The sequence below is a fragment of the Taudactylus pleione genome, unplaced genomic scaffold, assembly GCF_031769625.1.
Source record: "Taudactylus pleione unplaced genomic scaffold, aTauple2 ptg001297l, whole genome shotgun sequence".
Lineage (NCBI taxonomy): Eukaryota > Metazoa > Chordata > Amphibia > Anura > Myobatrachidae > Taudactylus > Taudactylus pleione.
The window spans coordinates 800,563-928,054 of NW_028285697.1; the positions used below are offsets into that span (position 1 = coordinate 800,563).

General features: G+C 48.0%; 3 protein-coding genes across 4 annotated transcripts; all 3 read right to left on the reverse strand.

Moving 5' to 3' along the window:
• Nucleotides 1-8,882: 8,882 nt before the first annotated feature.
• LOC148443341 (uncharacterized) lies at nucleotides 8,883-20,918 on the reverse strand. Of its 2 annotated transcripts, none has more exons than XM_088462954.1 (4): nucleotides 20,843-20,918; nucleotides 18,866-18,992; nucleotides 18,648-18,713; nucleotides 8,883-16,933 (listed from the first exon to the last, which is right to left on the reverse strand). In XM_088462954.1, the coding sequence occupies exons 1-4, from the start codon at nucleotides 20,849-20,851 to the stop codon at nucleotides 14,040-14,042; spliced, it is 3,096 nt and encodes a 1,031-aa protein (XP_088319080.1). In that variant the 5' UTR covers nucleotides 20,852-20,918; the 3' UTR covers nucleotides 8,883-14,039. The 2 variants fall into 2 exon arrangements, with proteins under 2 accessions (XP_088319080.1, XP_088319079.1); XM_088462953.1 differs by having other exon boundaries at nucleotides 8,883-16,936.
• A 42,641-nt stretch (nucleotides 20,919-63,559) lies between these two features.
• Nucleotides 63,560-78,149, reverse strand: CDK5 (cyclin dependent kinase 5). The gene is made up of 12 exons (XM_088462952.1): nucleotides 78,038-78,149; nucleotides 76,465-76,553; nucleotides 74,686-74,753; nucleotides 73,590-73,650; nucleotides 73,245-73,301; nucleotides 72,363-72,458; nucleotides 69,992-70,066; nucleotides 69,816-69,912; nucleotides 69,555-69,624; nucleotides 69,396-69,456; nucleotides 68,497-68,577; nucleotides 63,560-64,225 (listed from the first exon to the last, which is right to left on the reverse strand). The coding sequence occupies exons 1-12, from the start codon at nucleotides 78,072-78,074 to the stop codon at nucleotides 64,139-64,141; spliced, it is 879 nt and encodes a 292-aa protein (XP_088319078.1). The 5' UTR covers nucleotides 78,075-78,149; the 3' UTR covers nucleotides 63,560-64,138.
• Nucleotides 78,150-83,020: 4,871 nt separating this feature from the next.
• LOC148443343 (mitochondrial potassium channel ATP-binding subunit-like) lies at nucleotides 83,021-120,619 on the reverse strand (the record flags this gene model as incomplete). The annotated part of the gene is made up of 15 exons (XM_088462962.1): nucleotides 83,021-84,609; nucleotides 85,861-86,111; nucleotides 86,699-86,846; nucleotides 98,532-98,665; nucleotides 99,100-99,194; nucleotides 104,830-104,960; nucleotides 105,149-105,182; nucleotides 105,257-105,362; nucleotides 106,909-107,006; nucleotides 107,483-107,568; nucleotides 107,652-107,813; nucleotides 110,100-110,205; nucleotides 110,907-111,001; nucleotides 111,730-111,885; nucleotides 120,313-120,619. Coding segments are annotated over 15 exons (1,990 nt in total), but the record flags the coding sequence as incomplete, so codon positions are not given.
• Between the last annotated feature and the right edge of the window lie 6,873 nt (nucleotides 120,620-127,492).

The following is a 127,492-nucleotide window of genomic DNA, read 5'->3' on the forward strand; positions in this document are numbered from 1 at the left end:
CATCGTATGATGGAGCATAGGGATTTCCTCCTGAGCCCAGGTAGCTTTAGGAACTGGTTCAGGGAATTGAGACAGAGAACAGGCCAAAGAGGACCATTCAGCCACCGCACCAGAAAGAAAACAGAACAACCAGTCCCTCACTGAGATAGTGGGGATGGCCCAATTAGCTCCGCTTACCGCAACAACTGCATAGCTTTCTGGATCTGTAAGGCCCTTGTAAAGAGGGCGTACCCTCCTACCCACGTAGCCGCGGCAACTTGACACTAATACCGGGCGAACTGAGAAAATCGGTATCTCCCAGTTGTAGGCCTGTCCCGTCAGACTGAAGAGATATCCGTAGGTTCAGAAGCAGGATCGGCTGGCAGTCCAGGCCTGCTCGGTACTGGATATGTCGGCCCTTGTAGATGCCGACAGTCTACGAAGAAACAGACCTTTAGGCTGACCGAGAGGACAAAAAAGACTTAACAGACTTAGTCTGAGGCCTTGTAGTGTGCATAGCTGAAAGCGGTAAACTTGTCGTTAGTAATACTGCCAATGTTACTACAATCTTGTCAAGGTCAGGACCAAACAATATCAACCCTAAAGATGGTATCTGCACCTCTGCATTCTCAGAGCGCAGCCATAGGGTATTACGGAGGATACAGTCGCAGCCGGAACTCTGAAAGTTAGGAGACTGGTATCCAATATAGGCATGTCCACCTATGACAACTGCATATATTACATGAGCGACCAAATACATTTGAACCCCCGACGTGTTGGAGGGGAAAAAACGTTACAAATGCATCAACCCAATATGCAATAGTATTAACCAACCATGCTATAGCCATGGTAGGATGGGTAACAACTCCCGAAAGCAAGTATACTGATTTCAGGCAGAGTTACCACCTACGGATCCGAAGAATCCGACCACGCAGGAATGGGAGGCGTAGTAACGTCTGTAATCAGACGAGTAACACGCCCATCCCCCCCAGGAGGGGCTCGTGATGCCCTCAGGGAATTTGGGACAGGAGGCCAAACACTGTTGTAACACCTCCTATCTGGCAACAGCCAGAGTCCCGCTATGCGATCCACCCGCTAGTCAGCAACAGGTAACCCGAAGGCACGCAATACTGAGGGTGTATGATACAGGTGCAGGTCAACATTCACTCTAACCAGAATGGACCTGCTACCAGCCCTAAAGCAGGGATAATAATACCTGAAATAGGCTTCCCCCCGTGTAAGAGGGAAAGAGCCCCGAACAGTACCCAGTTCACGGCAGAGCCAACTGGGAAGTAACCACAGGGCGTCAACCACGCCAATTAGCGTTTCGTAGAAAACGACATCCACCCAGGGTGGCTGTTGTGGTAATCCCTGCAAGGGGAATGACAGACTATTGTGGCACCAGGGGGAATTCATATACTGCAAAAAACCCCTGCAGGGAGCGGTAGTCTGTGTCACAGGGGAAGAGTGCAAGAAGCTGCGAGATACCCTGAGATGAAAAGGGCAGTATGGTGAAGTAACCCCAAGTGAGGTACAACAATGGGGCCCGCCCGGCGATCCGCAATTGAGAGGATCCCGAGAAAACAAACCGCCCAAGGGGGTCGTGAAAGAGGCCGGCACCAGATGACGCCACATACAGAACCCTTTATGAGTCAAATCCTCCGCACTAACACCTGCAGCACATGACTTGCAGGATAGTAAAAATGGGTGCAGTATAACGCTCTATCTCCTGGTCAGACATATCTGACCCATCTTGGCGGAAATATTAAGCAGCACTATACTGGTCCTGACTGATGCCAAAAATAGCTGCAGGGACCCATTTTCAGCGTATGCAACACACAGTTCCATCTAAAATATGGCAACGTGCAGCACGCAACAGTATGTGACAAACCATACAAATATTAACAAGTATATAAATGTGAGGTCTCAGAACCACCCTAAGTACAGCTGTATTAGGGCAGATAAAGAAAAGGGATAGATATACACTGACAGGTGAGAGAATAAAGTACAGTCAGCACTAGCATAAGTCACATACAATGCAGATATATACATATATACATAAACATGTCATATAATATACTGCACTATTACACTGCATTCAACTGCCCAGATTCAGTGTCTGGGAAGGCTACAGCGCTGTGTACACTGACCTGATGGTGATGTACGCAGGGGGACTGGACTCACTGCCATCCTGAGAGATTTCTGCTGCACCACAGAGATAAAATGGCCGCTGGAGACCTCAGAGGAAGCGTGGCCCGCGGAGGAAGCAGCTCAGCGACGCCAGACAATGGATACTGAAAGGCGCGCTGAGCTGAGGGGAGGAGCCGCTGTAACAGGGAAGGCTGCCTCCCCTGGCCGGCTATTAACCCCCGGGACGCCGGCTCCCTGCACCGATCGTTAAGTCCCTGGTGGTCTAGTGGACACACGGGGTATGGGGGGCCCGCCGCCACTGCCGGCGCCTCCGGTCTGTCCCCTGAGACCGGAGGCACAGGACTGCATTTGAAATGCGCGGATCACCGCAAGCGGTGATCCGCGACCTTACCTGCTCCCCGTGGATCCGGCAGCAGTCCTGGGCGCCCGCAGAGTCCGGCTAGTACAGACTCTGGGGTCCCGCTGAGATCCCCAGATCTGTACTGGCGTCTCAGCGCCAGCGGGGTGACGGAGCGGCAGCTTAGACGTCCTATGGACAGTCCGACGCTGCCGCTCTGAAGAGTCCAAAGTCCATGAAAAAACTTTGTCCCTAAAAAAATAAAATAAGCTTAGGGGCTGCTAATCAGCTCCCCCTGCGCTAACGGTGACCCGACTCCGGCCGGGCACCAACTTAAACTGAGGTGCCTCTGGCTTGGGGGTGGGGTTATAGGGAGAGTGGACCCAGTGCATCCTGGGAGCTAAAAGCTTTAACTGCGTGGTGCCCGGATTTGGTTCCCAACCTATACCCCAAGGTCAACCCTGTGGACCCCCTATGGACCCTGAAGTAGAAACAACGTATATCTATAAAACGAGACGTACAGCCATATCCTAAATAGGGAGAAAATCCGGGGGAAGTGCCAGTGGTACCAGCAGCTGTGTAATCATTCTACCCAGACCATGGCATCAGTGGATTATTGGCTGAGGTAGAGTAAAAGTCACACTGAGTTTGAACCTTATTTTCATTAGCTTCAAGGTGCGGTATGACATCCGAACGCCAATGGTGAGCTAATAGTTTTATGGCCCATCACATACCTATCCACTGAGGCTTCACCACCACAATAAATCTGAAATAATGCTACTAGGGGGTCGGGAGATAGAGAGATCCCTGTCGCCTTGGAAATTAACCCAAAAACCTGGTGCCACAAAGGACGGATCTTTGGACATGTCCAAAAAACATGAATCAGGTCCCCAAACAGTCCACAATTTCACCAACATTGACTGGAGACAGTGGGACATATTTTATGTACCCTAACAGGGGTCAAATACAAGCGATGGATACATTTGGACATCATTTCAGTACGGGAGATGCATTTGGAGAATGCAGAATATAGAGTTCCACTTCTCCTCTCTAAAAGATCTAGACAAATCCATTTCCCATTTCGAAAGGGACAAAATAGTACCAGATTCAGAGGGTCTCCTCAACAAGCTATACCACCAAGTAATACTCTTCTTGGCTCCAGTTAAAGTTTCCCAATATATATTTCGGAACAACAGTCAATGTTTGTGGACCCAAAGGCAGATTCTGTAGCCAGGGACGTATTTGTAGATACTTCTAATAATCCCTCGGGGAAACGGAAAACCTTTCCTGGATATGGGGAAATGACGGTAGTTCCCCATTGGGCATAATATCACCCAATGACTGTGCAACTAAAGACGACCAAGTTGAAATCCATAAGTCAGGAATCAGAGCTGCGATGGCTTCTAGGGTGAGGAACCTGGTCCAACCAGGTAATCGCCTGACGCGACGCAGTCACAGGGCCGATACAGCCATAGATGGGGAGGGTATCTGAGACCCACAGGACTGCGGTAGCCATAATATATCTGCAAACCACGTTTTACAACCTATAATAAAAGTCCCTTCCCAGTTACAATATAGAGAATTTTTAAAATTTATTTAGACCCAAAACATTTGCTGGCGTTAGGATCCTTATTGCTTAGTATGGAGGCCAATCCCGGGATCCAGGGTGTAAAACACCTGGCTTTGAACCCGGAATTGGTGCCTCTAAAGCTGGGATTTTCGGAATTAGTCTGCGCACACTCTTCAGCCCGGGCGCAGCACTGAGATCTAGTTCCATCAGCTAAGATGCTTCCCCCGGCCCACCTACGTCTTGGGAGTCACGATGCCCCTTATACACCTGCACGGACCCGCTCTGGAGGAGTCTGCTGTGTGCGGCCGGAGGCTAATTAGCGGCCTGGCTTACTACTCCCTGGTCCCGGACACCTGAGCGGCGGACCAGAGCCAGTGCGGCCTTATAGGCGGGAGGACAGCATACACACTGTCTGTCATTGTCACTCCAAGGCTTAGTACATAGACATCTAACTCAGAACATTCTGGATTGGTCAGATCTAGTCACGTTTACTCACAGCAGCGTTCCAATGATTATATATGCGCCATTCTAGCCATAACGCTTACATTAGAGAATACTGAATTGAGGTTTAATACAGCAGATCCTGGATAGAGACGTTGGGGTAAATTTACTAAGATGGGAGTTCTATTAAGAAGTGATGTTGCCCATAGCAACCAGATTCTACTTCTCATTTATCTAGCACCTTCTAGGAGATAATACCTGGAATCTGATTGGTTGCTATGGGCAACACCACTTCTTAATAGAACTCCCATCTTAGTAAATTCACCCCGTTCACTCATTACCTGTCTGTTCATTAAGCACAATCTATGGATTCTCCGTCCATATTACAGCAATCATGTCACATAGTAAATTCAGCAGCACACACCCGCTCTCATTAGGATATCTTTCTAATTTAACATTCAGTCCGGTCCTAATAGTATATCAACAATCCCCAGTGTTCTCCCCAGGCTGTTTTTTGCGGGGGGCACCACCGGCACTTTGGGAGCCTGCAAGTGGGGACAGTGGGCCTCATTCAAAATCGGTCGTAGGATGCAAGCGGTCATTCTGAAACAGGGCGGCCGCTTGCATCCTGAACAGCCGCCTCCATGTCGGTCGTTAGGCTGTGGGTTAACACCCACAGCTCTAACGACCGCTAAGGGTGATGGTCGCGATGGTCAAGACCATCGGGGCTTACGATGAGACCCTAAGGTTGGGTCTCGTCAACCTTAAGCCCCAGGGAGCTCCCTGCTCTGTTTGAGCAGGAAGCTCCCCACTGACATCACTGATAATGTCAGTGGGGCCGCCTCCAAACGGCAAACGTTCCGACAGGAACGCCTCCGTTTGGCCGGGCACACCCCCGGCCCGCCCAGCAAACGGAGCGAGCTGTCACTCAACATCGACAGCTCGCCCAGTCTGCTATGAGACCCCTAACGACGGATCACCCGTCGTTAGCCGGGTCTCGCGCATGCGCACTGGAGAAACATCGACCCGGTTGCGAGCTCGTAGAGCTAACGACCGGGTCTGAATAAGCTCCAGTATCTGGGAGCTGTATAACAAGGACCAGATCCTACAGACTTTGCAGCTTTTTCATAATCAGACGACTGAGCCTCTAATAAGGAGGAGAATTAATATATAAAATGTTATTTCAAATGATTATAATGTCAGGGTTTAAAACATTTTATTATTGCGAAGGCCCCGACCCGGCTGCTACTTCTTGATGCCACCCGGCTGGAAACATTTTCTGGGGAGAACACTGAATCCATGCACGCGCCGCGCCATTCCCTGCTTTTTAGGTTGATCTGCTCCAAGTGATCCGTTTGTCCCTTTTTTTTTTTTTTGGAGCTTTAAACAAAATTGACCTGAATCTGCCAACAACACCGTGTGGTCACCGCGATCCCCGCGATCCCGTCACCTGCTTTCACAAATAAGAGGCAGAAAATTGCTGAAATACACATTTTATTGTCACCGTATACAGCAAGTATTCCCAATAACATGTACAGAGATCCCCCCATGGGGCCGCTCCTGTCAGGGCAGGTTTATTGTAGCATGCAGGGAACGCTGATCAATACTGACAAGCAGAGGGGGACGACGACGGCGGCTGCGTCCAGGTATAATGACTCCGCCCTCTCTGCGCCACCCGTCCCACTGAGACACATGTGTCATCTAATAGAGGCAGCTTTATAGAGGAACAACCAAACTCCACGCGTTTGTGTGTAAACAGCGGTTGCGGAACACAGGATCGGAGAAATGCGCAGACATCCGGTAAGTCATAGAAACATAACTTGTGCGTTTTATCTCGTCACACTCCGGTAATATTTGCAGAAAGATATTCCGTTAACCAATGTATCAATATCACATCAATGTACTGCACAGCGCTATGTGGCGCCATCCGTGTCCCAGGCTCTGCAGGCAGACGTCCGTGTGACACGGCTATTCATACGCCATGATTGTATGTACTTCTGACAATTACAGCCATGTTACATTATTGTCCGATATAAAGCACCACGTGGTCCCGTACAGACTATGTCCTATGATAATGAGACCAGGGGGCGTGAGCTTGCGTTAGTTAATTAGCATGTGCAGCTGGGAAACACATTATACAATTATCTCCAAACACTGCAGCCAAAAGCATTCACCCCTCCACCAAGAGGCTGAGCAATGCAGGTGATCATCATACCATCATCAAGTTTGTAATGTAAATCATTATTATATAACCAGTAACCAGAGTCCGTTCATCCAGCGTTCCATCCAACGCGATCTGCCCCCCCCCAGCTACAGGAAGTGCTGTCCTATGGGAGACCTCCCTCTCTGATACACGGGGTGATAGTTGTACTGAGAGTATGCAAACAGACCTCCAAACATGGCATGGAGATGATCAATGGAACAGAACATGGTCACCGTTACTTGTGACTACAGTCATTGCGTGTATATAATTGCCATTTCATCCCTTTAATACGGAACACAGGAATTACACAGACTTCTGTGGCTGGCTGACCTCAAGTCCCCATTTCACCTGGTTTTAATCAGCCACTTAACCTTTGTAATTCACGTGTCTCGAATTAAAGCAATGATATGGCAAATTTTATATATATATATATATATATATATATATATATATATACACACATACACATATATACATATACACACACACACACACAGTGAGGTGCATAAATATTGGGACATTGACAGAATTTTCATATTTTGGCCTCTATTCACCACCACAATGGCTTTGAAATGAAACAAACAAGATGTGATTTATATAACTGCAGACTTTCAGATTTCATTTGAGGGTAATTACATCCAAATCATGTGAACGGTGTAGGAATTACAACGGTTTCTATATGTGCCTCCCACTTTTTAAGGGGCCAAAAGTAATGGGACTATCAACTCAGAAGCTATTTCATGGACAGGTGTGAGCTATTCCCTCGTTATTTCATTATCAATTAAGCAGGTAAAAGGTCTGGAGTTGATTCTAGGTGTGACATTTGCATTTGGAATCAGTTGCTATCAACTCTCAATATGAGATCCAAAGAGCTGTCACTATCAGTGAAGCAAGCCATCATTAGGCTGAAAAATCAATATAAACCCATCAGAGAGATAGCAAAAACATTAGGTGTGGCCAAATCAACTGTTTGGAACATTCTTAAAAAGAAAGAACGCACCGGAGAGCTCAGCAACACCAAAAGACCCGGAAGACCACGGAAAACAACTGTGGTGGATGACAAAAGAATTATTTCCCTGGTGAAGAAAAACCCCTTCATGACAGTTGGCCAAATCAAGAACACTCTCCAGGAGGTAGGTGTACATGTGCCAAAGTCAACAATCAAGAGAAGACTTCACAAGAGTGAATATAGAGGGTTCACCACAAGATGCAAACCATTGGTGGGCCACAAAAACAGGAAGACCAGATTAGAGTTTGCCAAACAACATCTAAAAAAGCCATTACAGTTCTGGAACAACATCCTATGGACAGATGAGACAAAGATCAACTTTTACCAGAGTGATGGGAAGAGAAGGAAAGGAAAGGAACTGCTCATGATCCAAAACATACCACCTCATCAGTGAAGCATGGTGGTGGTAGTGTCATGGCGTGGGCATGTATGGCTGCCAATGGAACTGGTTCCCTTGTATTTATTGATGATGTGACTGCTGCCAAAAGCAGCAGAATGAATTCTGAAGTGTTTCGGGCAATATTATATGCTCATATTCAGTCAAATGCTTCAGAACTCATTGGACGGCGCTTCACAGTACAGATGGACAATGACCCGACGCATACTGCAAAAGCAACCAAAGAGTTTTTTAAGGCTAAAAAGTGGAATGTTATGCAATGGCCAAGTCAATCCCCTGACCTGAATCCGATTGAGCATGCATTTCACTTGATGAAGACAAAACTGAAGGGAAAATGCCCCAAGAACAAGCAGGAACTGAAGACATTTGCAGTAGAGGCCTGGCAGAGCATCACCAGGGATGAAACCCAGCGTCTGCTGATGTCTATGCGTTCCAGACTTCAGGCTGTAATTGCCTGCAAAGGATTTGCAACAAAGTATTAAACAGTGAAAGTTAGATTTAGGATTGTTTAGTTTGTCCCATTACTTTTGGCCCCTTAAAAAGTGGGAGGCACATATAGAAACCGTTGTAATTCCTACACCGTTCACCTGATTTGGATGTAATTACCCTCAAATTAAATCTGAAAGTCTGCAGGTAAAGCACATCTTGTTTGTTTCATTTCAAAGCCATTGTGGTGGTGAATAGAGGCCAAAATATGAAAATTCTGTCAATGTCCCAATATTTATGGACCTGACTGTGTATGTGTGTGTATATATATATATATATATATATATATATATATATATATATACACACACACACACACACACAATTATAAACACAAAAGAAAACACTAGAATTCCTGCGCAAAATGTAAATGGTCCAGCAATATCAAGTATAATCCGCCAGTATTGCCGCTCCCCCTATATATCCCCTCACCCAAGGGCAAAATTTATTAGAACAAATAATAGGGTGCTCACCTACACCATGGCTGAAGTAACGTTGCAGATGAAACGCTTTTGGGTGGAGCTTACGTGCGTGATGAGGTCATTCTAACCAGGTAAGCCTGCGGACGCTGCCCGGTATCTGGGGACTGGTCTGAATGATTAGTAACCTTTTTATAAACGTAAGGTTACGCATGCTTGTATTGTCATACCAGCCTCTCATGTTTTTACGTATTTTATCTACTCTTTGATAAAGTAAAAGACTTTTTAAACGTACTTCACAATTTGTGCGCACCGTTGTTCTATATACATATATACACAATGTTTTCATTGCGAACCAGTCAGCTCTAAAAAGTTAATCTTCACAGTCAGAATTATTTGTCAGACGACCTTTTTGTTTTCTTTTTTAAAATAAATAAAATAAATGAAAGTAAAACATGCTGCTTGCATAATTATACAACCCCTGTGCTAAATACAGATGGCAGAAACTGCCCTAACAATTAGCCGGGACCTGTGGATCATTACAATAGGTCAGTTGTTACACATAGAAGAGAACATTAGTGACGCTGGAGGAAAGATGCGACGAGACCAAACCGCGATCTATAGGAAATCACAATGCGTCCTAGACATTCACTAGACAGAAAAAGGCTGCAAAATAATATTAGGTGCTGGGACATCCTAGTGAGCACTGCTGGGGGAATTGGGAGGTAATGAAAGTAGCATCGTATCCCCCAGGCCAAGGGTGGCAATAACTGGCCCTCCAGCCTGTGAGACTACACATCCCAGCATGCCCTGTCACAGTTGTGCTATAAGGGCATGCTATAACTGTGGCAGGTAGTTCAGCAGCACCCCTGTCCCAGGCTCTGCCCAGACATGGCCGTCCTTTATAACCCAGGGTCAGGGCAAGGAGACTTATGAGGGAGCCACAGAGAGGAAAAGGTTTTGTGGTCACACGTGACAATCATTGGGGCAGATGTATGATGCTCTGGAAAGTGATAAAATACAGAGTGATAAATGACCAACCACTCAGATCCTAACTGTCATGTTACAGGCTGTTTGAAAAATGACAGGAGCTGATTAGTTGGTCGTTTATCGCTCTGTACTTTATCACTTCCCAGAGCCTCATACTTCTGCCCCAATAACTGAGCTTTTCTTGGTCCCATTTCAAACATAACACAACCCATTCTTCAGCCAAGACCATCCCACTGGTGGAGTATGGGGGTGTCGTCATGGTGTGGGGGGGTGCTTTTCCTCAGCCAAGACCATCCCAATGGTGGAGTATGGGGGTGTTGTCATGTGTGGGGGAGGCTTTTCCTCAGCCAAGACCATCCCAATGGTGGAGTATGGGGGTGTCGTCATGGTGTGGGGGAGGCTTTTCCTCAGCCAAGACCATCCCAATGGTGGAGTATGGGGGTGTCGTCATGGTGTGGGGGAGGCTTTTCCTCAGCCAAGACCATCCCAATGGTGGAGTATGGGGGTGTAGTCATGGTGTGGGGGAGGCTTTTCCTCAGCCAAGACCATCCCAATGGTGGAGTATGGGGGTGTGGTCATGGTGTGGGGGGGTGCTTTTCCTCAGCCAAGACCATCCCAATGGTGGAGTATGGGGGTGTAGTCATGTGTGGGGGAGGATTTTCCTCAGCCAAGACCATCCCAATGGTGGAGTATGGGGGTGTCGTCATGGTGTGGGGGAGGCTTTTCCTCAGCCAAGACCATCCCAATGGTGGAGTATGGGGGTGTAGTCATGGTGTGGGGGAGGCTTTTCCTCAGCCAAGACCATCCCAATGGTGGAGTATGGGGGTGTGGTAATGGTGTGGGGGGGTGCTTTTCCTCAGCCAAGACCATCCCAATGGTGGAGTATGGGGGTGTAGTCATGTGTGGGGGAGGATTTTCCTCAGCCAAGACCATCCCAATGGTGGAGTATGGGGGTGTCGTCATGGTGTGAGGGGTGCTTTTCCTCAGCCAAGACCATCCCAATGGTGGAGTATGGGGGTGTAGTCATGTGTGGGGGAGGATTTTCCTCAGCCAAGACCATCCCAATGGTGGAGTATGGGGGTGTCGTCATGGTGTGGGGGGGTTTTTCCTCAGCCAAGACCATCCCAATGGTGGAGTATGGGGGTGTAGTCATGTGTGGGGGAGGTTTTTCCTCAGCCAAGACCATCCCAATGGTGGAGTATGGGGGTGTAGTCATGTGTGGGGGAGGCTTTTCCTCAGCCAAGACCATCCCAATGGTGGAGTATGGGGGTGTCATCATTGTGTAGGGAGGCTTTTCCTCAGCCAAGACCATCCCAATGGTGGAGTATGGGGGTGTCGTCATGGTGTGGGGGGTGCTTTTCCTCAGCCAAGACCATCCCAATGGTGGAGTATGGGGGTGTGGTCATGGTGTGGGGGGGTGCTTTTCCTCAGCCAAGACCATCCCACTGGTGGAGTATGGGGGTGTCGTCATGGTGTGGGGGAGGTTTTTCCTCAGCCAAGACCATCCCAATGGTGGAGTATGGGGGTGTCGTCATGGTGTGGGGGGGCTTTTCCTCAGCCAAGACCATCCCAATGGTGGAGTATGGGGGTGTCGTCATGGTGTGGGGGGGCTTTTCCTCAGCGGGGACTGGGCATCTTGTTAGAAAGGAGGGACAGAAGAATGATGCAAAATACAGGGAAGACAACCGGCGTCCGTCTGCTGGAAACCTATGGCTTGGGGGGGGAAAGCTCATCTCTCAGCAGGACAATGATCCCAAGCACAAGGCCACAGCAACACTGGGGTGTATGTACAACAAAGAGGGGAGTCTACAACGGCCCCTAGCACTATATGAGAATTACCATCCACAACTAACCTGAGCAACCTGCGAGGAAGACTGAGCACAGATCACTCCCAGAGAGACACTGACCCCTACACACAGCTGTTACTGCAAAGTACTAGTTTGCAGGGCCTGAATACTTATGCAAGCAGCGGGTTTCATTGTTTTTCTAAATGCAGACAAATAACGAATTAGGAGTTTAAAAATTCACTTTTATCATTTAACTGGCAATTTTTTTTTTCAAAAAATCGCTTCAGAAATGTTATTTTTGTTTAACGATTGAATTGGGTGAAGAACTTAACCAACACAATTTTATAAAAAATAATTCTATATATGTATTTTTTTTAAACACAAAACATCATTGACTTTTATTGTATTGGTTATTGATATATCGGACCATCGATGTCCGGAACACCACGACCATCGCGAGTATTATTTCCCCAGCCGCCGCTCCTGTGAGCAGCCACCATGTATACACTGCGAGGCTGAGGGGTGGTTGATTTACATTTCCCCGACAACTGCTCCTCTGGGGGTCCTGCTGGGATAACCGATCGGCTACACGGCAGACCCTGGGGGAGGGTGCAGGGATGCTGAGGGGTCGGGAGGTCCCTCTGCTATTGGCGACTGCGGGAAGATTACTTTCTGACTGGTTGCATCGTATGTGACTGTGTGGGCGCTATTCAATTGTTGCTGTCTTTCGCGCTGATCGTGCCCATAGTGGTCGGGTTTAGCCACGTAAAATGGCTACCCCCCACCAAAGTGTTGGGGCGCGATCGCGAAAAGTGCTGTTTGGGCGCCCAAACAGGTCACTTTTGGGCCATTTCAGTTTGCACCCCCCCTGGCGCTGCGAGCTGAAATGGTGCGCAGGCAGTTGATCGCACCCGACAGGAGCAACAATTTAATAGCTCCTGTCGGGCACGTAAAGGGGCGAAACAATTGAATACCGCCAAGTTAACGCGCTGCCTGGCGTGGTGGCAACGATGCTACCATGCCAGGCACGTGGCCAAGATCCTGCTGGTTCACAATAAAAACACTGCCTGGTACAACCTGTATACGGGTCATTTGTAATACAGACAAATATATATATATTCACACATACAATGCGCCCAATGTATCTGTGCTGTGCCCTCAGCAGGTGACGTGGACGTTACACACACTGGTACATGTGTATTATAGAGCTGGGACTGGAGGACGGAGCAACAAAGTGAAAGAGACTATGGCGGTGGCGCAGGAAACTCCAACGTATGGAAATGTTTACGTATGTGAATAAGTGAGTGAGCTATAATCTCCACGCCTGACAATTATTCAGCTCCTAGTACAGAGGAGCAGCCGCACAGATATCAGATATATAGGGGGGAGATGCAGCAAGGCAAAGAGTGAAGACGTAACCCATAGCAACCAACCATCGTCTGGCCGTTATTTTATATCATGTACGTGATAAATGCTCGCTGAGGTCTGCAGTCAGACAGCCGCAATGATTTATAGAGTCACAATGCCAACAATACAAATCTTAGCGTTAATGTTGACAATAGGTGTCGACATAATGTACCTGCCGACGTTATGGATTCGGGATTACGAGCGTCAACAAGTCATACTGAACCCTGGCCAGCAGCTGACTGGTTGCTATGGGCAACTTCTCCGCTCTTCAGAAGCTTTGATCCATCTCCCCACATAGCCATAGAAAAGGGGTCCTGGGTCAATGAGCACTTTGTGTGGATACCAGGGGAGGGGGACGCAGTTGGGAATAGGAGGATTTCGCAGCCTGGAAACATTTAAGTACTTAACATTTTGAGAAAGTTTACAGTGCCCAGATAATACACTGAGGGCAGAAAGAATCCTCACCCTAAGAAAGGTGGGCAAGGCGGAGGGGCACCTTATATTGCAGTATGTATAATACATGCCCAACATGGGGCAATCATTTATTCCTATAAACTTCTAGAAAATCAGCCACAAATTTCTTCCATCCACAATTATCATATATTTCCTTATATCGTTTCTCAGCAAGATGGTTCTATAATCGTCACAGGATGACAATTCAAGAAAAGCAGTAAACTGGCCCAACCAGCGCAGGGCTTGGGAGAAAGGTCAGAGGTGCAAGCTGACCCCGGTGACCACCCTAAGGTGTAACATCCTATGATAACTCTGACGGAGTAGAGTGAAGATCTTGCCACATCCCCGTACCCAAAATATTAGACGGCTCCCTAAATTCCCACGATGCCTCAGATACGTGAAATAGTCTCCTACTCATCTCGTTTGTGAATGAGTTCGTGTTTCCTCAGCTTCGGGCGATCAATAAATCGTTTTGCGCACTTCGTGCACCCAAAGGGTCTATCCCCTGTATGTATCTTCTCGTGTCTCTTCACGTGTGACTGCTGAGTGAACTTCTTCCCACAGAACGAGCATGAGAATGGTTTCTCCCCTGTGTGGATTCTCTGGTGGTGCCGGAAGGTGGAGCGGTCACTGAAGCTCTTCCCGCACTCTTTGCACTCAAATGGCCGCTCTTCCGTGTGCGTCCTCAGGTGCACCATGAAGGCCGAATTCTGACAAAAGCACTTGCCACACTCCTGGCAGCTGTAGGGTTTCTCTTTAGTGTGCAATCTCATGTGCACTTTCAGGTATCCACCATCCCGAAATGTTTTCCCGCATACCTTACAGGAGTGGGGGCGTTCTCCGGTGTGGATCATGCGGTGCTGCAGGAGTGTGAAGTGCCGAGTGAAGATCTTGCCACACTCTTTGCACGTGAATGGCTCCATTCCAGCTAAAGGCCTCTTGCGCTTCTTCAGAACGCAATTGGCGTTGCTACCTCCACTGTCATCACCAGGGTTGTCTTGGTTGGGCGTCACGTGCAAATTCAGTCTTTTGCCGCATTTGGGGCAAAGCTTGACCTTTCTCTTTGGTTTTTGGGGAGTTGGTGACTCTTCTTTACGTCTGGAGCGCTTCGTTTTATGTGCAGGGGGCGATGTTTTAGGCGACTCCTCATTGTCAACATTGGACGCTCGCATTTTAGCAGTTGAGAAGGACCTGTTCTTAATGGGCTTATTCTGTTGAACACTGGTCAGTGGGTGTTTGTTCTGCAGAGTGTGAAAATGCTTTCCACAGTTAGTGCACACCTCACGCGTTTTACTTACATCGGGCTCATCAGTCTCTGTCTTGTGGTCCTGATCATCGGCAGACATACATATGCCCGTTTTTTTATGCTTTATACCGCCACTGCTTCTTTGTGAATCCAAGCCAGGCGTAGGTTTTCGCTCTTGCACAGAGTCCGCCCTTCTCTCTATAGTGTTCTCAACCAATTCTGCCAATTTCTTTTCTGCAGCTATATTAAGACCTGGACTTGAGTTGTTATTGGCGAACGTGTTCTTCGTAGAGGTTCCATTTTCATCCTTAAGCTTGTGATGGATTTTAGGATCCTCTGGAGAACCATGTTTACATTTAGTACATAATATGGATTTCTGCCTAGTATTGGTGCTTTTATCTTTGACTTGCACGCAATTATTGGTGGAGTTTCCGGACTTTGTTGTAATTCCTTCATTCTTCTCTTTGTCTACGTTAAGGTTATGATCAGCTGTGGAGCTGCTGGCTGTTTTTTCTGTAGAAGGTGAAAAGTTTGGTTTCTTCCTATTGGGAGTCGCTGGCAGCACCATTTTACCAGATGTGGCACCATTTGCGAGAGAGCGAGTTGGTGTGCTAATCACCGCGGCCGAGCCAGACACGGCTCTAGCATTGGCCCTCTGGTGCCAGCCACATTTTCTACACATATGCGGAAGAGATTTTTCTATGTTCTTTTTCTGAGAGTCACTGAGCTTCACCCTCTGACTGACTTTGCCACAGTTAGCACAAGCGTAAGATTTAACTAACGCCTGTTCACTTGGAGCCGTATTTGGCTGCGGCATGTTGGAGGCCGTGTTCATCTTGTTTTCTGCTTCACCGATAACATCTAGTCGCTGCTTTTGTTTATGATTTATATTAACTGTTGTCTTTATGTCTTTCATGTCCGCATCATCAGACGGATGTGTCTGCTTACTGGTCCCCTTAGACGGAGTGTCTGCGGTTCTCCTGATAATCACCCCGCATGGGGAGTCGTCAGTGCTCTCCTCTAGTTTGGTCATATTTTTGGAGCTCAACTTTGCTCTTTTCTCTTCCTGGCGTCCCAGACTACGGTTCTGTGGTGTGGAAATTATTTTTCCTGCTCGCTGCACATCCTGTGAAGTCCTGGAATTCTCAATCTGCGTTGTTCCACTATCTTTATCTACTGTTCCAATGCCACGTTTTAATGTCTTGGGTTCTGTCATCTCCCTCTTTTTCTTGGTTGGTTCACTTAAATTACTAGAATAACTTCTGTTCCGTAGCTTAACTCGCTCCTCAATCCCCACAGCAGGACTTTCATCAGAACGTGGCTCGATCCAAAACATAGTAACTACCTCACTAAACTTCACACGCCTATCTTCCACCTGATGCGATTCCTTCTTCGCAATTACAGAGCTCGTTCCCTTCTTTGCATGTACAAAGCTTTGGGTTCTCTGCCTGCTGGGGCTCTTGTTCCGTTGAATGGAACCATGGACTTCCTTCAGATCTGGGGTCACGTTCTCTGACAAAGGACCATTGTTCGTGGTGGTGACAGCAGTTCTTGTAGGTCCATCAAGCTGCTCATCGCCTTTACCGCTCCAGCCCGTCTTGTGTTTGCCGAAAAGCTGCGCGGCATTAGACGATATCGTTACTTTTTCAGCTTCTCGTTTGCGCAGTCTACCTTCCAGTGACGCTTTTGTTGTCTTGCAACTGCCTGCAACAGCCATCCTTTTATCTGGTATGCCCAAAATAGAGTTCCCATGATCACTTTCATTATCTACATTCGCTGTATGTTTACTTCGATCAATGGGATCTGCCACATGCAAGTCATCGTTGTGACCAGTGCAGGAATCAGGGTGACCCCCCCTTGGAGATGTTCTGTATTTGCCATCTGCAGTGTTCCTGTTCTCCCTGCGTTTCTTTGCTTTTTTCTCTTTCTTTACCCATCTGACTGGGTTCACTCGGGGATATCGCCACTGTCTCTTCACCTGTGGCCCAGATTCACCGCAGCATCTTTCCCGGAGCGAAGTGCTCTCAGACCCCAACAATTTCTTGTATTGCCAGGAACCTTCTGGGTAAGAAACAAGAGAAGTGTCAACACTAAAACTCCCGACTTTAAAAAACAAGCACGTATGTGCATCTTGTGTCCACACTAAGAGGCCCTGATCATGTATGTGCATCTTGTGTACATGCTAAGAGGCCCTGATTACGTATGTGCATCTTGTGTCCACACTAAGAGGCCCTGATCACGTATGTGAATCTTGTGTCCACACTAAGAGGCCCTGATCACATATGTGCTTCTTGTGTACATACTAAGAGGCCCAGATCACATATGTGCTTCTTCTTTACATGCTGAGAGGCCCAGATCACATATGTGCATCTTGTGATCAGGGCCTCTTAGTGTGGACACAAGATGCACACATGTGATCAGGGCCTCTTAGTGTGGACACGTGTGCTTCTTGTGTACATGCTAAGAGGCCCTGATCACATATGTGCTTCTTGTTTACATGCAAAGAGGCCCTGATCATGTATGTGCATCTTGTGTCCACGCTAAGAGGTCCTGATCACGTATGTGCATCTTGTGTACATGCTAAGAGGCCCTGATCACATATGTGCATCTTGTGTACATGCTAAGAGGCCCTGATCACATATGTGCATCTTCTGTACATGCTAAGAGGCCCTGATCACATATGTGCTTCTTGTTTACATGCAAAGAGGCCCTGATCATGTATGTGCATCTTGTGTCCACGCTAAGAGGCCCTGATCACGTATGTGCATCTTGTGTACATGCTAAGAGGCCCTGATCACATATGTGCATCTTGTGTACATGCTAAGAGGCCCTGATCACATATGTGCATTTTGTGTACACACTAAGAAAACCCAGATCACATATGTGCATCTTGTGTACATGCAAAGAAGCCCTGATTACGTATGTGCATCTTGTGTACATGCTAAGAGGCCCTGATCATGTATGTGCATCTTGTGTCCACGCTAAGCGGCCCTGATCACATATGTGCTTCTTGTGTACATGCTAAGAGGCCCAGATCACATATGTGCTTCTTGTATACATGCTGAGAGGCCCTGATCACATATGTGCATCTTGTGTCCACACTAAGAGGCCCTGATCACATATGTGCTTCTTGTGTACATGCTAAGAGGCCCAGATCACATATGTGCTTCTTGTTTACATGCTAAGAGGCCCTGATCATGTATGTGCATCTTGTGTCCACGCTAAGAGGCCCTGATCACGTATGTGCATCTTGTGTACATGCTAAGAGGCCCTGATCACATATGTGCAACTTGTGTACATGCTAAGAGGCCCTGATCACATATGTGCATCTTGTGTACATGCTAAGAGGCCCTGATCACATATGTGCATCTTGTGTCCACACAAAGAGGCCCTGATCACGTATGTGCATCTTGTGTCCACATTAAGAGGCCCTGATCACGTATGTGCATCTTGTGTCCACGCTAAGAGGCCCTAATCACGTATGTGCTTCTTGTGTACATGCTAAGAGGCCCAGATCACATGTGCTTCTTGTTTACATGCTAAGAGACCCTGATCATGTATGTGCATCTTGTGTACATGCTACGAAGCCCTGATCATGCTGAAAGAGCCAAGTGTCGCAAACTTGGGGAGTTTAAATATTAACATATTGCTGAGATAATGATCCAAAGTCTCCTGTCGTAAGTCAATTTTTAGTTGATATTACCAGTCCTGTACCCCCAAAATACGTGAACACACCCAATGTGATCATTTAGAGACAATATCGCTCTCTCACCTTGGGTGCTGCTATTGACATATGGCTCACATCCTAATTCTATGTTCGATATGATGTCCGGACGGTCTGTGGGAAAATAAATAGGAAACCAGTTATCTCTGTCTCAGACTCCGATCTCACTCTACATAGAGGGTTGCCCCACTTAGCCCAGCAATATATAACGTAACAGTAATAATACGTTATATGCCTCGTGGCCATCCCAGGCGGGAGACACTCACTGAGAGAGAGGATCATCTGGTAATTATCGTTCATCACGTCTTTGTACAAAGTCTTCTGCTCATCATTTAAACTCTTCCATTCCCCCTTGGTGAAGTAGATGGCGATGTCCTCAAACGTCACCAGAGCCTGAAAGAGAGAGACAGAGAGTCAGCAGGGAGAGAGAAGGGGCCAGTCCTAAGACCATGATCATGCGAGTCCTCCTCCATCCACCCTCACATGCATACCGGCCCCTCCTCCATCCACCCTCACATGCATACCGGCCCCTCCTCCACCCACCCTCACATGCATACCGGCCCCTCCTCCACCCACCCTCACATGCATACCGGCCCCTCCTCCACCCACCCTCACATGCATACCGGCCCCTCCTCCACCCACCCTCACATGCATACCGGCCCCTCCTCCATCCACCCTCACATGCATACCGGCCCCTCCTCCACCCACCCTCACATGCATACCGGCCCCTCCTCCACCCACCCTCACATGCATACCGGCCCCTCCTCCACCCACCCTCACATGCATACCGGCCCCTCCTCCACCCACCCTCACATGCATACCGGCCCCTCCTCCACCCACCCTCACATGCATATCGGACCCTCCTCCACCCACCCTCACATGCATACCGGCCCCTCCTCCACCCACCCTCACATGCATACCGGCCCCTCCTCCACCCACCCTCACATGCATACCGGCCCCTCCTCCACCCACCCTCACATGAATACCGGCCCCTCCTCCACCCACCCTCACATGCATACCGGCCCCTCCTCCACCCACCCTCACATGCATACCGGCCCCTCCTCCACCCACCCTCACATGCATGCCGGCCCCTCCTCCACCCACCCTCACATGCATACCGGCCCCTCCTCCACCCTCACATGCATACCGGCCCCTCCTCCACCCACCCTCACATGCATGCCGGCCCCTCCTCCACCCACCCTCACATGCATACCGGCCCCTCCTCCACCCACCCTCACATGCATACCGGCCCCTCCTCCACCCTCACATGCATGCCGGCCCCTCCTCCACCCACCCTCACATGAATACCGGCCCCTCCTCCACCCTCACATGCATACCGGCCCCTCCTCCACCCTCACATGCATGCCGGCCCCTCCTCCACCCACCCTCACATGCATACCGGCCCCTCCTCCACCCACCCTCACATGCATATCGGACCCTCCTCCACCCACCCTCACATGCATACCGGCCCCTCCTCCACCCACCCTCACATGCATACCGGCCCCTCCTCCACCCACCCTCACATGCATACCGGCCCCTCCTCCACCCACCCTCACATGCATACCGGCCCCTCCTCCACCCACCCTCACATGCATACCTGCCCCTCCTCCACCCACCCTCACATGCATACCGGCCCCTCCTCCACCCACCCTCACATGCATGCAGGACCCTCCTCCACCCACCCTCACATGCATACCGGCCCCTCCTCCACCCACCCTCACATGCATGCCGGCCCCTCCTCCACCCACCCTCACATGAATACCGGCCCCTCCTCCACCCACCCTCACATGCATACCGGCCCCTCCTCCACCCACCCTCACATGCATACCGGCCCCTCCTCCACCCACCCTCACATGCATGCCGGCCCCTCCTCCACCCACCCTAACATGCATGCCGGCCCCTCCTCCACCCACCCTCACATGCATGCCGGCCCCTCCTCCACCCACCCTCACATGCATACCGGCCCCTCCTCCACCCACCCTCACATGCATGCCGGCCCCTCCTCCACCCACCCTCACATGCATGCCGGCCCCTCCTCCACCCACCCTCACATGCATGCAGGCCCCTCCTCCACCCACCCTCACATGCATACCGGCCCCTCCTCCACCCACCCTCACATGCATACCGGCCCCTCCTCCACCCTCACATGCATGCCGGCCCCTCCTCCACCCTCACATGCATGCCGGCCCCTCCTCCACCCACCCTCACATGTAAGCTCCGTGGTCCAGGCCGCCCGCACTCACCTGATCCATGTCGTTGCCGCCGCCCGCTCTGTCTTCCTACTGTTACTGCACACAAACCGGAAGTGCAACGCGAGGCATGATGGGAGTTTGCATGAGGCTAATTGCGGCGGGTTATAGAACTACATCTCCCGGCATGCCCCGCGATGGATGACGTCACCGTGAGGCCAGCACAAAGCAGGCACGGGGTACAAATACTGAAGGGGATCTATCTACCGCTCCTGGGAACAGTGTATGTATCTCCCTCTACCACTGTGATTGATAGATTGTCAGCTCCTGGGAACAGTGTATGTATCTCCCTCTACCACTGTGATTGATAGATTGTCAGCTCCTGGGAACAGTGTATGTATCTCCCTCTACCACTGTGATTGATAGATTGTCAGCTCCTGGGAACAGTGTATGTATCTCCCTCTACCACTGTGATTGATAGATTGTCAGCTCCTGGGAACAGTGTATGTATCTCCCTCTACCACTGTGATTGATAGATTGTCAGCTCCTGGGAACAGTGTATGTATCTCCCTCTACCACTGTGATTGATAGATTGTCAGCTCCTGGGAACAGTGTATGTATCTCCCTCTACCACTGTGATTGATAGATTGTCAGCTCCTGGGAACAGTGTATGTATCTCCCTCTACCACTGTGATTGATAGATTGTCAGCTCCTGGGAACAGTGTATGTATCTCCCTCTACCACTGTGATTGATAGATTGTCAGCTCCTGGGAACAGTGTATGTATCTCCCTATACCACTGTGATAGAGTGTCAGCTCCTGGGAACAGTGTATGTATCTCCCTATACCACTGTGATTGATAGATTGTCAGCTCCTGGGAACAGTGTATGTATCTCCCTATACCACTGCGATAGAGTGTCAGCTCCTGGGAACAGTGTATGTATCTCCCTATACCACTGCGATAGAGTGTCAGCTCCTGGGAACAGTGTATGTATCTCCCTATACCACTGCGATAGAGTGTCAGCACCTGGGAACAGTGTATGTATCTCCCTATACCACTGCGATAGAGTGTCAGCTCCTGGGAACTGTGTATGTATCTCCCTATACCACTGCGATAGAGTGTCAGCTCCTGGGAACAGTGTATGTATCTCCCTATACCACTGCGATAGAGTGTCAGCTCCTGGGAACAGTGTATGTATCTCCCTATACCACTGCGATAGAGTGTCAGCTCCTGGGAACAGTCTATGAATCTCCCTATACCACTGTGATAGAGTGTCAGCTCCTGGGAACTGTGTATGTATCTCCCTATACCACTGCGATAGAGTGTCAGCTCCTGGGAACAGTGTATGTATCTCCCTATACCACTGCGATAGAGTGTCAGCTCCTGGGAACAGTGTATGTATCTCCCTATACCACTGCGATAGAGTGTCAGTTCCTGGGAACAGTGTATGTATCTCCCTATACCACTGTGATAGAGTGTCAGTTCCTGGGAACAGTGTATGTATCTCCCTATACCACTGTGATAGAGTGTCAGCTCCTGGGAACAGTGTATGTATCTCCCTATACCACTGTGATAGAGTGTCAGTTCCTGGGAACTGTGTATGTATCTCCCTATACCACGGCGATAGAGTGTCAGCTCCTGGGAACAGTGTATGTATCTCCCTATACCACGGCGATAGAGTGTCAGTTCCTGGGAACTGTGTATGTATCTCCCTATACCACTGCGATAGAGTGTCAGCTCCTGGGAACAGTGTATGTATCTCCCTATACCACTGTGATTGATAGATTGTCAGCTCCTGGGAACAGTGTATGTATCTCCCTATACCACTGCGATAGAGTGTCAGCTCCTGGGAACAGTGTATGTATCTCCCTATACCACTGCGATAGAGTGTCAGCTCCTGGGAACAGTCTATGAATCTCCCTATACCACTGTGATAGAGTGTCAGCTCCTGGGAACTGTGTATGTATCTCCCTATACCACTGCGATAGAGTGTCAGCTCCTGGGAACAGTGTATGTATCTCCCTATACCACTGTGATTGATAGATTGTCAGCTCCTGGGAACAGTGTATGTATCTCCCTATACCACTGCGATAGAGTGTCAGCTCCTGGGAACAGTGTATGTATCTCCCTATACCACTGCGATAGAGTGTCAGCTCCTGGGAACAGTCTATGAATCTCCCTATACCACTGTGATAGAGTGTCAGCTCCTGGGAACTGTGTATGTATCTCCCTATACCACTGTGATAGAGTGTCAGTGTCAGCTGATGTGACCCAGTATCGTTACCAGTTTTATATATATAGCGCACACATAGTCTGTAGCGTTTTACAGGGAGAATATTTGGCCGCACACATCAGTCCCTGCCCCAGTGCAGCTTATACTCTGTTCCCTGTCACATGTACACATACTAAGGTTATTATCGGAAGCCACCCAGGTGTGTGACTCCAACTGTAATAACTGTCACTGCACTGACATGTCTCCTCCCAGGTGTGTGACTCCAACTGTAATAACTGTCACTACACGGACATGGCTCCTCCCAGGTGTGTGAGTCCAACTCTAATAACTCTCTCTGCACGGACATGGCTCCTCCCAGGTGTGTGACTCCAACTGTAATAACTGTCACTGCACTGACATGGCTCCTCCCAGGTGTGTAACTCCAACTCTAATAACTGTCACTACACTGACATGGCTCCTCCCAGGTGTGTGAGTCCAACTCTAATAACTCTCTCTGCACGGACATGGCTCCTCCCAGGTGTGTGACTCCAACTGTAATAACTGTCACTACACGGACATGGCTCCTCCCAGGTGTGTGAGTCCAACTCTAATAACTCTCTCTGCACGGACATGGCTCCTCCCAGGTGTGTGACTCCAACTGTAATAACTGTCACTACACGGACATGGCTCCTCCCAGGTGTGTGACTCCAACTCTAATAACTCTCTCTGCACGGACATGGCTCCTCCCAGGTGTGTAACTCCAACTCTAATAACTCTCTCTGCACGGACATGGCTCCTCCCAGGTGTGTGACTCCAACTCTAATAACTCTCTCTGCACGGACATGGCTCCTCCCGTGTGTGACTCCAACTGTAATAACTGTCACTGCACTGACATGGCTCCTCCCAGGTGTGTAAATCCAACTCTAATTACTCTCTCTGCACGGACATGGCTCCTCCCAGGTGTGTGACTCCAACTGTAATAACTGTCACTACACGGACATGGCTCCTCCCAGGTGTGTAACTCCAACTCTAATAACTCTCTCTGCACGGACATGGCTCCTCCCAGGTGTGTGACTCCAACTGTAATAACTGTTACTGCACTGACATGGCTTCTCCCAGGTGTGACTCCAATTGTAATAACAAACACTGCACGGACATGGCTCCTCCCAGGTGTGTGACTCCAATTGTAACAACTGTCATTGCACGGACATGGCTCCTCCCAGGTGTGTGACTCCAATTGTTATAACTGTCACTGCACTAAAATGGTTCCTCCCAGGTGTGTGACACCAACTGTAAATAATAAACACTGCACTGACATTGCTCCTCCCAGGTGTGTAACTCCAACTGTAATAACTGTCACTGAACGGACATTGCTCCTCCCAGGTGTGTGACTCCCAACTGCACAGACATGGCTTCTTACCGGTGTAGGACTCCAACAGTAAAAACAGTCACTGCATGGACATGGCTCCTCCCAGATGTCTAACACCAACTGTTATAACAGGCACTACACTGACATGGCTCCACCCAGGTGTGTGACTCCAATTGTAATAACAGTCACTGCACTGACATGGCTCCACCCAGCTGTGTGAATTGAATTGTAATAACAGTCACTGCACTGACATGGCTCCACCCAGGTGTGTGACTCCAATTGTAATAACAGTCACTACATGGACATAGCTCCTCCGAGGTGTGTGACACCAACTGTAAATAACTCACTGCACTGACATGTCTCCTCCCACGTGTGACACCAACTATAATAACAGGCACTACACTGACATGGCTCCTCCCAGGTGTGTGACTCCAACTGTAATAACAATCACTGAACAGACATGGCTCCGCCCAGTATTGTGACTCCAGCTTTCTTCACAATCTGCACTGTCATGGCTCCTCCCAGGTGTGTGACTTTAACTGTAAAACCATCAATGCACGGACATGGCTCCTCCCAGGCGTCTGATCCCAACTGTAATAACAATCACTGTACCGACATGGCTCCGACCAGGTATGTGACACCAACTATAATAAAAGGCACTACACTGACATTGCTCCTCCCAGGTGTTTGACTCCAACTGTAAAAACATCACTGTACGGACATTGCTACTCCCAGGTGTGTGACTACAACTGTAATAAATGTCACTAAACGACATGGCTCCACCCAGGTGTGTGACTCCAATTATAATACAAGTCACTGCACTGACATAGCTCCACCCAGATGTGTGACTCCAATTGTAATAACAGTCACTACATGGACATGGCTCCTCGCAGGTGTGAATCCAACTGTAATAACAATCACTGCACTGTCATGGCTCCTCCCAGGCGTCTGATCCCTACTGTAATAACAGTCACTGTACCGACATGGCTCCTCCCTGGTGTGTGACTCCAACTGTAATAACATCACTGCACTGACATGGCTCCTCCCAGGTTTATGTCTACAGCTTTATTATCAATCACTGTACTGACATGGCTCATCCCAGGTGTGTGACTCCAACTGTAATAACAGTCACTGCAGTCACATGGCTCATCCCAGGTGTGTGACTCCAACTGTAATAACAGTCACTGCAGTCACATGGCTCCGCCCAGGTGTGTGACTCCAACTGTAATAACAGTCACTGCACTGACATAGCTCCTCCCAGGTGTGTGACTCCAACTGTAATAACAATCAATGAACTGACATGGCTCCTCCCAGGTGTGTGACTCCAACTGTAATAACAATCGCTGAACTGAGATGGCTCCTCCCAAGTGTGTGACCTCAACTATATTAACTATCACTGTACTGACATGGCTCCTCCCAAGTGTGTGACCTCAACTATATTAACTATCACTGCACTGACATGGCTCCTCCCAGGTGTGTGACTCCAACTGTAACTGTCATTGCACGGACATGGCTCCTCCCATATGTGTGAGTCCAACTGTACATAATAATCACTGCACTGACATGGCTCTTCCCAGGTGTGTGACTCCAACTGTAATAACAATTGCTGAACTGAGATGGCTCCTCCCAGGTGTGTGACTCCAACTGTAATAACAGTCACTACATGGACATGGCTCCACCCAGGTGTGTGACACCAACTGTAATAACAGTCACTGCACAGACATGGCTCCTCCCAGGTGTGTGACATCAACTGTAATAACAATTGCTGAACTGAGATGGCTCCTCCCAGGTGTGTGACTCCAACTGTAATAACAATCGCTGAACTGAGATGGCTCCTCCCAAGTGTGTGACCTCAACTATATTAACTATCACTGTACTGACATGGCTCCTCCCAAGTGTGTGACCTCAACTATATTAACTATCACTGCACTGACATGGCTCCTCCCAGGTGTGTGACTCCAACTGTAACTGTCATTGCACGGACATGGCTCCTCCCATATGTGTGAGTCCAACTGTACATAATAATCACTGCACTGACATGGCTCTTCCCAGGTGTGTGACTCCAACTGTAATAACAATTGCTGAACTGAGATGGCTCCTCCCAGGTGTGTGACTCCAACTGTAATAACAGTCACTACATGGACATGGCTCCACCCAGGTGTGTGACACCAACTGTAATAACAGTCACTGCACAGACATGGCTCCTCCCAGGTGTGTGACATCAACTGTAATAACAATTGCTGAACTGAGATGGCTCCTCCCAGGTGTGTGACTCCAACTGTAATAACAATCGCTGAACTGAGATGGCTCCTCCCAGGTGTGTGACACCAACTGTAATAACAGTCACTACATGGACATGGCTCCACCCAGGTGTGTGACACGAACTGTAATAACAGTCACTGCACAGACATGGCTCCTCCCAGGTGTGTGACACCAACTGTAATAACAGTCACTGCACAGACATGGCTCCTCCCAGGTGTGTGACACCAACTGTAACAACTGTCATTGCACGGACATGGCTCCTCCCAGGTGTGTCTCCAACTGTAATAACTGTCACTGCATGAACATGGCTCCTCATAGGTGTGTGACACCAACTAACAAAATGCACTGTAATGAAATGGCTCCTCCTAGTTGTGTAACTCCAACTGTAATAAATGTCTCTGTACGGACTTGGCTCCTCCCAGGTGTGTGAAACCAATTAATAAAATGCACTGTAATGAAATGGTTCCTCCTAGTTGTCTGACACAAACTGTAATAACAAACACTGCACAGACATGGCTCCTCCCTAAATGTGTGACACCAATTGTAAAAACTGTCTCTATACTGACATAGCTCCTCCCAGGTGTGTGGCACCAACTGTAATAACAGTCACTTCACTGACATGTATCCGCCCAGGTGTATGACTCCAACTGTAATAATTGTCTTTGCACGGACATGGCTCCTCCCAAGTGTGTGACTCCAACTGTAACAGCTGTCATTGCACGGACATGGCTCCTCCCAGGTGTGTGACACCAACTGTACGGACATGGCTCCTTACCGGTGTATGACATCAACAGTAAAAACAGTCACTGCATGGACATGGCTCCTCCCAGATGTCTAACACCAACTGTTATAACAGTCACTGCATGGACATGGCTCCTCCCAGATGTCTAACACCAACTGTTATAACAGTCACTGCACTGACATAGCTCCACCCAGGTGTGTGACTCCAATTGTAATAACAGTCACTACATGGACATGGCTCCTCCCACTTGTGTGACACCAACTTTAAATAACTCACTGCACTGACATGGCTCCTCCCAGGTGTGTGACTCGAACTGTAATAACAATCGCTGAACTGAGATGGCTCCTCCCAGGTGTGTGACCTCAACTGTATTAACTATCACTGCACTGACATGGCTCCTCCCAGGTGTGTGAGTCCAACTGTAATAACTGTCACTGAACGGACATTGCTCCTCCCAGGTGTGTGACTCCCAACTGCACAGACATGGCTTCTTACCGGTGTAGGACTCCAACAGTAAAAACAGTCACTGCATGGACATGGCTCCTCCCAGATGTCTAACACCAACTGTTATAACAGGCACTACACTGACATGGCTCCACCCAGGTGTGTGACTCCAATTGTAATAACAGTCACTGCACTGACATGGCTCCACCCAGCTGTGTGAATTGAATTGTAATAACAGTCACTGCACTGACATGGCTCCACCCAGGTGTGTGACTCCAATTGTAATAACAGTCACTACATGGACATAGCTCCTCCGAGGTGTGTGACACCAACTGTAAATAACTCACTGCACTGACATGTCTCCTCCCACGTGTGACACCAACTATAATAACAGGCACTACACTGACATGGCTCCTCCCAGGTGTGTGACTCCAACTGTAATAACAATCACTGAACAGACATGGCTCCGCCCAGTATTGTGACTCCAGCTTTCTTCACAATCTGCACTGTCATGGCTCCTCCCAGGTGTGTGACTTTAACTGTAAAACCATCAATGCACGGACATGGCTCCTCCCAGGCGTCTGATCCCAACTGTAATAACAATCACTGTACCGACATGGCTCCGACCAGGTATGTGACACCAACTATAATAAAAGGCACTACACTGACATTGCTCCTCCCAGGTGTTTGACTCCAACTGTAATAACAATCACTGAACAGACATGGCTCCGCCCAGTATTGTGACTCCAGCTTTCTTCACAATCTGCACTGTCATGGCTCCTCCCAGGTGTGTGACTCCAATTGTAATAACAGTCACTACATGGACATGGCTCCTCCCACTTGTGTGACACCAACTTTAAATAACTCACTGCACTGACATGGCTCCTCCCAGGTGTGTGACTCGAACTGTAATAACAATCGCTGAACTGAGATGGCTCCTCCCAGGTGTGTGACCTCAACTGTATTAACTATCACTGCACTGACATGGCTCCTCCCAGATGTGTGAGTCCAACTGTAAATAACTGTCACTACACTAAAATGGCTCCTCCCAAGTGTGTGACTCCAACTGTAATAACAGTCACTGCATGGACATGGCCCCTCCCAGGTGTGTGACACCAACTGTAAATAATAATCACTGCACTGACATGGTTCCTCCCAGGTGTGTGGATCCAAATGTAATAACTGTCACTGCACGAACATTGCTCCTCCCAGGTGTGTGACTCCCAACTGCACGGACATGGCTCCTTACCGGTGTATGACATCAACAGTAAAAACAGTCACTGCATGGACATGGCTCCTCCCAGATGTCTAACACCAACTGTTATAACAGTCACTGCATGGACATGGCTCCTCCCAGATGTCTAACACCAACTGTTATAACAGTCACTGCACTGACATGGCTCCACCCAGGTGTGTGACTCCAATTGTAATAACAATCACTTGAAAAAAACGGATAATTGGCGAAGATAGAATCTGTTTGCAATTGGAATCTGCGCAATGCTGTCTTGTAAAGGGCCAAGACTCCATCTTAGAAATAAAATCTCACAGCACTATTTTGTAAACAAAAGGTACATAGTCGGCCTTCCTCAAACACAGACAGACTAAACAGGGAGGCTCCGACAGCATAGCAGGAAGCCTCCTTCCTGTATGAGAATTACATTCACTGTATAAACACATTTTGCAGTTTAAGAACATCAGAAAAATACATGTGTGCTTGTGTGTGTGTATATGTGTGTGTATATATATATATGTGTGTGTACATGTGGCCCATCATGCGTGGACTTTATAATATCACACAGACTTATATTTGAAAAGTAGCAAAATTCCCTGCAACTCATACACACAATGTTAAACAGAATACAGTCAGTTTTTTAGTGATCCTTCCCAAAATCATACTGGCATGGCCACACACACACATAGATGCCCTTCCAGCTTAGTGCTGCTCGCTGAGTGCCCCACCGACCCTCAGACGCACAACGCAATTCAGTGGTGTTTTCCCCGCATACATACATTTAAAAGCAATGGTCCCGTAACGCAAAAAGGATAATTAAGAAATGAATGTTTTCTGTAACTATGGCTTAGTAAATGACAATTGAACTGTGTGTGGAACCGTACTGATCGACTCTGTTTCCACAGCATTCCGGTGACATCAATATGAAGATCAGAACATGCGGCTATGAAATATGAATGTTAGAGAGAATATCTATTTGAAATGTTGTTTTCCATAGCAGCTTAGATTTGCATGTTGGGGGATACAAAAGGAGGTTGGAGACCTTTTGTATCCATTTGGAATTGTCCAATAAATGCCCTGTAACAGATTTCTCCAAAGGACTGGTTATTCCACACTAATCAATAGAGCTAGCTAGCTGAGAGTAGAATCTAATTAACAGTAGTCTCAGTTAACCCAAAAGGATACTCCCTTTCTGATGACCTCACAGGTAAAAGGGGGCGGGAACATAGCATGCACATCCTGAGAAAACACAGTTTAGCAGAGACACTTGCAGATTTTAGAAGGAAGAGAGAGGTACACTCCCTGACCAGACAACGGAAGAATGGGTCTCAGTTCCTCTGGGTTATTATAGCTGAGTATAAAATGTGCAATATTTAGCCTATTTGGGTGTCTGTAGCTATGTTTGGTGTTAATCTGTTATTAGCTTAGCATGGTGTGTGGTTTGTAGTTTTCTAAGGATAATCATGGGTCTGTGTTGGCATGCAGTGGATGATGTGTTGTCTGGTCTGTGCTTTTCATCTGCACTGTAGGGTACAGTGGTCTGTTGTCAGCATGCAGGAAAGGGATTGATTGTGGAGTTGTCGTGATATTTGTGGATGATTAATGCTGGTTGATTGAGACCCTCTGGTGTGTTCTGTGTTAGGGCCTTGCCATGTGTTCTGTGTTGCAGCCTTGCCATGTGTTCTGTGTTGGGGCCTTGCCATGTGTTCTGTGTTGGGGCCTTGCCATGTGTTCTGTGTTGGGGCCTTGCCATGTGTTCTGTGTTGGGGCCTTGCCATGTGCTTGAACAGTATCTCTGCTTGGGAGAGATGGGCTTGGTGTGTGTTGTATACTCATGAATGTGATCATAGGGTGGTGTCAGTGTTGTATCGTGGAGGTTGAATTGATGGCAGCTTTGAATGGTCGTGGGTGGTTGCCGTGTGGTGTTGTGTGAGTCAGATGGGTATGTTGTCTGCGGTTTGTTGGAGATGGCTTGCCTCCATGTGGGGTGAACAAGGGAAATTGTGATTCTGCCCAGTTGTGGTGTTGTGTGGGTCAGATAGGTATATTGTCTTTGTTGTGGTTGTGGTCATTGATGGATGATTTGCGGAGTTGCAGCTTGGTGCAGGATGGAGTTTGCCTAGGGATCATGAGGCTTGCAAACAAAGGAAAAACATGTGCTTTGGCCCTTCCCCCTCCCCACGGTCTACTGACTACTGGATGAGGTCTGTAGTAGGATGGTATTGTTGTATATTGGAATCAGCTTGTGTGGTACATGTTGGAATATTAAATGGTGCAGTGTTTGCCTGATGTGTTGGCATATGATATCCAGCGTGCATATTTAATTAACTATGGCATTATGGGAGATTTCAATGAGGTAGCTTCATAATGGAGTTTGTTTGTAGACCATGCGGTTTGAACAATAGGGCAGGAAGCATTCCCAACCCCCCCTCACACACAAACAAACACACACACACACCATCACCAGCCATCTTGAACATGTGCTCCCAGCAGACGTTGATATCTCTCTCATTGTATTTTGATGTGTCTCTTTCTCTCTCTCTCTGTCTCTCTGTCTCATATTGCTCACTGTATTTTGATCTTTAATAACCGTTTCATGTATTTTAACTGTACCTTATGACCTAATGTTTGTACAATTTATTTTGCGCTCATTATTAGATCATAGCGTTGTAACATCTGTACTTTTACCTGAATAATAATCTTTAGCGCTTCGGACCGCTATTCAACTGTCTCAGTATTCCATTAATGGTATAATCAAAATAGCGACATCTTGTGGTTTTAGAAGGTACAGGCAGGTTTTGTCTTAGAGGTTCTAGGCAGGTGAATCTAAGAGGTTTATAGGCAGGAATGTATTAAAAAGGTTTATTTACGAATTTAACACACTGTACCGACATGGCTCCTCCCAGGTGAGTGACTCCCAACTGCACGGACATGTCTCCTTACTGGTGTAGGACTCCAACAGTAAAAACAGTCACTGCATGGACATGGCTCTTCCTAGATGTGTAACACCAACTATTATAACAGTCACTGCACTGACATAGCTCCACCCTGGTGTGTGACTCCAATTGTAATAACAGTCACTTCATGGACATGGCTCCTCCCAGGCGTTTGATCCCAACTTTAATAACAATCAATGCACTGACATGGCTCCTCCCAGGTGTGTAACTCTATATGTTCCCATTATCCCTGAAATGACACGGTACTACCAGGTGTGTAACTCTGTATGTTCCCACAATCCCTGCATTGACATTGTTACTACCAGGTGTGTAACACTATATATTCCCATAATCCCTGCAATGAAACGGTTACTACCAGGTGAGTAACTCTATATATTCCCATAATCCCTGAAATGACACGGTTACTACCAGGCGTGTAACTCTATATGTTCCCATGATTCCTGCAATGACACTGTTCATTCCAGGTGTTTAACTCTATATGTTCCCATTATCCCTGCAATGACACGGTTACTACCAGGTGTGTAACTCTATATGTTTCCATAATCACTGCAATTACATGGTTCCTTCCAGGTGTGTAACTCTATATGTTCCCATAATCCCTGCAATGACACTGTTCCTTCCAGGTGTGTAACTCTATATGTTCCCATAATCCCTGCAATGACACAGTTACTACCAGGTGTGTAACTCTATATATTTCCATAATGCCTGCAATGACACGGTTCCTTCCAGATGTGTAACTCTATATGTTCCCATAATCCCTGCAATGACACGGTTCCTTCCAGGTGTGTAACTCTACAGTATATGTTCCCATAATCCCTGCAATGACACTGTTCCTTCCAGGTGTGTAACTCTATATGTTCCCATAATCCCTGCAATGACACAGTTACTACCAGGTGTGTAACTCTATATATTCCCATAATCCCTGAAATGACACGGTTACTACCAGGTGTGTAACTCTATATGTTCCCATAATCCCTGCAATGACACAGTTACTACCAGGTGTGTAACTCTATATATTTCCATAATGCCTGCAATGACACGGTTCCTACCAGGTGTGTAACTCTATATGTTCCCATAATCCCTGCAATGACATGGTTCCTTCCAGGTGTGTAACTCTACAGTATATGTTCCCATAATCCATGCAATGACACGGTTCCTACCAGGTGTGTAACTCTATATGTTCCCATAATCCCTGCAATGACACAGTTACTACCAGGTGTGTAACTCTATATATTTCCATAATGCCTGCAATGACACGGTTCCTACCAGGTGTGTAACTCTATATGTTCCCATGATCCCTGCAATGACACGGTTACTACCAGGTGTGTAACTCTGTATGTTCCCATAATCCCTGCAATGACACGGTTACTACCATGTGTATAAATCTATATGTTCCCATAATCCATGCAATGACACGGTTACTACCAGGTGTGTAACTCTACAGTATATGTTCCCATAATCCATGCAATGACACGGTTCCTACCAGGTGTGTAACTCTGTATGTTCCCATAATCCCTGCAATGACACGGTTACTACCATGTGTATAAATCTATATGTTCCCATAATCCCTGCAATAACATTGTTACTACCAGGTGTGTAACTCTATATGTTCCCATAATCCCTGCAATGACACGGTTGCATCCATGTGTATAAATCTATATATTCCCATAATCCCTGAAATTACACGGTTACTACCAGGTGTGTAACTATTTGTTCCTATAATCCCTGCAATGACACGGTTCCTTCCAGGTGTGTAACTATATGCTCCCATAATCCCTGCAATGACATGGTTCCTACCAGGTGTGTAACTCTATATGTTCCCATAATCCCTGCAATGACACGGTTCCTTCCAGGTGTGTAAATCTATATGTTCCCATAATCCCTGCAATCACTGTTCCTTCCCGGTGTATAACTCTATATGTTCCTATAATCCCTGCATTGACATGTATCCTACCAGGTGTGTAACTCTATATGTTCCCATAATCCCTGCTATGACACAGATACTACCAGGTGTGTAACTCTGTATGTTCCCACAATCCCTGCATTGACATTGTTACTACCAGGTGTGTAACACTATATATTCCCATAATCCCTGCAATGAAACGGTTACTACCAGGTGAGTAACTCTATATATTCCCATAATCCCTGAAATGACACGGTTACTACCAGGTGTGTAACTCTATATGTTCCCATAATCCCTGCAATTACACGGTTACTACCAGGCGTGTAACTCTATATGTTCCCATGATTCCTGCAATGACACTGTTCATTCCAGGTGTTTAACTCTATATGTTCCCATTATCCCTGCAATGACACGGTTACTACCAGGTGTGTAACTCTATATGTTCCCATAATCCCTGCAATGACACAGTTACTACCAGGTGTGTAACTCTATATATTTCCATAATGCCTGCAATGACACGGTTCCTACCAGGTGTGTAACTCTATATGTTCCCATAATCCCTGCAATGACACGGTTCCTTCCAGATGTGTAACTCTATATGTTCCCATAATCCCTGCAATGACACGGTTCCTTCCAGGTGTGTAAGTCTGTTTGCTCCCATAATCCCTGCAATGACATGGTTCCTTCCAGGTGTGTAACTCTATATGTTCCCATAATCCCTGCAATGACACTGTTCCTACCAGGTGTGTAACTCTATATGTTCCCATGATTCCTGCAATGACATGGTTCCTTCCAGGTGTGTAACTCTATATGTTCCCATAATCCCTGCAATGCCACGGTTCCATCCAGGTGTATAACTCTATTTGTTCCCATAATCCCTGCAATGACACGGTTACTACCAGATGTGTAACTCTATATGTTCCCATAATCCCTGCAATGACACGGTTACTACCAGGTGTGTAATTCTATATGTTCCCATAATCCCTGCAATGACACAGTTACTACCATGTGTATAAATCTATATGTTCCCATAATCCCTGCAATGACACGGTTACTACCAGGTGTGTAACTCTATATGTTCCCATAACCCCTGCAATTACACAGTTACTACCATGTGTATAACTCTATATGTTCCCATAATCCCTGAAATGACACGGTTAATACCAGGTGTGTAACTATATGTTCCTATAATCCCTGCAATGACACGGTTCCTTCCAGGTGTGTAACTCTATATGTTCCCATAATCCCTGAAATGACACGGTTACTACCAGGTGTATAAATCTATATGTTCCCATAATCCCTGCCATGACACGGTTACTACCAGGTGTGTAACTCTATATATTCCCATAATCCCTGAAATGACACGGTTAATACCAGGTGTGTAACTATATGTTCCTATAATCCCTGCAATGACACGGTTCCTTCCAGGTGTGTAACTCTATATATTCCCATAATCCCTGAAATGACACGGTTAATACCAGGTGTGTAACTATATATTCCCATAATCCCTGAAATGACACGGTTAATACCAGGTGTGTAACTATATGTTCCCATAATCCTTGCAATGACACGGTTACTACCAGGTGTGTAACTATATGTTCCTATAATCCCTGCTATGACACAGAAACTACCAGGTGTGTAACTCTATATGTTCCAATAATCCCTGCAATGACACGGTTCCTTCCAGGTGTGTAACTCAATATGTTCCCATAATCCCTGCAATGACTCGGTTACTACCAGGTGTGTAACTCTATATGTTCCCATAATCCCTGTAATGACACGGTTACTACCAGGTGTGTAACTCTATATGTTCCCATAATCCCTGTAATGACACGGTTACTACCAGGTGTGTTACTCTGTATGTTCCCACAATCCCTGCAATGACATTGTTACTACCAGGTGTGTAACTCTATATATTCCCATAATCCCTGCAATGAAACGGTTACTACCAGGTGTGTAACTCTATATGTTCCGATGATTCCTGCAATGACACGGTTCCTTCCAGGTGTGTAACTCTATATGTTCCCATTATCCCTGCAATGACACGGTTCCTACCTGGTGTGTAACTCTATATGTTCCCATAATCCCTGCAATGACACAGTTTCTACCAGGTGTGTAACTCTATATATTCCCATAATGCCTGCAATGACACGGTTCCTACCTGGTGTGTAACTCTATATGTTCCCATAATCCCTGCAATGACACAGTTTCTACCAGGTGTGTAACTCTATATATTCCCATAATGCCTGCAATGACACGGTTCCTACCTGGTGTGTAACTCTATATGTTCCCATAATCCCTGCAATGAAATGGTTCCTTCCAGGTGTGTAAATCTGTATGCTCCCATAATCCCTGCAATGACATGGCTACTACCAGGTGTGTAACTCTACAGTATATGTTCCCATAATCCCTGCAATGACACGGTTCCTTCCAGGTGTGTAACTCTATATGTTCCCATACACCATGAAATGACATGGTTACTACCAGGTGTGTAAATCTGTATGTTCCCATAATCCCTGCAATGACACGGTTACTACCAGATGTGTAACTCTATAGGTTCCCATAATCCCTGCAATGACACGGTTACTACCATGTGTATAAATCTATATGTTCCCATAATCCCTGCAATGACTTGGTTACTACCAGGTGTGTAACTCTATATATTCCCATAATCCCTGAAATGACACGGTTAATACCAGGTGTGTAACTATATGTTCCCATAATCCCTGCAATGACACGGTTACTACCAGGTGTGTAACTCTATATATTCCCATAATCCCTGAAATGACACGGTTAATACCAGGTGTGTAACTATATGTTCCTATAATCCCTGCAATGACACGGTTCCTTCCAGGTGTGTAACTCTATATATTCCCATAATCCCTGCAATGACATAGTTCATACCAGGTGTGTAACTCTATATGTTCCCATAATCCCTGCAATGACACTGTTACTACCAGGTGTGTAACTCTGTATGTTCCCATAATCCCTGCAATGGCACGGTTACTACCAGGTGTGTAACTATATGTTCCTATAATCCCTGCAATGACACGGTTCCTTCCAGGTGTGTAATTCTGTATGCTCCCATAATCCCTGCAATGACATGGTTCCTTCCAGGTGTGTAACTCTATATGTTCCCATAATCCCTGCAAGGCCATGGTTCCTTCCAGGTGTGTAACTCTATATGTTCCCATAATCCCTGCAATGACATGGTTCCTTCCAGGTATGTAAATCTGTATGCTCCCTTAATCCCTGCAATGACATGGCTACTACCAGGTGTGTAACTCTATATATTCACATAATCCCTGCAATGACACGGTTACTACCAGGTGTGTAACTCTATATGTTCACATAATCCCTGCAATGACACGGTTACTACCAGGTGTGTAACTATATATTCCTATAATCCCTGCAATGACACGGTTCCTTCCAGGTGTGTAACTCTATATATTCCCATAATCCCTGCAATGACATAGTTCCTACCAGGTGTGTAACTCTATATGTTCCCATAATCCCTGCAATGACACGGTTACTACCAGGTGTGTAACTATATGTTCCTATAATACCTGCAATTACACGGTTCCTTCCAGGTGTGTAAGTCTGTATGCTCCCATAATCCCTGCAATGACATGGTTACTACCAGGTGTGTAACTCTATATGTTCCCATAATCCCTGCAAGGCCATGGTTCCTTCCAGGTGTGTAACTCTATATGTTCCCATAATCCCTGCAATGACATGGTTCCTTCCAGATGTGTAACTCTATATGTTCACATAATCCCTGCAGTGACATGGTTCCTTCCAGGTGTGTAACTCTATATGTTCCCATAATCCCTGCAATGACATGGTTCCTTCCAGGTGTGTAACTCTATATGTTCACATAATCCCTGCAATGACATGGTTCCTTCCAGGTGTGTAAATCTGTATGCTCCCAATATCCCTCCAATGACATGGCTACTACCATGTGTATAAATCTATATGTTCCCATAATCCCTGCAATGACACGGTTCCTACCAGGTGTGTAACTCTACAGTATATGTTCCCATAATCTATGCAATGACACGGTTCCTTCCAGGTGTGTAACTCTATATGTTCCCATAATCCCTGCAATGACACGGTTACTACCAGGTGTGTAACTCTATATGTTCCCATAATCCCTGCAATGACACGGTTACTACCATGTATATAAATCTATATGTTCCCATAATACCTGCAATGACACGGTTCCTACCAGGTGTGTAACTCTATATATTCCCATAATCCCTGAAATGACACGGTTAATACCAGGTGTGTAACTATATGTTCCTATAATCCCTGCAATGACACGGTTCCTTCCAGGTGTGTAACTCTCTATGTTGCCATAATCCTTGCAATGACACGGTTACTACCAGGTGTGTAACTATATGTTCCTATAATCCCTGCAATGACACGGTTCCTTCCAGGTGTGAAACTCTATATGTTCCCATAATTCCTGCAATGACACGGTTACTACCATGTGTATAAATCTATATGTTCCCATAATCCCTGCAATGACACGGTTACTACCCGGTGTGTAACTCTGTATGTTCCCATAATCCCTGCAATGACACGGTTACTACCAGGTGTGCAACTATATGTTCCTATAATCCCTGCAATGACACTGTTCCTTCCAGGTGTGTAACTCTATATGTTCCCATAATCCTTGCAATTACATGGTTACTACCAGGTGTGTAACTATATGTTCCTATAATCCCTGCAATGACACGGTTACTACCAGGTGTGCAACTATATGTTCCTATAATCCCTGCAATGGCACGGTTCCTTCCAGGTGTGTAACTCTATATGTTCCCATAATCCCTGCAATGAAACGGTTACTACCATGTGTATAAATCTATATTTTCCCATAATCCCTGCAATGACACGGTTACTACCAGGTGTGTAACCCTATATGTTCCTATAATCCCTGCAATGACATTGTTACTACCAGGTGTGTAACTATATGTTCCTATAATCCCTACAATGACACAGTTACTACCAGGTGTGTTACTCTATATGTTCACATAATCCCTGCAATGAAACGGTTACTACCAGTTGTATTAATCTATATGTTCCCATAATCCCTGCAATGGCATAGTTCCTTCCAGGTGTGTAACTCTATATGTTCCCATAATCCCTGCAATGACACTGTTCCTTCCAGGTGTGTAATTCTATATGTTCCCATAATCCCTGCAATGACACGGTTACTACCAGGTATGTAACTCAATATGTTCCCATAAGCCCTGCAATTACATTGTTACTACCAGGTATGTGACTCTATATGTTCCCATAATCCCTGCAATGACACGGTTACTGCCATGTGTATAAATCTATATGTTCCCATAATCCCTGCAATGAAACGGTTCCTACCAGGTGTGTAACTCTATATGTTCACATAATCCCTGCAATGACACTGTTCCTTCCAGGTGTGTAACTCTATATGTTCACATAATCCCTGCAATGACACGGTTTCTACCAGGTGTGTAACTCTATATGTTCCTATAATCCCTGCAATGATATGGTTCCTTCCAGGTGTGTAAATCTGTATGCTCCCAATATCCCTGCAATGACACGGTTACTACCAGGTGTGTAACTCTACAGTATATGTTCCCATAATCCATGCAATGACACGGTTCCTACCAGGTGTGTAACTCTATATGTTCCCATGATTCCTGCAAAGACATGGTTCCTTCCAGGTGTGTAACTCTATATGTTCCCATACTCCCTGAAATGACATGGTTCCTTCCAGGTGTGTAAATCTGTATGCTCCCATAATCCCTGAAATGACATGGCTACTACCAGGTGTGTAACTCTATATGTTCCCTTAATCCCTGCAATGCCACGGTTCCTTCCAGGTGTATAACTCTATTTGTTCCCATAATCCCTGCAATGACACGGTTACTGCCAGATGTGTAACTCTATATGTTCCCATAATCCCTGCAATGACACGGTTACTACCATGTGTATAAATCTATATGTTCCCATAATCCCTGCAATGACACGGTTCCTACCAGGTGTGTAACTCTATATATTCCCATAATCCCTAAAATGACACGGTTAATACCAGGTGTGTAACTATATGTTCCTATAATCCCTGCAATGACACGGTTCCTTCCAGGTGTGTAACTCTCTATGTTCCCATAATCCTTGCAATGACACGGTTACTACCAGGTGTGTAACTATATGTTCCTATAATCCCTGCAATGACACGGTTCCTTCCAGGTGTGTAACTCTATATATTCCCATAATCCCTGCAATGACATAGTTCCTACCAGGTGTGTAACTCTATATGTTCCCATAATCCCTGCAATGACACGGTTACTACCATGTGTATAAATCTATATGTTCCCATAATCCCTGCAATGACACGGTTACTACCAGGTGTGTAACTCTATATGTTCCCATAATCCCTGCAAGGCCATGGTACCTTCCAGGTGTGTAACTCTATATGTTCACATAATCCCTGCAATGACACGGTTTCTACCAGGTGTGTAACTCTATATGTTCCCATAATCCCTGCAATGACACGGTTCCTACCAGGTGTGTAACTCTATATGTTCCCATGATTCCTGCAATGACACGGTTCCTTCCAGGTGTGTAACTCTATATGTTCCTATAATCCCTGCAATGACACGGTTACTACCAGATGTGTAACTCTATATGTTCCCATAATCCCTGCAATGACACGGTTACTACCAGGTGTGTAACTCTATCTGTTCCCATAATCCCTGCAATGACACGGTTACTACCATGTGTATAAATCTATATGTTCCCATAATCCCTGCAATGACACGGTTCCTACCAGGTGTGTAACTCTATATATTCCCATAATCCCTAAAATGACACGGTTAATACCAGGTGTGTAACTATATGTTCCTATAATCCCTGCAATGACACGGTTACTACCAGGTGTGTAACTCTATCTGTTCCCATAATCCCTGCAATGACACGGTTACTACCATGTGTATAAATCTAGATGTTCCCATAATCCCTGCAATGACACGGTTCCTACCAGGTGTGTAACTCTATATATTCCCATAATCCCTAAAATGACACGGTTAATACCAGGTGTGTAACTATATATGTTCCCATAATCCCTGCAATGACACGGTTACTATCAGGTGTGTAACTCTATCTGTTCCCATAATCCCTGCAATGACACGGTTCCTACCAGGTGTGTAACTCTATATATACCCATAATCCCTGAAATGACACGGTTACTACCAGGTGTGTAACTATATGTTCCTATAATCCCTGCAATGACACGGTTCCTTCCAGGTGTGTAACTCTATATATTCCCATAATCCCTGCAATGGCACGGTTACTACCATGTGTATAAATCTATATGTTCCCATAATCCCTGCAATGACACGGTTACTACCAGGTGTGTAACTATATGTTCCTATAATCCCTGAAATGACACGGTTACTACCATGTGTATAAATCAATATTTTCCCATAATCCCTGCAATGACACGGTTCCTTCCAGGTGTGAAACCCTATATGTTCCTATAATCCCTGCAATGACATTGTTACTACCAGGTGTGTAACTCTATATATTCCCATAATCCCTGAAATGACATGTTACTACCAGGTGTGTAACTATATGTTCCTATAATCCCTACAATGACACGGTTCCTTCCAGGTGTGTAACTCTATATATTCCCACAATCCCTGCAATGACACAGTTACTACCAGGTGTGTTACTCTATATGTCCCCTTAATCCCTGCAATGAATCGGTTCCTTCCAGGTGTGTAACTCTATATGTTCCCATAATCCCTGCAATGACACTGTTCCTTCCAGGTGTGTAATTCTATATGTTCCCATAATCCCTGCAATGACACGGTTACTACCAGGTGTGTAACTCTGTATGTTCCCATAATCCCTGCAATGACATTGTTACAACCAGGTGTGTAACTCTATATATTCCCATAATCTCTGCAATGACACGGTTACTACCAGGTGTGTAACTATATGTTCCTATAATCCCTGCAATGACATTGTTACTACCAGGTGTGTAACTATATGTTCCTATAATCCCTGCAATGACATGGTTCCTTCCAGGTGTGTAACTCTATATATTCCCATAATCCCTGCAATGACATTGTTACTACCAGGTTTGTAACTCTATATATTCCCATAATCCCTGCAATGACACGGTTACTACCAGGTGTGTAACTCTATATGTTCCCATAATCCCTGCAATGACACGGTTACTACCAGGTGTGTAACTCTATATGTTCCCATAATCCCTGCAATTACACGGTTACTACCATGTGTTTAAATCTATATGTTCCCATAATCCCTGCAATGACACGGTTACTACCAGGTGTGTAACTCTGTATGTTCCCATAATCCCTGCAATGACATTGTTACAACCAGGTGTGTAACTCTATATATTCCCATAATCTCTGCAATGACACGGTTACTACCAGGTGTGTAACTATATGTTCCTATAATCCCTGCAATGACATTGTTACTACCAGGTGTGTAACTATATGTTCCTATAATCCCTGCAATGACATGGTTCCTTCCAGGTGTGTAACTCTATATATTCCCATAATCCCTGCAATGACATTGTTACTACCAGGTTTGTAACTCTATATATTCCCATAATCCCTGCAATGACACGGTTACTACCAGGTGTGTAACTCTATATGTTCCCATAATCCCTGCAATGACACGGTTACTACCAGGTGTGTAACTCTATATGTTCCCATAATCCCTGCAATTACACGGTTACTACCATGTGTTTAAATCTATATGTTCCCATAATCCCTGCAAAGACATGGTTACTACCATGTGTATAAATCTATATGTTCCCATAATCCCTGCAATGACACTGTTCCTTCCAGGTGTGTAACTCTATATGTTCACATAATCCCTGCAAAGACACGGTTCCTTCCAGGTGTGTGACTCTATATATTCCCATAATCCCTGCAATGACACAGTTACTACAATGTATATAAATCTATATGTTACCATAATCCCTGCAATGACACTGTTCCTTCCAGGTGTGTAACTCTATATGTTCACATAATCCCTGCAATGACACGGTTCCTTCCAGGTGTGTAACTCTATATATTCCCACAATCCCTGCAATGACACAGTTACTACCAGGTGTGTTACTCTATATGTCCCCTTAATCCCTGCAATGAAACGGTTCCTTCCAGGTGTGTAACTCTATATGTTCCCATAATCCCTGCAATGACACTGTTCCTTCCAGGTGTGTAATTCTATATGTTCCCATAATCCCTGCAATGACACGGTTACTACCAGGTGTGTAACTCTATATGTTTCTATAATCCCTGCAATGACATTGTTACTACCAGGTGTGTAACTATATGTTCCTATAATCCCTGCAATGACATGGTTCCTTCCAGGTGTGTAACTCTATATATTCCCATAATCCCTGCAATGACATTGTTACTACCAGGTTTGTAACTCTATATATTCCCATAATCCCTGCAATGACACGGTTACTACCAGGTGTGTAACTCTATATGTTCCCATAATCCCTGCAATGACACGGTTACTACCAGGTGTGTAACTCTATATGTTCCCATAATCCCTGCAATTACACGGTTACTACCATGTGTTTAAATCTATATGTTCCCATAATCCCTGCAATGGCACAGTTTCTACCAGGTGTGTAACTCTATATGTTCCCATAATCCCTGCAATGACACGGTTACTACCAGGTGTCTAACTCTATATATTCCCATAATCCCTGCAATGACACAGTTACTACAATGTATATAAATCTATATGTTACCATAATCCCTGCAATGGCACGGTTCCTTCCAGGTGTGTAACTCTATATGTTCCCATAATCCCTGCAATGAAACGGTTACTACCATGTGTATAAATCTATATTTTCCCATAATCCCTGCAATGACACGGTTACTACCAGGTGTGTAACCCTATATGTTCCTATAATCCCTGCAATGACATTGTTACTACCAGGTGTGTAACTCTATATATTCCCATAATCCCTGAAATGACATTGTTACTACCAGGTGTGTTACTCTATATGTTCCCATAATCCCTGCAATGAAACGGTTACTACCAGTTGTATTAATCTATATGTTCCCATAATCCCTGCAATGGCATGGTTCCTTCCAGGTGTGTAACTCTATATGTTCCCATAATCCCTGCAATGACACTGTTCCTTCCAGGTGTGTAATTCTATATGTTCCCATAATCCCTGCAATGACACGGTTACTACCAGGTATGTAACTCAATATGTTCCCATAAGCCCTGCAATTACATTGTTACTACCAGGTATGTGACTCTATATGTTCCCATAATCCCTGCAATGACACGGTTACTGCCAGGTGTGTAACTCTATATGTTCACATAATCCCTGCAATGAAACGGTTCCTACCAGGTGTGTAACTCTATATGTTCACATAATCCCTGCAATGACACTGTTCCTTCCAGGTGTGTAACTCTATATGTTCACATAATCCCTGCAATGACACGGTTTCTACCAGGTGTGTAACTCTATATGTTCCTATAATCCCTGCAATGATATGGTTCCTTCCAGGTGTGTAAATCTGTATGCTCCCAATATCCCTGCAATGACACGGTTACTACCAGGTGTGTAACTCTACAGTATATGTTCCCATAATCCATGCAATGACACGGTTCCTACCAGGTGTGTAACTCTATATGTTCCCATGATTCCTGCAAAGACATGGTTCCTTCCAGGTGTGTAACTCTATATGTTCCCATACTCCCTGAAATGACATGGTTCCTTCCAGGTGTGTAAATCTGTATGCTCCCATAATCCCTGAAATGACATGGCTACTACCAGGTGTGTAACTCTATATGTTCCCTTAATCCCTGCAATGCCACGGTTCCTTCCAGGTGTATAACTCTATTTGTTCCCATAATCCCTGCAATGACACGGTTACTGCCAGATGTGTAACTCTATATGTTCCCATAATCCCTGCAATGACACGGTTACTACCATGTGTATAAATCTATATGTTCCCATAATCCCTGCAATGACACGGTTCCTACCAGGTGTGTAACTCTATATATTCCCATAATCCCTAAAATGACACGGTTAATACCAGGTGTGTAACTATATGTTCCTATAATCCCTGCAATGACACGGTTCCTTCCAGGTGTGTAACTCTCTATGTTCCCATAATCCTTGCAATGACACGGTTACTACCAGGTGTGTAACTATATGTTCCTATAATCCCTGCAATGACACGGTTCCTTCCAGGTGTGTAACTCTATATATTCCCATAATCCCTGCAATGACATAGTTCCTACCAGGTGTGTAACTCTATATGTTCCCATAATCCCTGCAATGACACGGTTACTACCATGTGTATAAATCTATATGTTCCCATAATCCCTGCAAAGACACGGTTACTACCAGGTGTGTAACTCTATATGTTCACATAATCCCTGCAGTGACACTGTTCCTTCCAGGTGTGTAACTCTATATGTTCCCATACTCCCTGAAATGACATGGTTCCTTCCAGGTGTGTAAATCTGTATGCTCCCATAATCCCTGAAATGACATGGCTACTACCAGGTGTGTAACTCTATATGTTCTCTTAATCCCTGCAATGCCACGGTTCCTTCCAGGTGTATAACTCTATTTGTTCCCATAATCCCTGCAATGACACGGTTACTACCATGTGTATAAATCTATATGTTCCCATAATCCCTGCAATGACACGGTTCCTACCAGGTGTGTAACTCTATATATACCCATAATCCCTGAAATGACACGGTTACTACCAGGTGTGTAACTATATGTTCCTATAATCCCTGCAATGACACGGTTCCTTCCAGGTGTGTAACTCTATATATTCCCATAATCCCTGCAATGGCACGGTTACTACCAGGTGTGTAACTCTGTATGTTCCCATAATCCCTGCAATGACACGGTTACTACCAGGTGTGTAACTCTGTATGTTCCCATAATCCCTGCAATGACACGGTTACTACCAGGTGTGTAACTATATGTTCCTATAATCCCTGCAATGACCCGGTTACTACCAGATGTGTAACTATATGTTCCTATAATCCCTGCAATGACACGGTTACTACCAGGTGTGTAACTATATGTTCCTATAATCCCTGCAATGACACGGTTACTACCATGTGTATAAATCAATATTTTCCCATAATCCCTGCAATGACACGGTTCCTACCAGGTGTGTAACTCTATATGTTCCCATGATTCCTGCAATGACACGGTTCCTTCCAGGTTTGTAACCCTATATGTTCCTATAATCCCTGCAATGACATTGTTACTACCAGGTGTGTAACTCTATATATTCCCATAATCCCTGAAATGACATGTTACTACCAGGTGTGTAACTATATGTTCCTATAATCCCTACAATGACACGGTTCCTTCCAGGTGTGTAACTCTATATATTCCCACAATCCCTGCAATGACACAGTTACTACCAGGTGTGTTACTCTATATGTTCCCATAATCCCTGCAATGAAACGGTTCCTTCCAGGTGTGTAACTCTATATGTTCCCATAATCCCTGCAATGACACTGTTCCTTCCAGGTGTGTAACTCTATATGTTCCCATAATCCCTGCAATGACACTGTTCCTTCCAGGTGTGTAACTCTATATATTCCCATAATCTCTGCAATGACACGGTTACTACCAGGTGTGTAACTCTATATGTTTCTATAATCCCTGCAATGAGACGGTTCCTTCCAGGTGTGTAACTCTATATATTCCCATAATCCCTGCAATGACATTGTTACTACCAGGTTTGTAACTCTATATATTCCCATAATCCCTGCAATGACACGGTTACTACCATGTGTTTAAATCTATATATTCCCATAATCCCTGCAATGACACAGTTACTACAATGTATATAAATCTATATGTTACCATAATCCCTGCAATGACACGGTTCCTTCCAGTGGTGTAACTCTATATTTTCCCATAATCCCTGCAATGACACAGTTACTACCAGGTGGGTAACTCTATATGTTCCCATAATCCCTGCAATGACAGGGTTACTACCATGTGTATAAATCTATATGTTCCCATAATCCCTGCAATGACACGGTTACTACAATGTATATAAATCTATATGTTTCCCATAATCCCTGCAATGACATGGTTCCTACCAGGTATGTAACTCTATATATTCCCATAATCCCTGCAATGACACGGTTACTACCATGTGTATAAATCTATATGTTTCCATAATCCCTGCAATGACACGGTTCCTTTCAGGTGTGTAACTCTATATATTCCCATAATCCCTGCAATGGCACGGTTACTACCATGTGTATAAATCTATATGTTTCCATAATCCCTGCAATGACACGGTTCCTTCCAGGTTTGTAATTCTATATGTTCCCATAATCCCTGCAATGACATTGTTACTACCAGGTGTGTAACTCTATATGTTCCCATAATCCATGCAATGACATTGTTACTACCAGGTGTGTAACTCTATATGTTCCCATAATCCCTGAAATGACACGGTTACTACCAGGTGTGTAACTATATGTTCCTATAATCCCTGCAATGACACGGTTCCTTCCAGGTGTGTAATTCTATATGTTCGCATAATCCCTGCAATGACACGGTTACTACCATGTGTATAAATCTATATGTTCCCATAAACCCTGCAATGACACGGTTACTACCAGGTGTGTAACTATATGTTCCTATAATCCCTGCAATGACACGGTTACTACCAGGCGTGTAACTCTATATGTTCCCATAATCCCTGCAATGACACGGTTCCTTCCAGGCGTGTAACTCTATATGTTCCCATAATCCCTGCAATGACACGGTTCCTTCCAGGCATGTAACTCTATATGTTCCCATAATCCCTGCAATGACACGGTTCCTTCCAGGCATGTAACTCTATATGTTCCCATAATCCCTGCAATGACACGGTTACTACCAGGTGTGTAACTATATGTTCCTATAATCCCTGCAATGACACGGTTACTACCAGGCGTGTAACTCTATATGTTCCCATAATCCCTGCAATGACACGGTTCCTTCCAGGCGTGTAACTCTATATGTTCCCATAATCCCTGCAATGACACGGTTCCTTCCAGGCATGTAACTCTATATGTTCCCATAATCCCTGCAATGTGATGGACATACACAGATTTGAAAGGCTCTATTTTCGGACACTCACTGGCGCCTGATTGGATTATACCTTGGTTTTGTTTTGTTGTATTTGTGAACATTCGGGTTTCCTTGTGGATTACCATAGCGAGCTAGTGGGCAGTAGGGCCTTGGCAGTGTACATTGTTTCTCAGTTATGTCCTATGTATGCTGTGTTTGGATATGATTGTGTCAGATCCCACAGACACCTTCCACCACTACAACTACAACACGCCAGTAGGGCATGCCATGAATACGTGGGCACTATATCAGACCTTATCACCGTAGCATTGGGCCATACCATCCTGATCTCATCGAGGTCTCCTTTTGTGGCACAATCTAATCTATAGCTTCCTTCCTCCCCGTACCATTGCCCCAAGAGGATCACTGTCCCATCTGCAACTACACATTTTTTAGCTGACCTCTCTCCCCCCTCCTGCCATCTGATCCTGGAGTGACAGCTGCCCAGTGACTGAGGGAAAGCCCCCTACCCCTGACACCACCTGCAATTAACAATACAAATCCTTAAATCATGATCTGATAGAACCAGAACAACTTTGAAGGCTAATAGTGTTACCAGTAACTATTCACATACTGAGGACGTCTAAGAACTAGTTGGAGAAAAGTGTCACCTTTGTGTCACTCTAATATTTATTCACAACCTGTCAGACTAAATGTCCCTCCCTATCTGTACATTGATCCCTATTGCCCAGAGTTTGTATTAAAAGCAGCCATGTTCCGTGCTGTAGGTGTGGGGTCACTTCTCCATGGCAGGGAAGAGGTGCCCGCCCCGGCTCCAGAACACTACAATAATATGAATACTACACTATGTAGACAAAAGTGATTGGACACCAACAGCAAATAGATCAATGAGATTATTATTGATTATATAGTAGTTTGTAGGTCACCACGTGCGGTGATTACTGCAGACACCGTTCTTGGTAAACTGGCCACAAGTTCCCGGATAACAGCCGGCGCTGTGTTCTGCCATTCAGTGACCAACTGTGACACTGAGAACGGGGCGAGTCGTTCTAGAGCGCACCCGTCGCTCCTATTTGTCCCAGAGGTTCTCAGTGGGGATAAGATCTGGACTCTGAGCTGCCCAGTCCATCCGGGTTACTGAATTCTCTGTATACCAGTCCAGCGTCGCCCTGAAAACATGACAGGTGGGATTGTCGGCCTGATAAATACATTTGTTGTTTATGTAGAACTACAAGTGCAAGGCCTCCCTACCAAGTACTCCTGTCTAAACCACCGGCTATTTGGAACTGGAGTGCAGCGGTATACTATTCACTAGCGCGGGGTTGTCCAATCACTTGTCTACATAGTGTAGGTGGTATATTTACTAAAGTGCAGGTTTACATAAGTGGTGGTGTTGCCCATAGCAACCAGATTCTAGCTATTATCTTCTAGAAGATGCTAGATAAATGATAAGTAGAATCTGAGTGGTTGCTATGGGCAACATCTCCGCTTCTGTAAACCCACACTTTAGTAAATATACCCCTAGAAGTCACCATAGATACAGATAAGAGCAAAGTAACCAACTTAGGGCCGTATTCATTTGGGTGCGAACTTTTCGCGCATAGCTGCGCTTTGCGGTATTCAATGCCGGAGTGTTCACATTTGCGAAAACTCCATAGACAGACACTGGCAAAAAGTTTTCACCATCTCAGAGGCAGGTGATAAAATGCGCAAAATGTCTATTTTTGGCTAAAAATTTGGGGACGGGGCCTGATTCACTACGGAACGCAATTCTGCTTATACGCAAACATCGCAGTTTAAATGTTTGCATTCACATTGCAAATGCAGCCAGACATAAGGACGCCCGCTTCCTCACATCCGTATACTAGGGCAACATAGCGAAGCCATCGGTAACATGGATTACCATCGGACCCATACGCACACTTACACAGGCTCTGACCTTACTCAGAAATTGCTACCAGCCACGCACGCTATCGGCGCTATGGCTGCTTATGGCCGCGCACGCTATCGGCGCTATGGCTGCTTATGGCCGCGCACGCTATCGGCGCTATGGCTGCTTATGGCCGCGCACGCTATCGGCGCTATGGCTGCTTATGGCCGCGCACGCTATCGGCGCTATGGCTGCTTATGGCCGCGCACGCTATCAGCGCTATGGCTGCTTATGGCCGCGCACGCTATCAGCGCTATGGCAGTTTATGGACGCGCACGCTATCAGTGAGAGGCCCTACCAGAGAGAGGCCCGTCCCATCAGGCTGAAGGCTTATCCTCTGGCTTGGAAGCAGGGCGTCTAGTGCTCCAGGCCTGCTTCTTTGGTTTAGGGGCACCCTTGGTTGACAACTGCCTCGGGAAGGACTGACCCTTGGACTTACCCTGAGTACGAAAGGCTGAGGTCCTAGCCTTTGAAGGTGCAGCTGCTGATGGCAGAAACGCTGACTTAGAGTTTTCCAAGGTATCAACAATTTTGTCCAGGTCAGGACCGAACAAAAATTCCCCATTAAAGGGTAAGGCTTCCAGGCCCTTCTTGGAATCCGCATCCGCCCTCCAAGAACGAAGCCACAAAGACCGGCGAGCAGAGACTGCTGCCGCCGAAACTCTGGAAGTCAGAAGACTGGCATCCAAAGACGCTTCTCCAATATAGGAAGCGGCAATCCCTCATCTGTTCCACCAAAGCTCTCTGAACCTCCGGAGCATCCTCAGGAAAAGTATCTTCCAGTACATTGGCCCAGCTATCGATGGCTTTAGCCACCCAAGAGATGGCCATGGACGGATGGGCCACCACCCCTGAGAAGAATAAATGGATTTTAAACAAGTCTCCACTTTCCTGTCTGGGATCCTTTAGGGATGAAATGGAAGGCAAAGGCAAGGTAGCGCTCTTGATTAAGCGAGTAACATGAGAATCTACCAAGGCGGAGTTTCCCACTTTTTGCAATGACTTGCAGGAAACGGACAACTAGATGCTAAACATTTCTGCGGCTCGAACCTCTTACTAGGCGACTGCCAGGCCTCCGCCATATTATCAGTCAGCTGGTCAGCGAGAGGAAAAACAGCCGAAGTCACCCTTGCCTGCTTAAAATTTGGATTAGACTTAGGGGCCAGTGCGTCATCCTCTATATCAAGAATGGACCACACCGCCCACACCAATGCCGGCACATTAATGGAAGATTTTGTCTCCACTTCTCGGGCAGGGGAATCCGAGTCAGAGTCCTCAGGCAATTCCCCTCATCCGAGGACGCATCGGAGTCTGACAGCTGCGCAGACTGGGATGACATAACAGGGCGTTTAGACGCCTTCTGAGGCTTGTCACTCCCTAGCATAGATTGAAAGGATGAAGCTGAGGCCGCCAAACTCTGGACTGAACTGGAGAACACATCCACCTATGGTGGTTGACCCGCCTGCGGGAGACCCTGGAAGGGAATGACGGACTGCTGCGTCACCGGAGGAGACTGAATATACATAGGGAACCCCGTATATGGATTAACAGTCTGAGGCCCAGGGGGAGACTGCAATAAATGCGGTATACCCGGGGAATGGCTGTTTGGGGTAACCCCCTATGGGGGAGAGCAGTCGGGACCGCCAGACGGTCCGCGATGGCAGCACCTGAGAAAACACTGCCCAAGGAGGATCCTGTCCCGATGTTGGGGGGTTAGAGGGACCAGGTAACTGACGGCACCTCACACACAACCCATCCTGTGATAAATCCGCCATATTCACCCCTGCAGCGCAGCGCCTGCAGGAGAGCAGAGTGGGAGCCACGGAGCGCTCAACTTCCTCATCACACATGATAAAATATATATTGCAACACAACAGTGTATACTCTTGGCGCACCCACAAGCTTGCAGCACACAAGCCCACAAATATGGCACAGTGTAGCACACAACTGTATGTGACCAACCTCACAAATACACAAATTTATATGTGAGGTCCAAGAAAAGCCCTTCCCCCACACACCTGTCAGGGCCGTAGGAGACGGAAAGGGATAGGTATAGACTGACAGTAACGAGAAATAAAGCACAGTCAGCACTAGTAATAGTCACATACCATGCAGAGAGTTATACTCACTGCACCTTATCACTACAATCACCCTGCCCAGAGTCAGTGCCTGGGAGGGCTATAGTGCTGTGTACACTGTCCTTTAGCAGGGGAGAGGTACACAGGGGGACTGGTCCGCACGCTGCCTGCGAGATCTGCGCTGCCGCTGGATACCTCAGAGGAGTGGCCGCAGGAGGAAGCAGCTCAGCGTCGCCAGACCTAAGCGGAAAGGCGCGCTGAGCTGAGGAGAGGAGCTGCTAAACAGGGAAGGCTGCCTACCCTGGCTAGCAATTAACCCCAGGGATGCTGGCTCCCGCTGCCGCATAACACCCTGGTGGTCTAGTGGTCCTGCGGGGTATGCCTCTGGAGAGGGGGAGCCCGCCGCCACTGCTAGCGCCTCCAGTCTGTTCCCAGAGACAGGAGGCATGCGACTGCATAGACACCTTATCCCCGGCGCTCCGGCAGCAGTCGTGGGAGAGCCCAGAGCCCGGCTAGTACAGACTCTGGGGTCCCGCCGCGATCCCCAGATCTGTACTGGCGTCACGGCGCCAGCGGGGTGTAGGAGTGGCAGCTTGGACGTCCAATGGACAGTCTGATGCTGCCACTCTGAAGAGTCAATAAAAAAAGTCTAAAAAGCTTAGGGGCTGTTAAGCAGCCCCCCTGTGCTATGGTGACCTGACTCCAGCCGGGCACCAACTAAAACTGAGGTGCTAGTGGCTCGGGGGCGGGGTATAGAGGAGGATGGACCCAGTGCATCCTGGGAGCAGCAAAAGCTTTAACTGCGTAGTGCCCGTGGATCCAGATCCAGCTATACCCCAAGGTCAACCCTGTGGACCCCCTATGGACCCTGAAGTAGTAAACTCCTTTTCTTCGAGGTCCAATGTGTCCTTGGGGATATTATGGTTGGAAAGATCCAGGCACCAAACAGTTCAAACTTCAGCTCCCAGGATAACGAGGATGCCTCCTGAAAGGGAGGGCATACCCCAGAGAGACCACTTCTCGGGCCCAGGCATCTGTTGTTGTTTGACACCAATAATCCACAAACTGAAGAAGTCGGCCTCCCACCCTAGAATCCCCCAGGAGCCAGCCCGCCCCATCAGGCCCAAGGGTTTGTCGTCCGATTTAGAAGCAGGACGTCTTGCCGGACCAGACCTCTTAGTTTGTCGCTTGAGAAAACTAGGTCGGCTTAGAGGAAGACTGTTGCCTTGCTCATCCCTGAGGAGGGAAGGACCGAAAAGAAACCTGTCTAGACTTTATAGTCACCGTAGATGGCAGACCTGCTGAGTTTGAAGCCGCCAGAGTAGCTATAATTTTATCCAACTCTGCTCCAAAAAGTACTTTTCCATAGAAAGGTAAGACTTCTAGCGCTCTCTTTGATCCTGTATCGTCCTCCAGGATCTTAACCAAAGGACCCTGCGTGCCACCATCGAAGCTGCTGATGCTTTAGAAGCTAAAATTCCAGCAACTACAGCAGCTCCTCCCAGATAGGAACCCGCTTCCCGTATGTGGGAGATCTATATCGTCTGTTCTCTGGTAGCATCTGGTAGAGTCTTCCAACGCCCCATCCATTCTTCATCAGCTTTGGCTACCCAGGCTCCAGATGATGAAAATATTGCCTTATTATTATTATCCTATATTTATATGGCGCCACAAAGGTTCCGCAGCGCCTTACACAGTACATAAATGAGCACACAAGAAAAAACAAGAGATATGGTAAGAACTTACCTTTGTTATCTCTGTTTCTGCGAAGTCCATAGGGTCCACAGGGTTGACCTTGGGGTTATAGCTGGAACAGGATCCATGGGCACCACACAGTTAAGCTTTTAGCTCCCAGGATGCACTTGGGTCCTCCTCTATACCCCGCCCCGGAGCCACAGGCACCTCAGTTGGTAAGCAGCCTAGGCCGGAGGAGAATATGGAACAGAGAGAAGGAAGACTGGAACACACAAGAAACCATACTCACAGCAATAGGAGACGGAAAACCGGTGACCAGCCACACAGCCCATTTGAAGCCAGGTGCGTCAGGGCGGGCGCCCTGTGGACCCTATGGACTTCGTAGAAACAGAGATAACAAAGGTAAGTTCTTATCATATCTCTTGTTTTCTACTTCAGGGTCCATAGGGGGTCCACAGGGTTGACCTTGGGGATGTCCCAAAGCAGTTCAACTAAGGGCGGGGACGCTCCTGTGCTGAAAGGAGCACCCGGCGCCCAAAGGAAGCATCCTGAGAGGCGAAGGTGTCAAACGCATAGAACCTCAAAAACGTTTGAATAGAAGACTAAGTGGCTGCCTTACACAGCTGAACAGCAGAAGCGCCACGTCTAGCAGCCCAAGAGGGACCCACAGAACGAGTGGAATGAGCCTTAACAGAGGCTGGCACAGGTAAACCCTCTTGTGCATAAGCCTCACAAATAACGGAACGAAGCCAACGGGCTAACGTTTGTTTGTTGGCAGGCCAACCCCTCTTGTGAAAACCAAAGAGGATAAACAAGGAATCAGACTTCCTAACCGAAGCCGTCCGGTCTACATAAATTCTAAGCGCCCGGACCACATCTAAGGAAGTCTCACCAGCTGAAAGATCAGGGGACTGAAAAGCTGGCACAACAAGTTCCTGATTAATGTGGAACTTCGAGACCACTTTGGGCAAAAACTCAGGACGAGTGCGGAGCACCGCTCTGTCCTGGTGAAAAATCAGGAAAGGAGGGCGACAGGAAAGTGCCCCCAATTCAGACACCCTCCTGGCCGAAGCAATTGCCAGGAGAAAAACCGTCTTAAATGTCAGCCACTTGAGCTCCACCGCCTCAAGAGGCTCAAACGGAGGACCCTGCAGGACCCGTAGCACCACCGCCAAGTCCCAAGGAGCCACAGGAGGCACAAAGGGAGGCTGGATCCTGAGAACACCCTGGAAAAAGGTGTGAACGTCTGGTAGTATTGCAATCCGCCGTTGAAACCACACGGACAAGGCGGACACATGAATCTTCAGAGATGCAAGGCGTAAGCCGAGATCCAATCCTGACTGAAGAAATTCCAAGATCCTAGAAACTCGGAACACCTGAGGATCATAATGTCTGGACTCACACCACTGAAAGTAAGTGTGTCACACTCTGTGATAAATCCGTGCTGAAGCAGGCTTGCGTGCCCTGAGCATGGTACCAATAACCGAACTGGAGAAGCCCCGAGACCTCAAGACGGCTGTCTCAAGAGCCACGCCGTCAAAGACAGCCGACCCAGATCCGGGTAAAGGCAGGGCCCCTGAGACAACAGGTCCCGACGCTGAGGAAGAAGGTACGGAGCGTCGATGGAGAGGCTCCTGAGATCGGAGTACCAAGGACGTCTGGGCCACGCCGGAGCTACCAGCACGAGCATGCCGCCGTCCTGCTTGAATTTCCGCAGAACCCGAGGAAGCAGGGATAGCGGAGGAAACAGATACACCAGGTGAAACGTCCATTTCACCGACAGCGCGTCCACCAGACTTGCGCCTGCGTCTCTTGTCCTTGACCCGTAAACGGGCAACTTGTGATTGTGACGGGAGGCCATCAAGTCCAGCTCCGGCAGTCCCCACCTGTCCACGAGTAGCTGAAACACCTCTGGGTGAAGCGACCATTCCCCGGGATGCACGTCGTGACGGCTGAGGAAGTCCGCCTCCCAATTGAGGACTCCGGGGATGAAGACTGCCGAGATCGCCGGAATGTGACCCTCCGCCCAAGTCAGGATACGACACACCTCCGACATCGCTGCCTGACTGCGAGTTCCGCCTTGGTGGTTGATATACGCCACCGTGGTGGCGTTGTCGGACTGCACCTGTACCGCCCTTCCGTGAAGAGCGGGGCCGGACGACTGCAGGGCCCTGTATACTGCCCGCAGTTCCAGGATGTTGATGGGGAGAAGTGCTTCTTCCGCTGACCAATGACCCTGAAGCGACAAAGAGCCGGTCACTGCCCCCCAACCCCGGAGACTGGCATCCGTCATGAGCAGGACCCAGTCCGGGATCCAAAATGGGCGCCCCTCGACCAGATGAGCTGTCTGAAGCCACCAAGCTAAAGATTGCCGAACGTCCGGAGACAACACCAGCACCTGAGAGCGAATCCGGTGAGGTAACCCGTTCCATTCTGATAGAATCAGCCCCTGCAGGGGCCGGGAATGGAACTGGGCAAATTCCACCATGTCGAATGTCGACACCATGGACCCCAGAACTCTCATAGCCGAATGGACCGACAGGCGGCAACGGCTCAGGCAACTGCGTATCCGCAGCTGTAGGGAGGCGACCTTCTCCGGAGTCAGGAAGATCCTTTGCTGACGCGAATCCAGCAGGGCTCCCAAATGAACCATCCGCTGTGATGGAATCAGGGAGGACTTTTTCCAATTTATCAACCACCCGTGTGCTTGCAGGCAAGCGATCGTCAGGTGGAGATGTTGAAGCAGTACCTCCGGGGAGCTCGCCAGCAACAGGAGGTCGTCCAGATACGGCAGCAGCCGTACATTCTGGTTCCGAAGATGTGCGGCCATGACCGCCATAATCTTCGTGAACACCCTCGGTGCCGTGGAGAGACCAAAGGGTAGCGCCCGGAACGGATAGTGGTGTTGAAGGATAGCGAACCTCAGATACCGCTGGTGTGAAGATGCTATCGGAACATGGAGGTAGGCGTCCTGGATGTCCAGGGACACCATGTAATCCCCCGGTTCCATCGCCAGAATGATGGAACGTAACGTTTCCATCCTGAACTTGGGAACTCTGAGGAATTTGTTCAGAGACTTCAAGTTGAGGATAGGGCAATGAGAACCATTGGGTTTCTGCACCAGAAACAGAGACGAATAATACCCCGTCCCTCGTTGTGATAGAGGAACGGGAACAATGACCCCTGCTTTCAGCAAGGACTCTATAGCCTCCTGAACCTGTAACGCCTTGGCCTTGTCCTGAGAAGGACTTGTGCAGAAAAACTGGTGGGGTGGTCTGTGCCGAAAAGACAGGGCGTACCCCTGGGAGACCACTTCTCGAACCCAGGCATCCGTGGGTTCGAGAAGTGGTCTCCCACTTCCTATTCCTTCCTATTGGCACTGGGCAAATAGAAGAAGTCGGCCTCCCACTCTGAGGTCCCCCAGAGGGAGGCCCGTCCCATCAGGCCGCAGGTTTATCTTCCTGCTTGGAAGAAGGGCACCGAGCACTCCAGGATTGCTTCTTGGGTTTAGAGGCAGTCTTACTCGCAGACTGTCTCGGGAAGGACTGACCTTTCGCCTTACCCTGAACCCGAAAGGAACGAAAAGCCGAACTCCGAACCTTAGCAGGCAGTGCTGCCGAAGGGAGGAAGGCCGACTTGGATTTAGCCAGGGTGTCCACTATTTTGTCCAAGTCCGGACCAAATAGTAATTCCCCATTGAAAGGTAAGGCCTCCAGACCCTTCTTTGAATCAGAGTCCGCTCTCCAGGACCGCAACCACAAGGATCGGCGGCCAGACACCGCTGCAGCCGATACCCGCGAGGTCAGCAGACTAGCATCTAAAGAAGCTTCACCAATGTAAGAAGCAGCGTCCCTCATTTGTCCCAACAACGCCCGCTGGACATCCGGAGCGTCGTCCGGGAAGGTATCTTCCAATGCATTGGCCCACCCCTCAATGGCCTTGGCCACCCAGGAGATGGCCATGGACGGTCGGGCCACCGCCCCGGAGAGGGAGTAAATAGACTTTAAGCAAGTCTCAACTTTCCTGTCCGTGGGATCCTTCAGCGAGGATATCGACGGTAATGGTAAGGTGGCGCCCCGAGTTAAACGGGTGACATGGGAATCCACCGCCGGTGGAGTTTCCCATTTTTTACAATGTGCCTCAGGGAAGGGGTAATTAGAAGCCAACCGCTTCTGAGGAAGGAATCTCTTACTGGGCGCCTGCCAAGCTACCGCCATATGATCCGTCAACTGATCCGACAGGGGAAACACCGCAGAAGCCACCTTAGTTTTTTTGAAACTAGGAAACTTCGACTTAGGAACCGGTGCCTCATCCTCTATAAGAAGAATAGCTCGCACCGCCCTAACTAGTGCTCGCACATTAATGGACGACTTGGTATCCATTTCCTGGACCGAGGCGTCCGAGTCAGTGTCATCAGGGACCTCCCCATCATCTGAGGAACCCTCTGAGTCCGATACCTGAGCAGCCCGTGTCATGAGTGGGCGTTTTGAAATCCTAGAAGGCATGTCAGTCTGCAACATTGACTGAAAAGCCGAGGAAGCGGCCGCCAAATTTTGCACGGAGTTGGAGAGCACATCCACCCATGGTGGAGGAGTCGCCATAGGGGCCTGAAAAGGTACCACAGGCTGCTGCGGCACAGGGGAAGCCTGTATATACATAGGCAACCCCGCATAGGGACCTACTGATTGAGACCCAGGAGGACTCCGCAATAACTGCGGGACACCCGGGGAATGGGGGATGGTCGGCTGGGGCACCGCCCTAGTAGGGAGAGCAGTCGGGACCGACAGACGGTCCGCAATAGACACCAGCACTTGAGAAAACATCGCCCACGGTGGTTCCTGCGCCAGAGAAGGTCTGGATGGGCCAGGAGCCACCTGGCATCGACTACACAGGCCATCCTGTGACAAATCCTCCCTATCTACTCCTGCAGAACAGCGTCCGCAGGAGGCCAACACCGGAGCCACTGAGCGCTTAACCTCCTCGTCTGACATGACAGAATATATTATATATCTGGCACCAGGGTAGAAGTAAAACGCACTCACCGGTGTGCTGAACAACAGCCCACAATATGGCACTGAGTAGCACACAACTGTTTGTGACGGACCTCACAAATACGTGATCTATATAAGTGAGGTCAGTAGAAACGCCCCTCCCCCACACACCTGTAGGGCTTGTAGGAGAAGTAAAGGGATAGGTATAAGCTGACAGTAAGCGGAAAATAAGCACAGACAGGCAGCACTAGCAAAAGTCACATACCATGCAGGAAGATATACTCACTGCACCTTTCCACTACAATCAACCTCCCAGATTCAGTGTCTGGGAGGGCTATAGTGCTGTGTACGCTGTCCTTAATCAGGGGAGAGGTACACAGGGGGACCGGTCCGCGTGCTCCCCGAGATCTGCGCTGCCACTGGGAAAATGGCCGCTGGAGACCTCAGAGGAGGAGTGGCCGAGTAGATGCAGCTCAGCGACGCCAGACTACGTGCTGAAAGGCGCGCTGAGCTGAGGGGAGGAGCCGCTGACAGGGAAGGCTTCCTCCCCTGGCTGGCCATAACCCCAGGGATGCTGGCTTCCCGCTTGCCCCTTTATCCCTGGTGGTCTAGTGGTCCCATGGGTTATGGGGGGGGCCCGCCGCCACTGCCAGCAGCCTCCGGTCTCTCCCCAGGACCGGAGGCTAAAGGACTGCATTTAAGGCATTCCGCGCGCCGCCGCTAGCCAGCGACGCGCGGCTTACCTGAATCCCCGGCGACTCCGGCAGCAGTCCTGGGAGGTAGACAGAGTCCGGCTAGTACGGACTCTGCCCTCCCGCCGCGATCCCCAGATCAGTACTGGCGTTGCGGCGCCAGTCGGGGATCAGAGCGGCAGCGTAGGCGTCTGTACAGACAGCCCTTCGCTGCCGTCTGTAGTAAAAAGAGATTAAAAATAAATAAAATCTAACTTAAAATAAAAAGCTTCTGGGGGCTGCTCCTGCAGCCCCCCTGCGCGGTGACCGACTCCGGCCGGGCACCAACTTATACTGAGGTGCCTGTGGCTCGGGGGCGGGATATAGAGGAGGACCCAAGTGCATCCTGGGAGCTAAAAGCTTAACTGTGTGGTGCCCATGGATCCTGTTCCAGCTATAACCCCAAGGTCAACCCTGTGGACCCCCTATGGACCCTGAAGTAGAAACAGTTAATAGTAATACAAAACAATGCAGGACAAGGACAGGCTTCAATGTTCTTATCTGTGGAATCCTTCAGAGAAGATGCTGACGGAATAGGCAATGTAGTATTTCTGATTAAATGTGTTACATGAGCATCCACAGTAGGAGGTACCTCCCGCTTAGTACATACAGAAACAGGGAAAGGATACGATGATGTTTTTCTCTTATGCACATAAAAACGTTTACCAGGGTTACACCATGCCTCATCCGTAAGCTCAGTGAGCTGTTCAGATACAGGACTGTTTTGCCCACCTTCGGTGGTGATTAAACACTGGAGCCTTCTTACTATGAGCTGGTTCATCATCCTAAATGCTGAAGATTGATTTAACCCCCCTCACCAAAGAAGGAACATCCAGTGTGAACGGATGGACCTCCACCCCCGAGCTTGACCCTGAGAGGAGCCCTGAACATCATCTTATTCCCCTGCTGATGCGTCTGAATCCATATGCTGAGCAGACTGATAAATATATAACTTGCGCTAAGGCACCTTAGTAACTACCGGTCTGCTATCAGCATTAGATGGTGCCATACTCTGACACTCTGACTAGGATGGCCATAAACATCCCTCCATGGGATGCATAGAAGGTGCAAACATAGCATGCTGTGTACACCCCATCCAAGGAGGCATCGTGGGAGCAGCCATACCATCCACAAACTGCTTCAGGGAACAAACAGGCCATACATGATTTACATGAAACCAGCACAGGGCCCCCCCCTCCTGTTTCCCTTTATATTTTTACATGGTCAGTAAAGGCAATAGATGCAATGTTATGTGACAGCCTTCACCTAATCTTAATAAATGTGAAGTACTCAAAGAAAAACCTCCACCCCAAGAGGATGGAGAGAAAACAGTGATAGTTATAAATGACAGACAGAAATAAAAGACAGTGGACCTCATTCAGAGGCGGTCGTTAGATGCAAGCGGTCGCTCTGAATGAGGGCGGCTGCTTGCATCTTGTAGTGCCGCCTCTTGGTCGATCGCTAAGCTGTGGTTTACCACCCACAGCTCTAGCGACTGACCAGGGTGATGGTCGCGATGGGCAAGACCATCGCGACCATCGGGGCTTGTGACGAGACCCTAAGGTTGGGTCTCGGCACTCGCAAGCCCCAGGGAGCTTCCTGCTCTGATCGAGTGATGTCAGTGGGGCCGCCCACAAACGGGAGGCGTTTCTTCAGGAACGCCTCCGTTTGGTCGGCCACGCCCCTAGCGACGGAGCGTCCGTCGCTAGCCAGGTCTCGCGCATGGCGGAGCCGGCTCCGACGTGCGCATGCCCAGTGGGGGAGCATCGACCCAGTTGCGAGCGCTCAGCGCTTGCAACTGGGTCTGAATGACCCCCATTGTCAATAGCAGTTAGCAAACAGTCACATACAATGCATATGTAATATAATTACAATGGACTCACAAACACCAGGAATGGTAGGATATAGAGTCCTATATACCTTAACGAAAGGGGAGATATACAGGGACACTGACCTTAGACCAACAGCTACAGCAGCGCACTGGTAGTGGACGGTGAGCATCTCAAATACACGCAGAGGGTAGGTGGAGCAACCCAGACACGCAAAACCCTTCGTAGGGACTGCGTCTGGGTTGGGGAGAAGTGCCTAATTGCCCTAAGCTGCATCAACCAGCCAGGTACGCTGGCCTCATGACAGCAGATGTGTCTGCTGCCGATCCCCGGCGTCAGACGATAAGCCCCCGGCGGTCTAGTGAGGACGCAGACACTCCTAGGCCCTGACTGCAGCGCCTTCCGGTGAATCTACAGCGCCGGAAGGAGTGCCGCGTATGATTCTTCGTAAAGCGAGGATTCGCCTTACCTGACAACTCCGTGCGTCTGGTTGCAGTCCGGGTACCAGCATTGCTGCTAGCATGCTCAGCCGAGACCCGCCGGAATCACCAGCCCTGTTACTGGTGGAGGTAGATGGAGTCGCAGTACATGCGTCTTAATTCAGACGCTTAGTACTAACAATCCAAAACAGATAATAAAAATAAGCAGTCTTGAGCAGACCCCTGTTACAAAGGTGCGTCTTAATCCTGCCGTACCAAACATACAACCAAAGGCCTGTGGCTAGGGGCGGGGTATATATGGAGGAGGACCAGAGGCATTCTGGGAGCTATAACTGTTTGGTGCCTGGATCTCTCCAACCATAAATATCCCCATGGTATCCCTGTTGGCCCTGACGAAGAAAATGGGTTTAAAGTACTGGGTCAGGTATTTTGGGGGGCTGTATGGATGGGACAGGTGGGTGCAGCAAGTATATTTTTAACAACTGCACTTTATAGACAAAAATATACTAGCACCCATTATAATGTACCCCCAATTTAAGAAACAAAGATAATTTTTACCAAAAAAAAAATAGCTATATATATATATATATATATATATATATGCATATATCAGTCTTTTGACTCAATTTAAGAACCCAAAATACTTTTATTAGGGCTATTAATACACTTCTATATAGATTTCCAGTGTCAGTTAGGCTTTTTATGGGGTACAGACTGATTTCCCCAAAATGTGCTGTACTTTTCGCTTGTTTCGCTATGCGCAGTTTTCACACGTATGTTTTCACAAGTTTTGCAATTGGATAGGGCGAAAAACTGCGTGCAGCTGACGGTGACAGATCGGATCACGGGAACGTCACATCTCAGTAATGTCAGATACCCAAGTACAGTGTGCCGCTGCGTGGAGCTGGCAGTGACAAATCGGATCACGGGAACATCACATTTTTTTTATCATGTTTTTGTTAGGAGCCCTATAGTTAGGTGTGAAATGCGGAAGTCTGTAGCCTTAATTCCCGTCTCCCATACATCAGCAATCTGAAAACCACAATTGAGCAATTTGAAGATTTATTGCCCAATTTTAGGATTTCCCAACCGAGCAATCTGCGCCCATACATTACAGATCTTTTTCAGTGATTTGCAGATCGATTGCAGCAAACACAGATCTGCCAATCTTGAAAGGCTCCATCATTTTACTATTAACAGCCTGCAAATCTGCTGATCATGTCCATACACTAGCAATTTACAGCCCCAATCCATCTGTGACATCCAACATGTTGGACAATCTGATTGAAGAATTCCAATCACTTTTTGGTTGCGATCTGTGAAGCCCATACATTGCAGATATTTATACACTATCGATTGCTGATGTATGGGGGCCTTTACTGCAGAAAGCGCTGGGCCTGTGCACACATCCGGCCTATTGTGTAGGGCGAGGCTCCTGGATGCGATTTTGCTGTATTGGACCATTATCAGAATTATTAGAAATCGAAGCTATGTACCAATAAATGATCTTCCTTAATTAACTTAAACGGTGTGTGTATTGTGTCATTCATATAACACTGTTGCTGCACTCCTGGACTCTTTGTTTGCACCGGAGACACCTATGCATAGAGCCATTGAAAGTCTGGGTTATTTGTATTATGCTGCTCATTTATATTACTGAACATACGGATATAAATTAGAGAACACTCACGTTATTTCCGGATAGGTTTGAATTGCATGAGCCTTATAATGAATTGTTATATCTGCATAAAAACAAACCCTGGAGACGACCATTTCTCAGGCTATGGGTCATACAGTTCCAGGGTTAAAGAATTACACTCAAGTCATTCCAAAAAAAATTAATATACATTAAAATATACAATAATATAGGGAGAAATAATGAGTTCACGTTACAGATGATTCCCGAATAAATTACAGGGAGAAATGCATTGATGGGGGAGGGGGGGGGGGGGGGAAGGGGAGGTATTCTCTTGCAGTAAGGTTGAACAACTGGAATTTTGTAGCAGTGGAATGGTTCATCTTGATTGCGTCCCTGATAGGCTCCACCCACACAGAGGTCCTCAGTCCGCGGCAGGCTCCACCCACACAGAGGTCCTCAGTCCGTGGCATGGAACCACCCACACAAAGGTAGTCTGTGGCATGGAGCCACCCCAACAGAAGTCCTCAGACTGTTTCCATGGCAGTCAATCTTGCAGTGTGGAATGTACTTAGTCACATTAATAGGTACTGAGAAGCTAGACAAGCACCAGGCAGTACCCTGCCCAGTCTCGCTCTAACACGGTACGAGATGACGGACAGCGGGGAGTAGAGGTGGGTTGTGTAACCATGCAGAATGGGCAAGAAAAGGGCATGATGCGATATAGGGAATATGGAGAGGGAGGTACATGATTAATGTTGTAGGTGATTTACGGGGGGCAGAAGTCTGCAAAGTAAGGGTGCTGCAACGCCTCGTCTGCTGAAATCCTCTGTACTGGGTTACACTTCAATAAGTTCTGAAAACAAAGAGAATCAGAGTGAGAGAAAAGTGATACAGAAAATAGAGACATCACGGGCTGGTCAGAGGCAGACATGGGGCTAATACTACAGCCCGGGATGGGGATAATGCACAACCCACCAAACCTCCGCCATTTCCCAGGAGACACCTGTTGTCGTGTCTGCAGGAGGCGGAGAAAATATATACACCAGTAATCACAAATAAATCAGAACAGCTGTATCCATTATGAATGATGGATCGGAAGCTACTACTCAGGTCTGGTAACTGCATAACACTCCCCTGTGCTCATTATCCTGTTACGTAATGACAGCATTATCATCCAGCCATCGCTACGTCCCTGTGTGAGTCTTACTGTATCCGGCCATCGCTACGTCCCTGTGTGCGTCTTACTGTATCCGGCCATCGCTACGTCCCTGTGTGCGTCTTACTGTATCCGGCCATCGCTACGTCCTCGTGTGCGTCTTACTGTATCCGGCCATCGCTACGTCCCCGTGTGTCTTACTGTATCCAGCCATCGCTACGTCCCCGTGTGTCTTACTGTATCCGGCCATCGCTACGTCCTCGTGTGCGTCTTACTGTATCCGGCCATCGCTACGTCCCCGTGTGAGTCTTACTGTATCCGGCCATCGCTACGTCCCCGTGTGTCTTACTGTATCCAGCCATCGCTACGTCCCCGTGTGTCTTACTGTATCCGGCCATCGCTACGTCCTCGTGTGCGTCTTACTGTATCCGGCCATCGCTACGTCCCCGTGTGAGTCTTACTGTATCCGGCCATCGCTACGTCCCCGTGTGCGTCTTACTGTATCCGGCCATCGCTACGTCCTCGTGTGCGTCTTACTGTATCCGGCCATCGCTACGTCCCCGTGTGCGTCTTACTGTATCCGGCCATCGCTACGTCCCCGTGTGCGTCTTACTGTATCCAGCATGTAATAATACAAGATATTTAATGCAGCTTTCATGGTTTGTGCATTGGACGTTGAGCGGTAACACTTGGGGTTACGCAGAGACAAGAGGAAGCATCACCAGAAGGTATACAGTGCGATTCCTGCGTCCCATGCGGTGCTTTATATAATATATGGCTGTCATGGAGTTTCTCAGAAAAGGAAATTATTAAATAATAATCTACTTATTTCCTTTTCACTCTTTTGCAGCAATCAATGAACCCAAACAATACATGAAGCAGAGGATGGGTTACTTAGTCCTCTCTGTGTCACCCCCTCCCCTGTAGAATGTAAGCTCTCACGAGCAGGGCCCTCTTCCCTCATGTGCTGTCCCTTCCCGGACTTCTATCATCAACTACTTCCCATTGCCTACAGCGGCACCTGTCCCCTGGGTACTATGACGGCTGATGCAGCAATGTGTATAAACCTTGTACATGTGCTGTACTCTGCGCTGTACTCTGTGCGTCACTTTGTTCTTACTGTTTCTGTTCTTTGTAAAGTGCTGCAGACCCCATATGGCGCCATATAAATGAAGGATAATACAATGAGGTGGATGCAGCGCACTATAGGTCATGTGTATTGTGTAACAAGCTATTTCCTTCCGTACTGAGCATTCGCAGAAGAGATCACATGCAGAAGATAATGGGGTAGATGTATTATAGTGGCACGTTAAGTGCCGCTATAACGCTTCCTGCTTCGCCTCTTTACCGAGGAGAAGCGAGAAGCACTACCGATGAGATGTAAGAACATCTCACCGGCCGGAGAGGGGGAGCGTTAACTCCTCCCTCCGGCGCTACCCGCTACAGACCACATCGCATCAGCCTAGTGCTGATGCGATGTGTGTCAGGCCCGGCCGGCTCCACTGAGCATTCGCGGGATCTCGCAAGTATCGCGAGATCCCCGCGTGCAGCCCTGGAGCCGGTAGCCGCCACAGCAGGGACAGCGCTGTCCCTGCTGTGGGTATAGCCTAGCGCCAGGCTGTAGCTGTCGATAACAACAGCTACAGCCGGCCGACCGGTCAGACGATCTGACCGTTCGTACATAGCCCAGGCTGTCGGGGCTGCTATATCTTGTAGATAGCAGCGCCGATAATGACAGGGGCGCACGGCGCCCCTGTCATTTACCGCCCAGACCCCCGATCATACATCGGGGAGAAACGGTATCAGCGCACTTAACGTGCGCTGATACAGTTTCTGGGCTTCATACATCTCCCCCATTGAGCGGTGAAGGTATGAAGCCATGATAATCCCAATAACTTACATACATCGTCTGCTGGGGCCTCAGTCCTATATGCGACGGCGATTATCATCACTTATAGGATGCGTCCCTATTACTGCTAGCGCCTCATGTCTATGCCGCAGGTAGGCCTGCCTACGCACGCACACCTCCTTCCTCCATCTTGGAAGAGCAGGGTTTGTAGTCCTCATGGCGGCTCATGGGAGAGAGGACTGATGGTGCGTCCTTAGATGACAGTCCCGGTGATGAACGTCCTACAGGAACTTGTTTGGCTCATCAATACAGAAACCACCACGTAGCTTCCCCGATCTCGGCCAGTTCACAGTCAGATTTAATGCGGAAATATATAGTAAGCCAAAATAAACCTAGTCCCAAATGCAATAAGCCTGAGATTTGGTCTGAATGACCATCAGATAGCTGGCAGAAGAATAGCAGAGGGCCAGGACGTCAAAGCCGGCCCAGCTAAGTCTTGTTGGTAAAACGGACCCCGACTTATCCGCCATTTCCGAAGTAGCAGCTTCGATAACATGAATATGGCCATGACGGCGATAGCCAGCTCCTTTGTAGCAGAATTAGTGGCAGACGGTTTATCTTTCTTTTCTCGTCTTCCTTGGGCCTGTAGCGGCGATCACTAGATAGGCTGAACTGAGCCGCTCTGTAACCGCAGCATTCCACAATCTGGCTAATGAGCGCGTGGTGGGAGAGACCACTCCCCTGGGATGAGCACCATGCTGACACAGGGAAGTCCACTTCCAAATTATCCATCCCTGGGATGAACATGGCCAATACTGCTGGGACACACTAATCCACCCAACGGAGTATCCTGCCCGTTGCCATTGTTGCCCCGTTGCAGGTGGCATTGTCCAGCTGGATACAAATGGCTGTAACCTGGAGGAGCCGAGCTCATAGCAAAGCATTTAGCACAGACGGAGAGGTACGTGTAACAGCTGTAATAGCTTATTACTTGCAGGCAGAGAGTATGTCCAATGTTTTAAAAAGGCAATAATTTAAAAGTCATTTAAAAAACGCAGAACAAGGTTGGTTTTGCCTTTTAAATGATTGCCCCTTTAAAACATCATTCAGACTTGCCGATGCCTGCAACTCACAGGCTTTTACATTTAACCCTGAGCTTGAGAATGTCTTTGCCTCTTCAAGGACTAAAGACCCTGCATGTGAAGGTTCCGATTCCCTGCTCCTCATCACGTCAGGCTGGCATCCATGGTCACACCGGTTCTATACCAGATGGAAAGGGGGTGACCCCAGCTGTGGTCGGCTCTCTGCAGCCACCACAAAAAGAATTGATGAGTGGTATTTGCCAAAAAGGGGGTTGAACTGTGACCACTTGGCCAACATCAGGATATGGAGGATCAAACATTGGAGACATGGACTGCACCGGAACAAGATGGCTTCATGCAACGATGGTCTGATAACACAGAGGTTTCACCTGTTTCTGAGCGGCCAAATCATTCTCCTGTAGTAATAGAGTGACCCTTGTGCTGAAAGGCGGTCCGGATATACCATGCGCGGGCGATGTCATGACGACTGTCTAGCATTTCCGCTGCTAGCTGCAAATGGGACAGAGGAGAGGCCGAGCTACTGTAGCGTTTATCCAGGCATAAATCTTACAACTTTCTATCGGAAAACGTGATGCCACGATCGCCGTAACCGTGGCGATTATCATCATCCGATTTATATGGTGCCACAAGGGTTCTTCAGCGCCATTAGCTACTGTAGGTGTAAAACAAGGTACAGACGAGGAACATAACTGTGCATAACTGTGTGGATGATACAGAAGGAGAGGGCCCTGCTCGCCAGCGGGTACAGTCTATGGCACGGGAAATAGAGAGACAGGGAATCAGAGATTGAGCAGGCCGGGCGCCATGCAAATAAACAGAGAGCCTGAGAAAAGGACGTCGGGGAGGACACTGATTACAACAAATATAAAAATGGTTTGGAAAACGCTAATAAATTCGCATTGGGCTCTCTCAATTCACCAACCTGTCTGCAAACTATAAGCAGTGTGTAGGAATGAGGGCGGCACACATGCCAAGCACAAACCAGGGAGTGCCAGAGAGAACGGAGCTCAGAGTACCTGTAACAGATCCCTCCCGGTGGCATTCAGCTTGGGCACAACATTCACCAGGGATGTGGTAGCTGGATACATGGGGTACGGCTGAAACAAAGACCAAAGTCCTGAGATTAGCGGATGATACAGGTCTAGGAGTTTACAGTCCGTCAGTCACAGGATATATAGAAAAGGACAATTCCGCTTCATAAAAGTTTTTATACATAATAGACTCGCGCACGTTCGTATAATTTAGCTGGGCGCCACCCCCCATGAAAGCGTGATGTGCAGCGTAGACAGCAGAACATTAGGCCTATCCTCTGCACCCGGCGAAATGACACATGAAACAGACGGGAGGGAGGTTCCATGGGCGGCTACTAAAGAGGGGCGCGTCTGTCTTTTCCTAACCCAGACCCAACTAGAAAGCATCTACCAGGACATTTAGGAACATGTGTTCCATTTATAACACAAGGCTAGTGATGGAGCCATAGGAGGACATTCAACTAGCCGCAAAGTTATGTACTTATGTTTCTGCGCAAGTTATGGTAAGAAGATCACTCATTTTCCCTCGAAACCCAAAGAAAAGCAAAACTATGTGTATTATATCAGGCAATCAATACCTACATGTTACATAACGCTGGAGCCTACTATGAAACCACGTGGCTAACTGACATTACCCCCATCATCTAAGACTTGGACCCAAGATTACATTTATAGAGATATTAATTTCAGTTCTCAGTATCTTGCTGGGAGAAAAACACCCAAAACTCACTCTTATTTCTCTTGTGCACGTTTAACTCCTACAATTTATGATGAAAAGGCGCAGAAAGACAGAGAGTGGCAATTGCCGCTTGTTGAGTCACTGTGTTCAGGCCTCTCAGCGGATTAGATTTTATCCCACATCTAACACCAATTCCCACACTCACCTTATAGTCTGGTAACTTTGTCATAGCTGGCCACTGCTCTTCCGTTGGAGTCCCAAGCAACGTACAACGGGTTAAGGAAAGCGACAGAACAACATAATTACATGTAACTATGCCAATTGACCCACTCACATTCTTGCACCGACAACCCAAAAAGGATATCGGAAGATCCGCTTCAGTTGGTCATCTACATCATTACCGGGGAACAGCGGCCTCCCGGCATTGGCCAGCTCTGACCAGTGAAGAAAAGAAACCTTGAATTATGGGATGGAGGGGGGTCTGAGAAGAACTGGAGATCAGTCCCTGTCACAATTACTTTATTATGAAATGAAAGAGAGCAGGAACAGCTTTATATCAATGATACATAATTCTATCCCAGTCTGGACATCAAGACACACTGCAATAATCCATTCCCCTCTTTACCTGCAAAGATACAGCCAGCTGACCACATGTCTATGGAAGTAGAGTAAAGTTTGGCACCAAATAGTACGTCAGGCGGGCGATACCAAAGCGTCACCACCTGGAAACAAAGAAAAATGAACATATAGCAAATGGCTAAGGAGATTCCTGTATACCAAGCACGTCAATACAGATCTTACCTCTGCGGAATAACAACGAACCGGGATCCCGAACGCTCTGGCAAGGCCGAAGTCTGCAAGCTTCAACTCCCCGTTCTGAAACAGACAGCGCTCGTTCACACAGGTACTCTACAGCACAAATACTATTACTTACACACACTACAGAAAGTAGGTGTATGCGCCCAGAAATGTGTGGTTACAATGCGACACCCTGAATAATACATTACAGATTTCATATGACGTATACACTGAGAGCTGACCTATCCTTATCCTTATTCTGTGCAACGTACCCCACACAGAGCCGACCTATCCTACTCCGCATTCTATGTGACGTATCCTCACAGAACCGATCTATCCTAAGCATCATTCTATGTGATGTATCCTCACACAGAGCCGACCTATCCTAAGCCTCATTCTATGTGACGTATCCTCACAGAGCCGACCTATTCTAATCCTCATCTATGTGACGTATCCTCACACACAGCAGACCTATTCTAATCCTCATCTATGTGACGTATCCTCACACACAGCAGACCTATTCTAATCCTCATCTATGTGACGTATCCTCACACAGAGCTGACCTATCCTAAGCCTCATTCTATGTGACGTATCCTCACACAGAGCTGACCTATCCTAAGCATCATTCAATGTGACGTATCCTCACACAGAGCCGACCTATCCTAAGCCTCATTCTATGTGACGTATCCTCACACAGAGCCGACCTATCCTAAGCCTCATTCTATGTGACGTATCCTCACACAGAGCTGACCTATCCTAAGCATCATTCAATGTGACGTATCCTCACACAGAGCTGACCTATCCTAAGCCTCATTCTATGTGACGTATCCTCACACAGAGCTGACCTATCCTAAGCATCATTCAATGTGACGTATCCTCACACAGAGCTGACCTATCCTAAGCCTCATTCTATGTGACGTATCCTCACACAGAGCTGACCTATCCTAAGCCTCATTCTGTGTGACGTATCCTCACACAGAGCTGACCTATCCTAAGCATCATTCAATGTGACGTATCCTCACACAGAGCTGACCTATCCTAAGCCTCATTCTGTGTGACGTATCCTCACACAGAGCTGACCTATCCTAAGCATCATTCAATGTGACGTATCCTCACACAGAGCTGACCTATCCTAAGCATCATTCAATGTGACGTATCCTCACACAGAGCTGACCTATCCTAAGCCTCATTCAATGTGACGTATCCTCACACAGAGCTGACCTATCCTAAGCCTCATTCTATGTGACGTATCCTCACACAGAGCTGACCTATCCTAAGCCTCATTCTATGTGACGTATCCTCACACAGAGCTGACCTATCCTAAGCATCATTCAATGTGACGTATCCTCACACAGAGCTGACCTATCCTAAGCCTCATTCTATGTGACGTATCCTCACACAGAGCTGACCTATCCTAAGCATCATTCAATGTGACGTATCCTCACACAGAGCTGACCTATCCTAAGCCTCATTCTATGTGACGTATCCTCACACAGAGCTGACCTATCCTAAGCCTCATTCTGTGTGACATATCCTCACACAGAGCTGACCTATCCTAAGCCTCATTCTGTGTGACGTATCCTCACACAGAGCTGACCTATCCTAAGCATCATTCAATGTGACGTATCCTCACACAGAGCTGACCTATCCTAAGCATCATTCAATGTGACGTATCCTCGCACAGAGCTGACCTATCCTAAGCCTCATTCTATGTGACGTATCCTCACACAGAGCTGACCTATCCTAAGCCTCATTCTATGTGACGTATCCTCACACAGAGCTGACCTATCCTAAGCATCATTCAATGTGACGTATCCTCACACAGAGCTGACCTATCCTAAGCCTCATTCTATGTGACGTATCCTCACACAGAGCTGACCTATCCTAAGCATCATTCAATGTGACGTATCCTCACACAGAGCTGACCTATCCTAAGCCTCATTCTATGTGACGTATCCTCACACAGAGCTGACCTATCCTAAGCCTCATTCTGTGTGACATATCCTCACACAGAGCTGACCTATCCTAAGCCTCATTCTGTGTGACGTATCCTCACACAGAGCTGACCTATCCTAAGCATCATTCAATGTGACGTATCCTCACACAGAGCTGACCTATCCTAAGCATCATTCAATGTGACGTATCCTCACACAGAGCTGACCTATCCTAAGCCTCATTCAATGTGACGTATCCTCACACAGAGCTGACCTATCTTGAGCCTAGAGACATTATACAACGGAGCAGCTCCCCACCTATACACAGGACAAAGGTCTGCATATCTGAGGAGCAGATGGCCTATTATACCGAGCCAGCCAGCTTATGTGCGCTATATACCCATCTACCCTCATGTCTGGAGGCCACTGCGGATTCTCACCCTGTTGATGAGCAGATTCTGCGGCTTGAGGTCTCGGTGCAGAACGTTGCGGCTGTGACAGAACGCCAGACCTTTCAGCAGCTGATACATGAAGGACTGACGAGACAGGAAGCAGAGTGGTTAGGGCCAGTAATGCTTTATAGAAGTTATAATACACCCTGACCAATACAGATTATTATGGAACAAGGGTAGGAGTTAGTCTGGGTCTGATTCAGTCGTCACTAAACTCTATTGTGTGTCACATAAAATAAGATTCAAAATTATTTTATTCTAAAACACAATCCTGTAGTAAACAGAGGGCACTGCCAGGCAGAGCTTTGGTAACATTCAAAATGGAACAGACAGACACAGAAAGCAGGTGCGCCCACCAAAACAAGTCGGCACCACAACACACACCAAGTGTGCCCGCCAAAACAGGTCGGCACCACAATACACACCAAGTGCGCCCACCAAAACAAGTCGGCACCACAACACACACCAAGTGTGCCCGCCAAAACAGGTCGGCACCACAATACACACCAAGTGTGCCCGCCAAAACAGGTCGGCACCACAATACACACCAAGTGCGCCCACCAAAACAAGTCGGCACCACAACACACACCAAGTGTGCCCGCCAAAACAGGTCGGCACCACAACACACACCAAGTGTGCCCACCAGTACAACAAATGACAATTGAAAAACAGATAACAAATAGCCAGTTGGTGTCATTATACCGGCCTTTCAGACAGATCATAACATACCAATATCTATGGTGGCCCAGCCACGGCCTTTTACGCGACGCAGGTGGCCCAGCCACGGCCTTTTACGCGACGCAGGTGGCCCAGCCACGGCCTTTTACGCGACGCAGGTGGCCTTATAGGCAATAGACAGATAAATCTCACCTTAACAATCTCTGGGTCCAAGTCCCCATTACAGCTGTCAAAGTACTTCTTCAGGTCCTGAAATACAGAGGAAGAAGAGCCGATGATCATGGATACACCAACACTACTAGAGGGGTCATGGATTTGAGATGTTCCCTGTGCAAATTGCCCAATACCACATTATAATGTTATATATCAGGGGCAGCCAGCTTATCCACCATGATCATGTCTGACCCTCCAGCTGCCCGGGCACTCACAGCAGGCACCCACAGCGGGGCATTGCACCCGTGCCAATTGTCGTCACACAGGCGTAAATCAGTGATCGCAGCACAGAACCTGCACATTGGATAGAAGACAGCCGCTCACCTGATCACAGTACTCAAACACGAGCGTCAGCTTCTTGTCACTGTGAAGAACGTCATGTAACCTGTTAACAAACAATTTACTGTCAGCCTGGAAACGCGCACACACATCATCCCCGGGGGCATTACTGGGTGCAGCCTGGAAACGCGCACACACATCATCCCCGGGGGCATTACTGGGAGCAGCCTGGAAACGCGCACACACACATTATCCCCGGGGCCATTACTGGGAGCAGCCTGGAAACGCGCACACACATTATCCCCGGGGGCATTACTGGGTGCAGCCTGGAAACGCGCACACACATCATCCCCGGGGGCAGTACTGGGAGCAGTCAGGAAACGCGCACACACATCATCCCCGGGGGCAGCACTGGGAGCAGCCTGGAAACGCGCACACACATCATCCCCGGGGGCATTACTGGGTGCAGCCTGGAAACGCGCACACACATCATCCCCGGGGGCATTACTGGGAGCAGCCTGGAAACGCGCACACACACATTATCCCCGGGGCCATTACTGGGAGCAGCCTGGAAACGCGCACACACATCATCCCCGGGGGCATTACTGGGTGCAGCCTGGAAACGCGCACACACATCATCCCCGGGGGCAGCACTGGGAGCAGTCAGGAAACGCGCACACACACATCATCCCCGGGGGCAGCACTGGGAGCAGCCTGGAAACGCGCACACACACATCATCCCCGGGGGCAGCACTGGGAGCAGCCTGGAAACGCGCACACACACATCATCCCCGGGGGCAGCACTGGGAGCAGCCTGGAAACGCGCACACACACATCATCCCCGGGGGCAGCACTGGGAGCAGCCTGGAAACGCGCACACACACATCATCCCCGGGGGCAGCACTGGGAGCAGCCTGGAAACGCGCACACACACATCATCCCCGGGGGCAGCACTGGGAGCAGCCTGGAAACGCGCACACACATCATCCCCGGGGGCAGCACTGGGAGCAGTCCAGCTAACCAACGATTACATGCCACATGTATGTATAGGGAACTCACTAATCTATCATCACCGGGCTATGAGGCCGCGTACACCCTGCTCCCACAATAATTCACCATTAATAGCCAGCTGCCTCCTTACCTAACAATGTTCTTGTGCTTTAGCTCTTTCAGTAAGCAGATCTCCCGCAGTGCCGAGCTGGGAACACCCTGCAGAGACAGAGACAGCCGCATGTGGTCACAGCAGAGACAGAGACAGCCGCATGTGGTCACAGCAGAGACAGAGACACCCGCATGTGGTCACAGCAGAGACAGAGACACCCGCATGTGGTCACAGCAGAGACAGAGACACCCGCATGTGGTTACAGCAGAGACACCCGCATGTGGTTACAGCAGAGACACCCGCATGTGGTTACAGCAGAGACACCCGCATGTGGTTACAGCAGAGACACCCGCATGTGGTTACAGCAGAGACACCCGCATGTGGTTACAGCAGAGACACCCGCATGTGGTTACAGCAGAGACACCCGCATGTGGTTACAGCAGAGACACCCGCATGTGGTTACAGCAGAGACACCCGCATGTGGTTACAGCAGAGACACCCGCATGTGGTTACAGCAGAGACACCCGCATGTGGTTACAGCAGAGACACCCGCATGTGGTTACAGCAGAGACACCCGCATGTGGTTACAGCAGAGACACCCGCATGTGGTTACAGCAGAGACACCCGCATGTGGTTACAGCAGAGACACCCGCATGTGGTTACAGCAGAGACACCCGCATGTGGTTACAGCAGAGACACCCGCATGTGGTTACAGCAGAGACACCCGCATGTGGTTACAGCAGAGACACCCGCATGTGGTTACAGCAGAGACACCCGCATGTGGTTACAGCAGAGACACCCGCATGTGGTTACAGCAGAGACACCCGCATGTGGTTACAGCAGAGACACCCGCATGTGGTTACAGCAGAGACACCCGCATGTGGTTACAGCAGAGACACCCGCATGTGGTTACAGCAGAGACACCCGCATGTGGTTACAGCAGAGACACCCGCATGTGGTTACAGCAGAGACACCCGCATGTGGTTACAGCAGAGACACCCGCATGTGGTTACAGCAGAGACACCCGCATGTGGTTACAGCAGAGACACCCGCATGTGGTTACAGCAGAGACACCCGCATGTGGTTACAGCAGAGACACCCGCATGTGGTTACAGCAGAGACACCCGCATGTGGTTACAGCAGAGACACCCGCATGTGGTTACAGCAGAGACACCCGCATGTGGTTACAGCAGAGACACCCGCATGTGGTTACAGCAGAGACACCCGCATGTGGTTACAGCAGAGACACCCGCATGTGGTTACAGCAGAGACACCCGCATGTGGTTACAGCAGAGACACCCGCATGTTACAGCAGAGACACCCGCATGTTACAGCAGAGACACCTGCATGTTACAGCAGAGACAGAGACACCCGCATGTTACAGCAGAGACAGAGACACCCGCATGTTACAGCAGAGACAGAGACACCCGCATGTTACAGCAGAGACAGAGACACCCGCATGTGGTCACAGCAGAGACAGAGACACCCGCATGTGGTCACAGCAGAGACAGAGACACCCGCATGTGGTCACAGCAGAGACAGAGACACCCGCATGTGGTCACAGCAGAGACAGAGACACCCGCATGTGGTTACAGCAGAGACAGAGACACCCGCATGTGGTTACAGCAGAGACAGAGACACCCGCATGTGGTTACAGCAGAGACACCCGCATGTGGTTACAGCAGAGACACCCGCATGTGGTTACAGCAGAGACAGAGACACCCGCATGTTACAGCAGAGACAGAGACACCCGCATGTTACAGCAGGTACCAGCAACCATCCCATCATTCCCTGGGCCTATCACACAGCCCCTCTCACCTCATCATCATCATCCAGCCGCACACGTTTCAGAGCCACAATCTCATGCGTCTCACGGTTTTTAGCTTTAAACACGGTTCCATAGGTACCTGAGAGAGACAACAGACATGAGAACCTGGAACACGGACTGTATGTAACAAGATGTATCTCCTGTACTGTGAGAGAATTCACACAGGTCACTAGGGATCGGGGGACAGGGCTCCGGCACCAGGAGTAGGGATCGGGGGGACAGGGCTCCGGCACCAGGAGTAGGGATCGAGGGACAGGGCTCCGGCACCAGGAGTAGGGATCGGGGGGACAGGGATCTGTGGCTATGAGCAAGTATCAGGAACAGGACTGTGTGGCTATGAGTAGGAATTGGGGACAGGACTGTGAATAAGGGTAGGAATCAGGGACAAGACTCAGTTGCTAATAGTAGGGATCCGGGACAGGACTCAGAAGTTAACAATAGGGATCAGCAACAGAACTCACAGGATAACGGTAGGGATCTGTGAGGCTATGCATAGGGATCAGGGACAGCACGTTGTGGCTATAGTTAGGGATCTGTGAGGTTAAGGGGATGTGGTTAAGAACCGACAACCGGGATGCCGTCTGCTGGAACCAGAATCCCGATCGCCGAGAGAACACCGGCGCCGGAATCCCGACATGACTGGGGATGCCGACACAGACGGCATCCCAATCATAAAGTGACCGGAGAAAGGTTAGGCTTCAGACAGTGGGGGTTAGGTTCAGGCACCACCGGAGGGAGGGTTAGGCACTAAGAAGGGAAGGTTAGGGTGCAGGAAAGGAGGGCTAGGAGGTAAATAGGACAGGGGAACATTACTCACTGTCCCATCGGGATTTGAACCATCGGGATGCCGCTGTCAGTGTACTGACAGCTGACATCCCGTCCATCGGTATTTCATACCGATTCCAGGCTAAGAATTGGGGACAGTGAACGGAGGCTATGGCTAGGAATACAGTATGTGAGGCTATAGGTAGGGATCAGGGACAGGACTCGGGAGCTATAGGTAGGGATCAGGGACAGGACTCGGGAGCTATAGGTAGGGATCAGGGACAGGACTCGGGAGCTATAGGTAGGGATCAGGGACAGGACTCGGGAGCTATAGGTAGGGATCAGGGACAGGACTCGGGAGCTATAGGTAGGGATCAGGGACAGGACTCGGGAGCTATAGGTAGGGATCAGGGACAGGACTCGGGAGCTATAGGTAGGGATCTCTGAGGCTAGGAGTAGAGATTGGAGACAGGGCGCTGAGACTATAGGTAGGGATCTGTGAGGTATTGGGATCAGGAACATGATCTGACGCTAGGGGTAGGGATCAGGGACAAGACTGAGGCTATAGGTAGGGATCTTTGAGGCTAGGAGTATGGATCAGGGACAGGACTAAAGCTATAGGTAGGGATCTGTGTGACTATGGGTAGGGATCATGGAGATGATCTGACACGGGGTAGGGATCTCCGAGGCTATGGTAGGGAGAGGACCTCTGTGGCTAACGATGGGGTTCGGCACTCAGAGACGTACTAGGCCTTCATCCCCGGCCTCTCCTAGCTGCCCCATGCCGGCTCTCCTCACCCTCTCCGATCTTCTCCAGCTTCTCGTACTTCTGCATGTCTCCGCTGTCAGGCCGCGCTCACACTGCGCATGTGCGTCTCCGGCACGCCCTCCTCATCGGCTATGCAAAGTTGTAGGGCTTTACCAAATGGCAATAGGCTGGTAGGCGGAGTCTGGGCGTGCCTTACATTGCTTTCCTGTATGTCGCAAAGAACGAATCATTTTGCGGGGCGTGGTTATCAGAGTCGCTTAATCTCTGCATTACCTGACCATAAAAGGCGGCAGCCATCTTGGTACACCTTTCTATTGCTTGTGGGCTGTTACCACCCTTTCTACAGGGGCAGCCATCTTGGTACACCTTTGTGTTTGGCTGAGGACGGCAGAAGGGCACGCCCCCGGGGCAAGGAAGAGCCAGGCTGCCTCCTACCATCCTTTATACAGAAGCAGCCATCTTGGTACACCTTTGTTTTGGCTAGGGCAGAAGGGCACGCCCCCGGGGCATGGACAGAGCCAGACTGCCTCCTAGGGGTTGTTACTATCCTTCATTCAGGGGCAACCATCTTGGTACACCTTTGTGTTGGTAGCTGATGGCACTGGTAGCACAGGGCTAGTGCCTGCTGTAAGACGATGACATCAGTAGGCCCCAGTAATAACCACTGGTGGTGTAATCCAGGAAAGGGGACCCCTCCACATTTCGGGGCCCTCACCCAGGACAGTAGATCGCCTCCTGCATAATGATGCAATGGTGGTGAATGGCACTATTGCGGGCCCAACATAAATTGTGTCATTGATAACCAGAGGGCACGGCTGCCATGACTCTCCAGCCATTCCCACTGGGAGGAACCATAAGGGAAGCAGAAGACTCTGCAAATATGGGTGACTCTAGGCAAGAACCTGGGGCACCAAAGCCGGGCACTGCAGGACACAGAGGGGCAAATGCAGCGCCGGGCACATAATGAGTCTAATTACAATTGTAAAATGCGCTCCAAATAAATATTCATAGATTTTCTACTTATCCATAGCAAACGCGTCCCGGTCAGCACAACTAGCTATATATGCCTCCTTACTCCAATGCACACAGGAGCAGATGCCCCTGGGCTATGGCAGGCAATACGGGGTTACAGCAGAGATTCCCAACCTCGGTCCTCAAGGCACATTAGCAGGCCAGGTTTTAGTGATATCCATACAATTATCTGTCAGATATCTGCCCAAGCTGGCTGGCATGAAAACCTGGTAATGTATGGGAGCAAATGACAGTCGAGCCTATAATTTTAAACACTGAAAACAAAAGAAAAAAAAAAAAAAAAAAAGGACAAAATTGTTCAGATTGGTTAAAATACACAAATTTAACCAATTTGTCTGAATGACCATTTTTGGCTATTTTCCAGTGTTTGTAAGCAAATGGACGATTGGCATTTGCTCCCTCCCATACATTACCAGGTTTTCATTCCAACCAGCCAGATATCTGACAGAATTGTATAGTGTACGGCCCAGCGTTATGGTGCATACACACGGGCAGATATGTCAGATGAACGATTTTTGCCTGTATTAAAATGAATGGAATCGTCCAAAACTGACTGCAAACACATCAGATGTCAGATATCGTTATCTTACCATCGGGAACGCTCATCACGCACCTGACAAACGTCAGATTTTTCTTCAGAATTGAACGATTTTTAAAATAAGTTATTGTACAGATCTGAAGGAAAATCTGACCGTGTGTGTGTGTGTGTGTACGCGCCGTTATCTGACCGTGTGTGTGTGTGTGTGTGTACGCGCCGTTATCTGACCGTGTGTGTGTGTATGCGCCGTTATCTGACCGTGTGTGTGTGTGTGTGTGTGTGTGTGTACGCGCCGTTGTGTGTGTGTGTGTGTGTGTGCGTGTGTGCGCGCGCGTGTGTGTGTGTGTGCGCCATTATCTGACCGTGTGTGTTTGCACCAGTAGTGTGCCTTGAGTATCGTGGCTGGGAACCTCTTCATTACAGTAATGGCTGCAAATGCTTCAATATATGCAACATGACCCGCTCCACCAGGTACTGAATGCTCTGCTCCTAGACACCCCACCTAATATATTACTGCAGGCACCTGTGGAACCAGGTAATTGCTGAGAAAGGTGTCACCACAGGTGGCAGGGAGGCTTATTAGCTGGGTAGTCCAGGAGCAGAGCATTTTGTACCTGGTGGAACAGGTCATGTGTAAGGGTCTGAGCATGTGCAATACGGTACCTGGCCGGCCAAGGTCATTCTTAGGTAATAAAGTCACAGGTAGCATATTATAACCTCCCACTGGCCTTCACCATCCACAGGCTGACTACGCCTTGATGGTCATTACTACTAGGGAGTAAGGTAGGTGTGAGGGTGTACCAGTGTGAGTAGTATAGGTGGGAGTAGGGGACGTGTGAGGATGTACCAGTGTGAGTAGTACAGGTGGGAGTAGGGTAGGTGTGAGGGTGTACCAGTGTGAGTAGTATAGGTGGGAGTACCAATGTGAGTAGTATAGGTGGGAGTAGGGGAGGTGTATCAGAGGGGGCAGGTTGCGCGGATTTTGCAGATGAGGGGAATGACAGACATTAGGTTGCAGTAGTTGAGGTGGGGACGGTGGATGAGGGGAATGACATACATCAGGCTGCAGTAGTTGAGGTGGGGACGGTGAATGAGGGGAATGACAGACATCAGGGTGCAGTAGTTGAGATGGGGACGGTGGATGAGGGGAATGACATTAGGTTGCAGTAGTTGAGGTGGGGACGGTGGATGAGGGGAATGACAGACAATAGGGTGCAGGAGTGGAGGTGGGGACGGTGGATGAGGGGAATGACATCAGGGTGCAGTAGTTGAGGTGGGGACGGTGGATGAGGGGAATGACATTAGGTTGCAGTAGTTGAGATGGGGACGGTGGATGAGGGGAATGACAGACATCAGGCTGCAGTAGTTGAGGTGGGGACGGTGAATGAGGGGAATGACAGACATCAGAGTGCAGTAGTTGAGGTGGGGACGGTGGATGAGGGGAATGACATCAGGGTGCAGTAGTTGAGATGGGGACGGTGGATGAGGGGAATGACATTAGGTTGCAGTAGTTGAGGTGGGGACGGTGGATGAGGGGAATGACAGACAATAGGGTGCAGGAGTGGAGGTGGGGACGGTGGATGAGGGGAATGACATTAGGTTGCAGTAGTTGAGATGGGGACGGTGGATGAGGGGAATGACAGACATCAGGCTGCAGTAGTTGAGGTGGGGACGGTGAATGAGGGGAATGACAGACATCAGAGTGCAGTAGTTGAGGTGGGGACGGTGGATGAGGGGAATGACAGACAATAGGGTGCAGTAGTGGAGGTGGGGACGGTGGATGAGGGGAATGACATTAGGGTGCAGTAGTTGAGGTGGGGACGGTGGACGAGGGGAATGACACATCAGGTTGCAGTAGTTGAGGTGGGGACGGTGAATGAGGGGATTGACACATCAGGTTGCAGTAGTGGAGGTGGGGACGGTGGATGAGGGGAATGACATTAGGGTGCAGTAGTTGAGGTGGGGATGGTGGATGAGGGGAATGACATTAGGGTGCAGTAGTTGAGGTGGGGACGGTGGATGAGGGGAATGACATTAGGGTGCAGTAATTGTGGTGGGGACGGTGGACGAGGGGAACAACACATCAGAGTGCAGTAGTTGAGGTGGGGATGGTGGATGAGGGGAATGACAGAAATTAGGTTGCAGTAGTGGAGGTGGGACGGTGGATGAGGGGAATGACAGACATCAGAGTGCAGTAGTTGAGGTGGTAGATGACAGAATTGAAACATCGGTTTCATCTTGGGTAAGAAATGGGCGTATGCCAGCAGGTGTAGAGGGCAGACCAGATGACAGATGCACCAGAGAGTGGAGTGATGGCTGTCACTGGGGCAGCAGGTTGGGAGACTGGGGAAATTGTTGTGCTGTTTATGTGGAGAGAGATTTAAGCAGGGGCGGTCTGACTAGGAAGGGGAAGGACGATGAGTCTAGGTATCATCGGGACATGGAGGTGGCAGAGAGAGACAGTGACTGACCCTTACGTATTAGTGGCTGTATAACCTGGCATCATACCTCACCAACAAAGCTTGTGTACTGGATCTCTGTAGAGCAGGAATAATTAGGGGGGAATCCAGTTAGACGCAGGGTTTACCCTACTGTCAATTCGAGTCATGTCCCAGAGGTGGACCTTTCCTCACAGCTTCAGGAGCTTCGAGAAGAGGTACCTGCGGCAGGTTAAGGTGCAGGGAAAACCCTTCGATTCCACAGAAACTTTAGCGGAATCAGTGAGTTTCCAAGCATTAACCAGTTTTACCGCACAGGGATAATGCTATTTAATTGAAGAACATTTCTTAACAATGCAGGTAATTAGCCGCAGTGTTTAATTGGATTCCCCCCTCTAGTGTCCCAAGTGATGCAATATAGTTTTATCTGTGATATCATCTGGAAAACATGTCTTGCCAGTCATGCCCAAGGACTGGTATAAAAAAAGTAAAAAAAAAAAACCACTAAGGGCCAAATTCAATGCGAATGGAAGGGCGCCGGTAAGGAGCTCCTGGAGCTATTGAATTCAAAGCGCTGTTTTGTCGGGGAAAGCCCATTCTCGCGGTCCTCGTAATTAAACATGGTGTTTAGTCGCGAGAATGGGCATTCTCTAACTAAACTGTTGGCGCGATAGTGTTTCTGAGGCGCGAAGGGCAGAAAACGGCAATGCGCCTGCAGTTTTGTCGGATTTCTTCTCGCATCCCCAGGGGGGTGTGAGAACAAATCCTTCAGCCGCCCAAACAGCGCAGTGAATTGAATAGCTGCAGGAGCTCCGTACCACGGCTAGTCAACTTCGCATTGAATCTAATTCAGCCCCAAGTCCTGAGAATAAAGGTGGTTGTGGCCTCTGTGTGTAGCAGAGTCAATAAACCAGAGGAACTGTACTATTCCCATCATGGCGCTGGGGGAGAGGTGTGTGTGTTTCGCTCCTCATGTAAATGTCTCCATTCCTAAAGAGAGCAAATAACTTAAAATATTTTATTTTCAATTGAGAACCCATTATAAGAGCTTAAAGCCCACATCGTCCACACTGCTAGAACAATTGTCCACGACGACCACAGTCACTGCACGGATAGAAGTGGCTCATGTATGTAGATTTCACATCCTCGTACATTCATCAGATATCGGAGCTGCAGACTCTCCAGTGGGTAATTGTAGTTAGTGTCTGTCCTATAACACAGGTCACACCCTGCAGGTAATAATCAGCAGATTCCGGAGTACTCTCTATGTGCGCTATGTTTGGGGAGATGCTGATAACGATACTGGGGGACAATATGTCCTACTATGGGAGCAGCAGGGCCAGTACCTACATGAGATGAGCTGCTCTCACATTCAGGTCCTACTATGGGAGCAGCAGGGCCGGCACCTACATGAGAAGAGCTGCTCTCACATTCAGGTCCTACTATGGGAGCAGCAGGGCCGGCACCTACATGAGATGAGCTGCTCACACATTCAGGTCCTACTATGGGAGCAGCAGGGCCGGCACCTACATGAGAAGAGCTGCTCTCACATTCAGGTCCTACTATGGGAGCAGCAGGGCCGGCACCTACATGAGAAGAGCTGCTCTCACATTCAGGTCCTACTATGGGAGCAGCAGGGCCGGCACCTACATGAGATGAGCTGCTCACACATTCAGGTCCTACTATGGGAGCAGCAGGGCCGGCACCTACATGAGATGAGCTGCTCTCACATTCAGGTCCTACTATGGGAGCAGCAGGGCCGGCACCTACATGAGAAGAGCTGCTCTCACATTCAGGTCCTACTATGGGAGCAGCAGGGCCGGCACCTACATGAGATGAGCTGCTCTCGCATTCAGGTCCTACTATGGGAGGAGCAGGGCCGGCACCTACATGAGATGTGCTGCTCTCGCATTCAGGTCCTACTATGGGAGCAGCAGGGCCGGCACCTACATGAGATGTGCTGCTCTCACATTCAGGTCCTACTATGGGAGCAGCAGGGCCGGCACCTACATGAGAAGAGCTGCTCTCACATTCAGGTCCTACTATGGGAGCAGCAGGGCCGGCACCTACGTGAGATGAGCTGCTCTCACATTCAGGTCACTAAGGTAGAAGTCATTTTGCCGTCTGTATTAGAGTCCTGCACACAGAGAGGAGGATGTACATGTGCCCGGGGGCTCCTGTCCTGCACACAGAGAGGAGGATGTACATTTGCTCGGGGGCTCCTGTCCTGCACACAGAGAGGAGAATGTGCTCGGGGACTCCTGTCCTGCACACAGAGGGGGTCGATGTGCATGTGCCCGGGGGCTCCTGTCCTGCACACAGAGGGGAGGATGTACATGTGCTCAGGGGCTCCTGTCCTGCACACAGAGGGGACTCCTGTCCTGCACCCAGTGAGCTGGGGCTGCTGTTGGCTGAGGACTAATGGTCACCACAGTAGGTACTGGTTCTGTTGCTGAACGTTGCCGTGTGCTGGGTCACAGACTGGTATCACGGATCGGATGAATTGTTCTGGTCACTGGGGCTCCTGGTTTTGTCTGCGTATGAGCTCTGCATAAAGACCCCCCATACGCAGCAGCTCCCGATGAGTCCCACTCTAAGAGAAAGTATAAAAAATGGAGTTCATTAGGGTCTGGCAGATATTTCAGTCACAGTTACAACATTGCAATCGTAGGGTCGTTCCTCACCCTGTATAGTGCCTACACTGAATGATGGGTCGTACAGTGCAGGGACCCTCCCTCATCCCCGGGCATGCACAACCGGTCATTATCAGCAGACTGACCGCCATGTTCAGGCGATGATGGATGGGGAGCGCGCATGGCTGGTCGTTTTCAACAACAAACTGCAGGATTTGTGAACGATTAAAGAGCGATTGAACGATAACTAGGTCATTATCATTCAATCACTCATTTTAATCGCCAAGTGGATACGCACCTTTACACAGTGAGGGATTGGCCTTATATACAGGTATGAGCCACATAAGGAGTGAGGAGCGGTGGTGAAGGGACAGGCAGCAGATTTGCAAAGCGAGTGGATTGTGATCAAAGTCCATCATTCTTCAGCCCAGCCCTAAACGGCGCCTCCACCCTCCAGTCCAGCCATGCACATCGCCTATGCCCTCCAGTCTGCAGTCTAAATCCGTCAGGCCAGACCTGCACGCCACGCTGCCCTCCAGCCACCGCCTACGCCCTCCAGTCCAGCCATGCACTTCTCCTACGCCCTCCAGCCTAGCCCACCGCCACACCACAGTCCGGCACTGCACACCGCCTCTGCCCTCCACGGCTCCTCCAGCCCAGTCCAGCTCGCTGTCTAAGCCATCCAGCCCAGCACTGCACACCGCCTCAACCCTCCATCCTACCGCCACATCCTTCAGACCGGCATTGCACACCGCCTCCGCCCTCCAGCCCAGCACCTATGCCCTCCAGCCGAGCCCTGCACGCCGCTTCCACTCTCCAATCCAGCTCAGCACTCCCACACCGCCTCCAGCCCAAAGCCTACACCCTTCAGCCCAGCCCACCACCTACGCCCTTCAGCTCAGCCCAGCACACCGCCTCTACCCTCCATCTTATCCCAGATAGTCTCCTCCAGCCCAGCCTAGCATGCCTCCTATGTCTTCTAACAGAGCCCACAGTCTCCACCCAGCCACACAGCCCACTGCCATGTCCTTCAGTTAAGCACGCTGCCTCCACCCTCCAGCACAGCCCAGCACCATGTCCATGCCGCCTACATTCTACAACCCAGCCCGCTGCCTACGCCCTAGACCAGCACACTGCCTGGTGGGCAGGATACCGCAGACTTTTCTTTACCTGTGGAACGGTTCCATTCTGGTTGTAGTAGAACTGCTTACCTCCGCCACAAGGCCCTTTGACAAGACCACGATAACATCCGCATCCGCAATGGTGCTGAGCCGATGAGCAATGACCAACACTGTGCGGCCAGATGTAGCGTGATCCAGGGCTAACTGCACAGTGCGTTCAGACTCGGAATCCAGCGCGCTCGTAGCCTCATCAAGAATCAAGATGCGAGGGTCTTTTAGAAGAGCGCGTGCAATCGCCACCCGCTGCTTCTGGCCGCCGGAGAGGGTGACTCCGCGCTCACCTGTCAGGGAAGAAGTTTGTCACGCAAAGAGCGAAAATATCGACATCAAGTTATTACATGGTCTCCGCCCTCTTCTATCCGACGGCTCGTTCTCAATGCTGGCGATAAGTTACCACCCTGCAGACTTGTACCTATGTGTATTCTATGTAGCACAGGACACAATAAGGAAAGTGATGTAGCAGCTTATAGCAGGTGATCCTCTTTCAACAACTGGAGGCAACATCACTTTCTATACAAGTCACATGACCGGCATGTGGGTGTGGTCAGTTTGCAGAGCACACGCAGCAGAGCTCATGTGGGTGTGGTCAGTTTCAGAGCACACGCAGCAGAGCTCATGTGGGTGTGGTCAGTTTCAGAGCACATGCAGCAGAGCTCATGTGGGTGTGGTCAGTTTGCAGAGCACATGCAGCAGAGCTCATGTGGGTGTGGTCAGTTTGCAGAGCACATGCAGCAGAGCTCATGTGGGTGTGGTCAGTTTGCAGAGCACATGCAGCAGAGCTCATGTGGGTGTGGTCAGTTTGCAGAGCACATGCAGCAAAGCTCATGTGGGTGTGGTCAGTTTGCAGAGCACATGCAGCAGAGCTCACCTAGCGTTGTGTTGTAGCCATCTGGGAAGTTACGGATAAAGTCATCAGCATTCGCCTGTCTTGCGGCTTCACAGACCTCAGCATCGCTGGCGCTCGGCCTCCCAAATCGAATATTTTCCATAATGCTTGTGCCAAACAGGACAGGCTCCTGGGTGATGACAGGAAACCAGTGACGGTACAGGGGAACTGTAGGGTATCATGGGACCCCCTTACCTGGCAATACCGAGTAATACGGGATATGACAGGGGGTGTCAGGTCCCTCCCTCCATCGTCCAGAACCAATAACCACAACCCGACCATGAACAAGCCGGGTAACCCTGAATAGGGGAAAAAATCCCTTTGCCCGCTCTGCTTGTACCTGTGTGTGCGTACCCCTGTACATCTGTTCACCTGAGCCGCCCCCATCCCGTTGCCCTATTCCCGTTCCCCCTCTCTGGGTGGTCTGTACATCATTGTCGCAGAGGCACACTTACGGCCTGATTCATTACAGATCACTACTGAGATCGCAGCTTCAAAAATATGCTTATGATTGCGATCGCAAAGCCAGCATAGAGACACCCACTACTGCTATCTCACATCTGTAATACCTCACAGTCCTGTGTATACATCTGTAACATCAGCCACAGCACAGCCAGCATAGAGACACCCACTACTGCTATCTCACATCCGTAATACCTCACAGTCCTGTGTATACATCTGTAACATCAGCGACAGCTCAGCCAGCATAGAGACACCCACTACAGCTATCTCACATCTGTAATACCTCACAGTCCTGTGTATACATCTGTAACATCAGCCACAGCTCAGCCAGCATAGAGACACCCACTACTGCTATCTCACATCTGTAATACCTCACAGTCCTGTGTATACATCTGTAACATCAGCCACAGCTCAGCCAGCATAGACACCCACTACTGCTATCTCACATCCGTAGTACCTCACAGTCCTGTGTATACATCTGTAACATCAGCCACAGCTCAGCCAGCATAGACACCCACTACTGCTATCTCACATCTGTAATACCTCACAGTCCTGTGTATACATCTGTAACATCAGCCACAGCTCAGCCAGCATAGAGACACCCACTACTGCTATCTCACATCTGTAATACCTCACAGTCCTGTGTATACATCTGTAACATCAGCCACAGCACAGCCAGCATAGAGACGCCCACTACTGCTATCTCACATCTGTAATACCTCATAGTCCTGTGTATACATCTGTAACATCAGCCACAGCACAGCCAGCATAGACACCCACTACTGCTATCTCACATCTGTAATACCTCATAGTCCTGTGTATACATCTGTAACATCAGCCAGCATAGAGACACCCACTACTGCTATCCCACATCTGTAATACCTCACAGTCCTGTGTATACAGGTGTAACATCAGCAACAGCACAGCCAGCATAGAGACGCCCACTACTGCTATCTCACATCTGTAATACCTCACAGTCCTGTGTATACATCTGTAACATCAGCCACAGCACAGCCAGCATAGAGACACCCACTACTGCTATCTCACATCTGTAATACCTCACAGTCCTGTGTATACATCTGTAACATCAGCAACAGCACAGCCAGTATAGAGACGCCCACTACTGCTATCTCACATCTGTAATACCTCACAGTCCTGTGTATACATCTGTAACATCAGCCACAGCACAGCCAGCATAGACACCCACTACTGCTATCTCACATCTGTAATACCTCACAGTCCTGTGTATACATCTGTAACATCAGCCACAGCTCAGCCAGCATAGAGACACCCACTACTGCTATCTCACATTTGTAATACCTCACAGTCCTGTGTATACATCTGTAACATCAGCCACAGCACAGCCAGCATAGACACCCACTACTGCTATCTCACATCTGTAATACCTCACAGTCCTGTGTATACATCTGTAACATCAGCCACAGTACAGCCAGCATAGAGACACCCACTACTGCTATCTCACATCTGTAATACCTCACAGTCCTGTGTATACATCTGTAACATCAGCCACAGCACAGCCAGCATAGAGACACCCACTACTGCTATCTCACATCTGTAATACCTCACAGTCCTGTGTATACATCTGTAACATCAGCCACAGCACAGCCAGCATAGAGACACCCACTACTGCTTTCTCACATCTGTAATACCTCACAGTCCTGTGTATACATCTGTAACATCAGCAACAGCTCAGCCAGCATAGACACCCACTACTGCTTTCTTACATCTGTAATACCTCACAGTCCTGTGTATACATCTGTAACATCAGTCACAGCTCAGCCAGCATAGAGACGCCCACTACTGCTATCTCACATCTGTAATACCTCACAGTCCTGTGTATACATCTGTAACATCAGCCACAGCTCAGCCAGCATAGAGACACCCTCTACTGCTATCTCACATCTGTAATACCTCACAGTCCTGTGTATACATCTGTAACATCAGCCACAGCTCAGCCAGCATAGAGACGCCCAATACTGCTATCTCACATCTGTAATACCTCACAGTCCTGTGTATACATCTGTAACATCAGCCACAGCACAGCCAGCACAGAGACACCCACTACTGCTATCTCACATCTGTAATACCTCACAGTCCTGTGTATATATCTGTAACATCAGCCACAGCACAGCCAGCATAGAGACACCCACTACTGCTATCTCACATCTGTAATACCTCACAGTCCTGTGTATACATCTGTAACATCAGCCACAGTACAGCCAGCATAGAGACACCCACTACTGCTATCTCACATCCATAATACCTCACAGTCCTGTGTATACATCTGTAACATCAGCCACAGCTCAGCCAGCATAGAGACACCCACTACTGCTATCTCATATCTGTAATACCTCACAGTCCTGTGTATACATCTGTAACATTAGCCACAGCACAGCCAGCATAGAGACACCCACTACTGCTATCTCACATCTGTAATACCTCACAGTCCTGTGTATACATCTGTAACATCAGCCACAGCTCAGCCAGCATAGACACCCACTACTGCTATCTCACATCTGTAATACCTCACAGTCCAGTGTATACATCAGTAACATCAGCCACAGCACAGCCAGCATAGAGACACCCACTACTGCTATCTCACATCTGTAATACCTCACAGTCCTGTGTATACATCTGTAACATCAGCCACAGCTCAGCCAGCATAGACACCCACTACTGCTTTCTTACATCTGTAATACCTCACAGTCCTGTGTATACATCTGTAACATCAGCCAGCATAGACACCCACTACTGCTGTCTCACATCTGTAATACCTCACAGTCCTGTGTATACATCTGTAACATCAGCCACAGCACAACCAGCATACAGACACCCACTACTGCTATATCACATCTGTAATACCTCACAGTCCTGTGTATACATCAGTAACATCAGCCATAGCACAGCCAGCATACAGACACCCACTACTGCTATCTCACATCTGTAATACCTCACAGTCCTGTGTATACATCTGTAATTTCAGCCACAGCTCAGCCAGCATAGAGACACCCACTACTGCTATCTCACATCTGTAATACCTCACAGTCCTGTGTATACATCTGTAACATCAGCCACAGCTCAGCCAGCATAGAGACACCCACTACTGCTATATCACATCTGTAATACCTCACAGTCCTGTGTATACATCAGTAACATCTGCCATAGCACAGCCAGCATAGAGACGCCACTACTGCTATCTCACATCTGTAATACCTCACAGTCCTGTGTATACATCTGTAACATCAGCCACAGCTCAGCCAGCATAGACACCCACTACTGCTATCTCACATCTGTAATACCTCACAGTCCTGTGTATACATCTGTAACATCAGCCACAGCTCAGCCAGCATAGACACCCACTACTGCTATCTCACATCTGTAATACCTCACAGTCCTGTGTATACATCTGTAACATCAGTCACAGCTCAGCCAGCATAGAGACGCCACTACTGCTATCTCACATCTGTAATACCTCCCAGTCCTGTGTATACATCTGTAACATCAGTCACAGCACAGCCAGCATAGAGACACCCACTACAGCTATCTCACATCTGTAATACCTCACAGTCCTGTGTATACATCTGTAACATCAGTCACAGCACAGCCAGCATAGAGACACCCACTACAGCTATCTCACATCTGTAATACCTCACAGTCCAGTGTATACATCAGTAACATCAGCCACAGCACAGCCAGCATAGAGACACCCACTACTGCTATCTCACATCTGTAATACCTCACAGTCCTGTGTATACATCTGTAACATCAGCCACAGCAAAGCCAGCATAGAGACACCCACTACTGCTATATCACATCTGTAATACCTCAGTCCTGTGTATACATCTGTAACATCAGCCACAGCACAGCCAGCATAGAGACACCCACTACTGCTATCTCACATCTGTAATACCTCACAGTCCTGTGTATACACCAGTAACATCAGCCACAGGTCAGCCAGCATAGAGACACCCACTACTGCTATCTCACATCTGTAATACCTCACAGTCCTGTGTATACATCTGTAACATCAGCCACAGGTCAGCCAGCATAGAGACACCCACTACTGCTATCTCACATCTGTAATACCTCACAGTCCTGTGTATACATCTGTAACATCAGCCACAGCTCAGCCAGCATAGACACCCACTACTGCTTTCTTACATCTGTAATACCTCACAGTCCTGTGTATACATCTGTAACATCAGCCAGCATAGACACCCACTACTGCTGTCTCACATCTGTAATACCTCACAGTCCTGTGTATACATCTGTAACATCAGCCACAGCACTACCAGCATACAGACACCCACTACTGCTATATCACATCTGTAATACCTCACAGTCCTGTGTATACATCAGTAACATCAGCCATAGCACAGCCAGCATACAGACACCCACTACTGCTATCTCACATCTGTAATACCTCACAGTCCTGTGTATACATCTGTAACATCAGCCACAGCTCAGCCAGCATAGAGACACCCACTACTGCTATCTCACATCTGTAATACCTCACAGTCTTGTGTATACATCTGTAACATCAGCCACAGCTCAGCCAGCATAGACACCCACTACTGCTATCTCACATCTGTAATACCTCACAGTCCTGTGTATACATCTGTAACATCAGCCACAGCACAGCCAGCATAGAGACACCCACTACTGCTATCTCACATCTGTAATACCTCACAGTCCTGTGTATACATCTGTAACATCAGCCACAGCACAGCCAGCATAGAGACACCCACTACTGCTATCTCACATCTGTAATACCTCACAGTCCTGTGTATACATCAGTAACATCAGCCACAGCACAGCCAGCATAGAGACACCCACTACTGCTATCTCACATCTGTAATACCTCACAGTCCTGTGTATACATCTGTAATACCTCACAGTCCTGTGTATACATCTGTAACATCAGCCACAGCTCAGCCAGCATAGAGACGCCCACTACTGCTATCTCACATATGTAATACCTCACAGTCCTGTGTATACATCTGTAACATCAGCCACAGCTCAGCCAGCATAGAGACACCCACTACTGCTATCTCACATCTGTAATACCTCACAGTCCTGTGTATACATGTGTAACATCAGCCACAGCACAGCCAGCATAGAGACACCCACTACTGCTATCTCACATCTGTAATACCTTACAGACCTGTGTATACATCAGTAACATCAGCCACAGCACAGCCAGCATAGAGACACCCACTACTGCTATCTCACATCTGTAATACCTCACAGTCCTGTGTATACATCTGTAACATCAGCCACAGCACAGCCAGCATAGACACCCACTACTGCTATCTCACATCTGTAATACCTCACAGTCCTGTGTATACATCTGTAACATCAGCCACAGCTCAGCCAGCATAGAGACACCCACTACTATCTCACATCTGTAATACATCACAGTCCTGTGTATACATCAATAACATCAGCCACAGCACAGCCAGCATAGAGACACCCACTACTGCTATCTCACATCTGTAATACCTCACAGTCCTGTGTATACATCTGTAACATCAGCCACAGCTCAGCCAGCATAGAGACACCCACTACTGCTATCTCACATCTGTAATACCTCACAGTCCTGTGTATACATCTGTAATACCTCACAGTCCTGTGTATACATCTGTAACATCAGCCACAGCTCAGCCAGCATAGAGACGCCCACTACTGCTATCTCACATCTGTAATACCTCACAGTCCTGTGTATACATCTGTAACATCAGCCACAGCTCAGCCAGCATAGAGACACCCACTACTGCTATCTCACATCTGTAATACCTCACAGTTCTGTGTATACATGTGTAACATCAGCCACAGCACAGCCAGCATAGAGACACCCACTACTGCTATCTCACATCTGTAATACCTTACAGACCTGTGTATACATCTGTAACATCAGCCACAGCACAGCCAGCATAGACACCCACTACTGCTATCTCACATCTGTAATACCTCACAGTCCTGTGTATACATCAGTAACATCAGCCACAGCACAGCCAGCATAGAGACACCCACTACTGCTATCTCACATCTGTAATACCTCACAGTCCTGTGTATACATCTGTAACATCAGCCACAGCACAGCCAGCATAGACACCCACTACTGCTATCTCACATCTGTAATACCTCACAGTCCTGTGTATACATCTGTAACATCAGCCACAGCTCAGCCAGCATAGAGACACCCACTACTGCCATCTCACATCTGTAATACCTCACAGTCCTGTGTATACATCAGTAACATCAGCCACAGCACAGCCAGCATAGAGACACCCACTACTGCTATCTCACATCTGTAATACCTCACAGTCCTGTGTATACATCTGTAACATCAGCCACAGCTCAGCCAGCATAGAGACACCCACTACTGCTATCTCACATCTGTAATACCTCACAGTCCTGTGTATACATCTGTAACATAAACCACAGTACAGCCAGCAAAGACACCCACAACTGCTATCTCACATCTGTAATACCTCACAGTCCTGTGTATACATCTGTAACATCAGCCACAGTACAGCCAGCATAGAGACGCCCACTACTGCTATCTCACATCTGTAATACCTCACAGTCCTGTGTATACATCTGTAACATCAGCCACAGCTCAGCCAGCATAGACACCCACTACTGCTTTCTTACATCTGTAATACCTCACAGTCCTGTGTATACATCTGTAACATCAGCCAGCATAGACACCCACTACTGCTGTCTCACATCTGTAATACCTCACAGTCCTGTGTATACATCTGTAACATCAGCCACAGCACAACCAGCATACAGACACCCACTACTGCTATATCACATCTGTAATACCTCACAGTCCTGTGTATACATCAGTAACATCAGCCATAGCACAGCCAGCATACAGACACCCACTACTGCTATCTCACATCTGTAATACCTCACAGTCCTGTGTATACATCTGTAACATCAGCCACAGCTCAGCCAGCATAGAGACACCCACTACTGCTATCTCACATCTGTAATACCTCACAGTCTTGTGTATATATCAGTAACATCAGCCACAGCTCAGCCAGCATAGAGACACCCACTACTGCTATATCACATCTGTAATACCTCACAGTCCTGTGTATACATCAGTAACATCTGCCATAGCACAGCCAGCATAGAGACGCCACTACTGCTATCTCACATCTGTAATACCTCACAGTCCTGTGTATACATCTGTAACATCAGCCACAGCTCAGCCAGCATAGACACCCACTACTGCTATCTCACATCTGTAATACCTCACAGTCCTGTGTATACATCTGTAACATCAGCCACAACACAGCCAGCATAGAGACGCCCACTACTGCTATCTCACATCTGTAATACCTCACAGTCCTGTGTATCCATCTGTAACATCAGCCAGCATAGAGACACCCACTACTGCTATCTCACATCTGTAATACCTCACAGTCCTGTGTATACATCTGTAACATCAGCCACAGCTCAGCCAGCATAGAGACGCCTACTACTGCTATCTCACATCTGTAATACCTCACAGTCCTGTGTATACATCTGTAACATCAGCCACAGTACAGCCAGCATAGAGACACCCACTACTGCTATCTCACATCTATAATATCTCACAGTCCTGTGTATACATCTGTAACATCAGCCACAGCTCAGCCAGCATAGAGACACCCACTACTGCTATCTCATATCTGTAATACCTCACAGTCCTGTGTATACATCTGTAACATTAGCCACAGCACAGCCAGCATAGAGACACCCACTACTGCTATCTCACATCTGTAATACCTCACAGTCCTGTGTATACATCTGTAACATCAGTCACAGCACAGCCAGCATAGACACCCACTACAGCTATCTCACATCTGTAATACCTCACAGTCCTGTGTATACATCTGTAACATCAGTCACAGCACAGCCAGCATAGAGACACCCACTACTGCTATCTCACATCTGTAATACCTCACAGTCCTGTGTATACATCTGTAACATCAGCCACAGTACAGCCAGCATAGAGACACCCACTACTGCTATCTCACATCTGTAATACCTCACAGTCCAGTGTATACATCAGTAACATCAGCCACAGCACAGCCAGCATAGAGACACCCACTACTGCTATCTCACATCTGTAATACCTCACAGTCCTGTGTATACATCTGTAACATCAGCCACAGCACAGCCAGCATAGAGACACCCACTACTGCTATATCACATCTGTAATACCTCAGTCCTGTGTATACATCTGTAACATCAGCCACAGCACAGCCAGCATAGAGACACCCACTACAGCTTTCTCACATCCGTAATACCTCACAGTCCTGTGTATACATCTGTAACATCAGCCACAGCTCAGCCAGCATAGAGACACCCACTACTGCTATCTCACATCTGTAATACCTCACAGTCCTGTGTATACATCTGTAACATCAGTCACAGCTCAGCCAGCATAGAGACACCCACTACTGCTTTCTCACATCTGTAATACCTCACAGTCCTGTGTATACATCTGTAACATCAGCCACAGCACAGCCAGCATAGAGACACCCACTACAGCTATCTCACATCTGTAATACCTCACAGTCCAGTGTATACATCTGTAACATCAGCCACAGCACAGCCAGCATAGAGACACCCACTACTGCTATATCACATCTGTAATACCTCAGTCCTGTGTATACATCTGTAACATCAGCCACAGCACAGCCAGCATAGAGACACCCACTACAGCTTTCTCACATCCGTAATACCTCACAGTCCTGTGTATACATCTGTAACATCAGCCACAGCTCAGCCAGCATAGAGACACCCACTACTGCTATCTCACATCTGTAATACCTCACAGTCCTGTGTATACACCAGTAACATCAGCCACAGCTCAGCCAGCATAGAGACACCCACTACTGCTATCTCACATCTGTAATACCTCACAGTCCTGTGTATACATCTGTAACATCAGCCACAGGTCAGCCAGCATAGAGACACCCACTACTGCTATCTCACATCTGTAATACCTCACAGTCCTGTGTATACATCTGTAACATCAGCCACAGCTCAGCCAGCATAGACACCCACTACTGCTTTCTTACATCTGTAATACCTCACAGTCCTGTGTATACATCTGTAACATCAGCCAGCATAGACACCCACTACTGCTGTCTCACATCTGTAATACCTCACAGTCCTGTGTATACATCTGTAACATCAGCCACAGCACAACCAGCATACAGACACCCACTACTGCTATATCACATCTGTAATACCTCACAGTCCTGTGTATACATCAGTAACATCAGCCATAGCACAGCCAGCATACAGACACCCACTACTGCTATCTCACATCTGTAATACCTCACAGTCCTGTGTATACATCTGTAACATCAGCCATAGCACAGCCAGCATAGAGACACCTACTACTGCTATCTCACATCTGTAATACCTCACAGTCCTGTGTATACATCAGTAACATCAGCCATAGCACAGCCAGCATACAGACACCCACTACTGCTATCTCACATCTGTAATACCTCACAGTCCTGTGTATACATCTGTAACATCAGCCATAGCACAGCCAGCATACAGACACCCACTACTGCTATCTCACATCTGTAATACCTCACAGTCTTGTGTATATATCAGTAACATCAGCCACAGCTCAGCCAGCATAGAGTCACCCACTACTGCTATCTCACATCTGTAATACCTCACAGTCCTGTGTATACATCTGTTACATCAGCCACAGCTCAGCCAGCATAGAGACGCCCACTACTGCTATCTCACATCTGTAATACCTCACAGTCCTGTGTATACATCTGTAACATCAGCCACAGCACAGCCAGCATAGAGACACCCACTACTGATATCTCACATCTGTAATACCTCACAGTCCTGTGTATACATCAGTAACATCAGCCACAGCTCAGACAGCATAGAGACGCCCACTACTGCTATCTCACATCTGTAATACCTCACAGTCCTGTGTATACATCTGTAACATCTGCCACAGCTCAGCCAGCATAGATACACCCACTACTGCTATCTCACATCTGTAATACCTCACAGTCCTGTGTATACATCTGTAACATCAGCCACAGCTCAGCCAGCATAGAGACATCCACTACTGCTATCTCCCATCTGTAATACCTCACAGTCCTGTGTATACATCTGTAACATCAGCCACAGCTCAGCCAGCATAGAGACATCCACTACTGCTATCTCACATCTGTAATACCTCACAGTCCAGTGTATACATCTGTAACATCAGCCACAGCACAGCCAGCATAGAGACATCCACTACTGCTATCTCCCATCTGTAATACCTCACAGTCCTGTGTATACATCTGTAACATCAGCCACAGCACAGCCAGCATAGAGACACCCACTACTGCTATCTCACATCTGTAATACCTCACAGTCCTGTGTATACATCTGTAACATCAGCCACAGCACAGCCAGCATAGAGACACCCACTACTGCTTTCTCACATCTGTAATACCTCACAGTCCTGTGTATACATCTGTAACATCAGCCACAGCACAGCCAGCATAGAGAGGTACGCCTGCGTTTCTCAGACCACTCCCCCATAACCAGCACCAAATGCTGACACCTAGTCGCTCAATCTGCGATGGTTTGCTTTCTGCATGCGACATCACAGAGCGATCACAATGCTAACTCGCGCACTGTAGTGCATACGCATGGCGCACCATTAGCCGATCTGCATTCTCAGTTGCAATTGCGATCCGTAATGAATCAGGCACTTTCTGCACGTTAGGTGTGATGCGCACGCCACAGCCGCAATGGACATTTACATAATCGTTGAGTATTATTATATAGGTGCGTGTACACAGATAATAAGCCTGCGGCCTCCTCGTGTTCTCTGGAGTACAATGAGTATGGTCAACCTAATACTGAAGTTCATTGTCCTCCCCGACCTCGCTTACAGCGCAGCCCGCCCCACCCAACCTCGCTTACAGCGCAGCCCGCCCCACCCAACCTCGCTTACAGCACAGCCCGCCCCACCCAACCTCGCTTACAGCACAGCCCGCCCCACCCAACCTCGCTTACAGCGCTGCCCCACCTTACTTCATCCGCCCCTCCCCCATCTTACTTAGTGCTCCCCAACCCTCCTTACTTCATCCCTTCATCTTTGCAACCTTAAAACGGTCTTCTGACACCTCATTACCGGGCAGCCTACTCCTGAGTCTCCCTGGAGCCTCCAGGCGGTGCCCTTACATCACATTACTGCTGGCACCTTTGCAGAGATGGGTAGTATTTACCTAGTTATGTAACCAAATCATGCAAGATGATAACATACGTGATAAATTTAGCCATTAACCTGGTTGATGAATCCGATGGCTTCCCCTCTGAGCCAAGATGGGTCAAGTGAACGGATGTCTACTCCATCCAGCTCCACCGCCCCCTGCGCAGGGTCATAGAACCGCTCCAACAGGGCAGCTACTGTCGACTTTCCTGAATGAAACCAGAAACCATGATCACTCTCCAGATTCAATCGTGTCTAAGGGCTACTGTACATCTACAAACATAGTGTCTAAGGGCTACTGTACATCTACAAACATAGTGTCTATGGGCTACTGTACGTTTACAAAGATTGTGCAAAAGGGCTTTAAAAAAATAAATGTTGTGTACCGACATCTGCCATATCCCAAGACCCCCACCTGCTGTCCTACCCGCCCACCACCACCTGGTGCCCCGTTTTGTATGGGACTCTGCTTGCCGCACTACAGCTCAAGATGCTGAGCCCTATTTTGAGTCACCTGCCCAATATGTCATTCCCACGCCTAATCCTCTCCCCCACTAGAACCATTTGCTAATATCTTACTCCTTACATTCACTTCCATAGGTGGGAATAACTCCCCAAGTATTGCCATACCACATAATCTCACCTCCGCCGGATTGTCCCACGATGGCCACCGTCTTACCAGGAGCAACGTAAAGGTCAAAACCATTCAAGACTTCATGACCCGGCCGAGTAGGGTAACTGGTAAACAAGCAGAATTGGATGTATTATTATTATGCAGCGCTGAACTAAACCGGGGCCCTGTACGGTTATTATGCAGTGCTAAACTATGGAGGGGCCCTGTACGGTTATTATGCAGTGCTAAACTATGGAGGGGCCCTGTACGGTTATTATGCAGTGCTAAACTATGGAGGGGCCCTGTACGGTTATTATGCAGTGCTAAACTATGGAGGAGCCCTGTACGGTTATTATTATTATTATGCAGTGCTAAACTATGGAAGGGCCCTGTACGGTTATTATTATTATTATGCAGCGCTAAACTATGGAGGGGCCCTGTACGGTTATTATGCAGTGCTAAACTATGGAGGGGCCCTGTACGGTTATTATGCAGCGCTGAACTATGGAGGGGCCCTGTACTGTTATTATTATTATTATTATGCAGCGCTGAACTATGGAGGGGCCCTGTACTGTTATTATTATTATTATGCAGCGCTGAACTATGGAGGGGCCCTGTACTGTTATTATTATTATTATGCAGCGCTGAACTATGGAGGTGCCCTGTACTGTTATTATTATTATTATGCAGCGCTGAACTATGGTGGGGCCCTGTACTGTTATTATTATTATTATGCAGCGCTGAACTATGGAGGGGCCTTGTACTGTTATTATTATTATTATGCAGCGCTGAACTATGGAGGGGCCCTGTACTGTTATTATTATTATGCAGCGCTGAACTATGGAGGGGCCCTGTACTGTTATTATTATTATTATGCAGCGCTGAACTATGGAGGGGCATTGTACTGTTATTATTATTATGCAGCGCTGAACTATGGAGGGGCCCTGTACTGTTATTATTATTATTATGCAGCGCTGAACTATGGAGGGTTCCTGTACTGTTATTATTATTATTATGCAGCGCTGAACTATGGAGGGGCCCTGTACTGTTATTATTATGCAGCGCTGACCTATGGAGGGGCCCTGTACTGTTATTATTATTATGCAGCGCTGACCTGTGGAGGGGCCCTGTACTGTTATTATTATTATGCAGCGCTGACCTATGGAGGGGCCCTGTACTGTTATTATTATTATGCAGTGCTGAACTATGGAGGGGCCCTGTACTGTTATTATGTAGCGCTGAACTATGGAGGGGCACTGTACTGTTATTATTATACAGCGCTGAACTATGGAGGGGCCCTGTACTGTTATTATTATTATGCAGTGCTGAACTATGGAGGGGCCCTGTACTGTTATTATTATACAGCGCTGAACTATGGAGGGGCCCTGTACTGTTATTATTATTATGCAGAGCTGGACTATGGCGGGGCCCTGTACTGTTATTATTATTATGCAGCGTTCAACTATGGCGGGGCCCTGTACTGTTATTATTATTATGCAGCGCTGAACTATGGAGGGGCCTTGTACTGTTGTTATTATGCAGCGCTGAACTATGGAGGGGCCCTGTACTGTTATTATTCTTATGCAGCGCTGAACTATGGCGGGGCCCTGTACCGTTATTATTATTATGCAGCGCTGAACTATGGAGGGGCCCTGTACTGTTATTATTATTATGCAGCGCTGAACTATGGAGGGGCCCTGTACTGTTATTATTATTATGCAGCGCTGAACTATGGAGGGGCCCTGTACTGTTATTATTATTATGCAGCGCTGAACTATGGCGGGGCCCTGTACTGTTATTATTATTATGCAGCGCTGAACAATGGAGGGGCACTGTACTGTTATTATTATTATGCAGCACTGAACTATGGAGGGGCACTGTACTGTTATTATTATGCAGCGCTGAACTATGGAGGGGCCCTGTACTGTTATTATTATTCAGCGCTGAACTATGGAGGGGCACTGTACTGTTATTATTATGCAGCGCTGAACTATGGAGGGGCCCTGTACTGTTATTATTATTCAGCGCTGAACTATGGAGGGGTACTGTACTGTTATTATTATTCAGCGCTGAACTATGGAGGGGCCCTGTACTGTTATTATTATTATGCAATGCTGAACTATGGAGGGGCACTGTACTATTATTATACAGCGTTGAACTATGGAGGGGCCCTGTACTGTTATAATTATTCAGCGCTGAACTATGGAGGGGCACAGTACTGTTATTATTATTATGCAGCGCTGAACTATGGAGGGGCCCTGTACTGTTATTATTATGCAGCGCTGAACTATGGAGGGATCCTGTACTGTAAGTATTATTATGCAGCGCTGAACTATGGAGGGGCCCTGTACGGTTATTATTATGTAGCGCTGAACTATGGAGGGGCACTGTACTGTTATTATGCAGCGCTGAACTATGGCGGGGCCCTGTACTGTTATTATGTAGCGCTGAACTATGGAGGGGCCCTGTACTGTTATTATTATTATGCAATGCTGAACTATGGAGGGGCACTGTACTATTATTATACAGCGTTGAACTATGGAGGGGCCCTGTACTGTTATAATTATTCAGCGCTGAACTATGGAGGGGCCCTGTACTGTTATTATTATTATGCAGCGCTGAACTATGGAGGGATCCGGTACTGTTATTATTATTATGCAGCGCTGAACTATGGAGGGGCACTTTACTGTTATTATTATTATGCAGCGCTGAACTATGGAGGGGCCCTGTACCGTTATTATTATGCAGCGCTGAAGTATGGAGGGGCACTGTACCGTTATTATTATTATGCAGCACTGAACTATGGAGGGGCCCTGTACTGTTATTATTATTATGCAGCGCTGAACTATGGAGGGGCACTGTACTGTTATTATTATGCAGCGCTGAACTATGGAGGGGCCCTGTACCGTTATTATTATTATGCAGCGCTCAACTATGGAGGGGCCCTGTACTGTTATTATTATTATGCAGCGCTGAACTATGGAGGGGCCCTGTACTGTTATTATTATTATGCAGCGCTGAACTATGGAGGGGCCCTGTACTGTTATTATTATTATGCGGCGCTGAACTATGGAGGGGCCCTGTACTGTTATTATTATTATGCGGCGCTGAACTATGGAGGGGCCCTGTACTGTTATTATTATTATGCGGCGCTGAACTATGGAGGGGCCCTGTACTGTTATTATTATTATGCAGCGCTGAACTATGGAGGGGCCCTGTACTGTTATTATTATTATGCAGCGCTGAACTAAGGAGGGGCCCTGTACTGTTATTATTATTATGCAGCGCTGAACTATGGAGGGGCCATGTACTGTTATTATTATTATGTAGCGCTGAACTATGGAGGGGCCCTGTACTGTTATTATTATTATGCAGCGCTGAACTATGGAGGGGCCCTGTACTGTTACGCATTATGCTTCCATGTGTCACACCAGTCTGTAGCCTCCAAAACCACTTCTCTATTTACAATTCATTAATTTTCTTTAATAAAGACAAAATTAAAAAGGTGAATAAGAGGAAAAAATGCTCAATACAAGCTGCCAGGGTAGTACTTCAGGAAAATTTGCGAGCCATGGGGCACCACCTTGCCCCTCTCCAAGATGGCAACGCAACCCCCCCCCACCCCCCTCCCTAAGGCGTGGACAGGGCCTGACAGGTCTATGTGCAGTCAGAGTGGAGGTCATACAGGATTGTTCTGTTGGCAGGCATCTCTCGGATTGTGGCTCAGACAGAGACGGGTCAGTGCCCCATGGAAGGGTCAGTCTGTACACAGTGGTAGAGATCCACGTTCTGAGGCCAGCCACTGCCATTGTGGGAACATAAGGAGTAAGGGCGAACTAGGGTGAGAGGACAGGACGAGTCCTTTACTCTACAGAGACCTCAGATACAGCCCATGCCCTCCTAGAGAGATATGGCGCTCTCCTGGCTTGTACTGTGGTCAAACCGGCCCGATACATTCCCAGAACGTTACACGTTGGACACAGGTAAGTTCCCGGCTGTTTGTAGCCTAATGTACTTCCCTCATTTACTGGCCAGGACTTGGACTCTGGACCTGATTCAGAGTCGCTCGCACGATGTGTATGCAAATTGTGTAGGCAGTGCTATCGCACAGCAATGTATTAGCACGCCCAGTATTTCTTAGCGAGCGATAACATAGCGTATGCAGACACCCACCAGCCTGTTTTAAGACGCCCACTTGTGCACGTCATGTCCAGGAAGTGTATGCAACCATCAGTACATCAGATGCTATCGCAGCGCTTTCGGTTGACAATACCCTGCCGCAAGCACTTCAATGTATAAATAAGCCAGGTGACATGTACTATGACACCGTCTTATAATTATACACACCTCAAACGCCGTTGAGATGCTCAGGCAAGCCCGCGTCTGCACCTCCACTCCCCCGTTTTTAATGGCCAGCCCCTGTTACCACCTACGGCTTCTTGCATCTTAGCGGGCCGGTCTGAATTAGCTCCTTTGTTCCATGAAAAACATCTCGCGTTTGTACCAGATTCCCTAAATGTAGAACTGCGCTGTCCCCCATGGAATACTCTAGTAAAGGAAAGCTGGCCCTCCCGGGCATTGCTGACAGTTTTAAAGACTTCAGCAGAGAGATCAGAATGGGTCACTGCTTTTCAGGCCCCCCCTACCCCGATCCTCCCAGAATGGACATTTGGAAACTAATTTTGAAGTTGTCAACTAGACAGAAGTATTACAGGTAGCAGACACCTCACCTATTGGTGGCGATCAGTCTCTTTGTTGCATTATGTAAGGGATCGGTGCGACGCTCACCAAGGCTCATTATTTTCCAGGCTCAGTAAATAGTCTGCGCACCTGAAACCAACTACAAGGGAGGAGTCAGCAGCAATGTGAGCGCCTCACTGGCACCAGGGACAGGATAGGCTCTACTGCTCCTAGGACAGGAGCTATCCCAAGGTTGGAAACACTGTGATGACTTTTGGCATCTAACATGGCACAGAAGGATCCAGCCCCAGATCATTGTCTGGCTGCTATGGTCTATTAGTAATGTTATAATGTTTACTGACTGGCTATGCTGGATCCCACATATTGTTGGCACCTAACCTCTACTCAGCTTCTCAGGAACCTGCCTATAAGAGTGAGGTTTTTCCCCAGGGTCTTTTTCATGGGCGCACTGCCGACAAATTTTACATCACCCTGCCAGCAGATGGCGCCGTGAGCAATAGGAAATTCTCTCTGCACAGAGCTGCCCCCTACGGCCCACGCTGCACTGGAGGCAAGCATTGCAGTGCCTGACTTTAAATACTTCCCGGGGAGGACACTACAGACCGGGTTCCTCCACCTTTTATGTGATTTAAGTGCACACTGTGCCATACAACTAGCCCCCAAAGTTTGCTTCTTGGCTGCCAAAGTCCTAGGGGTTTATTTTCCAAGTGTCAGTCTGTAACACCCGACACTTTTGTTCGTGTTTATGTCGGATATTTAAAAAGGGCAATGCTTTTACTAGCGGTGTCCTGCTAGCTGTGTCTTGCTAATAAAAGCATTTCTCTTTTACATATTGGGCATTAACAAACACAGAAGTGTCGGGTTTTACAAATCGACGCTACGTAAATAATCCCAAAGTATTACAGTAAGACACAAACAAGCAATTTCACATGTAACACTTCTGGCTGAAAAGAAGATGACGCCATCTTCCAGGACACGGCACGGCCAGGACTCTGACGTATCTGGATCATTTATCTGAAGTACAAAGTCCCCCCCACGTTATGAGATAAGCGGCCTCACCTGAAGGAGATGTCCTTGAAATGAATTTCTCCTCTCAGTAGAGGAAGTTTGAACCCTCCTCTAAGTGGGATCTCTGGCTCCAAACTCATGAACTCGAAGACACGTCCCCCAGCACTGAGACCTCGGACCACCTGGGAGAGACAGAGGAACCTCTAACATCACTGTCATTCAGCCCATATAACACAGGTCGCCCACACTCCATATGGATGGCCACTGGTTATCTGTGACACAGAAAGCATGGCTGGTCCGTATGCCTATAGCCCCATATGATGAAGGAGATGGGCCTTATAGTACGAGCCGCAGAGAGAACAGGACTCACCTGGCCAAACAGCACCGACATGTTGGCCATGGACCTGAGTAACGGGAAAGGCACAGTGAGTGGTTACGTTATCAAACTCCCCGACCACAACCCCTTCTAGTGACCGACCTCTGTACTGTCTGAGAGGCCACCAGGAAGGACATGAGGTCTCCAGCCGACAGCTCGTTCCCAGCCATCAATGATCCGCCGGCAAATATGGTTCCCAAGACAATACCTGCACCAAAATAATATGATCAGTGTAAAGACCCCATATAAAGGGTAATGCACCCTACAGCGAGACCTCCACATATACAGGATAATGCACCCTACAGCGAGACCCCCCCATATACAGGATAATGCACCCTAAAGTGACACCTCTATATACAGGATAATGAACCCTACAGCAAGACCCCCACATACAGGATAATGAACCCTATAGCGAGACCCCCCCATATACAGGATAATGCACCATACAGCGAGACCTCCACATACAGGATAATGCACCCTACAGCGAGACCCCCCCATATGCAGGATAATGCACCATACAGCGAGACCCCCCCATATACAGGATAATGAACCCTATAGCGAGACCCCCCATATACAGGATAATGCACCATACAGCGAGACCTCCACATACAGGATAATGAACCCTACAGCGAGACCCCCCCCATATACAGGATAATGCACCCTACAGCGAGACCCCCCCATATACAGAATAATGAACCCTACAGCGAGACCTCCACATACAGGATAATGCACCCTACAGCGAGACCCCCCCACATACAGGATAATGCACCCTACAGCGAGACCCCCCCATATACAGGATAATGCACCCTACAGCGAGAGCCCCATATACAGGATAATGCACCCTACAGCGAGACCCCCCCATATACAGGATAATGTACGCTACAGCGAGACCCCCCCATATACAGGATAATGCACCCTACAGCGAGAGCCCCGTATACAGGATAATGCACCCTACAGCGAGACCCCCCCATATACAGGACAATGTACCCTACAGCGAGACCCCCCATATACAGGATAATGCACCCTACAGCGAGACCTCCACGTATACAGGATAATGCACCCTACAGCGAGACCTCCACATATACAGGATAATGAACCCTACAGCAAGACCCCGACATACAGGAAAATGAGACCCTACAGTGAGAGCCCCATATACAGGACAATGTACCCTACAGCGAGACCCACATATACAGGATAATGCACCCTACAGCGAGACCCCCCCCCATATACAGGATAATGCACCCTACAGCAAGACCCCCATGTACAGGATAATGCACCCTACAGTGAGACCCCCCATATACAGGATAATGTACCCTACAGCAAGACCCCCATATACAACATAATGGACCCTACAGAGAGACCCCCATGCACCCTACAGTGAGACCCCCCATATACAATATAATGTACCGTATAGCAAGACCCCCATATAAAAGGATAATGGACCCTACAGCGAAAGCCCCATACACGGCATAATGCATCCTATAACGAGACCACTACATACAGAATGTACCCAACAGCAAGACCCCTATATACAGCATAATGCACCCTACAGCAAGACCTCTATATACAGCATAATGCACCTTACAGTGAGACCCCCATAGACAGCATAATGTACCCTACAGAGAGAACCCCTTATACTACATAATGTACCTTATAGAGAGAACCCCATAAACACTCCTGTAAATCCCATAGAGAGAACCCTACATAGAGACCCTACAGCCCAGTGACCCCACCAATCAGTGATTGTTACTTACAATTTAGAGCTACGTTGGACAGACCCTGGAACATGGCGATTCCCACACCCAGAACCTCGTTCATCTGGACAGACCGGCCGACCTCTGCAGAGTACAATCTGGATGCAAGAAAATAGAAACGACTTACCAGACCAAGGGCTCCATCCAATTACGTGCGAGTTACTCACGCCCGCGAGCTGTATACCGCACTTACGGTACCTCCGGCCTCGCACATTTTTGTTCGCTGCCCCATAGGGCTACAAACAAAAATGTGCGAGTTGGGGGGCGAGATTGGGCCGCGCCCCCTTCGCACCTCATTGGATTGAGCCGCTAGTGACTGAGGGGAGATATATCCACCAGCTCCACCAAAACGTAATAAATGTGACAAAACATAAGTGATACTCAGGATAAACAGTATAAATAGAAGCGATGGACAATTACGGAGGCCTTATCTCTTGGGGTGCCATATAGTCTCAGTCATGCAGAAATGTTCCCGCCTCCAATACCAAACTTAATGTGAACAATTCAGACAGAATACGGGACATTAGGACATTACTTCCCCCTGGTTTTTATAGGGCGACTTTTCCACACTCACTTCTCCTCGTGATCTTCCATGGCGAAAGCCCGCACAGTGCGTACATTTCCCAGCGCCTCATCCGCCAGACCTGTGGCTTTAGCAATCTGCGCCGAGGAGAGAAAACAGATAACATAGCGCATCAGATGGGCAGCAGGGGTTACACACAGGCGCAGTGTTCTTCTCCTACCTGTTCCTGGGCCTGGCGGGACAATTTGCGCAGAAAAGAACCAATTATGGCCCCAGTTCCCACCAGTATCGGCATCACTACAACCAGAAGTCCAGTCAGCTCTGGAGAGATGTAATACAATGATATGAAGCAGCCGACAGTCTGGGTAATACTCCTGAGCCCCTAGGGATGAGAACATTTGCTGTGTCAATACTTAGGACATTAGTTATCAACTTTTATCATAACAATAAAAGAGACATCAATACATTAATCCAGTGATGCAGAGGTTACACCCTGTGACGTCAGAAGCACCAGGGAACCCGGCATAGGACCAGCTCCAGTGATGCAGAGGTTACACCCTGTGACGTCAGAAGCACCAGGGAACCCGGCATAGGACCAGCTCCAGTGATGCAGAGGTTACACCCTGTGACGTCAGAAGCACCAGGGAACCCGGCATAGGACCAGCTCCAGTGATGCAGAGGTTACACCCTGTGACGTCAGAAGCACCAGGGAACCTGGCATAGGACCAGCTCCAGTGATGCAGAGGTTACACCCTGTGACGTCAGAAGCACCAGGGAACCCGGCATAGGACCAGCTCCAGTGATGCAGAGGTTACACCCTGTGACGTCAGAAGCACCAGGGAACCTGGTATAGGACCAGCTCCAGTGATACAGAGGTTACACCCTGTGACGTCAGAAGCACCAGGGAACCTGGCATAGGACCAGCTCCAGTGATGCAGAGGTTACACCCTGTGACGTCAGAAGCACCAGGGAACCCGGCATAGGACCAGCTCCAGTGATGCAGAGGTTACACCCTGTGACGTCAGAAGCACCAGGGAACCTGGTATAGGACCAGCTCCAGTGATGCAGAGGTTACACCCTGTGACGTCAGAAGCACCAGGGAACCCGGCATAGGACCAGCTCCAGTGATGCAGAGGTTACACCCTGTGACGTCAGAAGCACCAAGGAACCCCCGCACATGACCAGCTCCTATAGCAATCCAAACCACGGACACCGGATCCAGCCCAGGATCCAGGGGTCACGCTCTCAGAGGAATAAATACAAATGTATTATGTAAATGTATCAATCTCCTATTATGCATAAATCGTGCATTCACCGTGCCCCCATTGCATTCGTGACGCAGGTTTTGGAGACGCTGCTTGTTCAACTTCAGTTTATATTCTGCCCTTATTACTTATTGTATTCATTAATTAACTAATACCATGGACAGAGGTAGGTGTCCCAGGAAGACAGCCGGATAGGGGCCTCCTCTGAAGGAGAAGCCTTGAAAGGAATGTGTCAGTACATGAGAACATGGGAACCATTGCCAGACACAGTACGAGTCCAGCTGCCCTATGACTGGAGAGGAAATTACTTAATTCGAAGTTACAGGCTGTCTCACAGTAAGTGCTGGAATGGCCTTTACATGTGATGCTTCTGCCATTTACCGTTGCATGTAATCATCACAAAGGCACCTAAAGCTCGGTACACGCCATACCATGTATCATACTATATATTGTTCCAACGCCGATCGGAATGATACACCGGGCACACTGTATATGCGCGACTCGTCATCCACATTCCAGCTGCTGTTCTGCAGATGGGACGATGCAATGAACCAATGCGGTACTATTACATGCACAATGCATCAAAACATTGCGCCATAGTGCAGCGTGTATGGCGCACGCGATTCAGCACCATCGTCGGGTGTGTACCCGGCTATACAGCCAAGGTTTTATAAATAGCCATGTCTGGCCACAGGTAACCTTGTTTAATAATAATAATAATAATTATATTAAACACAATATTTTGCCAGAGCTGCAATGCAATGTTAGGGTAATGCTAATTTCAGTTTAGTGCCCTTTAAGAGGGATATATTACCTGAGAAGTAAGGGTATAAGTCTGCCACTATCAGCATCCAGCCATATGGCACAGTGTGCTAGAAATATGGCAGTATGTAGTGAGCAACTTCTCAATATCTTCCCATTAATTTACAGGAGAGTCAGTGTAAGTCACGCTCCAGGTAATATAATAAAATGTCTAGTTCTAATTTAACACTACTTAAATTACAGTTAACATTCCTCTTCAAGTGGAAATTCTCACGACTCGGAGCCACACAACAATCAATCCGAGGAACAATACAGCCAATTCCCATTATTTATCCCCCCGTCAGGAGCAGATCACATCGTACCACACAAAACAGAACTGTGCCACATTGCTGATGAGCTGACGGATGGGGTTCTCAATCCCAGTCCTGAAGTACCACCAACAGGCCATGTTTTGAGGATTTCTCTAGCCATGCACCACAGGTGAGTTACTCTGTGTTGCTGGGTCAGTAATTATCCCACCTGCAGGTACTAGGGCTGGGGTTGAGAACCAGAGACACTGACTAGACAAGAGCAAGTGTTATTATTCCATTTATGTACAGCTTGGACTCCAGCAGCTGAACACGGAGGAAACGATCACTCACCTGTGAAATCACCTGTTTGAAGGAGGATTTAAACTCTTGCACATCGGAGGTGAGACGGTTTACCAAGAGCCCTGTCTTCTGAGCATCAAAGAAAGCGATGTCCTGGCTGAGATAGGAACAGACATGATGGGCAGTCAGGTGTCAGGGGGGCACAGGACAGGCAGTCGGAGGGCACAAGATGGGCAGTCGGGCAGTAGGAGGGCACAGGACGGGCAGTAGGAGGGCACAGGACAGGCAGTAGGAGGGCACAGGACAGGCAGTAGGAGGGCACAGGACAGGCAGTAGGAGGGCACAGGACAGGCAGTAGGAGGGCACAGGACAGGCAGTAGGAGGGCACAGGACAGGCAGTAGGAGGGCACAGGACAGGCAGTAGGAGGGCACAGGACAGGCAGTAGGAGGGCACAGGACAGGCAGTAGGAGGGCACAGGACAGGCAGTAGGAGGGCACAGGACAGGCAGTAGGAGGGCACAGGACAGGCAGTAGGAGGGCACAGGACAGGCAGTAGGAGGGCACAGGACAGGCAGTAGGAGGGCACAGGACAGGCAGTAGGAGGGCACAGGACAGGCAGTAGGAGGGCACAGGACAGGCAGTAGGAGGGCACAGGACAGGCAGTAGGAGGGCACAGGACAGGCAGTAGGAGGGCACAGGACAGGCAGTAGGAGGGCACAGGACGGGCAGTAGGAGGGCACAGGACGGGCAGTAGGAGGGCACAGGACGGGCAGTAGGAGGGCACAGGACGGGCAGTAGGAGGGCACAGGACGGGCAGTAGGAGGGCACAGGACGGGCAGTAGGAGGCAGGACACTCACCAGAGAAGGGAAGAGAACAAAGCTTTTCTCATACTGCCAGCAACTTGCTCCCCAACACGAGTCAACAGAATGATGTAACCGCATGTCAGTAAGCCCTGAGTGAGCACAAGGAGCATGTCAGTAACAGAACTTCTATTTGCAGTGCAGTAACTATCCCGTATGGTGGACGGTTCCTTAGCTGAACTCAGGCTCTAAGAGATATGTGACGGTATAAATAAAAACGCGGCTGATGTCGGGAACACGCTGCCATGTTAGTGGAGATGTCGCACAACTCGCCCTGATTATTGCAATGGATGATCGGGATTGTATTATTCCATCTGATTATCATTGGGCGCGGTGGTAACGTGGGTGGGCACAAGACGGCCGGTAACCGAGCGATTGGTCAGATATAGGAAATGTCCGGCCTCTCACAGCACCTGTGTCCGGCTCATGACTAGTAACCAGATGTAGAGCTTTACGGAATAATGGGGCTGATACAGAGATGGGCAACCAACTTTGAGGCACTGCGACCAATGTCAGACCTGCGCATAGCGGCACCTGCACACGGGCAGATCGCAAACATCGGAGATTTGCGTAACTATGGAATATATACATGCAGCTATGAATTGGGCCCAATGTCGGGACTGTAAAATAAACCTTATACAATTTTCTTACTTTGCAGAGACACAACATTGGGACGAGAGACCAATCTACACCATCTATACCCACTAGAGGTCACTGAGCACCACAAACAACCCCCAGCCAGCACCATCAGTTGGCACTGGTCGGATGGCAGAGGGGTAACGTACTCGGAGTATGGAAGCGATACGTTCTCTGAACCAACCTGGGCTGCGTACAAAGACAGCAATTTCATGGCCGGACCCCGCACCTCGCGGAGGTAGTTTCCTACATGTTCTCTTGTGTACCGGGCAACCACATTCACCAGCTCACCCAAAATCAGCGGGATCTGAATATTCAGCAAGGCCGCCCCAAACGCCAACTGAGAAAACAAAAATCGTACAGTCACTACTGGAGATCAGTATGTACATAGCAAACAATGCACATGCGATAACTAAGCTGGTAACCAGACTTGCGGTCTCCTGGGTAACAGTGGATCTGCATGCAGACGCAGGACTTTTTTGCATTTAGGGGTCAGTATGGGCATTTTCAAGGGTTAATTGGTAACAGATTATGTCATTATATCACAGAAAAGTGGTGGCAGCCAGCTGTGAATGGGCCACGGATTTCACCGCCAGTCAGTGCTCTATACATTATATTATATACACAGAAGGCGTTCTTACTATCACCGCCAGTCAGTGCTCTATACATTATATTATATACACAGAAGGCGCTCTTACTATCACCGCCAGTCAGTGCTCTATAGATTATATTATATACACAGAAGGCGCTCTTACTATCACCGCCAGTCAGTGCTCTATACATTATATTATATACACAGAAGACGCTCTTACTATCACCGCCAGTCACTGCTCTATACATTATATTATATACACAGAAGGCGCTATTACTATCACCGCCAGTCACTGCTCTATACATTATATTATATACACAGAAGGCGCTCTTACTATCACCGCCAGTCAGTGCTCTATACATTATATTATATACACAGAAGGCGCTCTTACTATCACCGCCAGTCACTGCTCTATACATTATATTATATACACAGAAGACGCTCTTACTATCACCGCCAGTCACTGCTCTACACATTATATTATATACACAGAAGACGCTCTTACTATCACCGCCAGTCACTGCTCTATACATTATATTATATACACAGAAGGCGCTCTTACTATCACCGCCAGTCAGTGCTCTATACATTATATTATATACACAGAAGACGCTCTTACTATCACCGCCAGACACTGCTCTATACATTATATTATATACACAGAAGGCGCTCTTACTATCACCGCCAGTCACTGCTCTATACATTATATTATATGCACAGAAGGCGCTCTTACTATCACCGCCAGACACTGCTCTATACATTATATTATATACACAGAAGGCGCTCTTACTATCACCGCCAGTCACTGCTCTACACATTATATTATATACACAGAAGGCGCTCTTACTATCACCGCCAGTCACTGCTCTATACATTATATTATATACACAGAAGGCGCTCTTACTATCACCGCCAGTCACTGCTCTATACATTATATTATATACACAGAAGGCGCTCTTACTATCACCGCCAGTCACTGCTCTATACATTATATTATATACACAGAAGGCGCTCTTACTATCACCGCCAGTCAGTGCTCTATACATTATATTATATACACAGAAGGCGTTCTTACTATCACCGCCAGTCACTGCTCTATACATTATATTATATACACAGAAGGCGCTCTTACTATCACCGCCAGTCACTGCTCTATACATTATATTATATACACAGAAGACGCTCTTACTATCACCGCCAGTCACTGCTCTATACATTATATTATATACACAGAAGACGCTCTTACTATCACCGCCAGTCAGTGCTCTATACATTATATTATATATACACAGAAGGCGCTCTTACTATCACCGCCAGTCAGTGCTCTATACATTATATTATATACACAGAAGGCGCTCTTACTATCACCGCCAGTCAGTGCTCTATACATTATATTATATACACAGAAGGCGCTCTTACTATCACCGCCAGTCAGTGCTCTATACATTATATTATATACACAGAAGACGCTCTTACTATCACCGCCAGTCAGTGCTCTATACATTATATTATATACACAGAAGGCGCTCTTACTATCACCGCCAGTCAGTGCTCTATACATTATATTATATACACAGAAGGCGCTCTTACTATCACCGCCAGTCAGTGCTCTATACATTATATTATATATACACAGAAGGCGCTCTTACTATCACCGCCAGTCAGTGCTCTATACATTATATTATATACACAGAAGACGCTCTGACTATCACCGCCAGTCACTGCTCTATACATTATATTATATACACAGAAGGCGCTCTTACTATCACCGCCAGTCACTGCTCTATACATTATATTATATACACAGAAGGCGTTCTTACTATCACCGCCAGTCACTGCTCTATACATTATATTATATACACAGAAGACGTTCTTACTATCACCGCCAGTCACTGCTCTATACATTATATTATATACACAGAAGACGTTCTTACTATCACCGCCAGTCACTGCTCTATACATTATATTATATACACAGAAGGCGCTCTTACTATCACCGCCAGTCACTGCTCTATACATTATATTATATACACAGAAGGCGCTCTTACTATCACCGACAGTCACTGCTCTATACATTATATTATATATACAGAAGGCGTTCTTACTATCACCGCCAGTCAGTGCTCTACACATTATATTATATACACAGAAGACGCTCTTACTATCACCGCCAATCAGTGCTCTATACATTATATTATATACACAGAAGGCGCTCTTACTATCACCGCCAGTCACTGCTCTATACATTATATTATATACACAGAAGGCGCTCTTACTATCACCGCCAGTCACTGCTCTATACATTATATTATATACACAGAAGACGTTCTTACTATCACCGCCAGTCAGTGCTCTATACATTATATTATATACACAGAAGACGCTCTTACTATCACCGCCAGTCAGTGCTCTATACATTATATTATATACACAGAAGGCGCTCTTACTATCACCGCCAGTCACTGCTCTATACATTATATTATATACACAGAAGGCACTCTTACTATCACCGCCAGTCACTGCTCTATACATTATATTATATACACAGAAGGCGCTCTTACTATCACCGCCAGTCAGTGCTCTATACATTATATTATATACACAGAAGGCGCTCTTACTATCACCGCCAGTCACTGCTCTATACATTATATTATATACACAGAAGGCGCTCTTACTATCACCGCCAGTCACTGCTCTATACATTATATTATATACACAGAAGGCGCTCTTACTATCACCGACAGTCACTGCTCTATACATTATATTATATACACAGAAGGCGCTCTTACTATCACCGACAGTCACTGCTCTATACATTATATTATATACACAGAAGGCGCTCTTACTATCACCGCCAGTCACTGCTCTATACATTATATTATATACACAGAAGGCGCTCTTACTATCACCGCCAGTCAGTGCTCTATACATTATATTATATACACAGAAGGCGCTCTTACTATCACCGCCAGTCACTGCTCTATACATTATATTATATACACAGAAGGCGCTCTTACTATCACCGCCAGTCACTGCTCTATACATTATATTATATACACAGAAGGCGCTCTTACTATCACCGCCAGTCACTGCTCTATACATTATATTATATACACAGAAGGCGCTCTTACTATCACCGACAGTCACTGCTCTATACATTATATTATATATACAGAAGGCGCTCTTACTATCACCGCCAGTCACTGCTCTATAGATTATATTATATACACAGAAGGCGCTCTTACTATCACCGCCAGTCAGTGCTCTATACATTATATTATATACACAGAAGGCGTTCTTACTATCACCGCCAGTCACTGCTCTATACATTATATTATATACACAGAAGGCGCTCTTACTATCACCGCCAGTCACTGCTCTATACATTATATTATATACACAGAAGGCGCTCTTACTATCACCGCCAGTCACTGCTCTATACATTATATTATATACACAGAAGACGCTCTTACTATCACCGCCAGTCAGTGCTCTATACATTATATTATATATACACAGAAGGCGCTCTTACTATCACCGCCAGTCACTGCTCTATACATTATATTATATACACAGAAGGCGCTCTTACTATCACCGCCAGTCAGTGCTCTACACATTATATTATATACACAGAAGACGCTCTTACTATCACCGCCAGTCAGTGCTCTATACATTATATTATATACACAGAAGGCGCTCTTACTATCACCGCCAGTCAGTGCTCTATACATTATATTATATACACAGAAGGCGCTCTTACTATCACCGCCAGTCAGTGCTCTATACATTATATTATATACACAGAAGACGCTCTTACTATCACCGCCAGTCAGTGCTCTATACATTATATTATAGACACAGAAGGCGCTCTTACTATCACCGCCAGTCAGTGCTCTATACATTATATTATATACACAGAAGGCGCTCTTACTATCACCGCCAGTCAGTGCTCTATACATTATATTATATATACACAGAAGGCGCTCTTACTATCACCGCCAGTCAGTGCTCTATACATTATATTATATACACAGAAGACGCTCTGACTATCACCGCCAGTCACTGCTCTATACATTATATTATATACACAGAAGGCGCTCTTACTATCACCGCCAGTCACTGCTCTATACATATTATATACACAGAAGGCGCTCTTACTATCACCGCCAGTCAGTGCTCTATACATTATATTATATACACAGAAGACGCTCTTACTATCACCGCCAGTCAGTGCTCTATACATTATATTATATACACAGAAGGCGCTCTTACTATCACCGCCAGTCACTGCTCTATACATTATATTATATACACAGAAGGCGCTCTTACTATCACCGCCAGTCACTGCTCTATACATTATATTATATACACAGAAGGCGCTCTTACTATCACCGCCAGTCACTGCTCTATACATTATATTATATACACAGAAGGCGTTCTTACTATCACCGCCAGTCACTGCTCTATACATTATATTATATACACAGAAGGCGCTCTTACTATCACCGCCAGTCACTGCTCTATACATTATATTATATACACAGAAGACGCTCTTACTATCACCGCCAGTCACTGCTCTATACATTATATTATATACACAGAAGACGTTCTTACTATCACCGCCAGTCAGTGCTCTATACATTATATTATATACACAGAAGACGCTCTTACTATCACCGCCAGTCAGTGCTCTATACATTATATTATATACACAGAAGGCGCTCTTACTATCACCGCCAGTCAGTGCTCTATACATTATATTATATACACAGAAGGCGCTCTTACTATCACCGCCAGTCACTGCTCTATACATTATATTATATACACAGAAGGCGTTCTTACTATCACCGCCAGTCACTGCTCTATACATTATATTATATACACAGAAGGCGCTCTTACTATCACCGCCAGTCACTGCTCTATACATTATATTATATACACAGAAGGCGCTCTTACTATCACCGCCAGTCACTGCTCTATACATTATATTATATACACAGAAGGCGCTCTTACTATCACCGCCAGTCAGTGCTCTATACATTATATTATATACACAGAAGACGTTCTTACTATCACCGCCAGTCACTGCTCTATACATTATATTATATACACAGAAGGCGCTCTTACTATCACCGCCAGTCACTGCTCTATACATTATATTATATACACAGAAGGCGCTCTTACTATCACCGCCAGTCAGTGCTCTATACATTATATTATATACACAGAAGACGTTCTTACTATCACCGCCAGTCAGTGCTCTATACATTATATTATATACACAGAAGACGCTCTTACTATCACCGCCAGACACTGCTCTATACATTATATTATATGCACAGAAGGCGCTCTTACTATCACCGCCAGACACTGCTCTATACATTATATTATATACACAGAAGACGCTCTTACTATCACCGCCAGACACTGCTCTATACATTATATTATATGCACAGAAGACGCTCTTACTATCACCGCCAGTCAGTGCTCTATACATTATATTATATACACAGAAGGCGCTCTTACTATCACCGCCAGTCAGTGCTCTATACATTATATTATATACACAGAAGGCGCTCTTACTATCACCGACAGTCACTGCTCTATACATTATATTATATACACAGAAGGCGCTCTTACTATCACCGCCAGTCACTGCTCTATACATTATATTATATGCACAGAAGGCGCTCTTACTATCACCGCCAGTCACTGCTCTATACATTATATTATATACACAGAAGACGCTCTTACTATCACCGCCAGTCACTGCTCTATAGATTATATTATATACACAGAAGGCGCTCTTACTATCACCGCCAGTCACTGCTCTATACATTATATTATATACACAGAAGGCGCTCTTACTATCACCGCCAGTCACTGCTCTATACATTATATACACAGAAGGCGCTCTTACTATCACCGCCAGTCAGTGCTCTATACATTATATTATATACACAGAAGACGCTCTTACTATCACCGCCAGTCAGTGCTCTATACATTATATTATATACACAGAAGACGCTCTTACTATCACCGCCAGTCACTGCTCTATAGATTATATTATATACACAGAAGGCGCTCTTACTATCACCGCCAGTCACTGCTCTATACATTATATTATATACACAGAAGACGCTCTTACTATCACCGCCAGTCACTGCTCTATACATTATATTATATACACAGAAGGCGCTCTTACTATCACCGCCAGTCACTGCTCTATAGATTATATTATATACACAGAAGGCGCTCTTACTATCACCGCCAGTCACTGCTCTATACATTATATTATATACACAGAAGGCGCTCTAACTATCACCGCCAGTCACTGCTCTATACATTATATTATATACACAGAAGACGTTCTTACTATCACCGCCAGTCACTGCTCTATACATTATATTATATACACAGAAGACGTTCTTACTATCACCGCCAGTCACTGCTCTATACATTATATTATATACACAGAAGACGTTCTTACTATCACCGCCAGTCACTGCTCTATACATTATATTATATGCACAGAAGGCGCTCTTACTATCACCGCCAGTCACTGCTCTATACATTATATTATATGCACAGAAGACGCTCTTACTATCACCGCCAGACACTGCTCTATACATTATATTATATACACAGAAGGCGCTCTTACTATCACCGCCAGTCACTGCTCTATACATTATATTATATACACAGAAGGCGTTCTTACTATCACCGCCAGTCAGTGCTCTATACATTATATTATATACACAGAAGGCGCTCTTACTATCACCGCCAGTCAGTGCTCTATACATTATATTATATGCACAGAAGGCGCTCTTACTATCACCGCCAGTCAGTGCTCTATACATTATATTATATGCACAGAAGGCGCTCTTACTATCACCGCCAGTCACTGCTCTATACATTATATTATATACACAGAAGGCGTTCTTACTATCACCGCCAGTCACTGCTCTATACATTATATTATATGCACAGAAGGCGCTCTTACTATCACCGCCAGTCACTGCTCTATACATTATATTATATACACAGAAGACGCTCTTACTATCACCGCCAGTCACTGCTCTATACATTATATTATATACACAGAAGACGCTCTTACTATCACCGCCAGTCAGTGCTCTATACATTATATTATATACACAGAAGGCGCTCTTACTATCACCGCCAGTCACTGCTCTATACATTATATTATATGCACAGAAGGCGCTCTTACTATCACCGCCAGTCAGTGCTCTATACATTATATTATATGCACAGAAGACGTTCTTACTATCACCGCCAGTCAGTGCTCTATACATTATATTATATACACAGAAGGCGCTCTTACTATCACCGCCAGTCAGTGCTCTATACATTATATTATATACACAGAAGACGTTCTTACTATCACCGCCAGTCAGTGCTCTATACATTATATTATATGCACAGAAGGCGCTCTTACTATCACCGCCAGTCACTGCTCTATACATTATATTATATACACAGAAGGCGCTCTTACTATCACCGCCAGTCAGTGCTCTATACATTATATTATATACACAGAAGGCGCTCTTACTATCACCGCCAGTCAGTGCTCTATACATTATATTATATACACAGAAGGCGCTCTTACTATCACCGCCAGTCACTGCTCTATACATTATATTATATACACAGAAGGCGCTGTTACTATCACTGCCAGTCACTGCTCTATACATTATATTATATACACAGAAGGCGCTCTTACTATCACCGCCAGTCAGTGCTCTATACATTATATTATATACACAGAAGGCGCTCTATAGATTATATTATATACACAGAAGGCGCTCTTACTATCACCGCCAGTCAGTGCTCTATACATTATATTATATACACAGAAGACGCTCTTACTATCACCGCCAGTCACTGCTCTATACATTATATTATATACACAGAAGACGCTCTTACTATCACCGCCAGTCACTGCTCTATACATTATATTATATACACAGAAGGCGCTCTTACTATCACCGCCAGTCACTGCTCTATACATTATATTATATACACAGAAGGCGCTCTTACTATCACCGCCAGTCAGTGCTCTATACATTATATTATATACACAGAAGGCGCTCTTACTATCACCGCCAGTCAGTGCTCTATACATTATATTATATACACAGAAGGCGCTCTTACTATCACCGCTGTAACAAGGGCCATCAGCTGCGGACGCAGGAACTTCCAGAAAGTTCCCCAGTGAAACTGCGGATCGGTGACCCTCCTCTCATTAACAACCACTGGTGGGCTCTTCAGCTCCAGCTGGCACAGGGCAACCTTCCCACCTGTACACAGCACGGCCGGGCCCAGCAACAGCGCCAGCGTCCTGCTCTTAATGGTTCTGCCAGACCAGCGCGAGAGACGTTTAGTGGCATCTCGGATATGGGCGTAGAACTGCACAGGTGCGGATACCGGAGTCCGGGACGGAGTGGAGAGATGAACGTGCCTGGAACAGAGGACGTTATAGTGATCACATGTTCTACATCATCACTGCGGCGGTCACACACAGATACGGGACAGCGCTGTATTCCCAGACTAGTGACACAAATGGCGCTCTGTGAGGTCACACACACAGATACGGGACAGCGCTGTATTCCCAGACTAGTGACACAAATGGCGCTCTGTGAGGTCACACACACAAATAGGGGACAGCGCTGTATACCCAGACTAGTGACACAAATGGCGCTCTGTGAGGTCACACACACAGATAGGGGACAGCGCTGTATTCCCAGACTAGTGACACAAATGGCGCTCTGTGAGGTCACACACACAGATACAGGACAGCGCTGTATTCCCAGACTAGTGACACAAATGGCGCTCTGTGAGGTCACACACACAGATACGGGACAGCGCTGTATTCCCAGACTAGTGACACAAATGGCGCTCTGTGAGGTCACACACACAGATACGGGACAGCGCTGTATTCCCAGACTAGTGACACAAATGGCGCTCTGTGAGGTCACACACACAGATACGGGACAGCGCTGTATTCCCAGACTAGTGACACAAATGGCGCTCTGTGAGGTCACACACACAGATAGGGGACAGCGCTGTATTCCCAGACTAGTGACACAAATGGCGCTCTGTGAGGTCACACACACAGATAGGGGACAGCGCTGTATTCCCAGACTAGTGACACAAATGGCGCTCTGTGAGGTCACACACACAGATAGGGGACAGCGCTGTATTCCCAGACTAGTGACACAAATGGCGCTCTGTGAGGTCACACACACAGATACGGGACAGCGCTGTATTCCCAGACTAGTGACACAAATGGCGCTCTGTGAGGTCACACACACAGATAGGGGACAGCGCTGTATTCCCAGACTAGTGACACAAATGGCGCTCTGTGAGGTCACACACACAGATACGGGACAGCGCTGTATTCCCAGACTAGTGACACAAATGGCGCTCTGTGAGGTCACACACACAGATAGGGGACAGCGCTGTATTCCCAGACTAGTGACACAAATGGCGCTCTGTGAGGTCACACACACAGATACGGGACAGCGCTGTATTCCCAGACTAGTGACACAAATGGCGCTCTGTGAGGTCACACACACAGATACAGGACAGCGCTGTATTCCCAGACTAGTGACACAAATGGCGCTCTGTGAGGTCACACACACACAGATACAGGACAGCGCTGTATTCCCAGACTAGTGACACAAATGGCGCTCTGTGAGGTCACACACACAGATACAGGACAGCGCTGTATTCCCAGACTAGTGACACAAATGGCGCTCTGTGAGGTCACACACACAGATACGGGACAGGGCTGTATTCCCAGACTAGTGACACAAATGGCGCTCTGTGAGGTCACACACACAGATACAGGACAGCGCTGTATTCCCAGACTAGTGACACAAATGGCGCTCTGTGAGGTAACACACACAGATACGGGACAGCGCTGTATTCCCAGACTAGTGACACAAATGGCGCTCTGTGAGGTCACACACACAGATACTGGACAGCGCTGTATTCCCAGACTAGTGACACAAATGGCGCTCTGTGAGGTCACACACACAGATACGGGACAGGGCTGTATTCCCAGACTAGTGACACAAATGGCGCTCTGTGAGGTCACACACACAGATACGGGACAGCGCTGTATTCCCAGACTAGTGACGCAAATGGCGCTCTGTGAGGTCACACACAAAGATACAGGACAGCGCTGTATTCCCAGACTAGTGACACAGATGGCGCTCTGTGAGGTCACACACACAGATACGGGACAGCGCTGTATTCCCAGACTAGTGACACAAATGGCGCTCTGTGAGGTAACACACACAGATACGGGACAGGGCTGTATTCCCAGACTAGTGACACAAATGGCGCTCTGTGAGGTCACACACACAGATACGGGACAGGGCTGTATTCCCAGACTAGTGACACAAATGGCGCTCTGTGAGGTCACACACAGATACGGGACAGCGCTGTATTCCCAGACTAGTGACACAAATGGCGCTCTGTGAGGTCACACACACAGATACGGGACAGCGCTGTATTCCCAGACTAGTGACACAAATGGCGCTCTGTGAGGTCACACACACACAGATACGGGACAGGGCTGTATTCCCAGACTAGTGACACAAATGGCGCTCTGTGAGGTCACACACACACAGATACGGGACAGGGCTGTATTCCCAGACTAGTGACACAAATGGCGCTCTGTGAGGTCACACACACAGATACAGGACAGCGCTGTATTCCCAGACTAGTGACACAAATGGCGCTCTGTGAGGTCACACACACAGATACGGGACAGGGCTGTATTCCCAGACTAGTGACACAAATGGCGCTCTGTGAGGTCACACACACAGATACAGGACAGCGCTGTATTCCCAGACTAGTGATACAAATGGCGCTCTGTGAGGTAACACACACAGATACGGGACAGGGCTGTATTCCCAGACTAGTGACACAAATGGCGCTCTGTGAGGTAACACACACAGATACGGGACAGCGCTGTATTCCCAGACTAGTGACACAAATGGCGCTCTGTGAGGTCACACACACAGATACGGGACAGGGCTGTATTCCCAGACTAGTGACACAAATGGCGCTCTGTGAGGTCACACACAGATACGGGACAGCGCTGTATTCCCAGACTAGTGACACAAATGGCGCTCTGTGAGGTCACACACACAGATACGGGACAGGGCTGTATTCCCAGACTAGTGACACAAATGGCGCTCTGTGAGGTCACACACACAGATACAGGGACAGCGCTGTATTCCCAGACTAGTGACACAAATGGCGCTCTGTGAGGTCACACACACAGATACAGGACAGCGCTGTATTCCCAGACTAGTGACACAAATGGCGCTCTGTGAGGTCACACACACAGATACAGGACAGCGCTGTATTCCCAGACTAGTGACACAAATGGCGCTCTGTGAGGTCACACACACAGATAGGGGACAGCGCTGTATTCCCAGACTAGTGACACAAATGGCGCTCTGTGAGGTCACACACACAGATACGGGACAGCGCTGTATTCCCAGACTAGTGACACAAATGGCGCTCTGTGAGGTCACACACACAGATACGGGACAGGGCTGTATTCCCAGACTAGTGACACAAATGGCGCTCTGTGAGGTCACACACACAGATACGGGACAGGCTGTATTCCCAGACTAGTGACACAAATGGCGCTCTGTGAGGTCACACACACAGATGCGGGACAGCGCTGTATTCCCAGACTAGTGACACAAATGGCGCTCTGTGAGGTCACACACACAGATACAGGACAGCGCTGTATTCCCAGACTAGTGACACAAATGGCGCTCTGTGAGGTCACACACACAGATACAGGACAGCGCTGTATTCCCAGACTAGTGACACAAATGGCGCTCTGTGAGGTCACACACACAGATACGGGACAGCGCTGTATTCCCAGACTAGTGACACAAATGGCGCTCTGTGAGGTCACACACACAGATACGGGACAGCGCTGTATTCCCAGACTAGTGACACAAATGGCGCTCTGTGAGGTCACACACACAGATACAGGACAGCGCTGTATTCCCAGACTAGTGACACAAATGGCGCTCTGTGAGGTCACACACACAGATACAGGACAGCGCTGTATTCCCAGACTAGTGACACAAATGGCGCTCTGTGAGGTCACACACACAGATACGGGACAGCGCTGTATTCCCAGACTAGTGACACAAATGGCGCTCTGTGAGGTCACACACACAGATACGGGACAGGGCTGTATTCCCAGACTAGTGACACAAATGGCGCTCTGTGAGGTCACACACACAGATACAGGACAGCGCTGTATTCCCAGACTAGTGACACAAATGGCGCTCTGTGAGGTCACACACACAGATACGGGACAGCGCTGTATTCCCAGACTAGTGACACAAATGGCGCTCTGTGAGGTCACACACACAGATACGGGACAGCGCTGTATTCCCAGACTAGTGACACAAATAGGCGCTCTGTGAGGTCACACACACAGATACGGGACAGCGCTGTATTCCCAGACTAGTGACACAAATGGCGCTCTGTGAGGTCACACACACAGATACAGGACAGCGCTGTATTCCCAGACTAGTGACACAAATGGCGCTCTGTGAGGTCACACACACAGATACAGGACAGCGCTGTATTCCCAGACTAGTGACACAAATGGCGCTCTGTGAGGTCACACACACAGATACGGGACAGCGCTGTATTCCCAGACTAGTGACACAAATGGCGCTCTGTGAGGTCACACACACAGATACAGGACAGCGCTGTATTCCCAGACTAGTGACACAAATGGCGCTCTGTGAGGTCACACACACAGATACAGGACAGCGCTGTATTCCCAGACTAGTGACACAAATGGCGCTCTGTGAGGTCACACACACAGATACGGGACAGCGCTGTATTCCCAGACTAGTGACACAAATGGCGCTCTGTGAGGTCACACACACAGATACGGGACAGCGCTGTATTCCCAGACTAGTGACACAAATGGCGCTCTGTGAGGTCACACACACAGATACGGGACAGCGCTGTATTCCCAGACTAGTGACACAAATGGCGCTCTGTGAGGTCACACGCACAGATACGGGACAGCGCTGTATTCCCAGACTAGTGACACAAATGGCGCTCTGTGAGGTCACACACACACAGATACAGGGACAGCGCTGTATTCCCAGACTAGTGACACAAATGGCGCTCTGTGAGGTCACACACACACAGATACGGGACAGCGCTGTATTCCCAGACTAGTGACACAAATGGCGCTCTGTGAGGTCACACACACACAGATACGGGACAGCGCTGTATTCCCAGACTAGTGACACAAATGGCGCTCTGTGAGGTCACACACAAGATACAGGACAGCGCTGTATTCCCAGACTAGTGACACAAATGGCGCTCTGTGAGGTCACACACACAGATACGGGACAGCGCTGTATTCCCAGACTAGTGACACAAATGGCGCTCTGTGAGGTCACACACACAGATACGGGACAGGGCTGTATTCCCAGACTAGTGACACAAATGGCGCTCTGTGAGGTCACACACACAGATACAGGACAGTCGCTGTATTCCCAGACTAGTGACACAAATGGCGCTCTGTGAGGTCACACACACAGATACAGGACAGCGCTGTATTCCCAGACTAGTGACACAAATGGCGCTCTGTGAGGTAACACACACAGATACAGGGACAGTGCTGTATTCCCAGACTAGTGACACAAATGGCGCTCTGTGAGGTCACACACACACAGATACAGGACAGCGCTGTATTCCCAGACTAGTGACACAAATGGCGCTCTGTGAGGTAACACACACAGATACAGGACAGTGCTGTATTCCCAGACTAGTGACACAAATGGCGCTCTGTGAGGTCACACACACACAGATACAGGGACAGCGCTGTATTCCCAGACTAGTGACACAAATGGCGCTCTGTGAGGTCACACACACAGATACGGGACAGCGCTGTATTCCCAGACTAGTGACACAAATGGCGCTCTGTGAGGTCACACACACAGATACAGGACAGCGCTGTATTCCCAGACTAGTGACACAAATGGCGCTCTGTGAGGTCACACACACAGATACGGGACAGCGCTGTATTCCCAGACTAGTGACACAAATGGCGCTCTGTGAGGTCACACACACAGATACGGGACAGCGCTGTATTCCCAGACTAGTGACACAAATGGCGCTCTGTGAGGTCACACACACAGATACAGGGACAGCGCTGTATTCCCAGACTAGTGACACAAATGGCGCTCTGTGAGGTCACACACACAGATACGGGACAGCGCTGTATTCCCAGACTAGTGACACAAATGGCGCTCTGTGAGGTCACACACACACAGATACGGGACAGCGCTGTATTCCCAGACTAGTGACACAAATGGCGCTCTGTGAGGTCACACACACACAGATACGGGACAGCGCTGTATTCCCAGACTAGTGACACAAATGGCGCTCTGTGAGGTCACACACACAGATACGGGACAGCGCTGTATTCCCAGACTAGTGACACAAATGGCGCTCTGTGAGGTCACACACACAGATACGGGACAGCGCTGTATTCCCAGACTAGTGACACAAATGGCGCTCTGTGAGGTCACACACACACAGATACGGGACAGGGCTGTATTCCCAGACTAGTGACACAAATGGCGCTCTGTGAGGTCACACACACAGATACAGGACAGGGCTGTATTCCCAGACTAGTGACACAAATGGCGCTCTGTGAGGTCACACACACAGATACGGGACAGCGCTGTATTCCCAGACTAGTGACACAAATGGCGCTCTGTGAGGTCACACACACAGATACGGGACAGCGCTGTATTCCCAGACTAGTGACACAAATGGCGCTCTGTGAGGTCACACACACAGATACGGGACAGCGCTGTATTCCCAGACTAGTGACACAAATGGCGCTCTGTGAGGTCACACACACAGATACGGGACAGCGCTGTATTCCCAGACTAGTGACACAAATGGCGCTCTGTGAGGTCACACACACAGATACGGGACAGCGCTGTATTCCCAGACTAGTGACACAAATGGCGCTCTGTGAGGTCACACACACAGATACGGGACAGCGGCTGTATTCCCAGACTAGTGACACAAATGGCGCTCTGTGAGGTCACACACACACAGATACGGGACAGGGCTGTATTCCCAGACTAGTGACACAAATGGCGCTCTGTGAGGTCACACACAGATACAGGACAGGGGCTGTATTCCCAGACTAGTGACACAAATGGCGCTCTGTGAGGTCACACACACAGATACGGGACAGGGCTGTATTCCCCAGACTAGTGACACAAATGGCGCTCTGTGA

Bases quoted from the DNA above. Each gene is read 5' to 3' on its own strand.
- LOC148443341 (XM_088462953.1), bottom strand. The intron at 18,714-18,865 runs GTGAGTGTCTCC...ATTTTCCCACAG, and splicing joins CCAGATGATCCTCTCTCTCA to ACCGTCCGGACATCATATCG. The intron at 16,937-18,647 runs GTGAGAGAGCGA...TTTCTTACCCAG, and splicing joins TGTCAATAGCAGCACCCAAG to AAGGTTCCTGGCAATACAAG.
- CDK5 (XM_088462952.1), bottom strand. From the start codon at position 78,074: ATGCAGAAGTACGAGAAGCTGGAGAAGATCGGAGAGG. The intron at 73,651-74,685 runs GTAAGGAGGCAG...GTTTGTTAACAG, and splicing joins AAGCACAAGAACATTGTTAG to GTTACATGACGTTCTTCACA. The intron at 70,067-72,362 runs GTGAGAATCCGC...TGTCTGTTTCAG, and splicing joins AGAATCTGCTCATCAACAGG to AACGGGGAGTTGAAGCTTGC.